This window comes from Mesocricetus auratus, unplaced genomic scaffold, assembly GCF_017639785.1.
Source record: "Mesocricetus auratus isolate SY011 unplaced genomic scaffold, BCM_Maur_2.0 Super-Scaffold_100691, whole genome shotgun sequence".
Taxonomy (NCBI): Eukaryota; Metazoa; Chordata; class Mammalia; order Rodentia; family Cricetidae; genus Mesocricetus; species Mesocricetus auratus.
This window is the reverse complement of record NW_024429267.1, coordinates 18,891,084-19,014,991: the sequence shown is the minus strand read 5'-3', so window position 1 is coordinate 19,014,991 and position 123,908 is coordinate 18,891,084. Positions and strand designations below refer to the sequence as shown.

General features: G+C 39.4%; 1 protein-coding gene across 3 annotated transcripts; it reads left to right on the top strand.

Annotated features, from left to right (window-relative positions):
* Positions 1 to 7,871: 7,871 nt before the first annotated feature.
* Positions 7,872 to 119,520, top strand: Col12a1 (collagen type XII alpha 1 chain). Of its 3 annotated transcripts, none has more exons than XM_021229340.2 (66): positions 7,872 to 8,162; positions 11,389 to 11,496; positions 18,052 to 18,168; positions 19,728 to 19,871; positions 20,453 to 20,512; positions 22,243 to 22,506; positions 22,683 to 22,847; positions 23,607 to 23,780; positions 25,541 to 25,831; positions 26,489 to 27,091; positions 28,050 to 28,322; positions 30,789 to 31,061; positions 31,531 to 31,803; positions 41,308 to 41,580; positions 46,505 to 46,771; positions 47,293 to 47,485; positions 48,429 to 48,550; positions 50,182 to 50,331; positions 50,408 to 50,527; positions 50,626 to 50,790; positions 51,219 to 51,365; positions 53,871 to 54,010; positions 54,498 to 54,627; positions 55,153 to 55,295; positions 55,595 to 55,724; positions 59,159 to 59,295; positions 60,349 to 60,478; positions 64,657 to 64,796; positions 65,277 to 65,409; positions 65,506 to 65,532; positions 66,582 to 66,724; positions 68,678 to 68,807; positions 69,999 to 70,138; positions 70,547 to 70,676; positions 71,839 to 71,981; positions 73,084 to 73,213; positions 73,813 to 73,955; positions 75,481 to 75,610; positions 77,265 to 77,384; positions 78,602 to 78,748; positions 81,347 to 81,463; positions 81,607 to 81,753; positions 82,229 to 82,303; positions 84,113 to 84,252; positions 85,661 to 85,784; positions 85,948 to 86,091; positions 87,814 to 87,978; positions 88,770 to 88,808; positions 88,914 to 89,052; positions 90,945 to 91,087; positions 92,978 to 93,087; positions 99,326 to 99,475; positions 101,666 to 101,743; positions 102,623 to 102,709; positions 103,738 to 103,791; positions 104,275 to 104,370; positions 105,021 to 105,074; positions 105,864 to 105,917; positions 108,615 to 108,668; positions 109,948 to 110,019; positions 112,902 to 112,937; positions 113,040 to 113,106; positions 113,972 to 114,160; positions 115,069 to 115,137; positions 116,246 to 116,416; positions 117,365 to 118,360. In XM_021229340.2, the coding sequence occupies exons 2-66, from the start codon at positions 11,424 to 11,426 to the stop codon at positions 117,373 to 117,375; spliced, it is 9,198 nt and encodes a 3,065-aa protein (XP_021084999.2). In that variant the 5' UTR covers positions 7,872 to 8,162; positions 11,389 to 11,423; the 3' UTR covers positions 117,376 to 118,360. The 3 variants fall into 3 exon arrangements, with proteins under 3 accessions (XP_021084999.2, XP_005073759.2, XP_021085000.1); XM_005073702.4 differs by lacking the exon at positions 117,365 to 118,360 and adding an exon at positions 118,539 to 119,520 and having other exon boundaries at positions 7,874 to 8,162; XM_021229341.2 differs by lacking the exons at positions 18,052 to 18,168; positions 19,728 to 19,871; positions 20,453 to 20,512; ... (11 more) ...; positions 48,429 to 48,550; positions 117,365 to 118,360 and adding an exon at positions 118,539 to 119,520 and having other exon boundaries at positions 7,915 to 8,162.
* The last annotated feature ends 4,388 nt before the right edge of the window (positions 119,521 to 123,908 follow it).

Genomic DNA, 123,908 nt, shown 5'->3' with positions numbered 1-123,908 from the left:
CATAGTTTGCACTGCCACCAGTAGTGAAGGAGTGTTCCCCTCTCTCCACAACCTCTCCAGCATAAACTGTCTTTGGTGTTTTTGATTTTAGCCATTCTAACAGGAGTGAGATGATATCTCAGAGTTGTTTTGATTTGAATTTCCCTAATGACTAAGGATGTTGAGTACTTTCTTAAGTGTCTCTCAGCCATTTTAGACTTCTCTATTGAGAATTCTCTATTTAGTTCTGTATCCCACTTTTTAATTGGATTATTTGGTATTTTGGTGACTATCTTCTCGAGTTCTTTATATATTTTGGAAATTAGCCCTCTGTCAGATGTGGGATTGGTGAATATCTCCCAATCTGTGGGGTACCCTTTTGTCTTGTTGACTGTGTCCTTTGCCTTACAGAAGCTTCTCAGTTTCAGGAGGGCCCATTTATTAATTGTTGATCTCAGTGTCTGTGATACTGGTGTTATGTTCACGAAGAAGTCTCCTGTATCAATTCCTTTGAGGGTACCACCCACTTTCTCTTCTAAGAAGTTCAGTGTGGTTGGATATATGTTGAGGTCTTTGATCCATTTGGAATTAAGTTTTGTGCATGGCCCCAGCAATCTTTATTATTGGGAGGCATTTCTTCATGTTTTTCTCATATTTTTGCATTCCTGTGCAACAGAGAGGGACCCTCTTTTTTCCAGATACTTATTTGAGAGTGTATTTCTAGCAGTAGTTTTGGAAGATAGAAATAATTTCTCTATATAGCAAAGGGCAGGTGTGCCCAGCATAGTACAGATGCAGAGTCCCTCCTGGACAAAGGTCAAAAAAGTTTTCTGCCCTTAATAAAGAGTCTACACTCAGATGCTGTTCCTATTATGTGACATTTATGGGACAAAGGGTGTAATGCATTGCCCAGCTGCTGACCCTGCGTATAACAGTCTTTGGCTTCTTATATTCTGCAGACATCACTTGTTAGCTTGCAACAGGGATAAAAATATTAGAATCCCATCTTAGGTACTTTTCTATTGCTGTGACATGGCACCAAGACCAAGGCAAGTTATTAAAGAAACCATTTAATTTTGTTTGCAGTGTTCCAGAGGGTTGGAGTTCATGACCATTGTGGTGTGGAACATGGCAGGCATGGAGTTGGAGCCGTAGCTGAGAGCTAACAAGCACAAGGCATGGTAGTGGATCTGGTATGTTCTTAAAGCCCACCCCAATGACATACCTCCTTCAGTAAGGCCATATCTCCGGGTCCTTCTCAAAGTAGTCCCATCAAGTAGGGAGAAAACATTCAAATGTGTGAGCCTATGGAGGCCATTGTCATTTAAACTGCCACCTTCCACTTCCTAGCCCCTATAGTGCAGTAGTCATATCATAGTGCAAAGTGCATTTGACTCAACTTCAAACACCCCTCAGTCTTTCAGTCTTAAAACTTTACAAGTCTGAAGACTCTTCTGAGACCCAAGGCAATGTCTTAGTTGTAATTCCCTGTAAAACCAAAAGCAAAAAGTAAGTTAAATACTTCCCATATACAGTGGCACAGAATATACATTACCCTTACAAAAGGGAGGCATAGGGGCACAGTGAGGAGATACTGAACCCAAACAAGACTAAAGCCAAGCAGGGCAAACTCTAAATCCTATAGCTCTGTGCTCCATGTAAAGTGCTTATTTGGCTCCTCAAATCTTCCATTTCTTCTTTAGTGATGGCAACAGTCTTCTTCTCTCCTGGACTGATTCCACTCCCTGTATGCATCTCTAGCATCTCTAGCCAACAAAATCTAGGCTTCATCTTCACGTCTTCAAGTAATGTCCTCTCTGGGTATATGCCTGGCCTTAGAAGATTTCCTTAACCAAGGAGGACGTTTCCACAACTTTACTCTAAATCTAGAATCACAAGGCTGATGCTGCCTGCTCGGATGGAATATGGCCCCCTCCTCGAATTGTGTTTGCATAAGCTTTTCTCTATTGCTGCTCTCTAGCAACAGATAATTCTTTAGGCCTTTTCATTTTACAGGTTGCTGCATTAGAAGGGGGGCATCATACCTTGAGTGCACCACTTGCTTTGTCTCATTTAGCATCAAATCTTTCTTTAAACTGCTCATTTCTTGGAACACAAGAGTTGGCTTCAGCATTGCATTCCCTGGTGCTCTTTTCCTCCACAAATTATTTATTTTATATCTCCTTTGACCATGCCCTGCTTGCTCTTTTTCATCGTAGATTAGATCTGCATAAAAGTGATCATTAATAACTACCCAACACAGTTACCGTTAGGCTGTCTTGAAATCTCTGCCAATGAAATTAGTTCAAATGTTTCAATTTTTAGTCTCTTGCAGATTTTTAGGACAGGCACAGAAAACAGCCACATTCTTTGCCTAAATATCACACGAATATTCTCTTGTGCAGTTGCTAATATTGTTCCCCTCGGAATCCTCTTGAACCAGACATTGTCCAAAGTTCACATTGCACTCAGTACTGTTGGCTTCCAAGCTCCTACTAGGACTGCCTGTTAATCCTTGCTTACAGTGTTTGATTTTCTAGTCCAAAGCTCTAAAGTTTTCCTTTCCCCCCCACAAAGCAGTATGCTCAGGCCTGTCACAGCATTATGTTCCTCTCTGGTCTGTCTTAGTTACTTTTCTGTTGCTGTGATGAGAGCTATGACCAAGGCAACTCATGAAAGAAAGCATTGCCTTTGGGACTCACATTTCTAGGGGGTGAGTCCATAAGCATCATGTCAGGAAGCAGACAGGCAGGCATGGTGCTGGGGCAGGAGACAGAGAGAGAGAGAGAGAGAGAGAGATAGAGACAGAGAGAGAGAGAGAGAGAGAGAGAGAGAGAGAGAGAGAGAGGAGAGAGAGAGAGGAGACAGAGGAGACAGAGGAGTGAGAGAGAGGAGAGAGAGAGAGAGAGAGGAGAGAGAGGAGAGAGAGAGAGGAGAGAGAGACTGAGACAGAGAGATACTGGGCCTGGTGTGTGCTTTTCAAATCTCAAAACCTACCCCAGCAACACACTAACAAGACCACACTTCGTAATCATTCTCCAAACAGTTCCTCCAGTTTTGAACCAGGCATTCAAAGACATGGGGTTGATTCTCATTGAAAGCACTACAGACCCTTCATAATTCTTAATTAGTTTCTCTAGCATAAAGCATATCTCATGACAAGGCACACTCCTCCTCTTCTCTCGTTTGTTTGCGGGGCGTTTGAGACCTTGAGATGACTGAGCTGATGGGTACTTTTGGTGTCTTCCGCTCTAACTATTGTCCCCAAATTATTTCAGTTACACAATCTCTAAGTTGTTTCTTGAATTTTGCAAAGGCTCTACTCACAGTTAATACATTTTGTTTTTAAATGAAAAGTGCTTCTTTTGGTTTGGTTTGCAATATAATCTCCCAGAGTGCCTTGGTGAACTCTGTGAGTAGAGAAATGCTTATGGATGAAGTCTCTGGATAAGTGATGGTTTAGTTATCTTTCCACTAGAGGGCGCATGTCACCATAGCTTAAGGATTTTTTTCCACGTTTGCTTGAGAGACTGGGTCAGTCATATACTTAATAGGATGTGTTAGTGAATGTACAAAAATACACTAGAAAATATTAGAAAGTGGAACCTTTGTTTAGTCACATGGAATCATGCAGAAGCTTCAGATGAGAGCACAAAGATCAAATCTTAGAACATGAGCTCCTGTGATTTTTTTTTTTCAATTTCTACAAACCTGAAAATGTTTGGTCAGCACTCACATACTGACGACTGCAGACACACAGTAGTAAAAAGTAGCCTGACTAGAAATTTGCACCTTGGGCCACTTTGACAGCTGTGAACAAATAGATCCTATGTCCCCTGTGGTGATAAGAGAGATGGAGTTGACGGTTGAGAGAATGAAGGAAGAAGCTACAGATGATTGCTTTTTCATTTGTAAAAGGGTTATTTCCTCTTACCTTTTACATTTGCCCAAGGAGGTCAGAGCTAACTTCCAAATACATTTCCATCAGCCTTTGACTTTTAAAGAACCTAAGTAGTCTATCTTAACAGGCATTGCACGTGGATTCTGTGGTTCAGAAACTTTATAATTTTCTACATGACCTGTGAGTTTTGAGCTGAGATCTTGCAAAGTAAGATACACATGATAAAGTTTCTTCCTGCTTTTGTCTCCAAAGCTGCTCACACCCTGGACACTGGTTAGGGATGTTGTGGCTTTAGCTTAAGTGTGGTGTGGGTGAAATATACAGCGTCTTTGGCTTCACTGAAAACAAAACAAAACCCTGTGAAGACACAGAGCCTATCTAGAAGATAGGTGTGCACTGCACCCCCCCCATTCTTTCCTTTAAGAATGGCTTTGGTCTTGGGATTCCTGTACTTTGCTAGAAGACAGGGGGCCCAGTTACTCAGGAGACTTGAGTGGGGCACCTGAAGTTGACAGAGCTTTGAGAGAAAGGTCTTGCCCTCATTACCTTTATATTGGCTGCTTGGAGCTTGGCCTTTAATTACTTAATCGTTTGAATAAGAATGGCCACCATAGGCTCATACATCTGAATGCTTGGTCACCAGAGAGTGGCACTGTTTGAAAGGTACAGAAGGATTAGGAGGTGTGACCCAAGATGTCTTCTCACAGCAATGGATCAGTGACTAAGACAGTATTCGGAAGTTGCTGATTAAATGTATATTGAGTTGACCATAGGGATGGGAAATGTTCAGGCAGGTTTCTGCTCCTGCTCAGGCTGCCCTTGGCCCCTGAGAAGCAGTTGGGGAACACCAGCACCTCTCTTTTCGATCTTTGGGCCCACCAGAGTTCTCCACATTGGATAATGCCCAGATGTTCAGCCCAGGCCTCTCATTTCTTCTCTGTGAGTTGGTCAGAATATGCAGTGGAAGTAGGAACTCTTTACATTATCTCCATGGACCTTAGTTAAGTTGATTTCACACACTCTTAATTTTTTGTAAGTTAATGTTGATGCTATAGTCTTAGCTTCATCCTGAAATGGATCTTTTTCTCTGTTTACTTCTTCAGAAACTGTTCAGAGCCTCACAGCTTTGGGCAGGATTTTCTACAGAGAGCGCCTTAACAGAGGTCAAACTCTTGTCCCCCCTCCCCGAAATATAAAACCTAAGAGTCAGGTAGGTGAGTGGCAGATTTTCCCTCAATCATTACCAGTTTGAAAATTTCAGGTTCACCTCCATAATTTGGACTTCCTGACTCAGACTTGCAGTCCGCCACTAGGTTGCGCTGTGTGACAAGAAATCTCAGCATCTTGAACCCCCGGGAACCCAGGACTCGAAGGGAGAAGAGGTGGGAGCCTAAGAGAGTGATAGCAAGGAGAGTCGCTCTCGGTGATGGTGTCCGAAGAGTAAGACCCACAGGGAACAACCAGATTGAATGACTACAACCAGCTGTGCTTCAGTTAGCAAAAACCACGCTTTGCTGCAAACCTAACGGATTCCGTTTGAAAGGCACCGGGTAGAAGAGGGGTCATCCGGGTTTGTCTGGTTACTGTGCTAGGAGTCAAGCATATAGGCCCCCGGAGACGAGACAATTCAGAGGAGTATTTGAACTGCCCCGCATTCCCCTGAGGAATGCTTGCATTACTTTGTGACTGTTCCTGTCTATTTCACACGCGAGGTGCCCCCTTTCCTCTTTGTAGCACCTTGAAATTTTGCACAGGGATCGTTTTTCTGAAGGCAAGAAGGCTTTTTTTTTTTTTTTTTTTTTTTTTGCAGCTGTTGGTTTGGGTTACCTACTTTCCCTGCAGCAATTGTTTCCCAGTCTTCCTGTTTAACAACATCAGAACAAAGGCAACTCCGGACTGGGTGTCCCGAACCCTGCTCGAGGCTGGGGAGAGGATGTCTGAGCCCAGAAGCTTCTTCCACTCAGTCTTCATGCTGCAGACTGAGCTAGAGGAAGCCAGCGAGCAGCAGACACTCCTGCAGCTACATATGGAGTGTAGTTGTGCTTGTGCCCCCCCCGTGTGTGTGTGTGTGTGTGTGTGTGTGTGTGTGTGTGTGTGTGTGCGTGCGTGCGTGCGTGCGTGCGTTCTATAGCTGATGTGGGCCTTCACTTGCACTGTGTAGCCCCAGTGCGGCGCTGGGAACACAGCCCTGGGTTCTTCTCTGTCTTGTTGCTGCCTTCCCTCCAGTGTCTGGGAACCATGTTGGCCTCTGTCCCCTACACGTGCATGGTGGGGTTGAAGACCGGGCTTGGAAACTGAGGTCCCTGCAGATTTGAAGGCTTGAGAGGGGCTCGCCACTCCTGGGGTGGCTGTAAGCACCCTAAGGGTGTTAGCCATCAGCTTGTCGCCCACGTTGGTGTTTGCACCCTCCAGAAATGCTCACACGCTGGATGTCTGTCAGACATCAGAACTGTGGAGATGTGAGGGAAAAGCCTGCGCACTGTGTGGGTGCTTTGTGCAAGCTGCTCAGTGGCCTTTGAGTGGGCCCCGCGTGCTCCAAGAATGTGCAGAGGTGGCCATTCTCATTTTTCTCGTTTCTTTCCTTCCAGACTCCTCTCTTGCTCCGGTTGCCTCTGGCCAGAGGCAGTCTGGGCGTGGGGCGAGGCGCAAGAGAGCTGGGAAAGAAAGTGCAGAAAGTTTGGGCATTCCGAAGACCATGGTGCCTGGAGGAGGTCAAATCTGCAGAGGTGAGATCAAGCAAGCAAGAGAGGCTTACATCAGGTGTGACCTCAGCTTCTGCTATCAGCTACCAGGGCGGTTAATTTCAGGGTCCAGGGCTCACTCCTGTTCCCAGTACCCACTAGCCCGACCCTGCAGAGGCAACTTCTTGGGCTTCAAGCCGCGGGGCGAGTTCTGAGCTCACAAATATGAGTAAGAAGAGCGCTTTTCGGATAACATCGTGTGACTACTGGACGCTTCCTACCATGCATCTCCTACAATTTGGCAATTTCAAGTGCCAGACTCCCACTGTGGCCAAGGGGTGGAGTGCCGGGAATATCGGGAGCTGTAGAAAAAGGCTGTGTCCGGCTCTGTGCGCGCTCGTGTGTGTGTGTGTGTGTGTGTGTGTGTGTGTGTGTGTGTGTGTGTGTGTGCGTACGTGTGTGCGTGCGCGCGCGCGCACGAGTCTCTCTCTCCCCCCCCCTCTGTGTGTGGGAACGTGTGTGTTCACGAGAGCACCTCTTCATCCTTTTCACCTCTAGGAACTTTTAAGGGCAGAACTGACCATTTAAAGCCCCAACTTGGGCCAAGTTTTTGCTCCCAATCTGGAAAGAAATTTCTATGGTGAATAAAACTTGCTCTTCGGTGTCTTGTTGGGATGACCCCTAGGTACCAATACCTTTTCTTTCTCTCTTCCTCCAGATTGAATGGAAGCTCCCTAGCTCTATCTTGAAAAGCCAGGTTAGACAGACAAGCCTGGGAAAGTCATCCCATCCCTGAGCCGGGAGCAGGCGTTTTCAGTGGTGGCTTGGAGACTGGGAAAGACAGAGGCCCGCCGCGTGCACAGACAGTTAGTTAATGGAAACCCTGTAAATCGGTTTTAAGTGCACCCAGCTCAGAGGGGGAAGAAGGTGGTGAATGAGGATGGCATAGAGTAAGAGACAAGGGGTTACCCACCCATCCGCCGCTCTGAAACTAAGACCAGCTTCCCTCCTCCCCATTGTTCTTAACTTAGAAAAATAAACGCATTAAAGAAAGTCATCGGGATAGGGAAACCCGAGCCCCTTGCCCGCCCCATGTGGAGGAGTCCGCGGCCTCCCTTGGCAGGAAACCCCGGCTGCGGCTGTCCCCCTCTCTCCCTCCCTCCTCCCCGCCCCCGAGGGGCATTGCTACTACGGCGATCGCCACCTCACGCCGATGGAATGCTCAAAGTATGCACACGTTCCCAAAAGTAGACCTCCTTCACCGCCGAGTAGCATACATCACCCGTGGCAGCCTTCCACCTTCTCAGGCGTTTCGTAACCGAGTAAACTGAGAGCTGGGAACAGCCCTCTATTAAGTAGCCCGCGGCGCGGAGCCTCTTCCCAGTCGGCGAAGGCGGCCGCCGCAGACGCGCCCGCCCGCAGCTGCAGTCAGTCCCCCTGCCTCCGCTGCTCTGCGCTCCAGTCGCCACTCCTGGGTGCTCCCGGCACCCTTCCCACGCTCGCGACCGTCAGGTGCTCCCGGAGCGCAGCGCCCTCACCGGCCCAGGGGGTCCCACACACTGGCTGTTGGACGCCTGCTCCCTCTGTCACTGCCGGCTCAGGTCAGTATGGCTTCTGTCCCACCCTACACCCCAACCTCTCGCGGCCTTTCTCAAAGATAACCGGGAAAAGTCGCTTCTTGCTTGCATCTTAACCCGGGCCAGGCGGAGCGCCAGGCAGGGTCCGGTTAACTTTGGAAGCTATTGATTTGTGTGCCCGAGATACTGAGGAGCAACGGAAGAACTTTGGGATTTCTTTGGAGTTTTGGAGGGAGAAGGAAAGGTGACTTGTTCGGCTCAGTTTGTTCATCTGCAGGGGAATACCCCCACAGACGTTGTCGCTTTCAGTGAAGTGCATGGGCTGCGGAGGTCCCACTTTATTATTTGATGGCTGCAGGCTTTGCCAGGGTTGCCGACTTGCAACACGGGCACAAGAAGTTTGCAGGAAAACGAAGTGAAGTTCTGCACACGCGTTGCAGAATTCCTTGGAGGGTCTATAGAAAGCGCTCCGGAGTGGCGAGGCTGGGCGCGAGTGGCATTTCCAGATGCTCCTGGGGAGCGGCCCCGGGCTTCATTAACCACTGCATCCAAAGGGTTTGTGATTTAGGCCGGCTTTTCACAGCTTCTGAGACATCCTTTTGGGTTCTTCCTGAAAGTCTTGGGACTAAGTCCTATCTAGAGCCAGTCAGTGGGACCTCTGAGATGGTTTCTTCTTCAATCCTTGGGTACAGAGATGAGCGTGTGAGGAGGCCACACATTTACAGAGCTATGACAAACGGGGCTTCAGCCTCGGCCCCCTGACCACTTTGGATCTCTGACATTGTTCCCCACCCGCGACTCCAAGATTGGAGCCTTCTCAAGAATCACAGGGAGGGATGGGAGAAAAGAAATGAGACTAAGGTCGTCCTTGGCTAACTAGGGTCAAGGTGGCAGTTATAGAAGAGGTATGTGACGCCTGGACTCTAGATGGGCCCGTGGAACATATGTATGCCCAGGGGTGCCTTTGGAAAAAAAATTAACTTGAGAGAGTTAAGGAGTTGGCCTCTTCCAGCCAGGGGTGGGGGAGGGGTGAGTTGTCCAGATGGGACCAGTTCCCATAGCGCCCCCACTCCAGGCAGCTGAGTCACGTTCATTCATGAGGGGGAAGTGAGGGAAATCCTACTGCCACGTAGGGGCGGCCGCTTTCAGACATCGATGTCTGAGAATGCTCAATGAAGTGTTGCTAAGCACTCCGATAAATGTTTTGGCTAAGAAGTAGAGAGAAGCTTTTCTGTGAAATGTATATGGACAGAATTCTTGGCTGGCTGAGAAGGTTGAGTTATTCACCGGATAACCCAATGAGAGATGATTCATTCTTGCTGCGGAGTCAGGAAGCCGATAGGTGGCGCACTCGCCCCAGGAAAACGCCCTGCCAAGACTCCCAAGTTTTGTTCAGCTTATTAACAACCCCTCAAAACAGAACACGATTTTATTTTATTTTTTTTTTGTGGGTAGATTGCCACGCTTTAACTTTTCGTGAGCCTAATTTCCAACTGCATTCCAAATTACTATATCAACGTTGTGGCCGGGTGATGGCAACATGGGCCAGTCCTGCATTTTTATTAAAAAAAATTAAAACTAATATAAGAAAGGGTTAGAATGTCACAGTTGTTAATTAGGAAAAAAGACATTACTAAAATCCCTTAGATCCCTGAGCTGCGCCAAAATTTTAATCTTGGCTTCATAAAAAGGAGCTCTGGGCAATTTGGCTTGCGTGCTCATCAGACATGTAAAATGCAATTTATACTCAGATGAAGAAAGCGTCCATAACTCTCGTGCCAAAGATTTGAACAGGCATGACTGGAGATTGTCAGTTTCTTTTCTGAAGGAGAGTCCAACCTTTGGCTTAGTTGTGCATTCCCAAACACCAGTCCTCCCTCCCCACCCCCATTTGTCACTAGGCCTGCGGTGCTGCCTTAAAGTAATGTGTACATCTATGAATCTTCTGGTTTTGTCTTTGTGTTTGGTCACAGGCACCTTCTCAGTCAAGCTCATTGCTGGTAACTTTTGTTCCTATATTGGACCTGAGAATATATTAGGACATCCATTCTGCTGATTAAACAGCCACTGTGTGCTGGGAAGCTACCAAAGAAGAGTAGGACTCTTTCCTAAGGAATTAACCCAGTTGCAAAATCAGGAAAAAGTCAGAACAGAACCTTCTTGCTTCTGGAGCTTGTATCAGTTGTAAACTTCCGGCATTAAGAACTAGTTAAACGGGGAGCTCATGAACCCTAGACTGATAGCTGGGAGACCAGCATAGGACTGTTCCAGATTCCTTGAATGAGGGTGTCAGTTTGGAGGTCTGGCAGAGGATCAGCATTTATCCCTAGTATATGAATGGACTTTGGGAGCCCACTCCACATAGAGGGATACTCTCTCAGCCTAGACACACGGGGCAGGGCCTAGGCCCTGCTCCAAATGATGTGACAGACTTTGAAGACACCCCATGGAAGGTCTTACCCTCCCTGGAGAGCAGAAAGGGGATGGGATAGTGGGTTGTTGTGGGGCAGGGGAGGGAGAGGGAACTGGGATTGACAGAAAAAAAGAACTAGTTAAACACAAAGATGAATTATTGAGGTTTTTAAAAATAGAAGAACTTTTAGAAAACAGACAAGGGTATTTTGCCTCCTATTGCTTTGTCTCTTTTTATTATGCATTTTAGAGTTGGTTCCCCCTCATCTTTGGTAAAGATGTGAAAACAACATGGTTATCAGAAGAACTGGGTTTCAGTTGTGCCTTCATATCCCTATGTCATCTATCCCAGATCTTAAAGACTTGCATATTTTTAGTCAGGACAAACTGAAGAATGAAAAAAGGTTTATTATTCTTTCCAAATTATCCTGGGACCACTAAAGCACAGTTACCTAAAGAGTTCAGCAGTCAGGAAAAAGCAGCCGAATGAAAACCCCAGCTGGAAGAGACATTTGGTTGAGTCAGGGATAAAATGACCTCTAAATTATCCATCACCTTGGCAGGATGAAGCCGTGTGGTCTGGTCAGGCCTTCACAGGGCACTGGTACCCTAGAGAAGAGTAACCTCTTTAAACTAGAATTCCCTATATGTTCTCTGATTAGACCTATTGGAAGAACTTGACTTGCTTGGCTCCACAACAGGTCCAGTATGTGCTGGGCTGGGCGCTATTGTTACTAAGTCAAATTGAACTGGGTTCTGGACCATGGTTAGGCTCCTGTCTAACCTGTTCCTGGCCTGCTCAGGCTGTCTTCTGATGGATCGCTGCTTTCTCCTGCAGATCCCTTCATGAGGCTGTGAGCTTGAGGCCAAAGCATGCATACCAGGCTTCCCCGAGCCCTGGCCGCCCTGGGCGTGGCCCTGCTCCTGTCTTCCATTGAGGCTGAAGGTAAAATGCTTTTACTTCCCCTATGGCAAGTGACACTGAAGAATTCAAGAAAGGAAAAGCCTCTCATCTCTTCTGCTTCTGTTGCTCGCTCTGTCTCCTCTGCACTTCTTCGGTGATTTCTCTTGTCCAGAGAAACGCCCTCCTTCTGAGGTGTGTCCGTTTCCAAGCTTTCAGGCCCAGCTCTTATATTCTGCTTCCCTCGTCCTGTACAGTGCTGTGTGGTCTCTTAGCGCTTGTCTGCAGTGTGCTGTCCACACTGCCATCTATACTGCTGCCTTTCCCGAGGACCAGTCCCCTGGATAGAGCAACGGCTGCATCCAGCTCTACCAAGAGGATCCTGGAGGCCTGGGTACCAGGAACCTCAGAGTATGGACATCCTCACAGGATCACCAGCTGATGATCACCTGAGTCGGGATTGTGACCTTGGTGACAACATGAATAAAAGACTCCAACATTGCCAGCTCCGGCGCGTCTGGTTTTCTTTTCTTTTTGAGCAGATTAGGGGAGCCAGCCCAACTGGCTATGCAGACTTTCTGGCAAAAGAGCCAGCTGTTAAACTGACTGCCCCTTGGGTAGGTGGGTAGGGGGATGAGTGACAAACAGAAACCAACCCACAGGGGATGCTCTTTTAACCTAGGGACTCTGCTGTTGGTGTTTGGTTCCAAAGTCTCTAAAACACGTGTCCTAGAACAACCCAGCTCAGAGGGGTTGGCTCCGGGCCAGGGTTTCCAGCCTGGAGGCGGCTGCGAGCCGGGCACCCCCTTGGCGTACTCACCCTAGCTTGGCTCAGGGAGACCTGACCGCGTCTGACCTCAACGCCTTGGCACTAGGTGACCAGGGACACCACAGTGCAGCTCCAACATGGCTTCTTGTGGCCCCGCCCTCTAGAAAACGTCTGTTAAACTTTTAACCTAATTTTGTTTTATTTGGTGCACTTGATGCTTTAATGTGACGTAATTTATTGAGCAAGCCACTTCTATGGAAGAATCCCACCGGCTCTTTTAACTGTCATTCCACATTTGACAAACTAATCGTATTCAGAAAGATAAACGGGTTAATCTTAAAAAAGCCCTTTTACCCTCTCCAGTTAAAGAAACACCTTTAATGAAGTTAGGGAGCAGACATCTGTGGGCTCTGGAAATTCCAGTGGATGTACTGCTTGTAGAGGGATAGGTATGTAGGGCTGTTTCTTGACAACCATGATTTTTTTTCTGAATGTTCTACTTCAAAATTGCAGGTACAGAGAAGTCATGTTAGGCAAAGAGAGCCTCTCCCAAAGTGTAGCACATCTAAGCTCCAGAGACACTCTCTGGCCCACCTCACTTGATGAGTAAATGCAGAGGCTACTCTGGCCTCCTGAAGGAGTAGTCTGATGAGGTGGCCTTTCAGTAATCCTTGCTGTGTCGTCAGTTAGGAAGGAATTTTATTTGAGAAACTTCTGGAAGTACTACTAAAGATATTTTTAGATAAGTCATTGAAGTGGCCTGTTTATTGCCCATTAAGAAAGTAGTTCTTTGAAAATAAAAGTTTTGAGAATTCTTAAGTGTAGAGTTAGGTTGAAGACAATGGTAAGTGGAAAACATCAATTCTGAACTGGCTGAGCAGCCAGCAAAATACAGTTACAAAGGACATTATACTACTTGCCTTCCTGATTATTTCCATTATATCTCATGTTTTATTTGTTAACTTTGTATTAGTTTCCACATGGGGAAGTTCTTTTTTCTTTTCTTTCTTAAGCTCTTGTCGTTTCCTCCCTTAGGTCAGTATATTTTAATATGATTTATTTTTGGATTGTTTTATAGTTTGGCAGTGTCAAACAGAAATACGAGTCATAAATATAAGCCACATATATAACTTAAACATTTTTTATAGTCATATAAAGACAGAAAAGGGAACAGGAAAATTTATCTTTATGAGAGGTTTTTAACATATGATTATTTCAACATGTAATTGACAGAAAAACCATCGACGACCTCCTGTGCATTTTTGTGCTAAGTTTTGGAAGCTGGATATGCATTTCACACTTGCAACACATTCCACTTTGGACTGGCCACACTTCAAGTGCTTGGTAGCCCTATGAGACTGTTTGCTCCTTGTTGGGCAGCTCAGTTCTGGTGTTAACTACCAACTAAGTGGCCTCAGGAGCCTGTGAAGAGCTAACAAAACTTGTGGCCAAAGTCTTTCTGAAGATATTGAGCTAGAAAGTAGATTTCTCCCCTCTGAAATCTGTCTGTTGGGGCATTTCAAAATTTCAGCTTGTCCCTCTGTTTGCAGTCTTCTGCTAAGGTAGCCAAAGTTACTTTGCTTTCTTTTGTGTGACTCATATGCTCTTGAAGTTATATGGTTCCTGGTATTTTTAATTTGCTTTTTTATATGCTAGAAACACAGTTTCTATGTTAATTTAAATTGTTTTGAAATTTACATTTTTCCTTTTAAAAACCATGACAATTGTTTTCCATATTGCTTCTATTTGTATGATGAATTATATTTCCAGGCTAGTTTACTGTGTCCTATAGAAATAAAGGCAAAGATTACTTTTTTCTTTTTGGCCTTAAGTAATTATTAAATAGATTAGCAAACTTTAAACTTTGCTAGTGCTCTGTCTGACCTAGATTGTGTAAATTAGTCTGGGATCGTGTATCATATGGTAATAGATTTTTTAGAAAAGTTAACTTTTCATTAATTGGTTAAAGGTTCCATTCCTTGGCCACTGAATACATTTTTCCTTTATCTTGAATTCGAGATGAATGCAAATTTTGTAAAATACAGTTTTAATTTTTGCTTTATTTATAGTTTGTAACATATAATAAGCAATTATCAGTTCATCAGTTATTTTAAGTCAAGTCTTTAACTGCATTGTGTCTAGATTTATGGACTAATTTAATATGTATTTATATTATTCTGTATCTAACATGCAGCAAAACATTCAAATCAGAGAACTTAGATGCCATGTATTCTGATTGTTTTATTTTCTAAATGAGGAAGTAAGAGTTCCTCAAGTTGATATTTTTAAAAATAATGTATTTAATTTTATTTTGTGAATTGATGTTTTGCCTGCATGTATGTCTGGGTGAGGGTGTTGAACTGGAGTTATAGACAATTGTGAGCTGCCATGTGTGTCCTCTGCAAGAGTAACCAGTGCTCTTAACAGCTGAGCCATCTCTCCAGTACTTCAAGTTAACATGTTAGTGTAGCCTTTAGATTTTCTTCATCTATAACACATTATATTATATTCATTTATTTATCTACCTATCCATCCATCCACATATGCACTCACCTACCCATCCATCAATCCACTCATCCACCTACCCATCCACCCACCCATCCATCCATCTACCTATCCATCCATCTATCCGTCCATCCATCCATCCATCCACCTATCCATCCATCCATCCATCCATAAATTTTCCATGGTTAATTTTTAGATATAGACTTTTGTTGGGTACTTCAATTGGAAAAATGGTTAGTTTTCTTTAAAACAAGACACACACTAGTTTTAAAATTATTTGAACGAGTTAATATATTAAATTTTATCTATATACACACTGATAGTATAGTGGTGAGCATGGCTGCCTTCCAAAGTCTATCTATATTTGAGTTGCAGATGTTAGAATACTACATATATATCATTGAGCAGCCATAATTTCTTCTAATAGTGGCTTTTCAGAGAATATAAAATATGTATATACATATTAGCAAGTATTGAGTTCTAAAGCTTTTTAAGCTGAAATATTTCTTCTATTTACATTTAATCTAATGTGGTGGAAAACTATTCAGAATACAAGATAAAATTGTTGTTACCTATGAGCAGTGCTGAATTTCTTTTGAATTTATTTGTAGGACAAGGATTGCAAGGCTTATGCTTAGGTTATTATATATACAAAAGGAAATAACAAGTAAAATGTCTAAATGTTATAAAGAAGACATTGAACATTTATTACATGATCATTTCTACCATGTCCTAAATCCTACCGGTTTGGGTAACAGAGATCTCATCAGAAAGACACTTTTATGTCACAGTATTTTGGTAACAAAAGCATAATGTTTAAGTACAAAATTAAACTGTCAGTTATAAATACTTAAAATTTCATTTCTCCGTAAAAAGTAGCCAGGTTTTATGAATCATATTGTTATTTACAATTTTAATTGTTTCCTTTGGCTTGACTATGGTGGTTTGCTTCTACAAACCAGATGTAACTAGTTAGTGTTTGCACTATGCCAGCATCAGCACTGTTTTCAGGAACACCTAGACTCCATGACAATGTAATGGTGGTTGTGAATTAATATAAAAAATTCTCAAATCAAGAAAAAACACCTATTTGTAATGATTTAAATTGATGTAGGTTGTACCCTCACACCTACTTCATTATTTTTCTGGCAAAAAATCCCAAACTTTGTAAATGAACCGACAATCTTGAAATGTCTATTTGTTAAACTCAATGAGAGGAACGGCAGGGTAAGCTCTGTTTTTCACATTGATAGGTCATTTTTCCTACTTTCGAACCCCATGTACCACATCTGAGTTTCCATGAGCACCTTAAAAGCCTCTAAAATGTTCAAGACTTTTCCCCCACAGTCATTTTTTCAGTCTATCTGGAATCCTGGTCACTTGGATATCAACAAGGTGGGCTGCTGCTGACCTTCAGCAGTTTTAACCTAATGTCAGCTGCTTCAGGTCTATTTCCTCCAAGGTTGGTGGTACTATTTTTCCATGTACTGATTTTTTAAAAAAGCTGCTCAGGCCAATTGTGTCTGCCTTTGCATTAAATTTGTCCTGAGCCATTGCTATTGGAACAATATTTTATAATGATATTCTTAATACCCATCGTCCTATTAACATCTGTTGCATGTTTGTTACATATACTAAGTGATGACTTCCGCTAAATGTTGCAATATTGTTACAGACAGAAGAATGCTGAAGGATTAAACTGTGCATGCAGATTAATAGTCTTAATCTCACTGCCTGTGTATGGATAGTAAGAAAGTAACATTCATCCTTCTACCAGTGTAGCCAATAAAAATAAAGATATCACCTACTCTTGGAGGTGGCTGTTTACTAAAGCAGATGTTTGCCTGATCAGTTTTGTTTTCTTTAGAAATGTGCCATGAATGTAAAAACAGCCTTAATCCCTGTTAAATTATGACTTGTTTCTCAGAGCTATTACTGCATTTCAATTGATTTTAATACAATCCTAAAAGGAGATGGTAACCTCTTAAAATGGAGGTAAACCACCTCACTCACAAGGAATAAGATATGTAGACTAAGATATTTAAAGAAGAATATGGCTGAAAATCATCTAATTATCGAACTTGCTTCAAGTGTAATGATTTTCGAAGCATCGACCATGCACTGACAGTGAGTCAGTACAATACTGCATGAGGAGGCATGAACATTGTTGCAGAGAATATCATTATAAAATATTTCAGGAATGTCTTTGTGTAATGACTATTGTACATGGAAGCTTTTGTTCATTGTGGGAAACTAAAAATAAGTCAACATTTCATTGACACATGCATGATGCTGTACAGTTTTGTATGTAAACTGTTCCTTTCTGTACTTCACAGTTATTTCTGTCATTGATTTCTCCAAGTTTTTATACACAGTTATGTCTTTCAATGCTGATCCTTCTTTACTGTTTCCCTCAAGTTTTGTAAATAATTGTCCATAAATATACATTGATATTGTCTTTTCATAATTAACCATTGTTTTGTAAAGGGCCTTACTGGCATTTTTTAACTTAAAATGCTGCTTCTAGTATGGAGTATGCCTACTACAAAGGCAATGACCATGTTGGTTTACACCTTGGGAGCACAGCAAATTGGTGTAAACAGTCAGATTATCAATTTCATAGACATTTCTAACATTGCTTATATACTCATAAATTCTTAACATCTCATTATAATATTTGCCTATATTAATATGAATATACACTTAGATGTATATTTTCTTGTGAGACATATTTAATTTTTTATGATTTTATCTCTCCATTCAAATACATTTTTATAGCCTCTGCCACAAACTGAGATTTATCAAACAAAATAACAAAGCAACAATGCTGAAATTGAGCCCAAACCATCAGTGATTTTCTTTCCACATTATAAAAATATATGATGTCACTGTTCTAAATTAACGTCCATGGTTGTAAGCAGGTTGTGATTTGGCATGCTTGTTCAAAGTGCACTCAGCATGTATTGAATTTCCTTAATTGTTATGTGAATTGTTTGCACATGTGGTTATTATATGTGATTTCATTGTTCTTGTATCCAAACATGTTTCTATTCTACTTGATTTTGCTGGCCATTCTTGAATGACCTAGCAACTCAAGAATCAAGTGTTCCGTGCTGTCTTCTGTAATTTGTACACTTTCTGATGTTTTGTCGTATCTTGTCAGCTTTTAATTTTATTCTGATCCAACAAGATATCTTTTATATTTGTTGGAAACAAATTTATGCAAAGACAACTTTAGTAAGCTTTGCTCAACACAATTCTTTATTAATCATATTAAGCATTTTTGACATTGGAAAATGCAACTAATTTCCACTCTCTTTTTGCAGTTGACCCACCTTCCGATTTGAATTTTAAAATTATAGATGAAAATACTGTTCATATGTCATGGGAGAGACCATTTGATCCAATTGTGGGTTACAGAATAACTGTGGACTCTACAACAGGTGAGTTCCAAGATGTTGAGGTTTTAGGACAGATATCAAGACCATACAGTCTGGTTGCCTAACCTCACATGTGATCACAAGGAGGGCAAGAATGAGCAAGCCAGAGGGATTTGTTTGATGTCATCTGGTATTCGGTAGACTCAGGGCTACAGAGTCCAATCCCAATACTTACTGTAAGCAAAGCCAAGCAAAGCAAAGCAAAGCAAAGCAAACCTTGTTTCAGATGTTCTGTTGTGTTGTCTATAGTGTAACCATGTTGCCCTAGTGTGGAGAACCAATGTCTAAGAATAGGTGGGAAAATAACTGTTTGTGTTGGTTAAGTGGTAAGAAAGTCTTCTTTGGTTGGCAATGAATGTAGCTATTGCCAATATTGCTAATTACTAGGGTTGTGTGCTTACTTAATGTCTTTTGCCCTTTAGAATACTAGCAGTTAAAATACTTCTTTATCAGGGAGCTTTTAAAAAAAGACAGTATGCCAAAGAACTGAAGAAGGTATGAAAACATCACCTTTTGCTGTTTCTCTAAGTACATTTAATTAATGGCTTATTTATTTTAAAAGATATTCTAAAGCATCCCAAATAGGGTCCACCCCATTTCTAGATACTGGGAATATGGACTTCCAATGTTCAAAATGGGCACCACAAAGATTCAATCTAATATATTCTGAATGTCCTCATGTCCCATGGTGCTCTGGCCCACTCAGACATGGTACATGGCAGTCCACATAGACACAAGGAACATTTGTCAGAGTTTTGCTATATGTGCTATCTTTCTTAATTATGCTTTGTGAAATGCTTAATATAATTCAAGTGTTAACAGACACACAGTCCATAGGAGTTGTCATGCTTTATGATTGAACTGAGAGTTAAAAGAATCTAGATGGAAGTATAATGTCATTATGTAAGTAAATACTCAGTATAAGATATCATGAAACATGTGATACCCAATTCAGTAAGTTCAGAGGATTATTGCTACCTATTAGAGTATGGTTCACATTTGAATGTGTTTTTTTCTATCTTTATGTTCTCTTCTAATTTATAATTTAAAATTAAATTATGAGTCATATCTTACTTATAACATTTTTTATTATTTCATGTTGTCATAAAATGATATATTTTTGGTTTGATATTCTAACATATCTTTAATTTAGAAGAATTTTGAGCTTTTAAAAAATATTGAATTTTGCTGGGTGTTAGTGGTGCATGCCTTAATTCTCAACACCTAGGAGGCAGAGGCAGGAGGATGTCTGTGGGTTCCAGGGAATCCTGGTCTACAGAGTTCCAGGACAGGTTCCAAAGCAATACAGAGAAACCCTGTCTAGAAAAACAAAAAAAAGTATTGAATGTGATTGTCAGATAAAGGCAAGATCATTGTAAACATTGAGTTTTCTAAAAATGCAAGGTCTTCTTTTTGAATGGCAGTTAAAAAACAATGTTTGGATGTCTTGAAAAAGTACATATGGTAAAACTTTCTGTTTTGGGGTACATTTAGACTTTTTGTAATGTGCTACTCTTGGGAAAGTTTTTGTTGCATTCCTATTTCCCTTTTTGCATTTACAGAGGGGCCTACTAAAGAATTTACCCTTGCAGCTGGTACCACTGAAACTCTATTATCAGACCTCATTCCTGAAACAGAGTATGTGGTGACTATAACTTCCTATGATGAAGTAGAAGAAAGTGTGCCAGTTATAGGGCAGCTGACAAGTAAGAGCACATACAAGTCTAAGTACTTTAATAATATCCTTATATCATTTTCTTCCTTCCCTTTTATCCCTCCAGCCCCCACCCAGCCCCCTTCCTCCAACTTCTTCCATGTCTTCTCCACTTTCAAATTGATAGCCTCTTTTTCTTTGACTATTACTGTCACATAGATACATGTATATGCATTTTGCCAATAATTTTTCAACTTCAATCTCTTATTATATAGGTAACATCAGCACCACTTTCTATAATCCTTGTTATTAGCACTTATGCACAGTTCATTTATGCCTCTTAACCTTGGTCTCTGGAAGTGGCAGAAGTGTTCGGAATGAAAATTATTTGAAACATCAGAATTTTCAAGTAATACTGTAAAGTCTTTTTGAAATAACCTCTAAAATTTCATTAAAATAATTTATTTGTAAGGAAATCATTACTTATCATTCCAACAAGCTGAGAAAGATCAAATATTTGAAACACAATATTAAAGAATGATGTATGTGTTCTGCTTTTATGAAATGTATGTATATATATATACATGCATATATTTGGTAATTTCTTATGTTAATGATGGGCTTTTGACTCAGTTCAAACAGGTGGTCCAACAAAGCCAGGGGAGAAGAAACCTGGAAAAACAGAGATACAAAGTGAGTTCCTTCCTATATTTTTTGCTTGGATTTGTAGAAGTTGGGAATGCATTGTAGTAGATGTTCTAATTATAAACAAAGCTTTATCATCTTCCCTATACCAATAGCTATAAGTTTTCTTTAGAAAGAGTTTAGGGAGGTGAGAGAAATAGGTAACTAAATATTTATAAAACTTGAGTTCTGACCTTCTGGCTAATATATCCTCCTAGGACAAATTATAGCAACAGATGGTGCTTACAGATATATCAGAAAGGATTACGATGGTCTTAGTGCTTGAAGCAACTCAACTGCTGGGAAACATACTTTAGTCTACTTGTTGTATATTGAGCTCATCTCTGGGGTATTTCTGACAACTTGGCTGATGATGTCAGCTTTCCCAACCTTTCCAGAGTTCCTGCAGCCCATCTCTAAGAAATTGAATTTGTAACCAGATAAAAAGCACTTTTATTTAGTCTCAGCTTGGAGGCTGTTAGCCTCCTTTTGTCTGACACCGCTTTGTGTGGCTTGCTAGAGTGAAGTCCTAAGGAGTTTCTTGGACTTCTGATTTTGCCACTTTGTAAGTTGGATTCATGACCCAGATTTATCATAAAGCATTATAAACACAAAGGTCTCTTTCTCTGGAAAATTTTCCTCTAGATCAATGTTTATCATTCTCTCAGATGTCCAGTAATCTAAGATGAAGTTTCTCCTATGCAGTTGGATTAATATTTTCTCCAAACTATCAATATTTACTCTAAATCAAAATATTCTGCCAGATATGGGTTTTTACTAGGCTAAAATTGCCCTATTAAACAGCATACAAATTTATTTAAGCATGCAACTCAAAATTGTCTTGCACAATTTTCCAGGTCCTTTTCCTGCTCCTCTTTGCCAAAATACTTCTTTTATTATCTAACAACTGACTTCAAGAACAAAAACATCTTCAGAAATCCACTAAATTTTGCCTTGCAAATACAGATTTTTCATGAAAACCAACTTGCCTTCTTGATCACGGAAGAGGGAAAGATAATGTACAGTCATAAAAGCATAGAGCATTTTAACCCATTAAGAATACCATATGGCCATTTGAACTTTTGCATTAACAATATTTAATCCTTTTGTTTAGAAATGGAGGTTTTAGTTGTCAAATTTGGATACAGAAATAATGAAGACAAGATACTTTGGCTACTTTGCATGACTATATTCATAGACTACCTTGACGATAAACTTAGACATTTATATCAGAAAATATTACAGACTATTAAAATATTTGCTCTTCTTTTCCACTTAGACTCATCAGCTTGAAGAACACAGATTGTATTTATATGTTGATAAATAACAAGGCAGGAGAATACTCTGTTGCTGTTTCTTTTGTGTGTCTCCCAGATGTTTTATGGAATCTTCATTTGTGGAAGACTGAAGATATAGTTTAGAAAAATAGACTGCCAGTGCATGTGCTTGGACTGTATTCTCCTGGGCAGTGTATATCACATGCCTAGTTATTTCTCTGCACAGGATGTCTTACCTAACAATTTAAAGGCATCCAATCCCATAAGTGGATCTTGATCAGTGCATTGAAACTGCTTCAATGTTATAAGATTTTATATTATTTTATGTGTGTAAATGGAAAATAGTGGGTCCAGACATTATAAAGGAGTAGAATGATTCAGGAAAGTTTTTGCCATGCCAGCCCATGTTTTTTAAAAGGTGGATTGACTTAATCATTTAAAAATATCTTAAATGTGTTTCAGAGTGCTCGGTCAGTGCCTGGACTGATCTAGTCTTTCTTGTGGATGGCTCCTGGAGTGTGGGAAGAAATAATTTCAAGTACATTTTAGACTTCATTGCTGCTCTTGTGTCTGCTTTTGACATTGGGGAGGATAAGACAAGAGTTGGAGTTGTTCAGTATAGCACAGATACCAGGACTGAATTTAACTTAAATCAGTATTACCGAAGAGATGACCTGCTTGCTGCAATTAAGAAAATACCATACAAAGGTGGCAACACAATGACAGGTATGTTTTAGAGATTCCTTTATTGTTTAAAATAAATGAAGTGTCTATTTTGAGAAGAAACAAAAAAAACCATTTGATTATATAGTAAGTACCTTTGGAATTAACTCTTAGTATTTGACTTTGGCAAAATTTGTGAGAGCTTAGAGTAAATGAACACGTTTCTTTTTTCCCTCCAGGGGATGCCATTGATTACTTGGTTAAAAACACTTTCACTGAATCTGCTGGCTCAAGAGTTGGCTTTCCTAAAGTGGCAATTATTATCACGGATGGCAAATCTCAGGACGAAGTGGATATTCCAGCTCGGGAGCTTCGGAATATTGGAGTAGAGGTTTTCTCTCTGGGTAGGTTAAGTCTGACCAGCCATTTTCTTTCTATATCTCCTTCAGTACACTTACTGCGTAAGAAGATAAAGGTTGATCCTCAAGGAAGGATGTCGTCAAAAGTGCTTACCGCATTTGTAGGATAGTATTGAGCCAAGTTGTCTTTGAGTAAAAATTCTGCTTATCTATTTCCTCCTAAAACTCTTCTAGCATATGGATCAAGCGAGGCGATATGAACATTCTTTACCAGCTCTCTACTTTTCTCAGAACACTCTGCCAGCGATTCTCATAAAGATCCTCCTTGTATTATCGTTAAGTAGGTTTTCTGCACTTTCTACATTACAAAATACACGAAGTATTCATAGGGCTCCAGCTCATTCAGCACTTTGGAATAAAAAATATTACCTTTACAGATGTCAGAGACAAGTGACAGCATAATTAAAATGGGGCCATTTGTTTTTCTCCCTAGCTTGTCACTTTTTGTGTGGAATTACAAAATCCTTTGTCATTGAACATTTGTTCTTCAATCCATCAATCACCTATCATCTGTCTATTTGAGACAGGTCTCACTATGTAGGTCTGGCTGTCCTTGAAGTTACAGCACTCTTCCGGCCTCTGCTTGGAATGTGTTGGGATTAAAGGCAGGTGTCAAAGCAGCTCTGGATTTTGACTAGAAAAGGGTTAAAAATAACTTCAATTTGAGATTTAGAATTATTACAAGAACTTCTTGAATTTGGTGTGTTTCCCATCTTGACATATTGCCACCCTTTTATTTCCAAGGTATTAAAGCTGCAGATGCAAAAGAACTTAAACAAATTGCATCCACACCTTCCTTGAATCATATTTTCAACGTGGCCAATTTTGATGCAATTGTGGACATTCAAAATGAGATAATCTCCCAGGTGTGTTCAGGAGTTGATGAACAACTTGGTGAACTGGTTAGTGGAGAAGAAGGTGAGTGCTTGCTTGTTGAGGGTATTTAAATGCTAGCACTTTTGGACAGTGGTTCTTGCTTTGCAAGTATTCCAGAATGGATATATCTTAACCACACCCTCCAGTGATCAGTTTTTGAACTCAGCTTGTTAATACATTGATATTATTTCCACTCTCCAGTGGAAAATTTGGAAAAATATTTAGTCTTCTGTGAAGTTTCTGAACATTTTTGAGAGAGGTCAGTTTTTATTATACTTAGTTTATTTAATATTTTTAACTTTAATTAAAAATTAATATATCATGTCATAATTTCTGCCTTCTTTTTCCTTTCTCCAACTCCCATGTTTCTCCTTGCTTCCCTTCTAATTATGGATTATTTTTCTTTGTTAGTGTGTGTGTGTAAAGGCATAAATATATTAATACAGCCTGTTTATTTATGCTGAATCTGTTTAATGTTACCAGTATGTATACAATTTCAAGCATCCACTTGACATTTGGATAAACAGGTAGGGGGTTCACCTCTAGGAAAAACTACATCTCTCATTTTCAGCATCCCTTAATTGCCTGTAGTTCTTTGTCTAGGGGTGGGGCCTCATGAGATTCCCCTCCTCCACTGATTAGACTTTTACAAAAAAGTCTTTTTGTGTATATTGTCTACCCATAATCAGGCTTTTCTGCTTCAATTATTTTATATGCAGACCTAAACATTGGCAGACACTTTAGCACTCTAGAACATGAAAGAGTGATAACATTGTTTCTATCAACTGATTTGAAGGAGGTTGGATGACTGAAACAAAATCTCCCTTTACTTTAAACAAGCTAATTCTTAGTGACATGTTCCCTAATGTGTTCAAAGCTTAGAAATATCTCAAAGAGTGGCTGGGTTGATACCTCCACATCTGGAAAGCTTTCCAATTTCTACCACCTATTATTTCTAAGTGCATAGAAGGGAAGAGAGGCATTCCAAAGAGATATTTTACAAATCTCCACTTGAACACTGAAAGTCCTACTATTTTCCCATGGTGGTCTTCCTCCCACTGTGGGAACTGACAAGTTAAGTGTAACTTTCACATGGTTCCATCTTCAATCATGTTTTGGTAAGTTCCTTGGTGTTACTTTCCCAGGACTTCTCAGTGCTTTCTAGGCTCTGAATCCTTTCTTTTTCTTCACTGTCTAATGGCTCACTTTACCCCACCGTGACTCTGTGTTATCAGAAGATCCATATACCCATGTTTACTTCACTTGGATGATCTCTCTTTACTTTAAACAAGCTAATTCTTAGTGATGTGCAGTTTTATTCTTGCCAAGATCAGGCAAGGGTTTGGTTGTGTTGCTGTTAGACCTTTCCTGCATGGGTAGCCACGCCCACATCACAGCTATGTCCATCTTTCTTCAGGGCCTGTAGCTCTTAAATCATCAATGTAATGAATAGTTAGCAAACATCTATATTGGAACATGAAAATAAAGACGACGAGTAAAATGACAAGTTCAGAATGAAAGTTTTGGTTTCAGAGAAGCATTAAACATTAAATCTACTTTCATAAGTTTATTTCAAAAATTTTCTTTCCCACCAAAATTTCAGTGTCCTAACTGAAATCCTGGCAGTAAAACTGTTGGTTTGTTCATACAGTGGGAATCAGGGAGAGAGGTTAACAATGAATGCTTTCTGATATAGACATCATCCGTTTGAATAAGGAGAATTGCAGGTCCCATTGTAAAACTTCACAGAGATGCACTTCATTATTAATTACCACATTTTTCTTTGTTTGATTTTGTTTCAGTCATCGAACCTCCTTCAAATCTAGTTGCCACAGATGTCTCATCAAAATACATTAAGCTGCGCTGGGATCCATCTCCCAGTGCTGTGACTGGCTATAAAGTCCTCCTCACACCAATGGCTGCAGGAAGCCGACATCACGCTTTGAGTGTGGGGCCTCAGACGACCACGCTCAATGTTCGTGACCTCTCAGCTGACACGGAGTACCAGATCAGTGTTTCTGCCATGAAGGGACTGACATCCAGTGAGCCCATTTCGGTAATGGAGAAGACTCAGCCAATGAAAGTTCAAGTGGGTAAGTAAGCCATTTCATCACTGGGGTTGGAATACAACAATAAGGACTACTAGTTCAGACTTCTTCTTCTTCTTCTTCTTCTTCTTCTTCTTCTTCTTCTTCTTCTTCTTCTTCTTCTTTTCTTTTTCGAGACATGGTTTCTCTGTGGCTTTGGAACTTTCTCTGTAGACCAGGCTGGTCTCTAACTCACAGAGATCTGCCTGCCTCCGCTTCCCTAGTGCTGGGATTAAAGGCATGTGCCACCAACTTCCACCCAGACTTCATTTTTTAAACACAGTATTTGCAGTAGTTTGTCTCCATCTTTCTTTCCTGCTTCCTTCCTTCCTTTCTATCTGTGATGAATGAGGTCTTTCCTGGAACCTGGAGCTTGGTGCTTAGCCTAGACTGACTGGTTAGCAAGCCCCAGCACCTGCCTGCCTCCATACCCCCATCATTGCATTACAGGTACTCTTGGTTCTTACATGGGTGCCTAGGATCCAAACTCAGGTCCTCATGCTTGCTCAGGAAGTCCTTGACCCACCGAGCTGCCTCTCCAGCCCTGCAGCAGTTTTTTTTTAAAAGAAGTAGACTTACAAAGAAAGTGAGATATCTACATCTTAATTTTATTCTACTTCAGTTCATATTTGTTTATGAATGGATTTTTCTTTGTCTTCACAGAATGCTCACGTGGTGTGGACATAAAAGCTGATATTGTGTTTTTGGTTGATGGTTCCTATAGCATCGGGATTGCAAACTTCGTGAAAGTTAGAGCCTTTCTGGAAGTTCTTGCAAAAAGTTTTGAGATTTCACCAAACAGAGTACAGATAAGCCTGGTCCAATACAGCAGAGACCCTCACACCGAGTTCACATTGAAGGAATTTAACAGAGTTGAAGATATAATCAAAGCAATAAACACCTTCCCCTACAGGGGAGGATCCACAAACACAGGCAAAGCAATGACTTATGTCAGAGAGAAAATATTCGTGCCTAACAAAGGCTCAAGAAGTAATGTCCCGAAGGTCATGATCCTCATCACTGATGGAAAGTCATCGGATGCTTTCAGAGACCCTGCTATAAAACTCAGAAATTCGGACGTGGAGATTTTTGCAGTTGGCGTGAAAGATGCTGTTCGCTCTGAGTTGGAAGCCATTGCCTCTCCTCCTCCAGAGACCCATGTGTTCACAGTGGAGGATTTTGATGCCTTTCAGAGGATATCATTTGAACTCACCCAGTCTATCTGTCTTAGAATTGAGCAAGAGTTGGCAGCTATAAAGAAGAAAGGTTTGTAGATTTTGGAAAGTAGAAGTTACTTCCCTGTGATCAAGGCTTCTCGGTTCGGTTCTAAAATTATGGGTAGGAAGGAGTCTTTATCGATTCATTGGAAACTTCCCACTGCTGTTGAAAACTATTGAACTTAGTGTATTAGGGTCTGACACATACCTTTCTCTTGGGTATGCATATCATTTCCTTTTTGGTGAAGAATTTTGTTTACCCAAAGAGTCAAGAGATTTCCCTCCTTAGATCCCTGGGGGAGTTCATGAATGAGCTCCATCACACGATCTGCCATAGGCCATTAAACAACTACTTACTGAGTTTCTACTGTGCAGCTACAGTTCCAGGTCCTTTGAAGCCAGATCAACTAAAACAGTTTTTTGTTTGTTTGTTTTTGTTTTGGGGCATGGTACCTCACATTGGGAGTTCTCTAGTTTTTCTTTTTGATTTGTCTAAATTCTGCTTTCCAATGTTTAGTTAAAAGTATCACCCCCTTTCTAAACCTTAGGTTTTCTAGTATATGACACTTTTACACATTTGGCTTTTTTGTTAGTAACTTTATACTTTCTTATCTCCCCCGCTTGTATGGCCCCCAAGGACAATGTGCATTAGACATTGCCTCTTCCTGTGATCAGTTTAATGCATGATCAGTTTAATAGGTATTCTTTAAAAAACCTTTCTCTTGTATATTGTATGTGCATATGAGTGTGTGTGATGATGGGCATGCACATGCCATAGCATTTCTTCCTTTGTATAATATAATCACTGTTGTGGATAACCAAAGTAAATGACCCGAACTTCCTCTTAAGAAGGAGGCCTTCTCTCAGTGGTCATGTGCTTGGGTCTCTATGACCCTCCTCCCGAATGAATATCAACAATTTCAGAAGCAAAGAGTCAAGAGGTCTATTTTATTTCAGAGATATGGAAAATTAACTTTCTTTTTTTTTTTTTTTTTGCTTTTAAACAGCTTATGTGCCACCGAATGATCTGAGGTTTACTCAGGTGACTTCTAATAGTTTCAAGGCCGAGTGGTCTCCTGCTGGAGACAATGTCTTTTCCTATCATGTCACATACAAGGATGTTACTGGAAGTGATGAGATCACAGTGGTGGAGCCAGCTTCGAGCACCAGTGTTGTTCTCAGCAACCTGAAACCAGAGACCCTGTACTTGGTAAATGTGACTGCTGAGTATGAAGATGGCTTCAGTATTCCCATAACTGGAGAGGAGACCACAGCTGAAGGTACAGTGGGGTTTCTTTCATGTTTTCTCAAAACCTTGTAATTCACTAGATAGCAAAGTTATAGCATGAGCAAACCACCTGCTTTTAGTACATGTTAATAAAATGAAAACCAACCAGCCAACCAACAAACCAACCAACCCCTTTCAGTCATTTCAGCCATCTTTAGGTGCACATTTCAGCTGCACTGAGCTTGTACGGACAACATCACTATCATCCATATGCAGAATATGCATAACCAGAACACTGTAGGCACAGTGGTTCTCCATTTCCCAATGCCCTACTCCTGTACTGTTGTTCTACTTTCTGTTTTTTTGAATTTGATTATTTTAAGCTCTTACCCAATGTAATCATGTGATGTTTGTCCCTTTGTCGGACTTCTTTCACCAAGTGCAGTTCCTCATCCATGTTGCAGCTTGTATCAGAGTTTATTTATTGAGACAGGGTCTCACTATGTAGCCTGGTTGACCTTAATTTGCTGTTTAAAGTAGCCTAACCTTGAATATACAGAGATCTGCCTGCCTCTGACTCCTGAGTGCCATGGCTGAAGGCTTATGCCACCATGTTTGAGCAGAATTTCACTTCTTTTCAAGGGTGAACATTATTTCACCGAATGAATGCACCGTGTTTTGTTTATTCATGTATTCAGGTTGCTCCCAGTTTTAACTACTGTGAATAATGCTTCTGGGACTTGAGTGAATTAATTTTACTGGTATTTGAGATGTGGCATCTTTACTGCTTAGAGCTGAATACCTTTTGTCATAATTAATTTCATTTGATATTTAGTCTGGCCAAGAAAAATTAAGTCAAGTGCTCTTCACATGGAGACAGTGATGACTCCAAGAGATGAGGATTCCCTTCCCTGTTTTGACTGGGTGCAAGGGAAAGAATCCAAAGAGCATCATGAGAATTTAAGATGCATGAAGACATACCTGCAGATAGATCCGGCACACGTTAGGAAATATCTTTGTCTCTAAAACATTTTTCAAGGAAGACTGACATTTTTCTTTTGTACATGATATAGCTATAGTTATGACTATAGGCCAACTAAAGCAGTTAACGTATCTTTTTGTGTGTGTTTCTATAACTTAAGATATTTGTACTTAAGTTATTTCTGCTTTTTTTGTTGATTGCCTACACTGCTTACCACAGCTCAAGAAGAAACTTAAGTCTTCAAAAACTGAATGTGAAGCTCTTACTAGGCATCATATGCTAATGTTTCCCATGGACTATCTTATTCAGGCACTTCAATAATCTAACGAGTAGTCATGCTTAGCTGGTGAACAATCTATGGTTCAAATTACACATCTGTTAACCCAGGATTCTCAGCTATTAGTCATTCTGCTTTGTTTTGACTAATTCAGCCTTTTTGCTTGACATACTTAATGAGTTATAGGTAAATTTTGCAAACTACAACTTCTTTCCTTCCTTTCTTCTTCCTTTTTTCTTTCTCTTTTTTTCCTTTATTTTTTTTTAGGGGGGCGGTCAGGGTCTCACTATTTTAGCCCTGGCTGGCCTGGAACTGGCTATGCACACCAAACTGGCCTTTAACTGACAGAGATCCACTTGCCTCTGCCTCCTGAGTGCTGGGATTAAGGTATACAATCACCCCACCCCACACATTTCTCTTAATGATGAATTTATTTTCCTTTCCTTTTACTGTCTGGAGTGATTTGTGTACTTATTTTTTTCAAACTTCTATTTATTCATTTTACTTTTATGTATTCGGGTGTATTTCCTGCGTGTATGTGTACCATGTGTGTGCAGTGCCCTCAGAGGCCAGAAGAGGGTGGTGGATACCTTGAAACTGGAACAACAGACAGTTGTGAGCTGCAGTGTGGGTGGTGGGAACTAATCTGGGTTCTTTGAAACCAGGAGCAGCCATACTTTCAACCTGTAAGCCATCTCTCCAGCCCCATGATATGTTGACTTTTAATACTGTTTGTTGGTCACATAGAACCACATTACACTACGGTTTCACCCCATTGAATTGAGAACATGAGGGCTTTGAGTTCATTATTACTGAATGTGTTGTCCATATGGATAGTCTTTCTTTTTGAGCATTTTTATCAAATATAATGTCCAATGATATTCTCATTTGACTTCTGACTTGAAAATTTAATTGAAGACCCTAAGTCTGTGTGACCCACATCACAATTCAACTTTGAGATTTATATTTAATGATATTCATTATGTATTTATCATATACTTCTCATTCATATATGTACATATATATATTGCAGGTTTTCCTCTATAATAAATGACCATACAAATAAGAAATTATTTGCAAAATGGTTTCAGAATCTATTTAAGGTCTGGCTAAATGAATGTTGTAACCAGAATGCTTGTAAATAGAACTGGTTGTGGAATTTAGCTAGAATAATACTATAATTAATGTTCAAAGGCTAGCTTTTTTTGTACTCACATAAAATCAGCTAGCTTTTAAAAATATGCATTTTTGAATTTCAGTAAAAGGAGTACCAAGAAACCTGAAGGTGACGGATGAGACTACAGACAGTTTTAAAATTACCTGGTCTCAGGCTCCAGGGAAAGTCTTAAGGTATCGAATTATATACAGACCAGTTTCTGGTGGAGAAAGCAAAGAAGTCAGTACCCCAGCCAATCAGAGGAGGAAAACACTGGAGAACCTGACGCCAGACACAAAGTATGAAATATCTGTAATTCCTGAATATTCCTCTGGACCTGGCTCTCCACTGACAGGAAATGCAGCCACCGAAGAAGGTAGAGGAAACATACTGATCACATGGAAACAACACACATTACCTACTTCCATTTGTAGGAAAGCTTTAAGGAAAATATTTGATGTGGAACATTCTTATGACAGATTTTTCATAAATTTCCCCCCTCTGAGGCATGTATGTATCCCAGGCTATCCTTAAACCTGTGATCTATCTTATCTTCCTAAGTGCTGGGACTGTAGGGTGTGCTACTGTGTCTGGCTTCTCTGCAAATTTTAATTTGCATAAACACAGAAAAGGAATTGGATGTCGTTTGCTCATTGTTTACTATTATGTAGGACCCTATTTAGCAATGCTTACATTTTGTTAGTGAGGCAATGGTGTATATTGCCATAGAGTCATTACATAGGATATAAATTTGAATATAGCACGCATGTGAAAAAACTGGATGTTTTCAAATAATTTTTACTAAACAATGCCTTTCGATACTGTCATCTTTTTTTTTAATGAAGTTAGAGGGAATCCAAGAGACATAAGAGTTTCGGACGCTACGACATCAACTCTGAAGTTGTCTTGGAGTGGGGCACCGGGAAAAGTGAAGCAGTATCTTGTCATGTACACACCAGCAGCAGGAGGTGAAACTCAAGAGGTCACTGTGAGCGGAGATACAACCAACACAGTGCTGAGGCGATTGAAGGAAGGGACACAATACGACCTATCTGTGACAGCACTGTATGCGTCTGGGGCTGGAGAAGCCCTTTCTGGCAAAGGAACAACACTTGAAGGTAATTAGTGTCCTGTGTTCTGGCAAATCTTGAGCCTGTGTGTGATTCAGTGTGAAGAAACTGGAAGTGCTTCTAGAGAATGAGATCTCGAATATGGTCCTTTGTTTCTCTAAAGGAATGCACATTTAAAGTGAATATAAATGGCCTATTCTATATAGGTAGAGTACAAGCGACTGATACAAAACTGTGGGCTGATGCAATGACTGAAATGGGCAATATTCAAGGGAAGGGACCTTGGGAAACATGTATGTTTGAGGAGCTTTCAGAAGGCTTATGGTCATGACTCCATTCTCTAGGTCTGTAAAGGAGCCACTCTCTGACTTCAGTTATGCCCTTTTGATAAAACATTCATAATTGCTTAAGGAATATGACACTATACTAAAGGATCTTATGTTCATAATATTTTATCATTATATTTTACATGTGCAAATTGATAATTAGCAGAAAGTTAATCTAAAAGTACATTATGAGTGCAAAACAGTGGAGTTGGGCAAAGTACCGAACCTTAGCTGAATCTAGGAATTTCTAGTATTGTAGGTGCTGTAACTGGCAGTGACAAGGCCTGTAAGAGATAGTCTGGACTGTAAAAAAAAAGGTTTTATACAGACATCGTGTGTCCATAACACAAAGAGGGATGCTCTCTCAGCCTGGACTCTTAGGGGAGTTCCTGGACCCTACCCTTAGTGAAATGACAGACTCTAGATATCCCCTATGTGGAAGGAATTGGCAATAGGGTGGGAGGATGGGGGGATAGTGGAGGAGTGGGGGAGGAGGGGAGGGAGAGGGAACTGGGATTGACATGTAAAACAAGTTATTTAAAATTAAAATAAAAAATAAATTAAAAAAAGGTTTTAGTCAGGAATTAAAATAAGAAAAGACTAAATGCTAGCAATCAAGAGTCTGATTCCAATAATCAATAAAATCCATTCTTGGCAGAGGTTTTAAATAAAATATTAAATACCAGTATTAAAGTAAACAACTGGTTCCGGGCGGTGGTGGCTCACGCCTTTAATCCCAGCACTCAGGAGGCAGAGGCAGGTGGATCTCTGTGAGTTCAAAGCCAGCCTGGTCTACAGAGGGAGTTCTAGGACAGGCTCCAAAGCTACACAGAGAAATCCTGTCTCGAAAAAACAAAACAAAACAAACAACAATGGTAACTGATAACCAGAAGAACACTGGCTCTGCCACTTACCCGTGTGACCTTGCAGGGAAATCCTTTGTTCCCTCCCCCAGTATCAGTTTGCCTCTTACAGAGGGTTGGTCCTTTTCCTTTCTTCCTTCTAGGGTTCCTAGGGAGCTCCAAAGGGAGAAGGCTGGTGAAATCCTTGTGAACTGTAAAATACTAGATATAAAATAACTTAGCAACTTTAGACCTGATGCCTGCAAGTAAATCTTCAGTAGTTCAAAGCTATAGATTGGCTGCCCCAAAACAAGAGACAGACATGGAAATTGCTTCAGCCATGGCAACATATCCCAAGCAAGAGCAGCACATGGTCTTTGCATCTGGAAGCACAGTCGGAGTGCTTGAGAAGTGTGCTCTCCTCCGACCTTTTGACATTCTCTTCTCCACGTGCTCTGCATGGATCCAAGCATAGGCTATTCAGAGAATATTTTTTGAAGTATAAGCTTGGACGTTTTAAGTTTTACAGACTAGGTATAGATTCTATTTGTTAAAATCTTCTGTATAGGGAGATTCCTGGGAATGATACTTTCCCCTTTGGTGGTACTTCTAATCTGATACTCATCTGCATTTCCTGAATTTTAAAAATACATTCATACTCAGTCAAAATCTTCGTCATTAACTTTAGTTTCTATTATTTATCTTTACACTTTCATGGTACCTGCTTGTATGTTGACTATTCTTACCTCCCGTCTCCTTACTACCCCAGTTAACCCTCTCTGATCCCCACAACTCTCTTTCACATTGTTGTCTTTTTGTTTTGTGATCCATTGAGATTAACCTGTCTGTGTGACTGTAGGTTTGGAGCTATCTCTTAGAGCTTTGTGGATTAGTAGCAGGCACACACAACTTAGGACAGTGACCACCCCTTTCCCAGACCTGTCATTAGCCAATAGTTCGGAGGCCTTCCCCCTTCCTTGACTAATGTTGATAGGGCTAGTCTTATAAGGGACTAGTGTAGGTAACTACAGTTGATATAAATGTTTACAGTAGTCATATCCAGTCAAATAAATAGTATTTCAGAGCCTTTTTTCCATTTTCCTTATCTTTTAAAAATAATTTATTTATTTGTATTTTGATGTACATCGGTGTTTTGCCTACATGGATGTCTGTGTGAGGGTGTTGAATTCCCCTGGAAGAGGAGTTACAGAAAGTTGTGAGTTGTCATGTGGGTGCTGGGAATTGAACCTAAGCAGCCAGTGTTCTTAATGCTTAGCTGTCTCTTCAGCCCCTCCCCACCTTTCTTGATTTTAAAAATTAAAGTATGTTTCAACAAGAATAATGTACTATAAATCTCACATAGCAAAATACACTTTCTAACCTTTATCAAACATTTTCTTGGCCTGTAATTTCTCTAAGTTAGATGGTAGTATAATTAGTTATAAATGTATAACTTTATACAAATGGCATAGAGCAATTGGCACACTATCTGTGTGTGTAAATGTAAGCACACACACATACCCATGCATTTGACCAGAAACTGTTTCTGAGGAAGATGCATAAGAAGTAAAATAAATTTTAAAAAAGTTTCTTATTTATTGAGAAGGAAGAAAGCTAAATAGTTTATGAACTACCTTAAAAATCGGTGATTCTGAAACTAAATTGTGTTGATGAAAGACTTCTTTTTCACTTTATAGTATAACGTTGGCTTATCATGAAGATTACAAAAGTGTTGTCCTCCTTCTTTTATGAACATACTTATTCCATTGCATTATGTGTGGCAAACTTAATGAGTCTGTGGAAGTAGAGTTGTGGCTAAATTAAAATAATAGAAGATTTTTGTCCCTGCTTATTCCATTTCATTTTATTGTACCAACTTAGCCAAATCTACATACCATATACAGGAATAGGATATGATGGTGAATGTGGGGAGTGGAAAGCCCAAAGTAGAGCCAGGCAAATGCTTTTGAGGGCTGCTGTTTTTCTAATCTGGTTTGCTCCTGGGAGAGGAGGTGGTAAGAGCAGCCCTTGAAGGAATGCTTCTTCTATCCAGAGCCTGGAGTCAACCAACAAGATATTTCTGTAGGTTAAAATTTTTGCAGATTGTCTTGAGAACATGTGGCTTTCAACTCAAAGAGCAAAAGTTCTGCCTTATTCTTTTTAGAATACTTTGTATGGAACCATCCCTAACCTGAATTTCTTTCCTAGCGCTTTTTCCTTTTGAAATGCAGCCGATGATCTGAAAATTCCCCCTGTCTCTGGAAGAGAGATTTATTAGCACTGGCACTGGGGAAGTTCATGGTTGGCTTAGGGCTGTTGTGTGATAGAATCACAAAACAGAGTTTATTGCTATTTCAGATCCAGACTTCAGAGGAATCTGAACAGAAGCCATTAAGTTTGATTTATATTGTCCCTAACTGCCGTTGTTGTCATTAGAGTAGATAGGCTTAATGTAATTACTAAAACGTTGCTGTGCCTGCAAATGTATTTTATGTCTGGATAGAAACCTTAGTAGTCGCTGTTGGACTTGAGAGAGGGGGGAACCTACTTTGATAAATCTAAGTGAATAATGCTTGATTTTCAGAGATTCACCATAAACGAATGAACATATCAGTTTGGGAACAGTACAGTTCTGTTTTTTGAATTTTGAGTATTTTCTAGCTATGGAAACCATGCCTTTTCAGGATTTCCTTTGTTTCTGTTGCTGTAGCAACCTGCTAGTGCCTGACCTATTAATGGCTTCCTACAGATCAAACCAAGTTGACTCAGCTGACATTTTGTTACAGTGAGGTTCTCAGTGTAGTGCAGGAATTCTGCCTTATGCACAATAACATGGGCTTCTCCAAGGTGGACTAAACAAGGCTTCTCTGTTTCCTTAGATTTATTGCTGTCTCATAATTTGAAAAATCATGCATTGGGGGTGTAAGCACTCTGCCATTGCCAGGGAACTTCATCCTGATCATTGAATGCTAAATCAGTTTCTTGTCTGTGGCTTAGTTGCTTGCCAGAGAAATCCAGCTAAAGTCAGACTTGGAGAGGCAATAATTAGGGAAGAAAGAATTCTACTCGTGCTGTTCTGAAGCTGACCTGCAATTTTGTTAGGTATTTACAAATTGCTTATTCCTTTAAGTAGCTGAGTTGAGTCATCACCAGTGACCTCTGGCATGGTGGCTCTGGTTCTGTTTCCACATGAGTGTTATCCAGGAGCAGGTCTTCTGTGGACTGCTGTGGAAAGTCCGATGACTTTGAGCTGAGCTCTAACAGAAAAGACAAATTGATTTAGAGGAACATTTACATTACATTTTAAATTGAACTTCTATTTTTGGAAGTGCTTTGTGAAGTCCAGTGAAGGCTGGCTGGAACAATCTATAAGATGAAGCTTAGCTCCAGTACACGGTGATTCATTCTTCAGTTATCATCATTGGCTAATTTACATTTTAATTATGTTTGAATTGGATGCTAATTTCCTTTTTGGAAGGCAAATGGAAAAGAGCTAGGGAAACATAGGAAAGTTACTTAAATGAGACATTGGTTCTTTGGCATAGCATGTGGAAAAAACTGTATAATTCAACTTTTGTGGATGCTCCGATCATGAGAAATACACCTGTCTGCACCACTTCCATAGCATCGGCAATGAGATGATGCAAACAGACATGAGGAAAAAAAATACATTTTGAATGTGTGTGTGTGTGTGTGTGTGTGTGTGTGTAACAGTGATGCTAAACACCAAAATTGTTTTAAAGAATATTCTTAATTTTTAAAACAATTTCATATATGATTACAATGTATCTTAATCATATCTATCCCTAATTCTCTTCCCATTTCCCCTGGACACTCTGCCTCCCACACAAAACACATTTTCCTTCTGTGTTACATTCCTATTAAAAAAATACGACCTACTAGAGTCCAGTTGGTGCTACCTGAATGTATTAATAAATGGGCATGGGGCTATCAACCTGAGCATAGACAATCTACCAATGACCATTCACTCTTAAGAAAAAAATGAATCCTCCTCCCCTAGTAGGCAATAACAACTAATTGCTCTTCAGTTAAAGGTGGGGGCCTCATGAACTCCACTATGTTGAAACATTAACTGGCTTGATTTTGTGCAAGTTGTTTGGGTAGCCATAGCTACTGTGGGTTCATGAGTATGATGGTCATATCATGTAAAAGATGGTGTTCCACAGCATTTCTCATCTTCCATTCCTACATTCTTTCTACCCCTCTTCTGCAGTGTTCCCTAAGCCCTGGAGGTTACTATAAATTCTCTTTTTAAGGCCAAGTACTCACAAGTTACATATTCTCAGCCCTTTGACTGAATACCAACATTCTGAAATCTTATTGAGTTTTATACTTTTAAATCTCATGTGACTGAAATGCACTTCTATTCCTTATATTGGTGCTGGTAAGAATGTAGAGGAACGTTACTGAGATGGAATCAAAGGGAAAAGAAGTGATGTCACTAGGAAGATACATTTGAAACAGATGCTACAGATTATATTCCAGAGATAAATGAAATTTAGAAACACAGGTATGCAGTTCAGAGCAGGAGAAAGCAAGCACTATGAGATTAGCATTATTGAAAAACTTCACTAAGGAAAAACCCTGAGCAGGGACTCATACAAGAGGCCGGGAGCACACTACAGCAGATGAGGATCTCACTCAGCAAGGTAGTGACAAAGGAATAAAACCTGTTGGGCTCTGCTTACTGCCAGGAGAGCCTGCTTTTCTTTTCTCTTCTCTGTCCCCTAAGGTATTCTAAAAATGGATGCTTGCTCAAACCCAAACTTACCAAACTAAAATATTTTCTGGTAGTTATTGGTAACTGGAGCTTCTTTGAGGGCAGGAACTATAAATTAAACAGTCAAATGCCTGACTAGATGACACTTTGACTAAACCCCATTGCCCGCTCGAAAACGAGCATATGTTGAGAGCCATTTTCTTTTATGACAGGATAGGGCAGAGAGAAGAGAGTGAGACATCCCACATCATGTTTTATGACATAGAAAGCATGTGATGGTAGGCTAAATTAACTTCACATCTTTCTGAGTTTCAGTCTTGAAGTGACTTTGATTTCATGTGCGTGATAATAAAGATATAAAGTAGAGGAACCATCAAATAATCTCAGAGATAACACATTTTGATCAGTTTTGCTTATCATGAATTCATTTTATAGGAGCAAAAATAGTAGTGAAGGCCCAGTGTTTCCTTTGAACAAACAGCTCTGTAGGTCTCAGAGAGTAGCACCAGAAGGAAACTAGACAGAAATGAGTGTGTGTGTGTGTGTGTGTGTGTGTGTGTGTGTGTGTGTGTGTGTGTGGAGTAGAAGGAGAATGAGTGTGTGAAGGGAGACATAAAAGAGTAAAGAGCCATGGAGGAATGAATCACAGGACAGATTTTAAAGATTTTTAGGAACTGTTAGTCTCATGTATTCTAATTTGATCAGGATTGAGCTTTGCTTCTCAAGGTATTTCTATGGACCTAATCATGTCTTGTCTAAATGTTTTGTTGACAAGGCACTAAGAAATGACGTACCTTGCTGGTGGCCCACTCAGGTAGTTATGCTTAACTCCAACACCAGCTGACTGCAAGCCTATACTCTGCCTGTTGTACCACAGAGGCCTACACAGTTGTTTTAGTTTTCGATAATCTAATGTTTGACAAAACCAACACCCCATTTAAAAAGAAAACAATAATAACAATAACAAACTTCATAGGTTATAGGCCTGATATCTAGTCTCCTCATGGAACTATCTTTTTCTCAAAAAATCCATTTGTTAAAAAGAATCTTGTATTTCAATTGACTGTGTAGACTCCTGTTAAGGAAGCAAAACAGCAGTATGCCTGATAACAGCATAAACACTGAGGGAAATTCTTATCACTTCGACTGATACAGGAATCAGGTTTGAAGTATTTGTCTTTTTAATCATAGGTTCTGAATTGACTACTTTTCTCCTTTCTTTGGGGTCTGAACTTCGCCTTCAGTGTGGAATGTGGCAATATGTGTGTCTGCAGATGGTGTTCAGGAACTGTATGTTAAAGGCCTGTTCCTTGTGGCTGGGAATCTTCTCTGAGGATACTCAAGTCGTTGTTGGTGTGTCTTTAATGCGAAGTCAAATATCTTTTAGTTGTTATTTCATTTGTACTTTAAAAGGAGCTCTTGCAAATTAGTTTCAGGACATTAATGCACTTGACAAAGTCTTTATTGTGATTTTGTTCTATTTTTACAAGTCTTTTGAGTGTTAAAGTAGTTGGTTAAACTCATGGGAACACATGTCTAGTGATCAGAGATCTTTTTGTTTTAAGCTCAGAAACATCTCTGTGAATATATTTTTGCTTCAACCACAATTCTCTTCCTGTTATTTTTCTCATAGTGAAATTATTTGCTCATGTTTGTGAGATTGATGCCTGTTGTCATGGAAATAAACAATGCCACAGATTCAGTGCTGTAGAAATTAGGGAGAAAAATAGACTAAAAAGGGTAGTTCCTCAGAAAAGTAGATGTTGGTGATTTTCCTGGTATTAATTTGGAAGAGAATTTCCATATTCTAGCTATTCTTATATGTTTGGAGAATATTATTAATGCATCAGCTAGCTTATTTAAATCCAAGGTCACTATCAAGTGAGTTAGTTTCCCAGTAGTTCTCCTGACTACAGGCTAAGGAATTCAGAAGCAAAAGCACATGAGGAAAAACGATCTATAGTGAGCAAAGGAAAAGTGCACTGCAGACTTGTAACTTAGCAGAGTTGTAGGAAACCCATCATCAAAACAAGTAAAAAACAACAAGCAACCAAACCAGGCCAAGAAGCCAATAATATGAAGTTTCATATCTTCAAGTAAAGAAAATACAGAGGTTATTACCATGCAAGCAGAAGATTCTCCTATAAAAGGCTTTTCTACTTTTAAGTACTGAGGGAAAAAGTCACTATGTTCTTGAAAATAACTGTTCTTGGTTTCAGAGAAATATGCAGCTAATTTCCTTCCGGAGACAAGATGGCCTGTCTGCTTTCAAAGTTATTTATAATAATGGAGTAAGAACTTTCCATCAGGATCTGGTAGACTTTCCAGCTTCTGTTTTATTTATCTTTCCCTCTAAGTTTTACAATGTATGAGGAGAGTGTTTGTGCACTGACTTTTTTTTTCATTAATCATCATCTTTATTTTTGGTTGATGCTTAATTGTTTATGAGTAGTACTAAAATGTTCATTTTCACTTTGAATTAAGAAAATAGTGGCTTTCAAAATTCTAGCATGTGCATTAATATTTACATGAGTGTAGAACAGTGACTGGCATAATGTATGCTAAGGAGGCAGATGTTTTATATTTATGTCATAATGTGGCATATGCCCTAGTAAAAACATCTAACAAAGTGACTAGTAGACATCTGTGCCTATTATTAAGTTAAGGTTTCTATGTTTTTCCATTTAGGATATGTATATATTAATGAAAGAGCCATGATTTCATAGCATTTTGATCAGACAGAACAAGTAGTGTGCTCTACGTGATGACTACTTTTCAGTTTTCCAGAAGTACTGGCGATTTTTAGTTTCATTGGAGTTAAGCTATGTTGAATGTTTGTGCTTCTACTCTTTTGATGTGAATATGCAAGTAAAAGTTTATTCGAAAAGCTATTGTGGAAGTTAAGGTTTGCGAGTGGTATATGATTGTTGTGGTAACTTATTCATACAATAAAATTGAGATGATTACAATTAGAAAGGAAAAAAGATACTGGTAAGGACACAGAGACCTTTGTAAATAGCGGGCTATGTTCTAAAGCACTCTGAAATCTGATAAAATATTGAAATGTAGTCATTTTTCCTTTTGGAAAAATATTAAAAGCATGTATTTCTTCAAATCTGGCCCGGAGGACCCTGCAGTGCGAATGGGCACACGAGGTAAGACTGATAGTCAGGAACTGTGCAGCTTGGACTTTTCTTTCACCAATTTGCTTCACTGATTAAAAACAGACCCAAAGCTCAGAAAGAATGGTCAATTTTAGAGAGTTTGAGGTTGAGTCCAGTAGGTTAGGATGTCTACCAGGATGAGTGAATACTTAATTATCTGGCTGACATTTAAAAAGTGCTACTCCTGTGGGACCAGGATTTATCATTAGTGCATGCATTGGCTTTTTGCAGCCCATTCCCTATGGAGCGATACCTTGCTCAATATAGATACAGGGGGAGGGCCTTGGTCCTGCCCCAAATGATGTGACAGACTCTGATGAATCCCCATGGGAGGTCTCACCCTCTCTGAGGAGTGGATATAGGGTGGGAGGAAGGGCAGAGTAGGAGGAGGGGAGGGAGGGGGAACTGAGATTGGTATGTAAAATAAAAAAGATTGTTTAAAAAATAAAATGTGCTACTTTTTAAAATCTCTGTTCTAGAACGTGGTTCACCTCAAAATCTAGTTACAAAAGATATAACGGACACGTCTATTGGGGCTTATTGGACATCTGCTCCAGGAATGGTTCGAGGCTACAGAGTCTCATGGAAGTCGCTTTATGATGATATTGAAGCTGGAGAGAAAAATCTTCCCGGAGATGCAATTCATACTATGATAGAGAATCTACAACCAGAGACAAAGTACAAAATTTCAGTTTTTGCAACTTACAGCAGTGGAGAAGGAGAGCCTGTGACTGGAGATGCCACAACTGAATGTAGGTAACGTCCCAAGTGTGTTGGGATACATCTTTGTGCTACCTAAGGACTAATTAGCTCAGGTGACACACAGTTTAACCACTGAGTTTTTTTCCTCCACTTGGGAATAAGAACTGAACATTAATTATGTTTAAGGAGGGTGGTTTAAATTCAAATTAGATTCAAATCTGAAAAATAATATTATACTCGGACAATTTTTGAATTCTTCCTGGCCACATGTTCAATTTTGTTTTCTAGTAAAAGGGTCAGCTAGTTAGGATACTCAACTAGTGAAAATTCAGTTCCCATGTAGACTAAGAGAATTTAGGAGATTTTGTGATTGCACGATTTTGGTCAAGTGCCTCAGCTTTGAATGTCAGTTTCCTAGTCTGTAGAATACAGATGACAAATTTCTTCTCTTATAATGCCATGAGGATTAAATGAAATGACAGCAGACAGAGTACCAGGTGCAGTGTCTAGCCATTTAAGTACGTCAGTACGTCAGTAATGATATAAGGATATTGAGTTTATGCTTTTTACATGAGAGTAATACTACATTCATTACCCTTTTCTTGTTAATTTTTGCTAATATTAACTCAAAAGCCCATTCTATTTTTTTGTGGCTCAGATTGACTTCTATTTCATTACTTTTTTCTTGTGAATAATTATGAACACTCTATCTGTGGAAGGAGGAGGCATCAAGACTTCTCAGTTTTCCTTCCTGTTTTTTGAATGACAGTGTGTATGTTTAGTAATTTCAGCAAGTGCCCCATTTTGGTGGGTGTGGGGATAACAGAGAAAGCTGTGTGTGTGTGTGTATAGGCAGGGAAGGATACCTGGGGGCTGGGCTTCCTGATCACCATCTCTTTTCTTTTCTCTTTCTTTTTTCGAGACAGTGTTTCATTATGTAGCCCTTGTTGGCTTGGACTCACTATGTAGATGTCACTGGTTTCAAACTCATAGACAGCAGCTTGCCTCTGCCTCTTGAGTGCTGGGATTAAGGTCTGGCTTCTCTTTGCTCACTTTTGCTGTGAAGAGAATAGTGTCCTAAGACAGCCAACTGGAAGGACTGGGTATGGGAGGAATGTACTCAATTCACATTCTATCTGGTATAAAGATGTCCTTATGTAACACTGTAGCATGTACAGTGCATAGGCACAACAAATGCAGAATGGAACAAACCAAAAAAAGCAAAGAATATTTAAACATAATAAAACAAAACCCAAACCAAACAAAACAGCAGCAATGATAAAACCAAATAACAACAAACATCTGCCAGTCACAGACATTTCTAAACATTTAGAGGAAAACTATTTTTCTTTTGTTTTGGAAACTTTCACATTTTTTAAATTAAATCTTTTTTTTTAAATTTTTACATACCAACCCCAGTTCCCCTCCCTCCCCTTTTCTCACCCCCTTCCCTTTTTCCCCATCCAATCTTCAGAGAGGGTTAGGCCTCCCTTGGGGAGTCAACAAAGTGGCATACCAAGTTGTGTCAGGACCAAGTCCCATATCAAGGCTGAGCAAGGTATCCCACCACAGGGAATGGGCTCTGAAAAGCCAGTTCATGCACCCTAGATAAGTCCTGGTTCCATTACCAGATCAAGCCATCTAACCGTCACCCACATTCAGAGGGCCTCGTTGGGTCCCATGCAGGTTCCCCAGCTGTCAGTCTATAGTCTGTGAGCTCGCACTAGCTCAGGTCAGCTGTCTCTGTGGTTTTCCCAGTCATGATCTTGACCTCTCCCCCTTGCTCATGTGATCCCTCCTCCCTCTCTTCAACTGAACTCCAGAAGTTCAGTCCAGTGCTTGACTGTAGATCTCTGCATTTGCTTCAATCAGTTACTGGATGTAGGTTCTATGATGGCAATTAGGATAGCCACTAATTTGATTATAGAGGAAGGCCAGTTCAGCAACTCAGGCACCCTCTTCCCTATTGCTAGGAGTCTTAGCTGGTATCGTCCTTGTGGATTCCTGGGGATTTTCCTAGCGCCAGGTTTCTTCTCAACCCGATAATGACTCCCTCTACCAAGGTATCTTGATAGAAAAAAAGTTTTCACATTTTCATATGTGCTTCTTACAAGTGTTGTGTCTGGCATCACTTTCAACTGAAACTCAAGGACATGGCACATGAAAGTTGATGCTGTGAAAACTATGAGTTGGGATTAGACTATCCATTGTCCTGCCTCATGGTGGCTACTTCAGCAGTGGCATGAGGAATTGTTAAACAGTTTAACAACTGTGAGTTGGTAAAACATGAAGAGAGGTCACAGAGTATAAGCCTGCCACAGCATTTTGTAGTACATGACATATCTATTAATGATGTTAGTAACATTGACTTTTAATTATAAGAAGCGGCAAAGCTTTGATTTTTCTCTTCCTAAAGTATAATTTCTTATTTAAACTGAGTTGAGATTTGATGTATCTCATTTTAATTCAGTTTGTTTATTGTAAGGAGTTAATGGAAATGCAGAAGTACAGTAGAAACCCAGAGAGTATGTCAAGGCATGAAGTAGAACATTTGGCTGCTATTGACATTTTTAAATTGGTAAAGATTTGGAAGTTTGGGATTATGTTCTTTTGGGAACTTGGTTTATTTTTAGCTACCACTCATAAGTTTTAACTTTCCCTTTTTCTCAATTGTGAATTGTGGGAATAAAAACTTGAGAACTTTATGTGTGACAAAGATGTCTTGTTCTACTGAGAAAAAATTTAGGAGCTAGAAATAGGAGATCATGCAATATATTTTTAGTATAGCACCTTCCAGGAAAATATGGATGTCCACCAATTTTAGTGTTTGTAAACATTAGCGATAATCTAATGCGATGAATTTTCGTTTTTCTTCTTTTTTGCTCTAAGGTACAACTAAAAATACTTTTTAGGATAGGGGAATGGGTTTCACTGTGGCATCTTCATAGAATGTCACAGTATGCATTTTCATCTGTTCTTCTCCCAGACTACTAATCTCTAGGTTTCCCTCTTCTTTTTCCTACTTAGCTCCCCTTTACTGCTTTTCAATCACAAGTATTTGATTATTCTATTTCCTGTTCTCCCTCGAAATCTCTTCTTCTCCAACAAACCCCCTTTTCTAGCTTCATGACCTACAAATGCACCTACATAAACACACACACACACACACACACACACACACACACACACACACACACACACACTTAGGTTCTTGACATCAGAGATGGGGGTAGAGGAGGGTGAGCATGAACTGGTTTCCCCACGTCCTCTACTAGGGCCACTGACATCCTTAGATTAGGACTGAATCTACACAAACTTAATTAACTGAAATTGCCTCCCCAAAGATCCTACTTGAAAGTATCAACGTTGGAGGTTAAAGCTTCAACATGACTTTTAGGGAGGACACAATTATTACATCCAAAATTTAGGTGACAAATTTTGTCTCAGTCTGCCTTATAATTTTCATTTGAATCCAGATGTTGTGAGTTTTATTTTGTTGGGTTCTGGAAAGTACATTACTGTAAATATTGAGCTTACCCTCTGTCTAGAATGTAGTGATTTGGAAATAGTTTGATTTTTTTGAAATTCAGTCTAAGACCTGTTTTGGTTTAGGACCACTTTTTCTTTGTTATTGAAATAATCACCTGACATCACCACTATTCTGAAAGTTGGTCTTCTGAATTGGGGAACCTTTCTGGCCACACATGATCTTCAAGAGTGGTTCTGTTTGTTTTGGGTGGTGCGTGCTCTAGTTTGTGGCTCTTTTCTCACACATATGCCCTGATTTATCATGGTTTGGGGACCAAAAGAGCATCTTCTGTATGGTTTTGGAGCATTTTATCTGTGGCATGCTCTCTACTGCTGTGCTCTTTCTGTGGATTCCAGTTGGTGAGGACTTCCATGATCTCCTCAGTTAAGGAGGATCCCACCTACCTGTGTTGGTGCATGGAAACACTCCAGCAATAAAATGGCCAACCATGGAGTCAGCCCTAGTCTCTTCCTAAAGTCCCAGGGATCACGGGTGCTAAGTGATGTTCATTTTCTAAAAACTATTTTAACAAAATGTTTCCCTTCCCCATTGAAGGCTATTGAATTATGATTCTTATCCATTTGACCATGAAAATTTCTTTGAAAACCTGGAAAGATGGTTGATTTTGTTTCCTTCAGCTTTAGTGCCTTCTGAAAGTACCTGAGTCTTCCAGTTTTAAGAATATTCTATTGAATTAAATAATTCTTCTGATAAACTCATTACTTATAAGGAAGGGGCTATTGGTTGTTTGAAGATATTTGGTGATTTATTTCTGAAAGTTATTCATAAGAGTGAAATATTAGTAAAAGAGCTAATTGAGTGGTAATATTAGCTACACATTAGATACATGTTAATACACAGTGCTTCCTAAAATATTTGAGGTGTATGCTTTTATCTAGTAGCCTTTGAGATGTTTTCACCTATTAGAGTTGCCTGTTCTCTTGCATTCACAGTCTTACATGAGAGCATAGAAATCAGAAGATTAATGTCAGTCATGCTAATTCTGAGTAGCCATTTACAGATTGTAGCTTCTTCTGAAAAGGCCAGAATAAAATTTCTAACTCTTATTTTCGATCTTCTGTATTCCTTCTGGCTTTATTACTAGAGGAGTTCTTTAAAGATAAAACACAATAAAAATTTAAAACCACATCTTTGGAGATGGATCTTTTTTCTTTACTTAAGTCTCTAGAATGCAAATAGGAAATCCCTGCAATATGAACTTTCATTTTTTAGTATTAACTGGATAAAACAAAAGCATCTTACTGAGGCCAGGTTGAGATTAGGCTCACATGCCATCACGAACTCCAGAGACTACAACATTAAGCAAGACATCTGTGTCCACACTTAAGGATCCAGAGTTTCTTCTTACATGAAGGAGGGGGCAGACAAAAATTGTTTTCTTTTGACATGGTATACATTAATTTTTTTAAAAAATTTTTTTACAGTATCCCGAGATTCTAAAACCTTAAAAGTGGATGAAGAAACAGAACACACGATGAGAGTCACATGGAAACCAGCACCAGGGAAAGTTGTCAACTACCGTGTTGTGTATCGCCCTCAAGGGGGAGGGAGACAAATGGTCGCTAAGGTGCCGCCCACAGTCACTTCAACAGTACTAAAGAGACTTCAACCCCAGACCACATATGACATCACAGTTCTCCCGATGTATAAGACAGGAGAAGGAAAGCTGAGGCAAGGATCAGGGACAACAGGTACACAACAGTAACAATACTAATCATGCCTTGGGGGCGGGGAGGATGATGCATTTTAAAAGGAGACTGTAGTGTATCTTTCATTTGTAAACATTTCAGATTGAATCTGGGGTTGTGGGCTTGCGGAGGGGAAGTGTCTGCCGCTGAGTTTTAAAAGTATTTGCTCAACAGGAATGAGACCCTGGATTCAAGCTCGAGCACCATGCATGCAAACGTTTAAAGCTTGTAATAAACTAAGTTATATTTATTAGTTGGGTTGTCTGATTAGTGCCTTATTTGCTTTGCATATCTAGTTCCTGGTAAAAATGATCCTACCGGCTAACATATCAATCTAGAACTCACCTGCATTGTGAGAATGTTTATGCTGCTCGGGCACCACTCCATTGCCCAGTGCTTTTATTGAACATCTGTGCTACTAGATTTGACTCTTTATATATGCATATTTTTGTGGGAGCTAATAAAAAACACCTAACACTATCTTATTGGCAATACATATATAAAAAACCTTTTCACTTTTACAGCTTCTCGATTTAAATCACCAAGAAACCTCAAAACTTCCGATCCGACAATGTCAAGTTTCCGAGTGACTTGGGAGCCTGCACCTGGGGAAGTGAAAGGTTACAAAGTCACATTCCATCCTACAGGCGATGACAGAAGACTAGGGGAGTTGGTCCTTGGACCATATGACAACACGGTTGTCTTGGAGGAGCTTAGGTAGGAATAAAATGTATTTGTACTAAAAGGTTGCATCACTTATATAAATTAGTAGGTTTTGCACAAACAGTTACCTCATATCTGTTTTCAGCAAAGACTTAAGCCTGAACAAATAGATTGTGTTTTTAAATAATTTTTCTTATTAAGTGATCAGGGATAACTGAAAGAAAAACAAGTACCTGGATTTTAACATTTCCATATCACATAGTTTCATTGCAATTGCAGCCATATGGAAATGTGTGGTGGCCAGGTAACTCATTCTGAGACACCCCTCCCCCCAGTGTGGGTATCCCTGCAGTGAGGCATACTGGAACACAAAGACCAGAGCCTGAGCTTGTTGCCAGCTGGCAAAACAGCGTTGGGTTGATTCAAGGTCTGGTTTTAGGCAGTGAGTTGGGAAACAAAGGAGTGTGAGTTTGACCAACACTCTACATTCTTCCATTGGTACCAATGGACTAGTGTACCTTCCTCTTGGAAACTTCATCTGTTCAAGTTTTCATTTAATGTTCAACCTGTTGTTCACTATCACTTGAGTAGATAGGGTGAATGTGATGTCACTGTTTGATGCTGCCCAGTGTTCAGTTACTTTGCAGACATCGAACATTTCAATCTTCTTAAACACAGCATCTTAGAGACAGCAGACGCAAGGCAGATCCTTCTCCATTCTGAGCAGCATGGGGGGAATTCTGCCTCTGGCAGCAAAGCAAGTCCAGAAATGATGCTGTAAATCCCCAGAGATCACTGGAAGGCTGGGTGGCTAGTATCCTGTGATCCTCAACATCAAGCTGGAATGCGACAGCAACTATTTTTCATTTTCCACAATACTGAGCATTTTAAGTTGCTCTAGGTAAAAGTTTGTCAGTGAAGATGAGTGTCTTTAACAAGATGAATGCTGTTTCCCTGAGTTCATGGTTCATACCCACTCTGCATGTCACTGTTTCAGGGCAGGCACCACCTATAAAGTCAATGTTTTTGGGATGTTTGATGGAGGAGAAAGTTTGCCACTTGTTGGGCAAGAAATGACAACCCTTTCCGATACAACTGTGACACCATTTTTATCCTCTGGTAAGAAACTGAGTTATATTTCCATAGAAAAATAGTATGAAGCTATCTCAAATGTGAAGTCTTAGGTTATTAAACAATGACAAGTGATTATAATTTTTTTACTACAATTTATTTAAATAATTCACATGCTATTTTATGTTTGAAAAAAGTGCTTCAAGATATCCAACTGAGCCAACTTTTGGCTTTTCATTTTCATTTTGGGATTAACTAAGTACTGCTATTTAAAAATGAGTTTTTATTAAGTGTAGCACCAGTAGTTACGCTTTCTAATTTTTCTCTTTAGTGATACAGTTTTCTTTTGTTATAATAATTATATATCTCTGCTTCAGTGTCTTACTTTGGCCAAGAAAGAAGGCTTTACATGTAAAAAAGTGGGCAATCATGACTTGCAAGCAAAATGGTAGCACACGTCCTATAGCCCCTCGCCATAGCTACAGCTTTGATGTCAACAAAGCTGGCATTGAGTAGAATTAAAGCTGGAAGTAGGAAGTAGAGTTTACTTCTAAACATTGGAAAAAATCATTTGCTAAAACCAGCAGGTCTTAGCATAGACAGGGATTTTAAAGGTGAGGGTCTTAGGAACAGTGGAAGTCTTCCATCTTGGGAAAGTATTACATGGATGGCACTGTGTAATTGGTAGTGTGATAAGCATTGCTTAATTTTATTTCATTTTTAAAGGGGTTAAATATGATCTGATAACATTGCAATAGATGGGAAAAATTAAGGCTGGGGACACAATCTTCTAGAAAAAAACAGCATTTAAGGTTAGATGTGAATAAAAGAAAGTTAAATTTTGATATTTTGCATTGTTTCATTGTTTCTCTTATGATGATATTAACTGGCTTATATTTTTATTTTGTAGCTTGTCACTGAGGATATTGGGATTATTTTCTCTTCCCAAAGCACCTTCGCTTTGTATCTGTGTTTGTTTGTTGTTTCTACAGCTCTCACTTGGTGTATTTCTTTGCACACTTTTCCTAAGTGTCTTCCTCCTTCCTCAGTTTTTTGAATGTGCAAACTTTGCTGTCTGAATTTATTTATCTAAAGTAGATGAAACAATGAGATAATATAACCATGTGTCAGATTTTCAAAATATGTCTTTACTTCATAAAGTTCAGATTTTAAGAGTTAAGTGTCTAATCTTTCATAATATGTAATAGTTACCTGGTAGCTTAATTATTATAAAGGATACTTTTATATAGTTTACACATTTAATCAGTTCATCTTATATTTATTTATAAATATAAATAAATAGTGAAGAATGTAATATCTTACCTTATTTGCACCCAATTATTCAAATTATTGTTAGATAGCTGTGCATTCTCATTTATTATTTTAGGTATTAATTGTGTGAGCCTTTAAAACTGACCATCATGGTTTAGTTAAAATCTCTAGGTTGTATAGTCATGGTTAGGAAATATAATCAATGATGAAGATTTGCTACTTAAATAATCTTTGGAGAAATTGGTTCTCGTGACTGTTATTTTAGCTTAATAAATTATAGTTGTGGCTTTGAATTATTAAGCTTAGCTGGTGTGTTGAAATAGACAACTTGGGTGGCAGAGTTTGTATAGGGAGCAACCTGCCAACTATGTGCTCCTTACTGACCTGTCTCACGATTACTGTGTCAGGGATGGAGTGTCTCACCAGAGCCGAAGCAGACATTGTGTTGCTGGTGGATGGGTCATGGAGCATCGGCCGCGCAAATTTTAGAACCGTGAGAAGCTTTATTTCTCGTATTGTGGAAATCTTTGATATTGGTCCCAAGAGAGTACAAATTGGTAGGTTCCAACAATATTGAAGATCTTTGGCAATTTGATTTAGGCATACAGCCTAACATCCATGCTGTTATTTTAGCTCTCGCTCAGTACAGCGGAGACCCCAGAACAGAGTGGCAGTTAAATGCTCACAGAGACAAGAAGAGTCTATTGCAGGCTGTGGCGAACTTACCGTACAAAGGAGGAAACACCCTCACGGGTAAGTCGAGATGCTTTGGTGCGATTTTGGCATGTGCTTTTGGTCAGACAGATATCTGAGAAATGATGTGACTGGCTGTCTTTTAAAAATCCCACTAGGCATGGCTTTGAATTTCATTCGCCAGCAGAGCTTCAAGACCCAAGCTGGCATGAGGCCTCGTGCTCGCAAAATTGGAGTTCTCATTACGGATGGAAAGTCACAGGATGACGTGGAGGCTCCATCAAAGAAACTCAAGGATGAAGGAGTGGAACTGTTTGCTATTGGTAAACACTGGGGAAGACAGTGCTGCCCTGGGGTGGCTGATGTGCCGAGGACATTGCTTTAGTTAAAAATATCATTAGATTACCATAGTCGCTCAAGCCAACAGATGGTAGAATTTTTGACCCATCCAAATAAAAGTCCAGTGACAGAGGAATCGAAATTAATTGACAAAGGGGAAAATATTATTTTTAAAATTTCAGCTCTAGCTGTTTTGGAATGGTCAAGACCTTGCTATATCTGAGAAGAATAAAATCATACAATGGGATTTTTTTGCCAACAATGCCTCTGTGAACACCTGTGCTCATACACATATGCCCCAATACGGACTCGGTGGGGGAGCACTTATAAAAAGAAAAGGCAGGAGTATTTGTTTCATCCTATTAACTTTTCCTGACAAGAGCTTTCAGTCTGGACTGAACTGTTTTCCCAGGTATTAAGAATGCTGATGAAGTTGAACTAAAGATGATTGCTACTGATCCGGATGACACCCATGCATACAATGTGGCAGATTTTGAGTCATTATCCAAGATAGTGGATGACCTCACCATCAACTTGTGTAATAGTGTCAAGGGCCCTGGTAAGCTTAGCCAGGTGCTGGTCTATCTGGGTGGGTACCTCACTCTGAAATGCTCCACAGCATTAGAGGTTTTTGCCTTCTGGATGCCAGGAGCATTCCCTGAGTTGTGAGTAGATACAACATTACTGGCACATGGTAAACAATTGAAGGCTTTCAGGAAACTGATTATGAAATTTTGTCCTTGTTATAAGTAAAATTTCCTTCCTTTCTATTTAGGAGGATTATGGCAAAAGTGCCCTTCATTAATTTATCAGTTCTGGGAAAGTTAGAATGAATTTAACCTCACAGAAATAATAGAAATGCTTCTAGCATTTTGCAGAATTTCCTTTACTGGTGCCAACTGCGGGGGAACGTCTTAGTTAAGAATTTCTACTTTAGTTCATTTTTTAAATGTTTTTTTTTTGGGGGAGGGATGATACCAAACTAGAAAATGACTTCTAGTTTAATTAAGAAGTTATTTAGGTTATATGGCTCAGATAATGCCCCAAAATGGGAGGGGAAAAAAAGGAGAGTTAAGAGACCCCTTTTTCTGGCACAGATCTATTCTTGAGTGGAGCAACTTCAGGTCAGTGCTATGCCACACAGATGATCACGACTTAAGTTCACAGATTTAGCGTGCTAAGTAATGTGTGGTAGTCTCTTCCAGTTTCCTAAGGTAGAGGCCCGGGACAGACATCTTGTGTCTGCTTTCTTATCCTCAGCTGTAGAGTGTCACATTTGATGCTCTACACTGATGATCCCTTTCAAAAATCGCATAATCTTCTTTACTGGTGAAGACATAGATGCAGAGAAGTTACACAGTTAGGGTCAAATGGTGAGGGGTGCCTGCTGTTGTGGGGCTTTCAATGAGGTAACCATGGAAAGGGATTAGGGTTTAGAAAAAGAATTTCAGAACTGGGTTTGTAGTGGCAGGGGAGGGCACAGATGGATTAATATGCATGTAAACCATAGGATAGGTCATCGAAAGAACCCACATAAATCCATGATCCTTCGAATAAAAGGTTATCTCTCTTAAACATGCAGGCTGTGTAGAGACAGCCTGCCATTAACTTACAATGGTTTCAGAGAAGTAGGATGAAGTCAGTAAACAGTGCGGCAGTAATGCTTCACAATGTTTGGGTCCCTGGTTACAGTCACATTTTATTTTTCATGTTCCTCCTTGAACTTCTGTCTCCAAACTTTTACAGATTTTCTCGTTTGGATTTTGAATAACAGTCTGACCTTTTCCCTGGAGAAATAGACCAGCTGGGCAGCCAGAATTTGTAGGCTTCTGGCTTTGGGTTAGCTGAGAGAATTGTCTTTTTTTATTCAATCGGAGTGAACTTGGAGTGGGAATGAAAACATCTTTTATCTGCCTTTTTCTTCATTTTTTTTAATCAACCAAGTAATAGTTGCATTCATTGAAGTTTCCCAGACAGTAAAACTGCTTGATAATTTTGCAAGCTTGACTTTGACCCAAGTACAATAAAGGTTAGGCTGCTAACAGTAGGCACACTCACCCAGTTTGGCTTACAAAAATACCCAAAGGAGTTTATAAGTGATTGTCATGCTCAAAAGAGTGACTCCTTTCTCTTTAAGTTATTATTTGCAATATCTTGCTGTTGGTCACAATGTATTTATCATGTTCATTTTTATTGTTATTTTCTAGATACTGTTATTCACTCTTATTTACCCACAGAAAGCACAACCATTGGCTATTTTAAAATGGCTAACCCATATTGAAAAATATTAACATTTAAGCCTGGCAGTGATGGCTCACAAGTTTAATGGCTCCCCAGTACTCGGGAGGCGGAGGCAGGAGGATCTCTGGGAGTTCAAGACCAGGCTAGTCTACAAGAGCTAGTTCCAGGACAGCCTATAAAGCCACAGAGAAACTCTGTCTCGAAAAACAAAAAACTAAAAACAAAACCAAAAACCAACCAACCAACAAACAACCTCCCCCAAATATTAACATTTGCTTGTTTTCGTTATTTATTGAGTGAAAAACAGATTTTCTTATAACCTATTGAGAACTAAGCACATAAGAAGTAAGTGCTCTAAGGAAACACAACATAGACAGGCAACTAGTTTTGTCTTTGCAGAACACAGTGTGCCTAGACATAGTTAGTATGTGGTGATATGGGTCTAACCCCAGACAATGGAAAAGCTGAAGTATCTGGACTTCTACCCCTTCTACTGACTATGTGGATGGAGCAGAGAGAGGAGAGGGTGCCAGGGATGATTCAGAGGTCTAGGTGAGTTTTAACTAGTGGTTAAGAGCAGGATTTGGTGCTTAAAGAAGGACAATATACTCTAGTTTGAGCCTTCTGAGACTAAGGAACCCTTAGACTATTTGTTCAGAGAGGCCAATGGGCAATGAGCCTCTGTATAGATTCATTACCCACTTACCATCTGAAGGGAAGGCTGTAAACACTTTTATGTAGATCAGCGCTGTTTCAATGTAATTTTGTACTTCACTACCGTGCTACAGAAATGACAGTGTGTACACTTTATGTCTACATGTAGGTGACTTGGAAGCACCTTCTAACTTAGTTATATCTGAGAGGACTCACCGTTCTTTTAGAGTGAGCTGGACACCTCCTTCTGACAGTGTGGACAGATACAAGGTGGAATATTACCCTGTTTCTGGAGGGAAACGCCAGGAGGTGAGCACACGACACTTAAGCTTCCTTAGTCATGTTGAGAGTGGGTGCTTCTCAGTAGAGTTCAGAGGGAAACATTGGGTGAGGGACAGCAGATGAATGAAGAATGGTATTCTCTGTTCCTCTCAAGGCAGGCAGTTCTCTTTCAACTTCATTAAAGGGAAAACACTTTCTAAAAATGTTCTCAATAATGCAGAAGATCAGTATGATTTTTTCAAGTAAGTAAATTGATTTGTAAATTTGGACTAGACTCATAAAGTAGACAAAGGAATGTTATTAAGGATGATGCATTTTATTAGTTTTACAAATATGGTGATGGTATCTGGGAAAACAAGCTACATTATTACCTGAGATCTCTCTGTAATCTAGTAATTTCTCAAAATAAAGGGCAAAGTCTCACAAGATACCTTCTAAACTTCTGGCAGACAGCTGTTTGGAGGTCTAGCATGAAGATGGAGTTGATTGTTACTCCTTTTATTTTCCCCTCCAGTTTTATGTGAGTCGACTAGAAACCAGCACAGTGCTGAAAGACCTGAAGCCTGAGACCGAGTATGTGGTGAATGTGTACTCTGTGGTTGAAGACGAATACAGCGAGCCTTTGAAGGGCACAGAGAAAACCTGTAAGTCATGTGGGAAACAGCAGCAAGCACATAATCCATTATTTCACTTCCAAGACAAAGAGGTCATGGAACATGAGAGGATTTTTTGTCAGCCTTTGACAAATCCGCTGTGTTCCAGTCATTGATGTGTATGTTTTTTTTTTTAAAGAAGAATGATGTGAAATAATATGTTGGTAAATTCTGTCTGAAGCTCTATGACTAAAGAATAAAATAGCTTAGTGATGTTCCAGAAAAAAGGATTAAAGTTTCAGAAAGTTTATCTATTTTGGCTTTCATATGGTTTCACTGGAATGCCATTTGTAATCTGAACTTTGAGTGTTTTCCTCTTTTTAATAGTTGGAATGTGTGTCCTGGGGAATGAAGTATAATGAACACTGACATTGGGTCTTTATGGGTGGAGGGAGCTGTAGTAAATCATTAAATTTCTCAAGCAACACATTCTCTGTTTAGCATATATATTACCAATAAAATAGGAAGCATTTGTTTGACGGGATTTGACTGATGTCTGCTTTGGTGTTTTCATAGTGCCAGTCCCGGTAGTTAGCCTGAATATTTATGACGTTGGCCCTACCACCATGCATGTGCAATGGCAGCCTGTGGGAGGAGCTACTGGCTATACTGTGTCATACCAACCAGTTAGAGCCACTGAAGCGACAAAACCCAAAGAGGTAAGAGGTGCCTGTTTCTTAATCACTCCGCTTTTCTCAGGCTTTATAGGTCAACAGTCCTAATATTCTGCCAGTATTTATGAATCAATTTATAGCACGATACCCAAACAAACATAGAAAAGAGGTTTGTGACCTTCAACCCATTTTTTTAAAACATTGTGATGAAAAAAATCCAGTTCTTTTGAATGTAAAAACTCTGTTCTAATCTTATGGTTACTAACAGGCTTCCACTGTATCTCCCGTTGAGTGGAAGCTTTGGCCTCACATGTCTTATTTCTCCCTGGCATTTCCTTGTGCAGATGCGTGTGGGGCCAACAGTGAATGACGTGCAACTGACTGGCCTCCTTCCTAACACGGAGTATGAAGTCACTGTCCGGGCTGTCCTGCATGACCTCACTAGTGAACCTGCCAAAGCTCGGGAAGCCACGCGTAAGATGTTTCTGGCTTTCTTTCTTTTCTTATTGCTGTTAAATTTAACAAAGGTTGGAATCCTTCCATATGCTGTTTGTGATAGTTGAACAATGCATAACTATAGTTGTTAATTGTAACGTGAAATCTTTCCACCAGCCTGGTCCCAGAGCCTCATCAGTCCCAAATGAACACACAAAAGCTATATTATAAGACAAACATATACATAGATGAATATTTCCCATCAATTAACTTTTTTGTTAATGTATGACATAATAAGTGTAATTTTGACATTGCATATATTTAAACACTATACTTTCCTTATATTTGTCCTTTTGCACTGCTCTGTACCCTTTCCACTCTCCTTCTTTATTCCTCTAAGTTGAACCCTTTCTGATACTGTATTCTGTCAAGTCATGTCATATCAGGATCCATCAATCTATTGGTCAATCTGTCTATCTATCTTTACATCTATCTGTCTTTCTTTTTATGTTTAATGAGCCTCATATTGAGGTATATCTTATAATCAACAGAGTTTTAGAGTTTTTCTGGGCAACAATGTGCTAATCATGGCGTAGATATGAAATAATACTGCATGTTTTAATCCATGAAGTACAGTATGTAAGATACATGAGACTAAGACTATTGTGTGACTATAGCTTGGAGAAGGGTATTGAGGTTAAGTTAAAGCATTTTGAATTCTTGTCCAAGTGGAAACTAGCACCTATGAATGCACATTTGAAGTGTGTCAATTAATCAGTCCATTCAATCCTACAACACTTTGATCATGAACTATATCCCAGTCATTAAGATTGGAGTTGGGGATATTCCACTGGATGTAAAGCAGTGTGCAGAAGGCCTTTTCTTATTCTACAGTTATCTGTGTATTGTTCAGTGTCTTGGGTCAATGATGATTATTTCCCTGAGGGCTTAATAAATTCCCTTCCTGGAGAAGTGTACTTTGATTTTGCTTGGAGAAGTAAAAATTTCTGGGATATATGTATGGGTTAAATTTAGTGTTCCTTAGCCTACCCTTCTAAGGAAATTGATGAAGGAACTTCAAGGGGGAAAATGATAGTGAGGAAACATAAGCATCACGCAGCAGAGAAACGAAATAGCCTGGTAGTATAAATTTATTGTCAATTTATAAAGATTTATTATTTTTAGGTGTTAGATCCTGATCAGGGCTGGTGGTTTTATGGATGTGGGTAATGATACATGAGAGGGTGGGATTCAGCTCAGATTGAAAACATATATTCTGAGGTGGCTGGGAGAGAAGGCCCAAGATTCACATTGAGATGACAGACAAATGGCACCAGAGATTTGAGAATTGTTCTAGGCTACAAAAGTGGAGGGGAGGAGATAAGAGAAAGATGCAAATGCAAAGAAACAAAAGCAATGGAAATACAGAGGGAGAAGAAAGATAATGGTAGAAATAGGGATTCAAGAAGAGAGACCCACAGAGTTGAAATAACACAAAGAGAAATGATTCAATGGGCAGCTAGAAAGAGGTACATCCATTACAACAAGAGAAAATAAAAATAAATAAATAAAAAAGTCAAGGGCAGTAGAGTACAACTTTAATCCCAGCATTCAGAAGACAGAGTCAGGCAGATTTTTGTGGGTTCAAAGACTAGCCTGGTTTACCATAAAGAGTTTCAGGATAGCCAAGGCTATGTAGAAAGACTCTACCAAAAAAAAAAAAAAAGAAACAAAGAAAATAAAGAAAATTTTCTTTTATCCATTATCTTCCCCATTTTAAAAGGTAATCATTTGTTTGATTTGGCAAAATTTTGTCATTTATATTTTTTCCAACCATTTAGGCAAAAATGTTTGTTCTTACAAGCTTAGTAGGTACCTAACATTGGCCCACTTTTATTTTTAATTCTCATAACTATTTTTATATAGAATCCCCTATAATATTCTCTTTTATTAATTATTTGAGAATTTTGTGCAATTTATTTTGATTATATTCCTCAATGTCTCCTAGACCCACCTCCCTTCCCTACCCACCCAACTTTGTGTTTTATTTTCCTTTTTAAACCCATTGAGTCCAATTTCTGCTGCTCATATACTTTTGGGCATGTCTATATCCACATCCAATGAAGCACAGTTAGTTTGCTAATGACCACTCAGCAGGGGTGGAACTTCCTTCCTACTTCCAATCTCCATGCTGGATTTTAGCTGGCTTGAACTTGCCAAGGTCTTCAGAATGCTGTCACAATTCCTGTGAGTTCATATGTATGACTGCCCTGTTGCGTTTGGAGAACACTCTTACCATGTAGTCATCAACCATGTCTAGCTCTTAAAAACTTCCTGTCCTCTTTTCTCAAATGATTCCTGAGCCTTAGGAGGAGAGGTTGTAATACATATGTACTGTTTACACCTAGAGAAGTTGTGCAGAAAGAAGTTTTTCTGGTGATGGCTGAGAGACGCATTAATTTACGGACACAATGATAAGTTACCAGGAGTTGATTTAATATTATATTTATTTATCAGAGGAATAGTAGAAAGCTGTTGTCTATGGCTTATTACCTGCCAGTCACAGGTTGCTGACTTTGATAATGGCAGTGATAAGCATGTATTTCATCTTGTGGAGCAGAGCAAATAAAATCAGAAAGTAGTTGACTACTCCCATGGCATTCATACCACGATTGTATCAGTGAGTATATCTTGCCAGACCAGTCATTATTGTAGCCTTTAGTGCTCACAGCTATATAAGAATGATGGTTGCTTTTCCTTTCTGGTAGTGTATACAACCCCTTCTAGCACTATGAAAGATAATCAATGGAGGTTCAGTTTCTAGGTTACAATCATCTTGATTTATTCATGTTTTATGACTCAGGTATGTGGTGTCTTTAGGAATAGAGTCTTACTGTCAAACTCTGAAAAGTAATCAAGAGCGCTCCTGTAACATCCTTAGGGGAGCGCCTCTTGATTAATTCATTTTCAGTATTATCTTATTTAATATCTGAAGACATACAAATGTCTGAGGACACCATATATGTTGAATTTATGATTCATTATGGCTGAGCAGCAAGCAGTTTAACAATGTAAACAAGAGGTCAGTAGAAGTCAGTAGTGCAATGACAGCAGCTCTGTTTTGTAAAAATGGTATTTCTGTTATCTTGTTAAAAATCAAGCTTGGCATGGTGGCACATGCCCTTAATTCCAGAATGTGGGAGGCAGAGGCAGGTGGATCCTTGAGTTTGAGGCCAGGGTGGCCTACAGAGCAAGTTCAAGCACAGTCAGGATTGTGCAAAGAAACCCTGTCTCGAAAGAAAAAGAAACAAGACCAAAAACCAAAGAACAAAATAATCCCAAAACAACAACAACAAACCATTAGCTACACACTTCTAAGTTTTCTCTAAGCATCTTCCTGAAGGCTTGTTCAGATGCTGAAGACATTGTGGTGGAGACTCCACATCTGGTTCTAATGTCTTGTGCTTCTTTAGTCCCCTTACCCAGACCTCAAGATGTGAAACTCAGAGATGTGACTCATAGCACCATGAATGTCATCTGGGAACCTGTGCTTGGAAAAGTTCGTAAATACATTGTTAGATACAAAACTCCAGAAGAAGAGTTCAAAGAGGTAGGTTGGAGAAGAGAAAAGATATGGAAATAGTTGTTTTCTTCCAAGGCTTAACAAAATAACTTTATCAAGAGTAGACGGATGATAGTGTGTTTTGAATACTTATCACTTTGTTAACAAAAGGCAGAAAATTTGTGTGGTTGAGACATTTTTTTGAAAATCAGTAATATATTGGACTGTGTTAGATTTAGTTTGGAAATGTTCTGCTGTGTGATGTTAATCTCAAAACATCATCCCTCAGTAGATAAAGAGTTGGAGAATCAACGTGGTATTTCCTTTCCATCTAGTGTCCTTATATGGTGCCCTCTAGTCTATGAATGACTAAACATGCCAAATGTTCTAAAAATATAAGGTGGTGAGAAGTGCAGTAAAGAGGGAAGGGAGCGTGTTAGATAAGAAGATGACACAGGGGGGCAGGTCAGCAAGAAAGGAATAGGCTGTGAGGTGATTTTGGGGTGCACAACTTCTTATACTGCAATGTAATTTAAAGTGGGAGCAAAATGAGGTGGCTTCCTAGGAAGATGCCTTTAAAAATTGGGCAAAAAGTTGGGTGTACTTGAGGAAATTTTAATGCCAGAATTCTAGAAGCATTTTTGAAACCTAACTTTCACCCCTTTGTATATGTTTGTCATTTGTACAAAAGTTAATTTATATGTCTGTATATGTTTATTTCATTTTGGGTTTCTATTTCAAATGGATTTAACCAGTAGGCCTCCCAGAGTTCTTGAGTACAGCAAATGAGATATAAATATAAATATATATATGAACATTTCTGCAAGTAATAAGACTGTGACATTAAAAGATACAGATAAAAATGGTTTGGTTGCTTGAAGCCATGGGTATTCATTGCTTGCCTGAGAATCAGGTCATTATGACTCCAGTACATACATTTTCTGGAAACATTTAAGTTGTGCCTACTTTTTAGATTCTTATGCAAATTGAAAATCCACATGTTTTTTGGAGTCATGATCTTGCAATGAGAGCTCTAGTAAGCATCAGGAGACTAAAGCAAATCCTTTAAAGAGTGGTACCACTGGTTTCTTTCTGTTACAGGTGGAGGTGGACAGATCAAGGACCAGCACTACCCTCAAAGACCTCTCCTCTCAAACCCCATATACTGTGAGCGTTTCTGCAGTGTACGATGAGGGTGAATCTCCCCCTGCGAGTGCTTATGAGACAACCAGTAAGTTATGCTCCGTTTTATGGACACATAGGAAGAAATACTTAACATACTTACAAATCTCTACTTCCTGGGACATTCTGTTTCTTCTTTTTTATTTAAAACATTTTATTTTTCATTTTACATGTCAACCCTAGTTCCCCCTCCCTCCCCTTCTCCAATTTCCTCACCTCTCCCCCTTCCCACTGCCAACTCATTCCTCACGGGGGGTAAGGCCTTCCTTGGGGGTCAACAAAGTCTGGCTTACCAAGTGGAGGCAGGACCAAGCCCCTCCCCTCTGTTTCTTGATGCTAGGGTTTGTGGATTATGCCTTCTGATTTTGTTCTTATGTAAAATGATCTCAGGACAGGCAGTCAATATCGGCCTCTTTCCCTTCTGCAGCTCACAATTTAGTTGCCAAGATAAAAGATTAATGGAGAGTCTCAGGATCATGGAAGGAAGACCAGATGAGTGGGGGCACTCAGAATGTGCAGTCAGACCCCAGAAGAGGAGAGGTGGCCTTAGTGACAGCATGGTATAGAGACATAGGATAACCTACCTGCTGGAAGCCTCCTTCCTTTGCTCCATTCTGGTCTAACTTCTGTGGATGTCAGTTTTTCTCTGCTGTGGTATTTCTGTAGTGTTTAACTTAGTTATTATGCCTACTGTTCCTTTCATAGGTATGCATTCCTCCATTTCCTTCCCAATGAAGGCAGAGAATTTTATTTTGTATCTCTAGCTCCTGTAATTTAATGAATTAACTCAGGGCTAAGCATATAATAATCTAGTCAAATTCTCAACTTATAATAACTTTATCACAATATTGATTGAAATGAAAGCTGAGAGCCAATAGTATTTTAAACAAAGGAGCCTCACATGTAATTTAAAAATCTTCAGCATCTGCTTTAAAAAAAGGTAAAGTGACACATAAAATTAATAAACCCTAAAATGATAAAATGTATTGTTTTAATGTGTCAGCATTATATCTTATAATAAGGTATTTCACATTTTCTATAAAAAACGTATATATTTTGTCTTCACAACACAGCTTAGTTCAAACTAGCCACATTAATTTCTCAATAGCCACATGTGGCTAATGGCCCCAAAGGACAGCACACGTCTAGAGAACCTAAAGAGCCTTCTGGCTTCATCAGTAATCTACAGGTAGCATCAGTGCTAAGGCCTGGAACTTTTGCAGGCTGGAGTCAAGAATCTTTGCCTCTGATACAATAAGAGGGTTGGCTACTACCCCAAACCCAAACTCAGCTGCTGTGCTGATACCAATTTGTCTATATTTGATGAGGGTATTTTGTCAAATGTCACAACATGTTCCATACTGCAGGCATGAGCATTTCTCTCTCTCTCTTTAAACTTCACTCTTTTGTTATGATGTGAAACATTGTAGGGCATGTTCATTGTTTTCTTGCTGTCAGTTCTCATCTGGTAAAGATCATAGAGACGAAGATGACACAGTAGACTTGGCAGCTCTGTATAGACAACAGACAAAAAGAGAGGAAAGTCAGGAAACATAATTCAGCAATGACATTTATACTTTCAATAGCTAAGATTTTAACACTAGGTAGATCTAAAGAGAATCCTTAATATTTGAGTTGTTTTAAGTTGTAGCGTGGAGGTGGTACCACTCTGTTTCCATGGTCCTTTTTACTCCATTTCAGAACAAACTTCGGATGGATTTGTGCATACCCATGTAGAGTAGGCTTTGATTAACAGGAGATAGGGACAAGATCGATGATGAGAGTTCAGGAGTGGTGGCAGGTATTTCTGCCGTGCAGGAGTTTTTTTTTTTTTTTAAATTTCATGAGGTACCCTTTGTTAATTGTTGGTATTATTTCCTGAGTGACCAGAATCCTGTCCTGAAGCCCTTGTCTATGCCTAACATCTTGAAATGTTTCCTCTACTCTTTAATCTTACACTTCAGATCTTACATTAAGGTATTTGAATCATTCAGGGCTGAATTTTTTTCCATAGTGAGAAATAGGGATTTAGTTTCATTCTTCGATACATGGATACACAGTTTATTGAGCACCTTTTGTTGAGCACATTGTTTTGCTTGAGTGTATATTTTTGACAAAAATCAAATGGGTGTAGCTACATATGTTTATATCTGGGCTCTCTATTCCATTGAGATATGTGTCTTTTTTTGTGTGTACCAGTGCCATGGCGTTCTTGTTACTATGTAATATAACTTGAAATCCTGTATTTGGGTACCTCCAGTGTTCTTTTTCCTCAGGATTGCTTTTGCTATCTGGGTATTTAATTTTTTCCTGTTTCTATGAGGAATGCACTGGAAGTTTGCCTGTGATTCTATTCAGTGTGTAGATTACTTTTGGTACGACAACTATTTCTCAATGTTAATTCCTTATGCATGAATATGAGAGATGGTTCCACATTCTAGTGTCTTCTTTGATTTCTTTCTTCCACCTTTCAGAGTTTTCATTATAGAGGTCTTTTACATCCTGGATAGCTGGAATGAAGCCAACTTAATCATGGTTGATGATCTTTTTTTTTTGCAGTTTATAAAATTTATTTATTATTTTTTTTTAATTTTTAGTTTTAAATTTAAGTTTAAATTACGAACAAGGTTGCTTCACATGTCAATCCCAGGTCCCTCTCCCTTTCCCTTCCCTCCTCCCCATGCCCTCCCACCAACCTACCAATACCCACTCATTTCTCCAAGGAGGGTGAGGCTCTCCATGGGGGTGTCTAGTCTGTCATTTCATTCAAGGCAGGCTCTAGACCCTCTCCCCAGAGTCCAGGGTGAGAGTGCATCTCTCATTGTTGGATGGACACCCAAAGTCCATTTGTATGCCAGAGATAAATACTGATCTACTACCCGAGGCCTAATAGATTGCCTAGGCCTCCTCACTGACACCCACATTTAGGGGGTCTTAATCAGTCTCATGCTGGATTCCCAGCCATCAGTCTGGGATACAAGAGCTAACCCTTGTCAGGTCAGCTGTTTCTGGGGGTTGATGATCTTTTTGATGTGTCCTTGAATTTGATTTGGGAGTGTTTCATTGATAGATTTTGCATCTATGTTCATCATGAAGATTGGTCTATATGTTTTTATTTTTTGTATATTTATTCAATTTTGGGATCAAGGTAATACTGGCTTTGTTAAAAGAGTTTGGTTGCATTTATTCCCTTTCCTTTCATTTTAATGGAATATTTTGAAAATCATTGGTATTAAAGTTTTTGTTTTGTTCTGCTTATTTATTTGGTTTGATAAAATTCAGCAGTGAATACATCTGGGCCTGGAATTTGTTTTGGAGACAGGGTTTCCCTATATAGCCCTGGCTTGTCTGTAACTTCTGATGTAGACCAGGCTGTCCTGGAACTCAGAGATATCTGCTTGTCTATCTCCTCAGTGTTGGAATCAAAGGCATGTGCTTCTATGCCTAGCCTGGATTTTTTTCTGTATTTTCTTTATTCTTTGAGAATTTCATAGATGAATACAATTTTTTTTGATAATTTCTAGACTCCACCTCCTTCCTTTAACTCCTCCTATAGGGTCTGCTCTGTCATACATAGTCTTCCTAACATAATTGGACCTTTTAGTAATTTTTTAAAGGTGGCTTTAATATTGTTGCATATGAATTTGTTTTATCTGTGTATCTGCTCTGGTTTACTTTTGGTAAGTCATATCCATCTAGAAATCCATCAAGTCTTCTAGATCTTCCAATTTACTGGAATATTGATTTTTACTATATATCTCAATGATTTATTGAATTTCAGTGGTATCTGTTGTATTGTTTCTAAGATGAGATACCTCTTAATTTGAACCCTTGGATCTCTGGGGTTACTGATGGACTGCTATCCAATTGCATGTCATAGTTTGTGCTTTGTATATTGTTACTACAATAGGTCCTAAAAGTTCTGGAGATGCAAAAACTTTGGAAATCACTGAAATAGAAGAGTATAACTAAATAGTACTTTAAAAGGTCATCATTTTAATATACCTATGTATTTTACACATTTTAATAACCTATGCATTATAAACCATATACTGCTCATCCTTTGTTATTTTTTAAATTAGTTAAGCTAGTAAAATAATTTCATTATAATGTTTTGTAATTTTATCAGTTTTTACCATATATTTTAAAATAAAACATTTTAATTATAATAAATGGAGTTTGTAGTTCCCATTGTAACATGGATTCTTGCCTTATTTTTTATGACAGGGCGTGTTCCAGCACCAACAAACCTACAGTTTACTGAAGTAACACCAGAGAGTTTCAGGGGAACTTGGGACCATGGAGCTTCAGATGTGTCTCTCTATAGAATAACCTGGGCACCTGTTGACAACCCAGACAAGATGGAGGTAAGGTTAGCTTTCTGTCTCTCCCTTCTGTCTCATTCCTTCTCCATTTGCTTCTGGGGAAAGCATGGCTGAAATATATATTACTTCTGTATCTCAGTTACTTTTATTTTTGTGATAAAATACCGTGGCCAAGGTAACTGATGGATGAAAGAGTTGATTTGGGCTTAACATTCCAAAGAGATAAGAATCCTTTATGGTGAGGCAGAATGGCAGCAGGCAGATATGGCATCCAGAATAGGAAGCCAAGGGATCACTGAGGGCTGGGTATTCAAATACCTGAGCCTATGGAGGATATTTTTCATCCAAAGCAGTATAATTTGTTATAGGTAAACATCATTTTTGATTAGTGGCTTTGGGCTCATGTCCTAGAACAGTACAGAGGAACATTTACCTAAAGGTGTCAGTATTATGTCATTAGATGTGCATGATATAAATGGATTATTAATTTAGTGTGCATATGATTTTTTCTTTTTGCCCAAGACCATCTTAAATGGAGATGAAAATACCTTGGTGTTTGAAAATCTGAATCCCAACACTCTGTATGAAGTTTCCATTACTGCCATCTACCCTGACGAATCTGAAAGTGATGACCTGAGTGGCAGGGAGCGCACACGTAGGTGTTTAACTTTCAAATAGGATCGTGATAGTTTGATTAAGAAACAAAGTTACAACTGCATCACTAACATTCTGCAAATTCTATTTCTTTTAGTGCGTTTGATACCTTTAACAACACAAGGTAAGACATTAACTTACTGGTGGATTGTCTGAATGAACAAGGTGTAAATTAACAAATAGGATCATAAAATGTGCTGTTAACAAACCTGTATTGTAATCATAAGATGTTACTAACGTTTCTTGAGACACTCTTTCTGTTACTTGTTGAAGAGTGCATAAGTCAGCTTGGGCTTCCATAACAAAATGCCAGAGTAGGTGGCATAAGCAGAAAGCGTTTATATACCTATAATTATAGGGAAGAGAAGTCAGTTTTTGTGCTATAGGCCTGTAATCCCAGTTGCTTGGGAGGCAAAGAAGGAGGATCAATGCCAATATGGCCAACTTGTGAGACCCTGACTCATGATAAAAAAAAATCAAGGATGGGCAGGATGACTCCGTAGGTTAAGGTACTTACCCTCAAGTCTGACAGGCTTAGTTCAAGCTCCAGCATTAACAGAGTGGAAGGAGAGAATTGACTCTCCAATCTGTCCTCTGATCACCACATGTAAGATGTGGCAGGTGTGTACTCTACCCTAAACAAAACAAGTAACATAACAAAATGTCAGTACTAGAGCATTGCCTAACCTCTGAAAAAGCCTACCTCCAATCTCTAGCACCACTCAGAATGGTCTGGAGAACAGAAAGTCCAAGAGCAAGACAAGTCAGCAGCCAATTATTGGGGAAGGGTCTACATTCATCTTCTCATTGTGTTGTTACATGGCAGAGAGAAAATGAGCTCTCTCTCTCATGCCTCCTTTTATAGACTAGTCTTACTTGAGTGACCCATTCCATGACATCATCTTCAAAAACCCCATTTGCAAATTCTACCATGTAGGTCTTCAGTATACAAAACAGCAAAGCCTGGGGAGTAACTAACACATTCAGTCCATACCAAATAGCCATTTAATATTCAGTGACCATAGTATTGACTTAAATGTAGTTCTAAACCCAGTGGTACAGAACTCTCTTGATTTCCTTGGAAACTATACAGTTTTTTTGTTTTTTTTTGTGTTTTTGGCAAAAGGAGGGATTATTCTATAATTTAATATGTTTTCAACAATCTTCTTTAAGCTCCAAAAAGTGGTCCACGGAACCTTCAGGTGTACAATGCCACATCTAACAGCTTGACTGTTAAGTGGGATCCTGCTAGTGGTCGTGTGCAGAAATACAGGATTACACATCAGCCTTCCACAGGAGAAGGCAATGAACAAACGGTAATTCATTTTGTAAAAATTTAACTTGGAAATATTCTGCCTGCTGCTCGCTCTCCATCTGTTTCCCCTGAGTGTTTATAATATCAACCTTGTTAGGGAATGTAAGGTTTGCTATATTGGTTAGCATCATTTGAACCTAGCTGGCCCTCCCTCTGAAGTGCATGATGGAGACAAGCTGGGTGCTCTGGTGGGACCTGCTAGTTGTTCTTTATGTAAGTACCCATTAGCCATGTGCCCAAGTAGTATGATGACATCTAGAAAGTTTTTGAGGCTATCCAGATATTCAATATTTCCGATTATATTACATCTATTATTTTCAGATCTAGAAGGCCACAGATCTAAATGAAAATATTGAACAAAAGGAGGTGCTTTCGAAAGATGGGAGCTCAGCTGTCATCTTTACCATCCCAGATCTCCCTTATTTAATAAATCCTTTGTCTGCTCCTCTTGTTTAATTTAGCTACCTGTCTGGGATTCCACTTTGCCTTTTATGTGGTGTGATTTATGCTAAGTCAGGAAACATCCCAATTTTTATACATATAGGGCTATATTTTCAAAATTATTTTGGTGATCTCTAGAACTTTGCTGGCTTTTGGGGGGTATGGATTATAATATTTCCTTATATAACCTCATAGAGAGACAAGGCTTGACTTTTTAATCACTAAACATGTTGAGCTCAAGCAAATGGATCATATCTCTCACCAGTGTAGTAAGTTAGTGGAGTTGAGCTTGGCAGTGGATAAATGTATGTAGTAAAGCACTGCTTTTACCTGGAAAATGAACTTGGCTGGGCTACATATGCTCCAGTCCCATTTGAATGCTGGTCTATGAAATAAAGCAACAAATCACCAGTTCTGGGCTTAGTTTGGAAGTTGGATGGGAGATACAAGTAGACACCCATTTTCTTTCTAATAAGATTAGTTCTAAGCAAATCCTTCCAACCTGCTATTTATCAAAATTTTATAAACATGGCTTCTGCCTGTCTTGATCTCTTTCTCCCACAGCCTCTGATAGTAGATGGTTTCAAATGGGTCACTGTAACTCAGTTTCTTCATATTGAAGATGGCTACACTGATCCACAGAATCCTCCCCCCCTCCTGCCCTGAACTCCGACTGAGTGAATGGGTGCTAAGTAGGAAACATCTGTTAGTGCTAATACATCCAGCCATTTTCATGAGCACTCACTGTGGGCAGCATGCCATTTTTGTGCCATTTTCATGTGATTTTAATTACTATGGCATAAACATCTGAATTCAGTAGACTGTTAACAAATTGTACAAATTTTCTTTCAACAAGATAGTGAGATGGCCTTGAGCAATGAATTAAAAACTTCAAACTCCATAATTGGAGGAAATTGAGATGCTGCTTTCATACCTCACGGCTTGTATCACGGAGATCACTGGGAACCCCTGCCTGAGTGTGGCTTGGCCAAGGGTCCAGTCACGTCGTTTACACAGCTAATGCTGTTAGAATGGCAGTGTTTGGGGGAAACACCAAGAGCTTTAGATCCTTTGCCGAATCATTTTAATGTGTTTCTAAAGCAAATAAAAACCATCTGTAAAATAGCAAGAATAATACTGAATGGTGTGGAGCCTCTAAAATTATGCACTTCTTTGGTATCTTAAAGACCCTTTATAACTCATTTATGATTAATGCCTTGTTTTTGGGAAGAGTTCTGTGAGATGTGTTTTGGATGAAATTTTGCAGTGCTGGCTGCTAGTGAGTTCAAATATCTTTTGAGGTCTCCAGTTTAAAGCTTGGAATTCTTTTCAGACACATACTCCACGCTTAAAATTATGCCATGATATATATATTTTAAGCCTTCGTTGTGGGACATGGTTCCAGAACTTGGCAAAGGTCTCAAATAGTTCCCCTAGAGAAAGAGCTGTATTTAATAAACTAGCGAGTTGGAAAGTGTAAGGCTGATGCTTACCAAGAAGTGTTTTCCTCAAGATCACAGTAGGAGGACGACAGAACAGCATGGTCCTGCAGAAACTGAAGCCTGATACTCCGTACACCATCACAGTGTCCTCCCTGTATCCTGATGGTGAAGGTGGCCGGATGACTGGAAGGGGCAAGACGAGTAAGTGAGACCAGGGTCCCTGCAGCTTGTTAATAATCACCATGGGATGAAATCACAGTTTCTAGAAGCACCAAGGAAACAGAATGTCTTACTGATTTGTTTTCTAATTTAAGTTAAATATTTTTAAGTCTATTCTTAATTGAAATAGAATTACATCACTTCTTGCTCCCCTTTTTCCTTGTATCCTCTCCCAGCTACCTTACCTCAAACCCTACTCATGACCCCTTCCAACTGTCAAGCCTGTCCTCTCTCACTTCCTCTTTCTGTCCCTCCCCCCATCCTTTGAGACAGATTCTGTCTATATAACTCTGGCTGTCCTGGAACTCACCATGTAGTACAGGATGGCTTTGAACTCACAGAGATCAATCTACCTCTGCCTGCTAAGTGCTGGGATTAAAGACATGCACCACCATGCCTGGCAATAGCCTCTTTTTTTTGGTTATGTTTGGTGTGTGTGTGTGTGTGTGTGTGTGTGTGTGTGTGTGTGTGTGTGTGTGAGAGAGAGAGAGAGAGAGAGAGTGTGTGTGTATGTACAGTATTTGTAAATTCAACCCTCTGAGTCCACTTTTGTTGCTTGCATGTGTATGGTTTTAAGGTTGGCCACCCTGCATTGAACAGCCAGTAATGGGCTCATCCCTGAGAGAGGCTAATTCTCCTTCTCCAAGAAGTTAATTGTTGCCTGTAGTTCTTTGTCTAGGGGTAGGACCCCATGAAAATTTCCCCATTCCGTGTGGATATGCCCATCGATATGCTATTGTTCTGGTCTTGTGTATGCAGCCATTTTTAGGAGAGACTGTTTCACTGTAGACTTCCTGGTACTCTGGCTTTTTCAGTCGACTTTCCTTTTCTACCCCCTTGTCCATGATGTTCCCTGAGCCATAGGTGAATCTTTTAAGATGGTAGTAGTTGTTTTCAATGTACATGCTTGTAATTATGTCTTTATTTGTGTAAACAAAAGATGTTATTCTCTACCAGGATTAAAAAAAAAGTTCAGAGAACTGAAATGCCTGGCAAATAGGTGAGACACAGATACCACAGAAGTGCAAATCTTCAATTTCTTTAATTATTATTTTAACAAATATCTGTGGGTGTCTACTATATTCTAGGTGGGTTAAAGATATTGCTTAATCTCTGTTTCAGATACGTTTGCTAGTTAGAGTTCCACTACAGTGTACTTCCTGTGTATTTCAGAACCTCTGAACACCGTGAGGAACTTGAGAGTGTATGACCCTTCTACCAGCACCTTGAGTGTTCGCTGGGACCATGCAGAGGGCAATCCTCGTCAGTACAAACTCTTCTATGCCCCAACAGCAGGTGGCCCAGAGGAACTGGTAATAATTATTTTTTTGAGACAGGATCTCTTTATAAAGTCCTGGTTGTCCTGGAACTTCCTATGTAGACCAGGCTCACCCAGAACTCCTTCCTGAGTCTGTTTAAACTTTAGGTGATTGGTTTTAAAAGGAAGTGGAAAGAGTTAGGTTGTTTAAAAGGGAAGAACTTACATTAACACAAAGGATTTGAGAGAGGGCACATACTTGGTGCTTTGAAGTCTGGAGAGAAGGAAGACCATGGGTTGGGTGTTGGTAGAAGTAGGAGGTACAGGGAAACATAAAGGGAAGTCTTCATAACTTCTAGCAATCACCTGGAGGTGGTGTTTTCAGTTGGTATTATATTATCTGTAGGACTAGCTCCTTTGCCATTTTCAAATTCAATGCTCTGTGTTTAATTAAAATCTTTAGGTACCAATCCCTGGGAATACCAACTATGCCATTCTTAGGAACCTGCAGCCAGATACTCCATACACTGTCACGGTGGTTCCTGTCTATACAGAAGGTGATGGTGGACGCACATCGGACACTGGAAGGACATGTAAGTAAAAAGCAGGAGAATTCACTTTTCATTATACACATTGCTCTTCACTATAAAGATCTCATTGACCATGGAAGAAAATAAGAAAAAAAGTCAAAATGGGAAGATTAAAAATATCAAAGTGACCTAAGTCACATTTCAAACACCAACATTTAAATGGCATTACTTTGAAATTATAATTTCATGATCAATAAATGTATATTATATTCACCCTTGTGTGATCTCAATTATTTTCTTTCATGGACAGAAAAATACAGGGCTGTGCTTTTCACCTTGTAAATTTGAATGAAGCTTGGTTTTGTCATTAGATTTTGTAGTGTCGGTTGTTAAAACCTGTTTATTATTTGGTTGTGCGTTTCTCTTGGTTGTGCTGTTGAAGTGCTTTTGGTATTAAAAATCTATGTGCTTTCATTCACCATTACTGTAGCCAAATCAGTTTAAATACTTTTGTTGTTCTTTCTGGATATTGCTTAGTTTTTTGTGCACACTTACAAATATCTTTCTGACTTATAAAACATAATTGAGCCTGGTTGAAGGGCAACAGGCATGGGCAGCTTCCTCTGGGGAAAGATCATGGGTCCAGAGAGATCCTGCTGCTTGTTAAGCTAGAGTTTGGGGGTTGTTATACAAATTTAATTTCATAAATTTTATTGGTGGAAGTCAATTAAGAACTGACTTGTCTCTTCATTTGTCTTTTTTATTTTTAAATCACAGAAGATATTCCATAGCTAGTGTTGAATAAGGAAGAAATGAATGAAAGAATGAGTGATTGAAAGCAGCTGACTGAATCTGATAGGTTCCATATCTTTCTGATGGTTAGAAGGCAGGGTGTATAAAATCTCTCCTCTGGCCCCATTACTTTACTGGAAACTCAGCTACCTTTTTGTTTCCTTTCCCGAGTCCCATGTCCTTTTATGGCCAGCCCAATTCTGTTGCTCATACTCACTTATTTTTTTTGAAAACAATATTGACTCCATACTGGCAAAGGCTAACTCTGACTGACTTTGTATTTAGAGAGTTTTAATGTGCTTTCGTGTGTAGATAGCAGTATAAACTGGATAGGATTTTATCCTACTAGGGAGTGTAACTGGGGAGAAGGCGATGAAAAGCTTGACATGTATAAACAGACGTGAGAAATAGGCATTGGCTTTCCTTTCCTCAGTGGTGAGAGGACTGGCAAGAAACATCCAAGTGTACAACCCTACGCCCAACAGCCTTGATGTCCGCTGGGACCCTGCTCCGGGGCCAGTACAGCAGTATCGCATTGTATACTCCCCTGTTGCCGGCACAAGACCCTCAGAATCTGTAAGTAATTCATCATCCTAGAGCGTAGCAAAGAATCCTGTAGATTCTGCTGTGGCTTCTACCACAGCATTTGGCTAGGAACAATAAGCCAATTATTGGTCACTGCCTCTCATGGAGACCACACTTCCCGATTATTATAGTTGCTTGTTTGAGTCACATTTAGGAGCCTTTAAGAATATAACCTACCAATGTGCTAATATATAATATTTAAATTATTGTGTTTGATGAGCTAAAACAGATATTAATTATGAGTTTTTTAAGAAAAGAACTTGAGGGAAATGTGAATTAGCTATGAGTTAGTAATAATAATAAGTGATGTATAACATTTCTAGAACTTTCAATAGTAGATACATTGATAAAGTTCATGTGCCTTTGCTATGAATATATGTTAGGTACACTCTTACAAATTACAGTGTCTTTTCAACATTTCATCCAGGTTCTGCTTAATTTCTGAGACCAGATGAAATCAGGCATATTTGGAATGGGGTGGTCATAGACTTGCAGTCATATTCCCGATAAAATTCCCATTCTGTTTTGTGAGTAGGCCAATAATATACAAATCACAAATTACTTATGTGAATGATAATAGCACCACAACACCGAGGGAGAAATAAATTTATGGACTAACATGTCTTTGCAAAAGCAAGCAATGATGAGCAAAGATGAGAAAATGATAAGCAACGAGTACACTCTGTGGTAGCTTTGATTTTAATGTCCCCATATTTGGTATGACATACACAGCTTTACCCTTATCCGGAATTCCTGTCTTAACAGTACATTTCTTTGTCACTGGCATGGGATCCCTTCACTCATGTGTATGTGACATTCATGATCCACTCAGAGCAAATGTGCATTCTAGATATTTCATTTGCCAGTCTTTCTGAGAAACGTAAATGGGAGATAAGAAGCAAATAAGAGCGTTTCTGAGAGTAACGTGTATCTAATGATGTGCTAGAGGCAGATCTTGCAGTGCGGCCCGTCTGGCTTCTAACATGCCTGGGCTCAGTCTTTTACGATAAATGCTATTATGCTGACTAACTGAAGAGCTGGCAAGCATTTGGGTGGCTGTCAGACAGAATTGGGCACGTTTTCTCTTCTGCAGATTGTGGTGCCAGGGAATACCCGTACGGTGCATCTGGAGAGGCTGATCCCGGACACACCCTATTCTGTAAACATTGTGGCTCTCTACTCAGATGGAGAGGGGAATCCCAGCCCCAGCCAGGGCAGAACACGTGAGGCAAAAATCCCTTTTCCACTTTATCTCTTGCCTTTGAGTGAGGAGTGGTTGGTGGGGGATAGTGAGGGGTGTCGAGGACTCTGTAGGGCAGGGTAGCCTCTACATGCATTTCTGTCTGGGATTTCCCACATTCACATTCCAGGCTCATGGTATGCTCCCAGAACGGTCTCTTGTGCTGGATGAATTTAATTTTATTAAAAAAAATAAAAATCTGGCATTTAAATGAAAGAGGGCTTTCCTCTTTTGCCCCTCTTTACTTTTGAATGCAGGTTTTTTTTTGCCAACTAGGCACTTTGGAAATGTGAAGGCTTAGCCTCTCGATGCCATCAAATGGAGGTGGTTACAATGATCCCCTTCTTTTAGTCTGCATATTTAGGTGCTGACCTAGCTCTGTTTTGTCGAAAGCTCAGTGTGTAACTGTAGCTCTGAAGTAGCATGTTATGCTGTGTGATGTTACATTGAAACCACAGAAGAATGTGTACCATATCACAGGGGAGTAAACATCATGAATAGTGAAACTCCAGTAAGCACTTCATGTAAATGACCTGGGAAATGCTATCAGGCAAGCAGCAAACCCAACTGTATTTCATTTAGTTCCACGAAGTGGTCCAAGGAATCTACGAGTCTTTGGGGAGACGACCAACAGCCTCTCCGTAGCCTGGGACCACGCTGACGGGCCAGTTCAGCAATACAGGATCATCTATTCCCCTACTGTTGGTGACCCGATTGACGAATATGTGAGTATAATGACATAAAAGTTCCGATTCAACCTCCCATGGTGAGGCAATGATTTGGCATCATTTCTATTATAAAGACTGATAGAAAGACTGTTTCATTTTGTGTTTCTAACTGCCAAAGATTAAAACATTCCTGACATTAAAAGGTCTGCTGTAATGTGTTGCATATTAATCTAACATCCAAATTAATGTTCAGATGGTGGTTTTATTCCAACCTTACCCATCAAATCTAATTCCTCTGCATGGTCCCCCCTCGGTACCTTAGCCCCAGTCTCTATTTTCTCTAACCCCACATATTTTCTGTACTCTTTTGCTTTGAAATGTACACAATCTCCTGTTAGTTCTAAGCTATCTTTCTCCCTTCCTCTCCCACCCCTTCTGACTTTGATTCTTTTACTAAGAATTGAATGCAGGACTTTGGGCATGAGAAACAATCTTTCTACCAGTGACACAGCACTAGTCTTCCCAAACCTTTCAGTGTCATAACGTGTCTCCCTAGATGCAGGCTCAAGTTTTTCCTTCTTCCTTTTTGTGGTACTGGGAGTCCACCCCGGGGCCATGTGTGTGCTAGTCAGGCTCTCCACCTGAAGCCACCATATTACACCCCTCAAGTTTCTCAAAGTCTCATTATAGCTGGAAAACCACACACACTGGCATTTACTGATTGGTTTGTGATACGCTCCTAGATTACCTCAAATGGTGACATTAAACTACCCTCGGGTAGTTTAAGCTTCATAAATAGACACAGGATCTTTAGTTGAAGTCCTGTTTTATTAATAAGAAATGAGTAATTGTCAATTAGAGTTTAAAATCAAAGTGCGTAAATGCTTTTGTGACTCATGTTTAGTGTTTTTTCTTCTTATTCCTTTCTGGGAAAAAATGTTCCTATGCCTTGTGAAAACATTGAAAATTTAATTTCTGTTAGCACTTCACTGTTTGTAGTTGTGGGATTCCAGGCCAGGAGGCTTAACCATTGTGTTTGTTGAATACTATAATAGAGGTTGAGAGATGAGTGCTTCATTCATCTTTGCGAAGGGAGTCTAATTCTCCATTTCTTCTTTTTCAAACTTATTCTTAATTAGTTTCAACTAAACTAATACTCTTGACAATGGAAAACTGTCCATTTTTGTCTATTAATGGACTAATGAAACCTGTCCTCTACCTGGAAATGACATGCTGTGATGAAAGATGAAGCAGACAAAGTCAGACACAGCAGGCTCAGTGATACACTCTGGGACATGATGTGTGTCATTTTCTTTAGTGGTCCTTCATTCCTCTGAAGATGCTTAGTCACACGACTGCTTAGTGGCTGATCTGGGATTTGAGTTCAGATTTGTTAGGCCTTAAACTATTCTCCTGAGCTATGTAGAGGCAGGCTAGAGAATTTGTCTTTCTCTGAGCATTTTGAAACAAAAGGAAAACAAAGAATCCATTTTTGCTTATGGGACTGTATGGAAACAGCATGGGCTGTTTGATCTAGGTGTTTTTTTGTTGGAAATAAATGCCTAATTGAACTTTCTTACAGACCACAGTTCCAGGCAGGAGAAACAATGTAATATTGCAGCCCCTGCAACCTGACACTCCATATAAAATTACTGTCATTGCCATTTATGAGGATGGAGATGGTGGCCATCTAACTGGAAATGGAAGGACTGGTCAGTGTTCTTATGCTTTTGCCCCTCTTTGAAATGCTCTTGCTTTTAGTGTCACTATACCATTTAAAACTATGAATTCCTGTTTTCACTAGCATATCTCATATACTACACTAGTAACACATACCATAGTCAGTGTTAGACATTGAATTTTGTTGAAATGATGGCACAAGGGCACAATTTATTTCTTAGAATTTTAAAGGTATAAGAAGAGGAGACAAAGGAAACAAGGATCTGTGTATTTTCCTTTGTGTAGGCACGCTTCCTTTTTCTTTATGGTGTACTCTGAGTAATGTGTGGTGTCCAGTGGGGCTGTAGTTGTAACTCAATGTGGTATCAGCTAGACATTTTCTGTTATAATTGAGTCTCAATGCACAAATAAATAAGTAAGGTGGTTATGAGTCAGCTGTCTAAAAATGTAGCTTAAAATTATCGCTTCAGACAATCTAGAGAATAGCCAGTTGTTCTGACCCACTCTTTATTGGTGCAATTTCATGTGACTTAAAGATTCTCTAATTTTTTTTTACCTGCAAATCTTTTTAAAAAGGGCGCACTTGGGAACCTCTTCCAGAGGAGCCGATGCATTTGGCCTGAGGTGTGTCCTGTGGCTCTTGTGATGTGCAACAGCCAAGGCTGAGAACCACTGGTTCTCACAAGGCAGGCTGGGCTCCAGTTCTGTAAATACCGACATTGTGTTTTCTTACTTCATTCAGAAAATCTATTCAGTTACATGGCTTATATTTCTCTAGACACTCACTTGCTCAAAGTCTTTTTTGGTTGAAGTGTTCTTGACAACATCAGAGAACTTGTGAAAAGTAACACTGGGACACTTCTAAGAAAAAAAACCCACTGGAGTTGATTCAACTTCATGTCTACAGCTGGGAAATATGGGCTCTTCATCGTTGCTTTAGTGACTAGATGTTTCTAGCTTAGCAACTCACTTTCCTACTTTCTCATATTTAAAATATATTTTGATAACTTTCTGGGGGAAAATGGCATATTTCAGAGTTTTGTACTTACCAAAATGTTAAGTAAACTTTGACTTCTCCAGAAAGGGCCAAAGCCATGTCTACTTTCCCCCATGTAAACAAAGTTTTCATGTTGGATTAATAGTTTCTTTAATGCTGTGGGTAATAACTCAGTGGCTGCGTAGAATATCACCTAAACAGCACTGATTTTCCAAGTTACACATTTTGGGAAAGATTATAGCTTTATGGAAAAACCTCTGTCTGACTGAGACTCTAGGTTGTGTAGAGGACATGGATGGGTAGGGAAAGACTGTGACTTTAGCCACTCTCTTGCTGGTCTTCTGTGAAAATCGTATCTTATTTATTTAAGGAGGTACCTACAAGATAGTCTCTAATATATTTCCTTATTCTATTACTGTGCAGTATACACATTGTAAAGGAGATTCTGAGATCACTCTAATTGTCTTCAATTTTGAGCCTTATTGCACACCAGTTCTCAACCTTGATACTGAGATCTTCTGAAAAATCTCTTATAGTCCATTTGAATTGCCATTGGAATTCATAAAATTACCAAGTTTTCTTTGGAAATTGACCGTGGATTTTTAATTATTTTCTGGATAAGGAAATTATAGGCTATTAGAAATTCAACTGTTTGAATTTTGGTGATGTTTGCCAATGTTTGTTTGCAGTGGGATTGCTTCCTCCTCAGAACATACACATCTCTGATGAATGGTATACAAGGTTCAGAGTCTCCTGGGACCCTTCACCCTCACCTGTTCTTGGATATAAGATTGTGTACAAGCCAGTGGGTAAGGAAACACACTTATCATCACAGGAATATGTTGGAAAGTTATTTGCATCTGATGGTATTTGATTGCTCTCCCTACTATTGGATTCTCCTGTAAACATATGAAAATATTTTATACTAGAGGTATTATTTCCAGAAACAGCCTTTAAGTCATCAGACAAAAGTATCATTATTACTCTGGGTGTCTATGAAGCAATTTGTAACAACTGAAAATCTTGATCTGTGGTCATTCTCCAATGGATGGTCCCACACTTTAGGATATATAGTCACCAAAAATTGGACTCAGTGGGCTACTAAACCAAAAGAATGCACAAAGTTTGGAGAGGATGGGGTGGTAGAGGTAGATCTCAGAGGAGTGGAAGAGTGGAAATGAGTGTGATCAAAATACATTGGGTGAAATTATCAAAGAATTAATAAAAATGTTGTATAAAAAGAAAAATTTTATCTGGTGCACAAAGTTGAACAGATTGAAGATGCTTATATTCAGGCATCATTATGTGGTTATGATCATGAGATAATGAATATACATCTATATTTTCCCATTACACTAAAAATTTATTCCATTTGAGGCATAGGTTTTATGTGTTTTAGTTTGTTCAGGCTTGCTTTAAACTCTCCAGTGACATTTTTAGCTACAACAGCATCACCTTGAATAAACGATCTTTGTATATTCTGTATGTCTGTGTCAAATTTCCTATGGCATCTTCCATGTATCCTGGAAGACTGTGAACAATGTAGACAAAGATGAGAAAGCAGGAGAAAGCAAAGGTGAACCTGTGCTAGAGACATACAGAGAACCTGAAGTGAGGCCCTCCAGCAAACAATAAGTGTGGAATGTGGTCCAACATAGATGTTCTTAGGTCATCACTACAACAGATACAAATGCTAATTGCCTTTGTAGCCTGTGGATAGCACTATTCTGACAAAACAAAGCTTTAAAAAGAAAGGAGAGTATGGTTCACTAAAGGGACGTCAACACATGCTGACTTTATTTTTTGTACTGTGCTATGCTCTGAGGATTAGGCTTCAGACTTCAGACTGTGCTTGCAGATTCCTAGTCGTGCACAATGTGGCATGTCTACAGTAAAAAGCACCCAAAGGCCTATTGGAATTCATGTGTTCATCCAACTCTTTGATTTTCAAGTTAATACCTTCAATTTTGAGCAAAGACTGAAGTTAGGGATTATATAATTCTGTGTTCTTCTGTTGTTACTACAGGTTCCAATGAGCCCATGGAAGCCTTTGTTGGAGAAGTGACATCATACACATTACACAATCTCAATCCCAGCACTACCTATGACGTCAATGTTTATGCTCAGTATGACTCTGGACTCAGTGTTCCCCTCACAGACCAAGGCACCACATGTGAGTTGTGCATCACCTTGTGATTATAAGAAATGGAGTAGTAAAACTTGCCATGCCATCTTGTTGCAAATTTACCTTTCCCTCATGTACATATTTTCTGTGGTATCACATTGGTAGACCATTTTGTGACCAGTTAAACAAAATATCCATATGAATCTCTAAACAATTTAGTATATTTTATATATGTATATATATATGAGAGGAAGAAGTGATATTAATTTTATACAGAATATTATATTTTGATTTTTAAAATATTAAGGTTATACAATATCACTTAACCCACAATGGTCTGTGTATAGTTGTATTGCTAATTTTTTTTATATTTTATTTTCCAGTTTAAATTTAGATAAGAAACAAGGTTGCTTCACAAGTCAGTTCCAGGTCCCTCTCCCATTCCCTCCCCTCCTCCCGTGCCCTCCCCCCCAGCCCCCCCCGTTATCCCCTCATTCCCCCAGGGAGGGCGAGGCCCTCCATTGGGGTGTCCATAGTCTGTCATTTCATATAGGGCAGGGCCTAGACCTTTCCCCAAGAGTTCAGGGTGCGAGTGCACCTCACATTGTTCTATGGGAGTCCAAAGTCCGTGTGTATACTTGGGATGGGTACTGATCTGCTACCCAAGGCTCAATAGATTACCTAGGCCTCCCCCCCAACCCCCCAATTATCCCCTCATATCCATAGTCTGTCATTTCATCCAGGGCAGGGCCTAGACCCTCCCCCAAAAGTTCAGGGTTGAGAGTACATCTCACATTGTTGGATGGGAGTCCAAAGTCCGTGTGTATACTCGGGATGGGTAATGATCTGCTGCCCAAGGCTCAATAGATTACCTAGGCCTCCTCACTGACACCCACATTCAGGGGATCTTGATCAGTCCCATGCTGGATTCCCAGGCTGATGCCTGGGATTCAAAAGTTAACCTTTGTCAGGTCAGCTGTTTCTGGGGGTTAAACCAGCCCAGTCTTAATCCCTTTGGTAAACAGTCCTCCCTCTCTGTTACTGGCTTTCTTGAGTTCAGTTCAGTGCTTAGCCATGGGAGTGTGCCTCTTCTTCCATCAGCCACTGAATGAAGGTTCTGTTTCCCAGACTCTCTGGCCATGGGATTGTAGGCTGGCACTACCCAGATCTATGTCTAAAATCCATATATGAGAGAGTACATGCCATGTTTCTCTTTTTGTAACTGTGTTACCTCACTCAGGATGGTTTCTTCTAGTGTCATCCATTTGCCTGCAAATCTCAGGATTCCATTGTTTTTTTTCTGCTGAATAGTACTCCATTGTGTAAATATACCACATTTTCTCTATCCACTCTTCGGTTGAGGGGCATCTAGGTTGCTTCCAAGTTCTGGCTATTACAAATAAAGCTGCTATGAACATAGTGGAACAAACATCTTTGTTGTATGAATGGGCATCTTTTGGATATATGCCTAAGAGTGGAGTTGCTGGGTCTTGTGGTAGGTTTATTCCCATTTTTCTGAGGAATCTCCATACTGATTTCCAAAGTGGCTGAACCAGTTGGCACTCCCACCAGCAATGGAGGAGTGTCCCCCTTTCACCACATCCTCTCCAGCATAAATTGTCATTGGTGTTTTTGATTTTAGCCATTCTGACAGGAGTGAGATGGTATCTCAGAGTTGTTTTGATTTGCATTTCCGGGATGGCTAAGGATGTTGAGCACTTTCTCAAGTGCCTCTCAGCCATTTTAGACTCCTCTATTGAAAACTCTCTATTTAGTTCTGCAGCCCACTTTTTAATAGGGTCCTTTGGTGTTTTGGAGACTTGCTTCTTGAGTTCTTTGTAAATTTTGGAGATCAACCCTCTGTCAGATGTGGGATTAGTGAATATTTTTTCCCATTCTGTGGGCTGCCTTTTTGTCTTGCTGACTGTGTCCTTTGCCTTACAGAAGCTTCTCAGTTTCAGGAGGTCCCATTTATTAATTGTTGATCTCACTGTCTGTGCTACTGGTGTTATGTTCAGGAAGCTGTCTCCAGTACCAATTCGTTCAAGGGTACCTGTATTGCTAATTTTTGACATTGAATGTTAATGTAGCTCTTGCATTTATTGATATAATCTGATGAAAATACCAAATCAGTGATTTGTCCCTCAGATTTTATTATTCCCAAGGTTTTTGATAAATATGATAAGATTAAATAGCTAGTATTTCAGAAAAGTTTCTTATTATTTTCCCATAAATGACAATCATAATTTTTAGGGACAACATAATTTCTTCTCCTTGAAAACCATTGATGGAAGCCAGGTGTAGTGTATGTCTTTAATCCCAGCACTTGGGAAGCAGAGGCAGGCAGATCTCTGATAGTTTGAGCCAGCCTGGTCTAAAGGGTGAATTCTAGGATAGCCAGAGCTATGCAGTGAGACCCTGTCTCAAGGAAAAAAGAAAAGAAAATTACTGATGGAGAAGCAGGATAATTTTGTCTCTGCAACATTTTTATACATGTTTGATGTAAGCTTCTCCTAGTAAGACACTATGAGATTTCAGGCATTTATTTTAATTTTCTTCTATTTGGATATTTGAATATTGCATTACGGTAAAAAGTATGCTTTTTTTCTTTAGTACACAAAGTGAGTCTGTTTTTTTCTTCTGTAGTGTACTTAAATGTGACGGATCTGAAAACTTACCAAGTTGGATGGGATACGTTCTGTGTCAAATGGTCCCCTCACCGGGCAGCTACTTCCTACAGGCTAAAACTGAGCCCTGCAGATGGTACGTGTGACAGAAAACAAACAGTCTGTAGTGGAAACATCTTAACCTGCAGCCATGCAGGATTTGTTTATAAACCATTGTGTAACATGGCCTTACAGATAATGGGTGATAACACTTGCTTTTCCCCTTGTTGTCACAATCAGGAACCAGAGGACAAGAAATTACGGTGCGAGGATCAGAAACCAGTCACTGTTTCACTGGCCTCTCCCCAGAGGCTGAGTATGGCGTTACTGTTTTTGTGCAGACACCAAATCTGGAGGGGCCAGGTGTCCCCATCAAAGAACAGACCAGTAAGCTTTGAGAAACCTGGAGAGTAGAACGCTCCAGGTGTGAGAGGCGTACTGACACCTGTGCAAGCCCTTCTTTCCTGGGGTGACAACGCTAGGTGGTGGTTCCTAGAAGCAGAGCATGTGGCTAGCTCAGGACCTTTGTCTGCAGCAAGTGTCTTTACTGGTGGTATTTTAAGGAAAGGGATGAGGAAGGGAGGGATAGCTCTGATGATAGTGAGAAGGTGAACACACTACTGGTTCCTACTCATGTGGCTTCTCTGAAGGCCCCGTGTTCTCCCTCTGAACCCGTCTTTCTGCAGCGTAATTGGTCTGAGGATGCAGACTAGATAGAAAGGGATCTATCTCCCCTTAGTCATTGCCAGTGGGCTGGATCTCTTTCTAAGACTTGATTCTTAGGGGTTAAAGTACTCCTTTCCTTGTGGGACAGGGAATGTGCTCGTGCTTCATTTTTCTAACTATTGCTTTGGAATTACAGCTGTAAAACCAACAGAGGCTCCTACGGAACCACCCACACCGTCTCCTCCTCCCACTATTCCACCTGCCCGTGATGGTAAGTAAAGTTAACATTAAAAAAAATCAGCCTGTAGAGATCCTAGGGTCGTGCACATACATCTGGTTGTGTAATCTACATCTGATTCCGAATATTCTGATACTATTTCTGCTGAAGAGTTTTTAATGGAGGAAAAAATGGTTACCAGTAATTTGTTCCTCTTTTTCTAGGCACATTTTGAGGTGAACCAAGTCAGCCATAAAGTAATGCAGGTCTGAGACTCTGCTTCCTCAGTTTTGCAGCACAGGATCTAACAGGACCTTCTATCCTCCACACTCACACTGGGCCCCTTTGCTCTGCCTGCTGCTGGCACCAGCAGGCTCTGTGAGCCTTTTTGGCTGTATCTGAAACCTAATCATTTAGGCCTTTGACTTTAGAATTCCTGGCTTCTGAACTGAGAAGAGTCCCAGATTACACAAAGCTAAAAATATTTCCATTCATCAAAATCTGAGACGCAATTGTCAGTTGCAGTGAGCTGGTAGAAACACACTGTGATATTAACACTGCTGTTTCAGTCATTTGGGGACATACTATTTTCTCTTTTTCTTTCTTTCTCTCTCTTCTTCTTTTTTCTTTTTTTAGTGTTGCATCAGGTTATGTTTAAGCAAAATAATTGCTGGTTTACTCTTTTCCCACTTTTTGATTTTTAGAAAAAATTTAAATCTTTCAAAGTATTTTTCTTTCATAAGAATCTAGGTGGTGGGACCCTTATTAAAACTGCTATATAACAAAATTAAACATTTAAAGCTGGGTGTGGTGGTGCACACCTTTAATCCCAGCAGAGACAGGTGGATCTCTGTGAATTTGGTCAGCCTGGTCTACAGAGTGAGTTCCAGGATAAACAGGGCTACACAGACATACCCTGACTTGAAAAACCAAAAACCAAATGAAACAAAAGTCAAGGTGTAATATTTAAAGGGTAAAATAAAGGCTCTCTTCAAACTAGACTGTTGAAACAATTGTGGCTTAAAACATGATAAGCTTTTTTTTTGAAACATAGCTCTATTTCCTAGAGAAGTCTTGGATCCACAGCGAATCGAGCAGAGAGCTCAGTTACCATATATCCCTGCGTCCCAACCTTTCTTCTCCCCGTCTACCACTCTCATGGACAGACTGGTGCATTTGTAACAGCGGCTGAAACTCCATTCACACATCATAACCACCCCACAGCCCATAATTTACCTTCCAGTTTGTTCTTGAAGTTAGACTTTTATATGTTAAATTTGAATGCACTAAATTTTTCTGAACATTGCCCCAGAATTTTTTTTTAGGTTGCAAGTCCAAAATGAGTCAAATTAAAGATTCTATCTTTTCTTGCTTCTTTTCCCACTTATGGGTATGATGCTTTAATTAGGAAGCAAAGACAACATTTTATTTGTGCTAAATATTTGGTAATTATACTGAAAAATCTTCAGACCCACTGATGGCTTTCATTTAATTTTGGATATTATTGCTTTTCATTTGAGTCCCTTCATTTATTGTTTGAAGAACCTTGAAGAATTGCATATGGCAAGAGGATGTCACTGCATAATAATTCTAATTGGTGTGTTCCCAGAGCCAAAACTGAGGGTCACTTAGATCAAGTATTTTTAACTTTATTGTACATTTGTAGCGTCTGCAAATCTTACTATTTCTGATTCAGGAGGCTGACTGGGCCCAGGAGGCCACATTTCTTACAGGCTTGAAGGCATGCTGCTCCCCACATAGCCCCAGATTGAGTAGCAAGGTTTTATATGATTTTCAATTATGTAGTGCCAAGTGACGAGCAAATTAAGGAGATTTGGATTTTTCTTTGTTTTTTTTTTTCAGTATGCAAAGGAGCCAAGGCAGACATTGTGTTCTTGACAGATGCCTCTTGGAGTATTGGAGATGACAATTTTAACAAAGTTGTAAAATTTATCTTTAATACTGTGGGGGCCTTTGATGAAGTTAACCCTGGTGGGATTCAGGTGAGTGTTGCATTACCAGCAACTGCTTATTGTTCATGTCCTATTATCTTATTGTTAATAGTGTCTACTATTTTCTTATTTGTAATGGCTACTATTGGTTTCAACTCCATTAAGTAGAAGGTCATTTCAGCATAAATTCTGTCTTTTTACCTATATGGTTTGCTACATCCATTACATATGTCTTTGGGAAGGATTCTGGTGCTCAGGATAAACAAATAGTAAAGTAAATATCCCTTTAGCTTTCTTCTTTGTCTAGATGATATTCTTGTTGGAAAATTTAGGAGATTCTAACTCTAATATCCTACTTGTAACTTCTAACAAAGCACATTCCGTGGAAGGTCATCCAAAGTTCTGCACATTAAATGCGTTGTCATGTCGTGCCCTTAACATGAGAATAGTGGTTGGAAAGGGTGTGTGTCTTCTCTACGGTTACATCGCATACATTATCCCAGCCAGAAGAATGTCCATTAGTGACCCAAAGGATAGTTTATTTTTCTAAGATGGTAATTACCAATTATATCATTGTGGAATCACTTTCAATGTATTTTCTTTTGTGCTAGAGTAAGAGCATAGAGAAGTTTATGTTTCCACAAGAAGCCTCAAAGAGTAATTAGTCATTTTATTGTACCCTGACATGAAACTAAGACCTTCCTCCAGTGTCCCCAGCATGTCCATGAACAGATGAATAGCTTCACTCCATGGCTCTAAACCCTTTGAGGTGATCTTCCAAACTCCTTTGAGAAAGCCATCCAAGCTGTTACTAGTGATTTATTGGATTTCTAAAAGCAATAGTTATTACATTTTATTTTTGCTTGAACACATGGTTACCAATCCTTAAGACAATCCTAAAAGGTAAATATAACTATCCTGACCTTGTTGATAAGGAAACCAATGTCCAGAAAAGTAGGATATTGCAGTTATTGTCAGACAGAAGTAGGATTTAGTTTGGTGAATCTTGATTAAACACCACTAAATCACAATTTCCAGTAAAGCATAGCGCTACTAAGTTTGTCATGAGTAGTGATTATGATCATATTATGACATTTTTACTTACATGAAGAATGAGTGAGGTCCGTGAGAAGAAGCAGGTGGCTGAGAATGATGAGGTGTGCTCTTGTTTCTGACACTGCAATATCGCTGTTACCCTGCGTGACTGACTCATCTTTCCTTACATTTTTGGATAAAGACAATATGAATATTTTGGCATTAATGTAAATGAGTACAGTTTCATTAGAGGTTTGAAATTTGAGACAGTGACACTCACAGTTACAGTATTAGGTACTAAGAGTTTAAAATATTTTGTTAAATCCAAGACCCCTAAGTCTCTACTTTGCCACTGGAGGAACCACTGGAAGGCTGAGATCACACTGGATAACCTACACTTGTCTCTAAATGTATTTCCTTTCAGGTTTCTTTTGTGCAGTACAGTGATGAGGTCAAGTCTGAGTTCAAGCTGAACACATACAACGACAAGGCTCTAGCCCTCGGAGCCCTCCAGAACATTCGCTACAGAGGTGGAAACACAAGAACAGGTACAGCGTGGCAGCGCTGGTGCAGGCCCCCTCTTCCCAAGGTAGCAGGATGAGGGAAGCCAGCTACCACCTCATGCTAATTGTCATACTCCTGTCACCTGGGCATGGTCAATAGACAGTTCTCACTGAGGTGACACTAAAGCACGCATACCACACTCTGCAGGCAAGGCCCTCACGTTTATCAAGGAGAAGGTTTTGACCTGGGAGAGCGGCATGAGGAAAAATGTCCCAAAGGTGCTGGTTGTGGTCACAGATGGCCGGTCACAGGACGAGGTGAAGAAGGCAGCGTTCGTCATCCAGCAGTCAGGTAAGCTCAAGCATGGCTCCCTCGGCATGTTAACACTTCAAGTTTTAAGCACCCAAACTGCCAATTTCATTCTATCATTGTGCTTCATAATTATAATGTTAATTTGTATTTAATTAGGGAATTAAATGCCAATTCCTTAAAAATGACATGTATACTTTGCATAAGATGTGATTCAGGGTTGTCAACTTAATCTCCCCATGGAGGGTGGCAGACTACAGAAAAACTATGAAAATGGAATAATCCTAGGCAAGGCTTCTTGCTATATCAGAGATGAATCTTGATACTGGTTCCTGTGTAAGAAAAGCTGTAAAAATCCTTCTGCTACAGCTAGCCCTTGCTGGTGCAGACCGAATTCAGATTGCTAAAAGGCATTCTGTAGATAAGAAGTATGAGGTCTCTGGGAGGCAGTGCTGGGGCTGATTTTGCCAACCAGTCATGCTAAGAGTCCCTAATTCATTGTTCAGAATCATTAGAGGAAGGCAGGCCTTTCTAGGATTTGTATTAACCTTGTCACCCCAAGTAGGGCCTCAGATGAGCATATTTTGGGAATCATTCTATGCTAGGTGTGATCTGCTGTACTCAACAGTAGAGAACTTAATTACATGGAGATTGTTATCAGCTCATGCAATTATTTATTTGACTAAGATTGTAAGTCACACTTCGTGTGAAATCTTTCCATTCTCTTTTAGCTTTAGTTTTAAGTCATCATATAAAATAACGGCTTTTCTTAGAGAATTTTCATGCACACTTAATTTTAGTTGTTCCTTTCCAGCCTGCTTCTCTCTGCCATATCCTTGCATCTCCATCCCTGTCTGTATCCTTCCATGCCTGGTATTCCTCCACCAGTTTTCCTATGACATTTGCTCTGCTGCTCTCCCTATCCCATTCCTTAAGGTTTATTTTTCTCTTCTCATGAGTTCTTTTCTAGCTATTGGCCTCTATCCACACTCAGGACACATGAGTAAACACATACACACAGTAGAAGCTAGTGCCTGCTTTTGAGAGTCCATGAAGCATCTCTCATTCTGAGCCTTGGCTACCTCCCTTAATAGAATAAATAAACTGATGACAAAAATGTGATGTGACACACACCCACCCACACACACACACACACACACACACAGACAGACACACGTAATTTTGTTCAGTCATAAAGTCAGCAATATCAATGTTTGTGTCTGTAAATATCTCTATCCTTATATAGTCTGTTTCTTATCATGTTGAATTAAGTATTTAGAACGAAAGCTTTACTTATATTTGCTTAAATGGTAGAATATTTGTTTCCAGTAAGCACTGTAGTATTTATTTTAAAGGTGATGAAAGTGTTACTATTGAGCCCAAGTTTGATGAAAAAATATGTTCAAGAATTCAAATTGAAACAGTCCATTCCACATTTAAGTTGCTAATGGAACCCAACAGTGCTACTGGACTTGTGTTTTTGAATTGTGGATCTATGGAAGATAATGTGCACTGCACAGCCCTTCTACTATTAAAAGTTTCACATTTTATTTGTTAGGGTATCATTTGTAAAGCCCCAATGAATTGAATTTTGTAAGCCAAGATGACAGTGAAGGGGTGTATATTCATTTAAGAATACATTTTCTTCTCTTAGAGGGAGTTTTGCCAAAAATGTACTTGCTGTCCATGCTGAGAAAATACAGCATGATTTCTGATGCTCTCAGTTTTGATTGCTCAAATAATAACTCCAATGGGTCTTTTTAGGGTTCAGTGTATTCGTGGTTGGTGTGGCCGATGTGGACTACAATGAGCTTGCCAACATTGCCAGCAAGCCCAGCGAAAGGCATGTGTTCATTGTGGATGACTTTGAATCTTTTGAGAAGATCGAGGACAATCTTATCACATTTGTTTGTGAAACTGCCACTTCAAGTAAGTCATGGTCAGCACACAGCTGTGACCTCATTTGCGAAATGACTGCTTATAGGCAGTTATCCATACTGTGTGGGATCAAGCCCAGGACATAAATAGATTCTGGGAAATCACTTGAAACAGATGAATCATTGCTCTTTTGAGATAACTCTCAAATGTGTGCTTGCCAGAGCTCCATTTTTAGCCTTGAAGACATAATAACCCCCATATGGACACAAATCATTTTAACATATCCCTTTCCTACCAGTCCAATGCCTATGGCACTTGGGTATGTTACTCTTCAGCTTTGAATTTTATATTGAGGAGAATTTCAGCAAGGTGGTTTCCTGTTTCTAATCAACTGGTCTTTTGCTGGCTTGTGCTCCAAGAGACAATGAGAAAGCTGGCCATTTTTTTTTTATTCTGTAGCGCTAGACATTGAACATAGGATAGGGTATATGATAGGCCAGTGATCTACCACTGAACCATGTTCTTAGTTCAGGCTTAGGTTTTTTTAATGCTAAAATTTCAAGTTTGATTTTAAACTACATATGCTAGAGGTAGATTAAATCAATTTTTCTTCCCTTCAACTACTAGGAACGGTTCTTGTGGTACTAAATGATGGAAATAATTATGAGACTAGCCTAAAGCACTAATCCTAGGCAGGGCTATACTTACATGTATATTATATCTAACAATAAATAGTTCATTAAATATGAAAAACTCTGCTTTGTACACATGAATTTCTACTTTCTGTGCATCTATTGAAATTATGTTGGTGACTCATACTTAAAGAACATTGCATGTTCCAGGTTGTCCTCTCATCTATCTGGATGGCTACACCTCACCAGGTAAGTATTTGTATATCCTTCAGCTAATTTATTTCAAGATTTCAAGACATTCACAATAACACAATTGTAATGTACTCATTTAATATCTTTTTCTTTGATGTCAAGGCTTTAAGATGCTTGAAGCTTACAACCTGACAGAAAAGAATTTTGCTTCTGTACAAGGAGTCTCTTTGGAATCAGGGTCTTTCCCCAGCTATTCAGCCTACAGGCTTCAGAAGAATGCCTTTATCAATCAGCCAACAGCGTAAGTGTGAAAATAGGGGGCCTCCCTTTTCTTTGAGTGGACAAGAGGCTCTTGGAATTGCAGCTGATTTCCTAGAATCTTGGCACTTGAGAACTGCCAGAAAACTCCTTATGGACAACCTATTTTTCTTTCCTCAACACAGCTTAATTATATGCCTAGGGTTATGTGGCAGCTTGCACACAGAAGACTGGCTCCTAAGCCTCATTCCCAGACCCAAGCTTCTTAGCCTGGTAACAGCACGATGGATAACACACTCTTGAATTGAAGGCTAGGGTTTCAGTTTCCTCCCTTCTTCTAAGGGAGGCTGTTAAAACAGGAAGGCAGTGTATTATTTTGAACATTTCACCCCTGTGGTGCAGAATGGCTGGGTGGAAGAAGTGAGAAATGAGAGCAGACGTTCTATCTCTTGCTCACAATCAGGCAGGCTGAGAGTAGTTTTTATTGGCAGATACTCTAGCAAGCTATTGGGTAGCTCTAGATGTATTTTGTTTCATGAAAGTTTGCACCTGGGTATGATAACAGACATTAATATTTCTTATTCATTAAAATGAAAAGTATTTTATGTTGAAAATACGTGTTTGACAAGTCCAGAGAAGGAAAGCAGAAGAAGAAACAAAACTTTCAGAAAGTTAGGAGAGGGTCAGAAAATAATATCTGAAATTTGAAATGCACCAGGAAAGCCAATGGAAACCTAATTCTAAAACCAAAGCTAATTCACTTTAAGGAGGAGTTCATAGCGTGGTTTGAGCCATTAAAAATTCCCAAGTCTTTTATATTTCAGTATGCTAGGTTTTCCAATAGACAGTATTACTCTATATTTAACCTTTTCAGTCATCTCAAGATGAGTTTAAATGATGGTAGTCTATTGTCTACAGAAGTCACAGCTTTTGATTTGAGGGAAAGAAGGATAAATATATCTAGATTTTTGTTGTTTCACTAAGGAAAGTGAAAAATGGACTAAACAAGAGGCATGAGGAAAAATTAGGATCAGCTTTTTTAACTGGGAACATACAAAAGATATCGTGTTATCTTTCTCAGAGCTTATGTCCAAGGAGCAAGAACACATCACACCCTAACATGTGTTAGTGACATTGAATTAAGACACAGAGCATCCAGAAACATCCTGTGCCCTCCACCAAAGTTTGCAGGGGAATAACTCCTTCATTTCCAGGAGACACTTTCGGCCTTTGTCTTGCCTCCAGGGAGAAAGCATTATTTGATATCAGACAGAAAAGCATTAATTCTATTCCCAACATTCTCCCAGAACAATGGTTTATTCAATGCTTGAAGGACACAAGAGACAGAAATATTTGTCTCATTTCTTTAGAGCCAAAACTCATTCTGTCTAGTTGAATCACGTCCCTGTTTCACTACTAATTGTTTGCCTAAACATTTAGGATTTGTCCTGTTTTGGGGGATATGTAAGTTTTTTGAGGTGCTTTACTTGATTTTAAGGGAGGAATTTAGAAGTATAGGAACACTGTGAGGACAACAGAGAAATTAAACCTTTAAGCCTTTTTATCTACACTAGCATATCCTTGCCACTAGAAATTTAGTGTATTTGGATAAGACTCCTTTTCTTTAAATTGTATCTACAGTAATAATGTTTATTACCTTAAAAACAGTACTTTCATGTATCTAGAAAAAATTAGTTATGGATAGGAAGATAAAGGTTATTTAGTAATTTTCCATACTTTTGTGACTTGATCAAACTGTAAGTAATCTAGTGTTTGCTCCTTTTATATGTTTTACAAGGTTTTTCCTTCTGCTCTAAAGGCCTGATGGCTATAATTAGGTTTTAATACTACCTATAATGAAATGCTTGTGTAAAACTTGAAAATAGTATCTTTCTGATGAATAATCCCATTTATTTATTTTGCTTTATCCAACAGAGAACTCCATCCAAATGGACTCCCTCCTTCATACACGATCATATTATTGTTTAGACTTCTTCCAGAAACTCCCAGTGACCCCTTTGCAATTTGGCAAATTACAGACAGAGACTACAGGCCACAAGTTGGAGTAATTGCAGATCGTAAGGGACTTTATCCTATGTTAAGGCCTATGTATTGTTTCTTTATTTTTTAATTATTTTTTACATTCTGGACACAGTTTCCCCTCTCTTCTCTCTTCTCAACTCCTTTTCCCATCTCCTTCTGTTCCCACTCCAATTCTCCTCCTCTGTTTCTGTTTAGCACAGGGCAGATCTCCCATGAGTATCTACAAAACATGACATATCAAGTTGCAGTAAGACTAAGCACCTCCCCATGTAGTAAGGCTGGGAAAGTTATTCAGTATGAGGATTAGGGTCCTAAAAGCCAGCAAAAGAGTCAGAAACAGCCCCTGTTTCCACTGTTAGGAGTCCAACAAGAGAACCAAGCTACACAACTGTAAGATATATGCAAAGGGTCTAGGTCAGTCCCATGCAGGTTCCCTGGTGGTTGGGTTCAGTTTCTGTGAGCCTAGATTGGTGCCTAAAGCAATTTTTATCAGAGAGGCTTCATCCAGCAGTGGATGGAAACAGATGCAGAGATCCACAGTTAAACATTAGGTGGAGATTGAAGAATCCTACAGAAGCTGGGGAGAAGGGATTGCAGGAAGCAGAGGGGTCAAGGACACCACAAGAAAACTCACAGAATCAACTAAACTATGTATAGTTTTGATCAACAAACACTCAAATTGCATCTTCCCACAATTGAAATAATTCTATTTCTTTTTTCTCATTTATTTTTAAAACTTAATTTTTCTTTGACAATTGTATAATATATTATTATATACCTATTACATATATTAATACATATATAATATGAAATATATGTATACATATATACATATATAGTGAATTTTACTTCTTTTCACCTCCATTATCCTCTCTCATTTCCCTTTCATTCTCTGCTGAAAGCCTTCTTCCTGTAAAGGCCTCCCTCTTACCCTTATCTATCTATCTATCTATCTATCTATCTATCTATCTATCTATCTACCTACCTACCTATCTATCTATCATCCATCCATCTATCTATCTATCTATCTATCTATCTATCTATCTATCATCTATCTATCTATCTGTTGTGAAATACTAAGTTTCATTTGGATTGCATGCATGAGCATGGGTGGGAACTTATTTATTGGAGTGTGGACAACATTTCAGTGACTATACCACTGAAGAAAATGATACCTTTCTCCTGAAGCAACCATTAACTGGCAGTAGTTGTTCAGGGAGAGTGTGGACTCAGGAGCCCTCTTCCATTGATGATGAATGTTAATAGATCCAATCTTGTACAAGCATGTTCAGGTAACCACAACTATAGTGAGCTCATGAGTACAACTGTTATACCATGTTTAGAAGACTGCTTGCTTGTTTGTTTTTGTTTGTTTTGTAGCACATCTCTCTGCTCTCTTGTGTCTAAATTGTTTATGCCTGTCTGTTCTTCTTCAGTGTTCCCAGAGTCTTGTAAGGAGTTACATAGATGTCTTGTTTAGGGATGAGCACTCCACCACCACTTATTATTGACACTTTGACTAGTTATGAGTCTCAGCAGTAACCATTGCCTGCCAGTGCTAAGAATCTTCTCTGATGAAAACTGTAAGCAGTGCTAATTTACGGCTATGAACATGAGTATTCAGAATGTAGTCAAAGAATAGAAGTAGACCCTCCTCTGACTCTCGCCTATGGCCTTCTCAGCTGAGGAATCCTTTTCAGGTATACAGTGCCAGGCCTGAAATCTCTCCCATGGAGTCAGCCTCAGATCCAGTCAGAAAGTGTTTGGTTTCTCCATCATAATTGTGCCACAGTTGTACCAATGGACACATCTTCCCCGCAAGATAGTGAATGTCTTTTCAATTTCTCCAGCAAGAATTACTTGTGTACTTTGAATAAGAAGCACATCTTTTATATAATTTGACAGTGATCTTATCTTGATTGCAGCTTCTAGCAAGACGGTATCTTTCTTTAACAAGGATACAAGAGGAGAGGTACAAACTGTTACATTTGACACAGATGAAGTGAAGACATTATTTTATGGAAGTTTTCATAAGGTAAAAATGTAAGATTGTCTGAGTCTTATTTTTAGGATAAGAATATAAGCTTAAAAACAAAAGCTTACCTATTTTACTATATTTAATGTTATATTAAATTAGAATTCTGGCTAATGTCTTTTACAAATAAACCTTTATTTTAAATAATCTGATGAGTTCAAAAGATAAAATTTAAATAAAGCAATAACTACCATTAGCATGTTGATATATTTTCACTGTATCTTTCACAGTTTGAATTAATAACTATATATATATTTATATAATGAACTTCACCTGTTTTTCTGCTTCTGATTTTTCCGGTTTAAGATTTATTGATAATTATGTGTGTTTGTCTGTGTGAGCGTATGCCATACGTATAAGTCTGTAATTGAATCCCAGAAGAGGGCATTGGATTCCTCTGGAGCAGTAGTTACAGGGAGATGTGTGCCATTTGACCTGGGAGCTAGGAGCTAAACCCAGGTCCTCTGGACCAGCAACAAGTGCTCCTAACTATTAAGCCACATCTCTAGCCCCTCTACTCACAACTTTATTGTAAACATTTATTTTGAGGAGCTTAATATTTTAATGGATTATATTTTAATTGGTCATGTTATCATTTTATAGAGTGCAGGCATTTTCTTTTACTTGTTTGACTCTTACAGTGTTATAAGCATGCAAGCAAAGTTTTGAATAAACATTTTTAAGTTCAAGCATTCACAGTAGCTGATAAAATAATTAAGATAAATGTGTAATAGGTTATTACATGAACACACAGTCTATGAACACCAATTTCTTAATACAGAGCTTTCTAAATAACCACATTAAAGTTTTAAGTTATATTTGAGACTGTCCTTATTCTTGGAGATCTTGAGTTTTTGTCAGCATCTAGAGGATTATTGAAACTTCCAGGTTTCTAAAGGGCAATCAGTTGATGTAGAACAGTAATGAGATTGGGAATGTTAGAAACAAAAGGAAAAGTCTAGTTTATGAATACATTTTTAATGCTGTTTTTCATACCAGATTTTAAATACTGGATTGTGTTAACGGGAATACAAGTTATTGTTCTGTTCATCTAAAATTTCTCTATGTGTGACATACCAAAAGATGAGCTGCGAACACAAGAACATTCCTTTCTAGTTCTTTCTGGTCCACAAGTGAAACTGAACATCCTTTCTCTTGCTTAAGTAGGTCAGTGAGAGCGCTTCTTGCTTAATGCTCTCAAACATGATTAATTTCTTTCCATAGCATTTTCTAATTCATGAATTAGAGTCTCTTTTCCCTCTGTATTAAAAACATTATTTCTTTGAGAATTTCTTCTCAACCTTTCATTTAAAACAGATTTTTTGTACGTTATATTCTGATTATGGCTTTCTCTCCCCGACTCCTCCCAGTTCTTTCCCCCTCTCCACTCCCATTTGTATCAACACCCTTTTCACTCCTTGGAGAACATGCAGGTATCTAAGAAGTAATAATGAAATAAAATAAGATAAAAAGAAAACAAATTTGAATATGACAAAACAAGATAAAGAGCAGAAGAAAATGCATAAGAAATGAATGCAGATGCAGAAATACAAACGTTCACATAAAAACCCTGAATGAGAAGCCATAATATAGACACGAAGGACCTGTAAGGTAGAAAAAAATCCATCCTGACTTAACATTATGAGACAAAGAACCTTCAAAGATGCTTTCAAAGAGTTCATTTTCTGTTGACCATTTATTCCTGAACACGAGGCCTACCCTTAAGACTGGTTTGTTTCCCTAGTGAGACTTGAATAAAATTAAGTTTTCAATTACATGTGACTATCAATTCGGAGATAGCTTTTGGGTGGTGTGTGTGTGTGTGTGTGTGTGTGTGTGTGTGTGTGTGTGTGTGTGTGCTTACTTTTCCTTTCAGCCCTATGACCTCATCATACTGTACAGGCCCTGTGAATACTGCCACAGTATTTGAGTTTGCATGTATGTTTGTGTGTCTAGAAAGCCACGATCCCCTCTGGCCCTTAAATTCTTTCTGTTTCCTCTTACATAGAGTTCACTGAGCCCTGAGTGGAGGGATTTGATGGAGACATCCCATTTAGGGCTGAGTGTTTCAAGGTCTCTCATTCTTGGAATAATATCTGGCTGTGGGTCTCTATTTGTTTCCATCTGCTGCAGGAGGAAGCTTCTCTGATGTTGGCAGAGCAAGGCACAGACCTATGAGTATAGCCGATTGTCATTAGGAGTAATTTTATTGATACATTCCTTTAGCACAACAGTAGTAATGGTTTTCCTCTGAGTTCCTGGGCTATCTTGCCTTAGGTTCTTGTTTACCCAAGCAGTGTTGGGTATGGGCTCTATCTTATGGAGCATGCCTTAACTCAAATCAGATACTGATTAATTGTGCCCACAAGCTTTGCCCCACTATCACACCATTGTATCTTGAAGGCTGGTCAGCATATAGATCCAAGGGTTTGCAGCTGAGTTGGTTTTTACTTTTCTCCTCTGGTAGTGTGCAGAGTATCTTCCAGTACCATGAAGACTAATCCATAGAGGTGAAGACTCTAGCCAGGCAAAGCTTGATTTCTTCATGTTCAATCAGTTGGATAGGTGTTGTCTTCAGCAATAGGACCTGGGTTGTTTGGGGTTTAGCATGGGACCCCTCTGGCCAACAATTTGATTATATGTAACACATTCCCATTACTGGGAGCTTTATTTGGTGATGAGAGATGTCCACTTGGGGCTCTGTCTTCCCTGTTATTTTGTGGTTTCATTTTGATTGGTATCGTATATGTATATATTACAGGAAGCTTCCACTGTATTAGGTTTCCATATGACCCCTCGAGTGGCCCTTTGTTTTAACTATCTCTCCCCTCGTTCCCTCTCTCATTACTTTTTCTCTTGTTTGACCCTCCCACTTTAGTCCTATCTATCCACAATAGAATAGATAGTGAAAGATTGTTGATGAGAATGGGAAAGGGCTTTCCTGATATATCTTAAAGAGACAAGAGGCTTTTTTGTGCCTATGGGAGGCAGTAATAATGACAACAACAACAATATAGCAATAAAGAAAACCAAAAATCTCTAAGTGCTATAGTATAGTATTTCTTGCTTAAAATTTTATAGACTTTGATGCAATGCAGTAGATAAATTTCTCCTTGGGAAAGCAAATGCTAATCTGGGGATGTGATTGACTTTGACTCATCCTTATCCAGTAGGAGATGTTGATTCTGGCAAAGTTCTTAGGAAGAGTCTTGTCTCATTGATAAACCTATTAAAACTACCATTGAGTAGCATGCTGAGAAGGATGATTTTATATTTTTTTCAGGGTCACTGGAGATGCTAAGAGCCTAATCTCCAACTGAACAACTTGTAATCATTTTGTAGCTATTTTAAAATTTCCAACTTTCATGGAACTCATTTTATTTATTCCAAAAGGGCAGTATTTTCAGAGATCTGTACTTACAGTAATTAATTGTTGTAAATCAAGTTATGTTTTTTTTGGCATTGCCTGCCATGTACTGTTTGTCTTTCTAGAGAAGTGTCCATGTTTTTCATATTTCTTTCTTCTCACTGGCTCTCCCCTTTTCCAAAATTCTCTGTGTTCTTCTATTTTTGTCTTTTTTCATTAATACATTTTGTTGATTGACAATTATATATATATAATTATATGTATAACACATATATGTATATTATGGTTACCTTTTCCACCCTCATTTATTCCTTCCTATCAGTACCCCTGCTTTATGAATCTCTTTTCTGTATATATTAACTTTTGATTAGTTTAGTGCTCACCACAGTTTAACTCAGACTATCTGTATGACCTGAGTTTAGAACTAATCACCAGAGACTTGTGGGTTCACCAACAGGTGTGCACTTGGACATTATGCCTTCCCTTCTCTCAGAATCTGTTAGTTGCCAATAGATCATCAGTAAGTGGCAGGGTCCTGTGATTGTCTTCCCCATCCACAGCTGACTTTTATGGGAACCTTACTTGTGTGGACCCAGCGCCAATAGACACAGCTGCTATGAGCTCAAGATTGCTGTGACCATGTCCTACTTAGAAGATGGAATCTTACAGTTCTTCTCTTCGTCTTCTGGGTCGCATATTATTTTTGCCTATTCTTTTTTGGGGTTCCCTGAGCCTTAAGATAGTGGTATACACTTAAGGCTCAGCTCTCAACCATTCCTTGTTCTTAGCATCTTGTGTAGTCATGGGTCTCTCATTCACCCTAATTCACTTGAAAGAGAAATTTCTTTGATTAAGACTGAGAGTAGCATTTGTCTGGGGTGGGCTGAGCTAGATCACGTGTAACTTTCTTTTCTGCATACTGTACTGTTTTAAAGTTCCTTACCTTTACAGTGTTTCCATGTTCCTTCTCAATACCATTCTTTATTTTACTTTTATGTGTATGGTGGTTTGCCTGAGTGCATGTCCACTACATGCAAGGCCGGTGTTCAAAGAAGTCAGAAATGAGTATCAGATCCAATCAAACTAGAATTACAGGTGCTTGTTGGCCACCATTTGGATGCCAGGAACTAAATTCAGGCCCTTTGAAAAAAGCAACAAGTGTTCTTAACCATTGAGCAATCTCTCTAGTAAAGCCCCCAACTACATAACTTTCATCCATAAGGCCATGTGGCTAACATAAAACTTTTATGAATTTTCTTCTTTGACTATTTCACATATCATATAATGCATTTGGGTTATTCTCACCACTCACACACTTCTATTTCTCTCCTATTTCTGTCAGATCCCTTCTTTTTACAAGGCCCTTTCTCATACTCATGGCTTTGTGTTTTGTCTTGAGACCAGTTGAGTTAAAACCAGGCCAATCTGTATGACCATGAGTTTCAAGTTATCCATTGGGGCATGGGGACTCACTTGTAGTATACATCAAAGACAATGACTGTGCTGCCCCCACATCTAGTAGTAGCTAATAAATATTAAGCAGGGTAGACCCTGGTCTTGTGAGTCCTTCCCATCCATGCTTGAGTGATAACAGGCCCAATCTTCTTCAGGTCCAATGCAGGCAAACATAATCCTGAATTCTTGGGCCAGTGATCTACAGATGAAAAATCCATGTTAAAATGTAATTATGCATAAGTTTAAATGCAGTAAAATGAGTGAATAAATTATAGCAAAATGTGCTCTTGGAACAGTCACAATGAAAGACGAGTGTATTTTGAATAATATAAATTATAATAGTTTTGACTTTTAAATAACCCCTGTGAATGTTCAGTTCTGTCCTTGTTCATTTAAGGACTCACAAAAATGTTTGAATTTTTGTTAGATACTAAATATCCTAGAAATGCTTATGTGATGCTCTTGAGTTCAATATTAGTTGACTATCTCACAGATGTTCAAACTTTATTTTTAGCAAGCTATGAATCATTTGTGTATAAAAACATGTAATTCCTATTTATCATAGATGTTATGAGCCAGTGCTTTGGTGGTGACCCCTTGTAAGAAAAATATTTAGTTTTAAAATAAAACTTTAGGAAAATTTCTTATTCTACCTGCTTTAGAGCAGTTAAAACTATTTCTGTTCTTTTTAACTTTCTGTCAAACTTTTCACAGTTATCACCAAATTCTTGCTTACATATTTGTGCTGAGATAGTAGAACCCATGAGCATACCTGAGGCCAATAGTTTCCCACAACTACTCTCTTCCTTGCTTCAACACAAATTCTTCACTAATGTTCTGTATTAATATACTTCCACATGCTCCCCCACCCATATTCAATAGCAGATGCAGCACAATCAACATGTGTTTCTTTCCTTAAATGAATCTTGAGTTCTCTTGACTTCCATGTTTGACTCTAGATAGCGTGCTAGCTCTTACTGTGTCAGAGAGCTATGGGATATACAGCTCATTTGTGAATGGGAGGGTGGACAATTGCCATCAATGGGAGATATCTATAGTTCCTTGGTACAGAGTGAAATATATTAGTGGCTTATTAATCTATGCTCAGACAATTCCTCACAGTTTATGAAGTTCTCTTGTGCACTGTATACTCTCTGGTTGTCTCAATGAGAGCACACAGTGGGAAATTAGGAAATTATGCCCATGTATATGGATGATAGATTCTGAAATGCAGTGAGTGACTAGTACCATTTCATATGACATCATTTGAAACCTGGGTTCTTGGATTTTTAACCCAAGACTCTAGGCTTTGGATGAAAATGGTTTAAGAAACGTTTTATAAAGAATGTGATATATAGTGTACAGAAGTCAGTTTATTTTTTAATAGAAATTTCATAATGGAAATTATCTTTTTAGGTCCATATTGTAGTGACCTCAAAAAGTGTTAAGATTTATATTGACTGCTATGAAATTGTAGAAAAAGACATCAAGGAAGCTGGAAATATCACAACTGATGGCTATGAAATTCTTGGGAAACTTCTTAAAGGAGAGCGAAAATCTGCGACAGTAAGTAATACATTTCAATATTTTTGATGTTTAGTGCCTTGTAGTAAATAAGATTGACACTGTGTTTTCTAAATTTCCCAGCAAATTTTATCTATCTATCTATCTATCTATCTATCTATCTATCTATCTATCTATCTCCCTCAGTGAGTTTTAAACTTTTACATTAGTGAGTTGAAGGTGTGGAAAAATTACACTCAGAGCAATTGCTGCCAAGAGAACATGAAAATGTACTTTTTTTTACTACTGAAATCAAAATAAGATACCCAGGCACCAAGAAACACTATGTAATCTCTTAAAAAAAGGTCATGCTGGAGAGACACAAGGAAAATAACTGCTTACATATCCAGCAAGGTCACTATAGTTCATTTTTAAAAAAATAATTGTTAGCCTGAATTTGTGCAACTGGGACATGAAGCCTCCATAGTCATTAGCTGTGTCTGCCACTTACAGAGAGTTCTGTTTTAGGAACACTGTGGTAGTGCAGCCAACTGACACCCAATTTTAAGTTTCACTGTCTTGGGTTTAAGGAAAGCACATGGCCTCTATTCACGATGTGATCCTGAAATGGACACTTAAGTTTTAAGCTTTCACTATCCCAGGCTCATTAGACATCCTAAAAGTCAACCAACAAACATTGTACTAGAAATTAACAGTTTTGGCTTCTGTTATTATTATTTTTGAATGTCATTATTTTAGTTTTCTTCTGTAGACAGGGTGTTCTTTTTGATTTGAAAGGGAAGGTTTTTATTTTGCTATAATATAGGAACAATTAGTTTAAATTTGTTAGAATTATGATAGACACAACATTTTTATATTTAGAAAAGGTATCATCAAATATTTTTATTCATGTACTCCCCCCCTTTTTTGAGACCCACTGAATTAAACAAGATTGGCTGTGTGACCACAGGTTTGGAACTATCCATTGGTATCTGGTAGACGTAACTGAAGATGGTGGCTTCCTTTGCCCCAGGATTTATCAGTGGCTAATAGCTAATGGGGAGAAGTGGGGCCTCATGAACCCCTTGCTGACCCACCCCCAGTTGACAGTTGACAGACCTAGTGTTGTGCAGGCCCATTACAAGCAACCATATTTACTGTGAGACGAATGTATTGTCTGTGTAATGTTTAGACAACAGCATCTCACAGCTTGTCTCCCTGTCTTCCAGATATTACATTATTTCTATCTGCTATTCTGTAATTTTCCCTGAGCCATAGAGGGAGGGGTGGGGCATAAAAGGTAGGCATATAGGGTGTGGCATAAATATCCTACTCAAGTCTGAGCACGCGCCATCATGTATTCCCAGCACCGTCGGAAGCCATGTATCTCTGCATCCACTGCCATTCACTGTAAAGAGAAACTTCGGATTAAGGCTGGGGATAGTAATTGTCTATAAATATTTAGATGGCAGATTAGTACCATGACAACTTAAGAATTGTATTAAGTTCACCCCTAAGGCCTCAGACCTCCCCAGTCAAGGGTATTTTGACTGGGTTTACAGTTTGAAATCCCTCTCGTGAAGCAGACCTCAGATCCTAGTGGAGAGCAGTTGGCTACTTGTTTGGCATGTTGGTATTGCAGTTTGTGGAGTTGCTACCTGAGTGAGTGTCGGTGTCTGTTCTCCTCCAATAGCCTGTATGTACCTCCTGGCTTGGGGGGGGAGCAATCATCAGATCTTTAAAAGAATGGTTGTGTCTAAACAGCCTTTTGCCTTTTGTCTGAACAGTTCTATCTTCAATTCTAAAAAGACAGAAGGCATGTGCTTCACTGAAATAGTTCAACTGAGGGCCGTAAAAATTATTAGTCTATTTCTAGACAATTTCTAAAGCAAAGATCACCAACTATAGACTAACTTGAAACTTTTTTTCATGGTACCTTTCTACAAAGATACATCTTTAAAGGTCGATTTGAATGTTTGTAGCATTTAAATTAATTTAAACGCAGAAACTAATGTTCTTAAATAAATTATTCCAGCATTTCCTTTCACCAAGTGAATGAGGAATAGGATCTTGGCAGCCTCAGTTCTCATTACTGTCTGTTGCAGGCACATATTTTCTTTCTTCTCCTTACCACGCAAACATACCAGTGCTCTCAGGAGTGTAAACTCCAGACTCTGCCTAAAGTTGGCGAGATTACAATGTTTCAAATGTCTTCCTGCATGCTAAACCGGTATGGCTGTTGGTTGTTTGCAGTTCCAAATCCAGAGCTTTGACATTGTCTGCAGCCCGGTGTGGACCAGCAGAGACAGATGCTGTGACATTCCCTCTAGGGTGAGTAAGTCCTGTCCTGGCTTTACTTGTCCCTAAGAAGAAACCTTTATGATGCACATGGTCTGCAAGAGGAAATAGCACTCATCAGCTTCAGCTGTAGATTGGAGCTCAGGGATGTGCAATGTGTGCGTGCTTTCTAGCTACCACTGCTCAGGCCAAGGCTTACATGACCTTTCGCTAGAAGGGTAGGCATGCACAAGACCATATCTGGAAATTCTCTCAACAACAGCGGGGATGGTCATGCTGAGCCAGTGGATTTGATAAACCTACTTACTACAGACCTCCTATGGCTTAACAGCCTTTTACTGATTAAAAAACATCATTTTTCTGAATTACTAAGGATCTTTTGATTGCAGGAATACATACATACACACATACACACACATACATACATACATACATGTGTGTATGTGTGTGTGCATGTGTTATATATAGGTGGTAATAGTTATAAAGTTCAGGCTTTTGACAAACAAGTAGGAAAATAGGAAAGTAGCATACAGTGGGACACACATGCTGGTTTACAGAATAGGGAAAGCCTTGGAGATCACAGAAAGAAAGGGCTTTGCATTATTTTTTTCTGAATAAAACAGGAGTTGATGTTTAAGATGTATAGATAGTATTTCTATAACAGGGATTAAAATTTTGGGCTAAATACCTGTGGTCCTGCTAGTCTTATTTACTTTACTTTGTTACGTGCAGTTTGCTCAAGCAAAGCACAAAGGATCTGAGCAAATTCTAATGTTAGACCATTTATAAGTAATAAGAACTAGCAGTTATTTCTTCCAGTTGGGAAACAGATTCTCATGTATGCAAATAGGGCTAGTGTCACCCTCCACTCCTCACTAAGTTTATGTACAAATAATGTTTTCAAAATTCCAGAGAGATGAAGCGAAATGCCCTGCTCTTCCGAATGCCTGCACATGTACACAGGACAGCGTTGGACCTCCAGGCCCTCCAGGCCCTGCCGTAAGGAGACCAAAATAGTTATTTATCATTATCATTTAGTTTTGAAAGTTTTTTGGAATAATCACCTGTTTGTCAGTATGGAGGCCATAAAATGTTTTTATCCATTTATGGTTTTGATGATAGAATATGTTAAACTTCCTGTCATCTTTATAATAGATTTTGAGATTTGAAATGAAGTAAATCAAAAAGAAAATTTGGCTATCAAGATGAGTCAGCAGATAAATGTATTTACTGCTTAGCCTAATGACCTGTGTTTTATCCCTGGGACCCACATGGTGGAATAGAAGAACCAAATCCTGCAAGTTGTCCTCTGGCTACCACTCATGTGCTGTGGGATACATATGTAAATGTAATAAGAATTCTTCTTTTTTAAAAAGACAACTTAGTTCTAGCCATGCAGGGAAAACAACATTGTCATCCTTCAAGACTTCTCTCTTAGAAACACAAGTTTGTGCTTCCATCTATAAATTTAAGAGCTTGGAAGTGTCTTATATCTCCTGAAAGTTTCTTGTATGAATGGAATAGGTCCCTGGCTTGGAAATCTGATCAAGAATAGCTTACTTAGAACCTAGAACATATGCACCTGACATAGACGCCCCACGGACATAGCACGTGGAGCATATGCTCTGAGGTCCAGAGAGATTTGGGTATTTTCCTTGAAGAATGGGTAATTCTTTTGATAATTCTCCTTCGAGAATGCAATTCAGACATTTCTCAGATGGCATTTTTCTTTTTATTCAACTGCTGTAAGTACAAGAAGAAGAAACAAAGAATGTGCAAAGTTTTAAAGTTCTATTTTCTTAGCCATGCTGGGGCTCAAACCAGGGCTTTACAGATGCTCGGCAAGTGATTGGCCACAGAGATGTACACCAACAGTGACACAGCAGTTTTACTTTAATATTTTGCAAATAGCTTGGAAATGGTGACCATTTAGGGACTACATTCCTTCCTGAAACACTATTTTTATATGTATGAGTTTCTGTTTTCCTTATGCTTACGCCAAAATGTGTTCTGTTTATGTGTTTTAGGGAGGACCTGGTGCAAAAGGTCCCAGAGGTGAAAGAGGCATCAATGGTGCAGTTGTAAGTACATTTCACACTCCAAATGTTCATTAGTATGTGAAATCCAGTTCTTTAAATTTCCTTGGAGGTCGTATTTGACCTTAGTTCAGTGTACCTCAGGTTACATCATTATCCTTGGTTTCAGACAAAATGAGCAAGTATTGTAGACTAAATCTAAAAAAAATTGAGCTCTTGGGACTCTATAAATGCAACACATAGTATATAATGCTTTTCACTTTACAAAGCCTACTTTTAATAGGACGTTTATCGAAATCCAAGTGTTCTTGTGAATTCATCGCACATTCCACTTTTTAAATGTGTAGTAAAGGGAATGAAAGTGTGTCATCAACACAGTTGTATGCAAGTATATATTTCTAAAATGTTTGTGAAGATTAAGCAGTGATGCTTTCAGGCTATGAAGAGAAAACTTCTGAATGTTCCCACTGGATGGTATTACATCACCTCCCTCCCTTCCCTTCTCTCTCTTTTCCTCGTATATTTTAGGGGCCTCCAGGTCCCCGTGGAGATACAGGCCCTCCAGGCCCTCAGGGTCCTCCAGGCCCCCAGGGACCCAATGGACTTTCCATTCCAGGAGAACAGGTAAGCATAAAAACTTTCTGTAGCAAATGAAATGTTGGGTTAACAATGTGTTTAAATGGAAAGTTCTTGTTTTGAGATGGGGATCTTGAGATCTCTCTGTGGTCAGCATAGGACTTGTACTTTTGATTCTCTTGCCTTAGTCCTCTGGGTAGCTGGGATGAAGGCCCTGAGCCACTAGGACTGGCTTATCTGCAGTATGTTCTATGTGACTGTAAATTAAAATGTTTTCCAGGAGAATGCAAGGCTAGTTATGTCCTCTCTGATGAATGCTATTTTAGATATATAAATGGAATATGCAATGAATAACTGCAGGAAAAATTGTCCTACTTATTTGACCATTCAAAAACTTCCTAAAAGTAATGCATATACTGTTAAACTATATTCTTTCAAAGTAGGTATGTTATCCTATAATTATATAACAGCATCTTATAATATTAAGTAGAAATTACAGAAATTGCTGGAGAAAGTAAGTATTATTATAACAATAATAGACTGGTTTATTCATCTGCCTTAAAAACAGACCTATGTGCTTGTCTCTGAACTTTTACACTGGACTTATGAAGTGATAAAGGCGCATAAGTGACCTATCTCTTCCTTTTAAACTTAGTCTCCATAATGGCTGACAACAGTCTTCTCCCTGTCCACTCTAGGGCCGCCAGGGGATGAAAGGTGATGCAGGAGAGCCAGGGCTTCCTGGCCGAACAGTGAGTTCTCGAAATTACTCCTTTTTACATGTCACGTGCTGTTTGGAAAGTTGTCTTTGCGTGTTGCAAATTTGTTTATTTGCACACACACACACACAGAGACAGAGACAGACAGACAGAGACACAGAGATACTGTGGTGGAGTTAGGTGGCTGGGTGAGATGGGAAGAGCTGGAGGAAGGGAACACACACATACACACAGAGAGAGAGACAGAGAGAGAGAGAGAGAGACAGACAGACAGACAGACAGACAGAGACACAGAGATACTGTGGTGGAGTTAGGTGGGTGGGTGAGATGGGAAGAGCTGGAGGAAGGGCGCACACACATACACACAGAGAGAGACAGAGACAGAGAGAGAGACAGACAGACAGACAGACAGACAGACAGAGACACAGAGATACTGTGGTGGAGTTAGGTGGGTGGGTGCGATGGGAGGAGCTGGAGGAAGGGAAAAGCATGATCAGAACATGATATATAAAAAGAATTTTAATTAAAAAGTGAAAAAAATGGAATAGTGAAGGGTAAGCCTGTATGTATGCTTCACTGGGCTTGATTTCTCACTCTGCTCTAAGTGCTCAAGTGTATACTGTTTAATTCTGATATTGCCTCTGATAGTGCTTTACTGACTGATGTCTATGTGCCTGGTCCTGTGTTTGGCTGTGATCTTCTGTTTCTTTTCAGAGCCCCCACACTTTGCTTCTTTGAAAATATTTTGGAGAATGTTAATAAGCATTTTCTACACAAACAGAATTTCACTGTACACTAATTGTTTTCTCCTTTTTTCTGCAGGGTACTCCAGGATTGCCTGGCCCACCAGGACCAATGGGACCACCAGGAGACAGAGTAAGTTTTGGGCCACACATATGTATTATTAATTATAGAGTCCCCATAGTCCTGTTTGCACGGCTGGAGATGTGGAGTTCACATATCTTGTGGAAGGCTTCAAAATGGTATCAGTGGACCACCCAACATCAGAAGCATCCTGAGTTCTCTTAACAAATAGATGGGACCTTGGGGGAAGTGTTTGAGATTTTAAAGTTGTGTTAGATTCAGGTCCCAGCAAATTTAGAGATGCTAGAATTGCTCAAAGCCCACAAATCTTCCAGCTTTTCAGCATTTTATCATTTAAACAACAGCATGCAGGTTGTCTGCACTCTATCAGTCAGGCTAAACTGCGACCATCAACCTTCTCTGGAAGGGTTCGTGCTGTACCTGCTGTTAGTAACTATGTGATTTGCTAACCTTAACATTTGTAAGTAATCTCTGATAAGGAGATGTCACTCAGTGGGAGTAATGGTTCACCAAGATAACTCAAAATGTGGGTGATGTGATCCTGAGCTCTGTTTCCATGCTTCTGTTTACAACTGGAAGAAAAAGACATGTCAAGGAGCAAGCCCTAGACCCTGATAAAGACTTTGGAGACTGTACTGACGTACATGTTCTTCGGCTTCTTTTGAGACTGTCACTTTGGGTAGTATTGTAGAAGTTTTATTTTATGATGAGGAACAACAGTGAGAATACAAAGATAACATCTTAGCCTTCCCAAAACAACAAAAACCCAAAAAATCTGAGTATGGCCACTGAGAAAGGGACAGTAGGCCGAACTGCTGCTGAGGGTTGGCTGTACACATAACGACCCACCCCAGTATGTGCTTCAGATGGAGATGGTGGGGTCCTGAGGTTGACTTCCCAGGCACAGTCAATCAGGAGCCGCTACTGTCATCTCTGCACCCAGAAAGATGAGGGTTGGGAGGATCTGTGCATTTCCTATCTGAAATGCTAATCTGTTTCCATCATCGTGGTGAGTCTATTTTGCTCTCCCGGGATGAAAACGAGGGATAGTTTTAAGAACCTATTCCCTCCTTCCACAGCTCTACTCGCCTGCCTATTACTTAGTAAATTGCCAATGAGGCTAAGCGGATGTATACAGAGGGAGAAGGCGATAAGTACTTTTAGACAGTGTGAGAGACTGAGGGTATGGGGATCTTGGCTGACAAAAAAAGAAAGTAACAGGAACTCAGAGATGGGAGTAAGAGGAACGTGAAGCCAAGGATTAAGGTTTCATAGGAGCAGCAGGACATGTGACTGTCTTGGATGATTCTGAAAGGAAAAACAACCGAAGAACCCTAGGCACTTGTATCTAATAGGTATATTTATATAAAAATGATCGTTAGTCTCTTCTAACACCATTAACTGGATGAGCATAACAGCTGCCTGCTTGCAGCAAGAAGTGAAACTAAAAGTTGAAGCTCAGTGGTCTGCAGGTAGCTCAAGATAACCCCCCTCCTTTAAGGACTCTCATATTAAATCCCCCTCATCCAAAATTTAGGTATGTTTCTTCAAAGTCCCAAGCATGACTACATTATTGAAAATATGATACTAAAAAATGAGAAGCTGGATATATTTAGATGGAAGAAATGCCATTCTGACAGTCTCAGCAAAGCTACTGGAACATTTTTGTTTCTTAAGTGGCTCTCAGAAGTAATGTTGGTTTTGTATCAGATGGACTCAAAGTCTGGTTTGTGTTAAGCAGGCCTAGCTCCTTCAGAAAGCAGCCTGAAAGTTTATCCCTTGGAGTATGGGGTTGGATATAAGCATTTCTAAAACTCCTTTAAATGAAACCCTCTAAGTTTTTGCTGTTGTGAAGTCAGTAGACTAAGAAATATGGACAGTGAATGATTACAGACAAAATGATCACTTTTTTCATGTTTATTTTCGAAATCAGGCTGGCCAGGAACTCACAGCAATCCTCCTGTCTCAGCCTCCCAAATGCTGAAATTACAGGCATGGAGCTTCCATGCCTGGTACTGATCTTTCTTATTCTCTGCAGAAAATGGGACAAAAATCATTTCTGACAGAGGAATGCAGCAAACATAAACAGCAAACTGACTCAGAAGTCCTCGGCTGGATTTCAGGGATCTGCTCTTGGGAATGAAAGCTGACTAGGTAGCAGGGTGACTCACTCCAGGCAGAGGTCATTTGGCACTGTACAGAGAGGACGAGCTCATCAGTATGGACAAGAGAGCCAAAGGGCAGTCCCGCAGGGAGGTGCACCCTGCCCTTTCCTTAATGCTCACCCTGACACAGATTGGCCCTGCTGATGAACGGAGGGAGTTTAATGCTGGTTATGAGGATGGGAAAACTTCATTTGCTCTTGGGGTGTAGGGCAGTTAATACAGTGTTGCCCCTTTCAGAGAGCAACTGCTTAGTAGACAGAGTCAATCTGTCTTCACCCTTTTTACATTCTTACAGAAGTCAAAAACAGAATCTGCCTTCCTTGAAAACGATTAAGTTGGCATTTAAAATGGTTTTACTTGTAACTACACAAATGAATGTGCTAATTACTCAATAAAAGTGTAATATATTACAATTAGTTGTTTTGACAGGCTGGTTTTCATGTTGAAAGCGTACCTACCAAACACCAAATTGGACTCGATCCTTCTTATGACTCTTTCGCCCATAACGATCTATTTAGCATCGTTTCACTTGTTCACGTCCATTTCCTTCCTAATCTGCATTTGTGACTTTATTCTTACACAGGGTTTCACTGGCAAAGATGGTGCAATGGGACCGAGAGGGCCCCCCGGGCCACCGGTAAGAACCGAGTGGGTTACACTGTCTCCTCCTGGTCTCCAGTCTCCTTTTCCTTTGATCCCATTCTGCTGGTGAGAAACCTGATTTGAGTTACCCTCCATCTGTGCTGTGGGGTGTATTATTATGTAAGCTGTTTTTATAAATCAAAATGTGCTCGAGAAAGCATGTGTCAAAATACAGATGCTTAACCAAGTTATGTTTGAGAAATATCTCAGACTGACTAGGCCACCAGCTGGTTAGTCTCATGATTTTCCTCTGTATTGAGTGATTACGTTCAGGACCTCAGGAGTTCCCTTCTGAATCTTGAGCTTGTAACATTTAAATGTTAAGGACATTATTAATGAGCAATCATCAATGATTCTGGGGAAGTAGGTTGTATCTGCAACTTAATCAAAGATCTTCTTATGATTTGTGAAGAAGATACTGAAGATATGAGATTCTGAAACTTCTTAGAGTAGAACTGCCCATAGGTGAGGTCACAGTGAGATGGGGACAGGGGCTGTGCCCCTGTCTTTATGGCAGGATTTGGAGATTCCAGAACATATGTTTAAACAATTTTATTATTTATTTTTTATACATGTTTTTAGGTTTAAATATTAAACCTAAGTATTTACTGCAGAGCTCAATTTTTTGCATAAATCAACAGAGAGCCATTTTATAAAATCTTATTCCATTTAACAGAAATTTTAGGCTTTAGAATATGCAGTACTGGATATTATATTATAAATACATGTGTGACAGAAATGCCCGAAAGTTGACTTAAAAGCAACAAGGAGAAATTCTTGTGGTTTTGGTGGGTTGTAGAGTGCTGATGGGATGGAGAGACTTGGAGCCTGGTGAATGCCCCTGAGAAAGAAGTGATTTCTAGACTCCTCTACAGACACCAGAAGTGTGGCCAAACTATGATAAACCCAGCCACTTTTTAAATTCTACTCTAGCCAAAGTTTCCATTCCTGTCTTTTGGGGCTCCTATTTTTATTTTTGTTTCAGAAATAAAACTATAGAAATAGGAGTTTCCTTTGTGAAAAATTTCTGGGGTTCTAGTCTAGAAATGTGAAGCTGGCTATACGTGTGCATGTATTTTTCCACTGGTCTCAGACTGAAATTCCAAGACCCCCCCCCACGCCATGTTGATTTAAGATGTGACTGTCCTCATCCTTACCATGTAATGATATTCTGCTTCTTTTACAAGTCTTTAAACCTGGCTACAGTTCTTTAGTTACTGTGGCTAGGATTTTGCCCTCGTCATAACCTTCCCTTTCTTGGTCTGTGACTGTAGGGAACCCCAGGCTCTCCAGGAGTCACAGGGCCAAGTGGGAAGCCAGGAAAACCTGGAGACCATGGCAGACCAGTAAGTAGATGCCTTGCATTTCTACAGACTTCTATCCTCTTGTGGGAGGAGATAATGAGAACTCCAAGGCTTGTGCATAGTTAGGTTATCTCAGCCATAAGTGTGTTTGGAGCCTCTGCTGAAACAACGATAAACCCATGGATATGACTTGGGAATAGTTCTAAAGACTTTTTCCCCTGCTGGGTTGCTATAATTTCCTGGGATGAAAATTGTGGTCCTTGGGTTTCTTTAAAAGGAAGAAGGGATTATGAGCCAAGACACATATTTCTGCACTGTATAAACACTCAGAGCTTCAGAGCTGGGTCAGCAAAATCATTCTTTTTATTTATAAATGGTATGCTGTTTAAGACATAAAAATACATGATCAGAGTGCAGAGCGGCTACCTCTTCAGTTTAGGAGTGTTAACCCTTTAGCAGACAGCACTACCCAGCTGCATAATTTGTTTCTTGCTCCATAGCTGAGGATGCTGGAGCATCAGACCATTGTTAAAAGTACTTATTAGGTCCTGCTAGCCATGCAAACATAAGTACCTAAGTTTGAATCTCCAGAACACTTACAAAAGCTGGACATGTTGTGTGGGTATCTGCTATCCTAGTGTTCCCACAGAGAGATGAGAGGAAGAAATGGGAGTACCCCTGGAAGTGCTCAGGCAAGGTATCTGAAATCCACAGTGGAAGAAAAAAAAGCAAAGAGACTTTGTTTCAAATAGTGTGGAATTTGAGGATGAACACCCAAGGCTGTCCTCAGACATCCACATGTGTGCAACAGCTTATGTATACCCAGATGCCCTCACCACACTTGTGAATGTGCAAACAGAATTATTTACTAGGCTAAGTGGTGTAGTGCTTGCCTACAATGTGCAAGGCTGTGGGCTCAACACTTAGTACAAGCAAATAAATAAGAAGCCAAACTTTAGTTGGTCATTTTACTTTTTCTAATGTAGTCCTTTCTCAATTTATATCTGATTTAGCTCTGTCTCATTCCTGTGTTTAGTTAGAAATAAGGCAATAGAGGTATACCTATCATGTACTTTCAAATTAGCACCTTCCAGCAGAATTTGGAGTTTCTAAAATACAAATATTTGAAGTGACTATTGAGCTTCATACCCTTCATGGTTAATTTTGCATTAGTTATGAGGCTCAAAAATTTTCCATGGCTTTTACTTGAGATGTGATTGCCAGGAGCTGGTAGTAAAGATGCTCCTACAAGATCATGGACAAGATGACAGGGAAAATATTCCCGTGAACTCTTAACGGTATGATTGTCTAAGCAAGACTGCATAATGCATGCCAACATGTATGGGGGAGAGATCACAAGACCTCACGCCTAGATGAAGAACTAAGGGCAGTTAATGTCTGCTGAGAGAGGGGAACTTAGTTTTCTTTAGATATGACATCCTGATAGGTTATCTAATCCCAAGTGGTCATCCCTAAATTAACTCAGTAGGGTGTGTGTGTGTGTGTGTGTGTGTGTGTGTGTGTGTGTGTGCGTGTGTAATAATTGAGAGGGGGTACATGATCTGGAAGGGTAGTTATGACATACATATGATGCTCATGTATCAATTTCTCAAAAATTTTAACAAGAAATCTATAGAGTAGGAATAAATTGAAAAAGTAAATCAGAAACATTTTGAACGAGCAAGAGATAAAAAAATAACAACTACAGTTTGCACAAAGCTCCATATTCAAGATTATGTAAATTCCACAAAAATGTAATACTTTTGGCAATGAGAAAGCCAAGCACACGTTTTTCTTACAGTAATTATAATTCACTATGCATTTATTTGGACCTCATTTCTCAGAGCAAAGAAATGAGACCATCTAATTAAAAAAATACTATCTGGCATCTGTATTGAGAATAGGCTATTAAGAGCAAAAGCAGAAAGTATAGAGGTCAATTAAGAGGAACTTGGAATGGTTACGCTAAGCCTTGATTTGAACTACAGTGGTTTCCATGGGAACAGTACAAGTTGGTTTGGCTGGAATAGTATTCGGACATCAGATTTGTCAATGAGTTGGATGTTCCCTCTGTAACAGCAGTTGGCAGTTTGGGAAGATACTACTGAAAGATAGGAAGTTCCTGTCTTCAAAGGATCTCTCCTGGACAGTGAGGGGCTTCTGACTTCATCATACTTCTGAGTATGATAAAGATTATGTGGTTGTTTGGATGTGCGGCTGATTAAGAAGGAGAAGCACCTGTTTCTCCTTCACCCAAAGCACAAAGAGTAACCGAAGGAAGAGTGAGCTACATCTTTATCTAGGGAGCTGACAGAGAGCCCACTAGCTCTTACCAGAAATGAATGGCTGTGAAACTTTTTGGTGTCCCACAATAAACAGTTGAGCCAAGTAACCATGGTAACTTAAAGAGTGATAGCTCGAGTGCAGTTTGGGTTCAAGTGCAAATATTTCAGTTGCAAGCCTACGTGGTGAATGGTACATAGATTTTGTAATTGTTCTAAAAGTCACATATGAACAAGACTTTGGAAGGTGCCTATTTGGCGAGGGATTAGATTATTTTTACAGAAAAGAAAAATTTTGCTGGCTCATCACACAATAGACTGCCCTCTCTATTGCCATTTCTGTCCATGTATCGTTTTAGATCAGTGGTTCTCAACCTTTCCAATGCTGCACCATTTTAACACAGTTCCTCATATTGTGGTGATCTCTAACCACAAAATTATTTTCATTGCTGCTTCATAAAGTAAATTTGCTACTGTTATGAATCATAATGTATCATAATCATATCTGCATTTTCTGGTGTTCTTAGGTGACCCCTGTGAAAGGGTCATTTGACTTCCTTAGGGGTCATGACCAACAGATTGAGAACTGCTGTTTAAGGTCTTATCTTCCTGTTTCTAAAGTATGAAATTCATGTGTTTCAGGGTCAATCTGGATTAAAAGGAGAAAAAGGTGATAGGGTATGTATTTTTAAAATTTAACTTAATTTTATTTCAAGCATTAAAATCTGGCATCTGAAATTTAGAAATAATATTTTAATTTTTTAAAATTGAATTCCCCAGGGAGACATTGCTTCTCAGAACATGATGCGAGCAGTTGCAAGACAAGTCTGCGAACAACTAATAAGTGGTAATTTATAGTTTAGCATCTGAGTGGCTTTTAAATAGTCCTGGGAAGAATAAAGAACTTTATTCACAGAGTGACCAGAGATGTTTCAAACTCATACAGCTCTGTAATTGAAGACAGAGTGCAGGCTTGCTGTGAACTCGGAGCTCGCCCTTCATGCATGAAGTCATAGTGCAGGCTAGCCATGAACTTGGGGCTCTCCCTTCATGCCTGAAGACAGAGTGTAGGCTTGCTGTGAACTTGGGGCTCTCCCATTATGCCTGAAGTCAGAGTGCAGGCTAGCCGTGAACTCGGAGCTCTCCCTCTGAAGTTTAGCCAGTGCTTCTCACAGCATAATCCTGAGGAACACATCCCTTAATATTGCCTAATTTGTTTGTTAGAAATGAGAGTTCCTTGACCTTGTTCTAAACCCAGTGAATTATTGTGCTTAGAAATGAGACCCAGAAATAATACATTTTTCAATGTAAACTTAAAAAGTTCTCATTTGTGCTAGAACCCAGGCGTCATTGCCTTAGGTACCTAGAAAGATGACACGCTGTCCTAATTTCCAAAGGGTTCTCTTTTGAGTGGCGTTGCTCAGCACACTGAAAAGCAGTGTTTCAGAGCCTCACCACACTTTGGTAACTCTTACATTCACAATAAAGCTTATGGTTTGAGTTGAGCACTTTGTGAAAATGGCCATTGATCAAAAGTCATTTTATACTGGGTGTCTGATGTGTCTCATTTTTATTGTTGGTACTGGTTAGAACACACCCTGGAGAGAAGGAAGGGAGGAGATGGGTTTCCTTAGATGCTAAGAGAAAGTTTCACTTCCCAGTCTCGCCCCTCCCTTCCTGGGTTTCTTTCTAACAAGTCTTTCTATGTACAGGCCAGATGAGCAGATTCAATCAGATGCTGAATCAGATTCCAAATGACTACCACTCAAATCGCAACCAGCCTGGCCCACCAGGACCCCCAGGGCCCCCTGGCAGTGCTGGAGCGAGAGGAGAACCAGGGCCTGGGGGGCGACCAGGATTTCCTGGCACACCAGGGATGCAGGGATCCCCTGGTGAACGAGGTAAGTCTTTCTGGCTTTACACAGAGACAAGGGGGAAGCTTGCATGTTCCGGAACTGGGGCAGTTGGAAACATTTGGAAGGCAGAATTTGGCAAGCCACTTCAGTGTTTTTTGGACCGTTCAGACAAGCTGTCTGGGAGCCACCTTGCCCTCTAGTAATTTGCAGGTCACAGGTCTGTATCCCGGTGATAGGGGTGTGGGAAAACAGATACTGTTTTCAGCGGGTCTTGGTAGAGACCTTTCTATCCACTGATTTTTCTTGTGGCTCTAGTAGGAAGTAGCGTCTTGGCAGAAGGACTCAGGCCTCACATCTGACTAAGGGTTGTGACTGTGGCAAGAACAGAGCAGCAACCGAGGACATTAAGCAGCCCATGGTTTAGGTCCAAATTCTTTCTGTTCCTTCATTCAAGGCCTGGCACTGGTTCTAGGATATTTGTTTGACTTTAATTTCATGGTAGATAAATGAAATTGAAAGGGGGGGGGGAAGAGAAAAAAATTCTTTTTTTCCTGCTTCCAGATGTTTCAGGACATTGAATGCCAGTTTAAGAGTTATGTAACTCTGCTATCTGATGGTGTCAATGCTGTGCACACAACTCCTAAAGTCTACCTGAAGGGCCTTCTCTAAGATCCCTGTTTTTAATTACTATTTGACAATATATTAGGCATATTTGCATCCTTCAAATAATTCCCCTCTGACTTTCAGCCAGATTTGTTTCTTGGCCATGAATCTGGAGTTACACAAATGTCTAGAAAGAATTTGGCTTAAGGAGTGAACTTCTGGGAAAAATTAGGTTCTGTTTTCACTACGGAAATGAGTTGCTTGAATTATTATTATTTAAGATGAAAAATCGTGTTTCCAGATAAAAATTTCCCATGCTTTTCTTTTTCCTTTTTTCCTTCTTTTTGTAGGTTTGCCTGGAGAGAAAGGTGAAAGGGGCATTGGGTCTCCAGGACCCCGAGGGCCGCCTGGACCCCCAGGTAGGTTTGTTAGGACATCAGACTGGGAAAGCCCGTGAAGTGTGAGAGGAAATGTCTTAGCATCACCTTTATGCCAATATGGCGGCCTTTTAGCAAGAAGTTGGGTTTGGATGCTCTCTTTGTGGAAGAACATGCTCTGGCAGGTGTCTGTCACAGCTTCAGTATCTGAAAGCGTGACTGTCCCTGACCTAAAGAAGGGTTACTTTCTTTCCGAGGGACTTTCTGTGTGGTGTCCCTCCCACCCCTTTGGTGGTGTTGTCTTGTTTTTGTCTGCTTTATACCCTCCAAATACTGTTGTTGTTTTTTTTCTAATATTTTTCAATATGGAATTATTAGAGTGAGGAAAATTAAAAGTCTTGACACAAAATTTCATTTACATTTCCTCATGTCCAGTTGTTTTGACTAGGGTGAAAATGAATTTTTTCTTTTATTTAAAGATTAAAAAATCCTGTCAGTCTGAATATCGATTTTCTATCATCTAATTATTTGTGTGTGTGCATGTGTGTGTATTCCATGATGTACATATAGAGGACATCTTGTAGGATTTGGTTCTCTTTTCCCACCATGGGTCCTGGGGATTGAACTGGCTTTCAGGCTTGGCAGCAAGCACTTTTCCTTACCAAGCCATCTTGTTGCCCTACACTTTTCTTTTCTTTATGAGGTTTATGGATCTTTGCATCCAACGCCAGCCCTGTGGTTAAATCTTTACATTTACATTAATCATAACTAAGTGCCACTTTATCCAGAACAAATGTTACTTGCTTCACATGTACTGAAGATGTGGACTAGATACTCACTTGGCTGCCTGATGCAACCATTCCAGACATCCTTGTCCCGGTGTGAATGGGGACAAACAAGAGACTTCACAGATAATTTTAGCTTGGCTTAATTCTTGCTAAATCAGCTTTCCTTAAATGAAATTGCTACAGTAATGGATTGCTAGCATGATTTCATCACAGGACAGTTCTTTCGTTCATACTGGGAATTTCTTATGCACTTGTTTTCTTATTATGCCCTAGTGAATGGCATTCTAATCTCAAGTTAGTGGAGATGTCAGTCACGTGCGTATTGGAGACTGCCTCAGGTGTTTGTTTTAACTTCACACTAGGTCCACAAGGAGAATCCAGAACGGGCCCACCAGGGTCCACAGGCTCAAGAGGCCCTCCTGGTCCCCCTGGTCGTCCTGGAAACTCAGGTATCCGGGGACCCCCAGGTCCTCCTGGATATTGCGATTCATCCCAATGTGCCAGCATCCCATACAATGGGCAAGGCTATCCAGGTATGTCATTGCCATCATGAAGACCTCAATTCCTCATAAATAAAGAGCCCTAGAATTGAAGGAAGACAGAGTTAAGGATTTTGTAGAGATGTCAACATTTTCAGTTGTGTATTTTGAGTATACCACAGTATTGTTGTCTTCTAAAGCACAGGACACCTTTCACTCTTAGGATTTAAGTAATCACTTTCCCTTGCTACATTTCTGGATTTATCAAACCACATCATAAACCGCTCTGAAACTTTCCTGGGAGTTAAGTAAATGCTATCATTTCATGAGGTTATTTTTTCCCCTAAAGGAATAGAAAAACAAAAAAAATAAATACAGTTATAAAACGCATAAAATATATATGGAAAGTATTTTGGGAATCTAATTTACACGTGATAGCACAGTACAGACAACTGAAATAATTCACCGTCTTGTGCCAGCCATAGAATTGATGCTTATCAAATATGGAACTTAAATCTTTTCTAGGGTTGTTAATGGAATTCTAGTGTTGCCCAGTTGTAGGCAGCAGGAGTCTCTTGTGCCTAACATTGGGGATGTGAGGTTTGGGAGGTGTGTTGGTCTGGTGACTGTCCATTAGTGCCTCCTCATGCATCTTGCAAGTTTAAAAATGATACTGCTGTTTGATATGGTATGCTACTAGCAAATAGTGCATGAGTAGTTGAATATCTAAATATCTATATATCTATATATTTATGTGCATAATCTTAATTATCAAAAGTAATAAGAAATTCAAATGGGCAGTCCCATGTAACCTATTCATAAGATTATTCTTTAATTTTTTGTAAAACAAGTTTAAATTATTACCTCCTCATGGCATATGTGAACTGAAAATATATGGATATATACATATACTTTAACATTTACATAGATGGATGTGTAAATATATATATAGTTTGCGTAGTAATTCGACTTTTAAAAACTATCATCTCTGACCTGTTTCAGGTTCCGGCTAACACATTTTCTAAGTCTCCAGTGCTGCTTACAGTTTGAATACATGAAAATCCTGTTTCTGAGATGTTTGCGCACGTGCTTATTAGAAAATGAGTCTGTATGGAAATCTCACCGCAGATATGGTTAACGAACTGGGTCGGCATCATACAGGAGGGTGGAGACTCGATACTAACTCGAATGATACAAAAACAGTGGTGTCAGCCCGATGCTTTTCAGCAGTAATGTAGAAAACCGTCTTAAAAAGTACAAACCCAGCCATGAGGAGCCTTGGCTGTGAAGGACGTGCCTAATAAGCTACTAACCAGCAGAGATACGCCATGTCACAAAAGACAATTAACCTGGTCAAAGAGAAATGTCCTATGTAAATAATAAACTAATTGTGGCTTGTACATGATATGGATGGGAACCTATCCACTAAAAAGTTTTGTAACAACTCAACAGTCTGCTTCTGCAACCAAAGCCTGCTGGCTGCTTGCTCGTCTCTGCAGTAATAACAGCGAATAGATCTGCTCCCCTCTTGCTTGCTGGCAGTGTGTCTGAGTACGGCGCATGCGTGAATTCAGGGCATGTGACTTCTCAGTTTTCCGCGTGTGTACTCTCATTTTGTTTCTGTTTTTTTTTTTTAACTGCAATTTTGCAAACCCAAGTTTAAAAATCACCATTCCTTCCTGTTTGGATGTGGTTACAGGTGTTTCTCACCCGTTGACTGTAAGTCTGTCTGTGTGAGACACAGTCACAGGAGACAGTGGACTGTATATACCCTGGTGACAGCTCCTTTCCATCCGAGTTCAGTTTCTAGACACCAGTACTCTGAGCTGTTCTTTGACGTGAGGGGTTTGAAGTCATGAACAGTTATTTAGGGGTTTGCCAGAAATCCTACCTAAGTAACCGTGTTTACAGGTCTCAGCCCAATTTCTGATCCTTCCCAGGTTTTGTCCATTGATTGTATTTACTGCTGGGTCTTTGAAGGTGTTCCCCTCTCTCCCATTTGATTACCAAATTCTCTCCGCACATGTGCACATGGAAATAATTGGACCACTATAACACATCTGTTTATGGTTGTGAGATTAAGACTGGAGTGCTGTCACCTCAGGTGACGACTTACCCTTTGCTTTGCGTATGTGCCTTCCAAGTCATGCCATAACTGTAATGTTGAATCGGACAGAGCCCTATGTGCCCGAGGGTGGGGCCTACCTGCCTGATCGTGAGCCCTTCATCGTGCCTGTGGAGCCTGAGAGGACAGCAGAGTATGAGGAAGACTACGGTGCAGACGAGCCTGAACGGGAGCATCCTGACCACATGCGTTGGCGGCGCGCCCTGCGCCCAGGCTTTGGGCAGTGAACCTGAGACCGCAGGTTCATCGAGGTGGGAGGTGCTGGGATTCTCATTCACAGGTCAGGCAGGGCAGCATACATCTTTTCTGTGATGTTTTCTTCGCGTTGCTTCATCCACGCGTGCTCTTTTCTGACTGTAGGGAACCTTGTTTCTCCAGGCAGCCTAGCTCGCACCAGTCTGTAGACATCCATGCCTTTGCTGTTCAAATGCTTGCAACAACACACGCTGTTCACAGAAGCTGCAAGGAAAGACACGCCCAGGGTGGGCTGTGACAGCCAGATTTCTAGGTTCAACAGTATGCCCTGGAAGCCAGTGCAGCTACGTATTCGGAAAGAGCCTTGATATTTCTCAGTACTAATCTGCGATTCAGTCACATCTAAAATCAAAATGGAGGGGAGCACCAACTCACTCCAGTGTCTCACCCTTTTCCCCCCTTCCTTCTGTTATGCATTAGGGCGCAGAATCTTAAGTCTCTTAACAACTACAGACCTTGTGCCACGTAGCTGAAGTTATTGTATCAACTGGATACTGTTCCATATCGCCGTAGATGTCCTTGTTTTGACACACTAACATTTATGCCAAATTGCAGATTACTCTGCAGAAATGGAATTGCATGTTTGTGTTGTATATTTAGAATGAACTTTTTGCAAAACATGTTTCTTAGTTATCAAAGCAGTTGGAAATGTCTTCAAGACTATGAACATAGAATTGCTGCTTTTATATTTTAACTGCAGATTGTGAATTTCACTGCCTTATATTATTTATTTCTGAAACAAAAGAGGCATTTTTCAATAAAACTACTGAAAATTTGACACTGCATATTCTTTTTCTTTGAAAGGCCCTTTGGGATGCTCAAGCGGTCGTTACAACAAACAAATTCATATCCTTGGATACGGTTACAAATTTCACTAGTACTTTTAAGTTATGATAAATAACTTTAGATTTTTTAATGCTATGGTGAAGTAATAGAAGAGAGTGGTGAGAGCCTTAAAAATCCGACAAATTCCAACGGTTTTATTAGGAATGTAGATGATGTGTGGGTTGTTGGAAAAATAATGAGGTATCCTAGGAGACCCCAAACAACCAAATAATCTACAACCCACACGATCTTGTATGCATTTAATTACTTTCCTATACTCTGCCCAACAGCAAATTTAATTGAGAAGAGGAAAATTCCTTAATGGAAAATTTTAATTTAGGTGAACTCTTCTTTTCCACTTAAAAATGCAATAAAAGCATCTTAAATATCAAAGAAAACAATGTAAATGTCTGTTTTTTCCAAATCAATATCAATTGAAAACTGAGGGGTAGTAGAAGTTTTTCATGGGGGCAAAACAGGAATTGAATTCTCCTTGGAGTTCAAGATGGGAAAGCGTAGATGATACATTAAAAATGATGTCAGTTAAGAGGCTTCAAGTAGATTGGTAACTCGTAGCATTTGTCTCTTATTCTCAACTTTTCACTCACATTTTTCTTTTTTGGGTTTTTCCCGACAGGGTTTCTCTTGGCTTTGGAGGTTGTCTTGGAACTAGCTCTTATAGACCAGACTGGTCTTGAACTCACAGAGATCCGCCTGCCTCTGCCTCCTGAGTGCTGGGATTAAAGGCATGCACCACCACCACCCGGCGCTCACTCACATTTTAAAGACAAATGAGAACACTGAGGTTCTCTCAAGTCCTCCTCTTTCACTAAGCTGCAGGAAGAACTCAACTTTGATACTAGTTTCAGAAGAGGACTGAGGCCCCCTCCTTCTTACTCTTTAGGCAGATGCTTCCTTGCCCCTCCTCCAGTTTCTTAATTCTTACTCTCTAGGTAGGAACTTTCAAACTTCCAAGACTGGCCAATACAATTTGACTAGATGTGGGTTTGTTTTATGATGTTTTTAATGTATTGGCTCTTTCTAGTTTCTAGTTTGTTCTGGAAGCAAGTGCTGGGGCCAAACCAATCCTGAATAGAGAATTAGTAAGGAGTTAGGATACATGCAATTTTTTTTATTGAAAATAATTTTTTCATATAATTCTGACACATGCAATTTTTACTTTCATAGCATATTTCATTATTAACTGTGCGTATACTAAGTAAACTTTGAAGAGAAGAGATGGTGTAGTCTGGGTGTAAATGGTAACAAACTCTCAGGAAAGTCACATATACAGGTGCTGGTTTATTTATTTTAAACTTTCTTGGAGGAGAATGCAGTACAACATTCTTAGTAATGTTTCAATATGAGAACATTGTAACATCCATCGATGTCTGCTTTGTATTTGAAGGGGATGCTTCAACTTAAGAAAACAGCCTAAGATTTCTATGGGTGCAAGAAATTACTTCTAGTGAGGTTTACAGCAGGAAAACAGCATCTACACAGACCTCAATTCCCAAACATTGTGTGTAGAATATTTAATAAAATACAATTAACAGTTTAACAAGTATAAAAGTAGGTTGCACGTATATTTTCTTAAATATGTGAGCAATCACTCATTCATTTAGGTCCCTAAAAATCATGCTGCTTACTTCCATGTTATTTTCCATACAAATGAAGTCATTGTAATTTCACTAAACGCTTACTATCCATTGGACTTCATTAAACACATATGAGTCTTTATCTCTTGGTTTTTATTCTAAGTTTCTTCATCAATAAAAAGGGCTTGGACTCAACAGTCATAAAGTGATATAAGTGTTTTATGAAAACTAATCACATTTTACAAAGAATTGCTGTGGTTACTCTGCTGTGTTCAAGGAGATTATAAATACAAAGCAATACTGGCTTCTAGGTTACTTAGGGTTTAATGTGGATATCTGCCCAAGCAAACACTCATTAACTTTGCCTTCTTAGATCATGCTGTTTAAGGTTGGGAACAGAACCATAGTCCTTTCTTTTTTTAGAAGTACTTGTACTCCTTGTCTTCAAATCTGATGTCTAGCCCAGTTCCATATACATACCTCAGGATAGGCAATCAGATGCTGTGTGTGTGTGTGTATGCACTTCTGACTTTTCATTTTTAAAAAGTGAGAAAGACCATGAAGTTGGATGGATAGGGAAAGGATCTGATAGGAATTTCTGAAAAGGAAATAATATGATCAAAATATATTGTGAGAAATTCTCAAAAAATAGAGAATAAAAACATAAAAGTGTTTTCCAGGTACCTGAAACTTAACATATTTATTAGCATTAGGTTCAACTATAATAGAAAGCTTCAAAATAAGTGGTTTTAAGAAGAAATTCCCTGGAGCCCAGACATGCAATCTCAGCTATTTGGAAGACTTTTGTAGGGAGATTACAATTTCAAGACCAGTCGGGAAAGTCCATGAGACCCTACCAGTGACTCTAGCTTGTGTCAAGTTGACAAAACACTAACAAGGACAATTGCCCTTCTTCAGTCTCACACACCAATACATTTCTACTAAACTGCAACCTTTCCTTGCTAATCCCTATGACTAAATATTAGCATCAACGTCTCAATATATAACACTTTGTTTTAAAAGTTGCAGTGTCTTTAAAATACCCTGTCTTAAGACTTTGACAATCTCCCATGGAAGGCCTCACCTTCCCTGGGGAGTGGATGGGGGGTCAATGGGGGGCATGGGAGGGTGGGAGGGAAAGGGAACTGGGATTGATATGTAAAATAATATTGTTACTAATTTAAATAAAAATTTATATATTAAAAATATCCTGTCTAAAAAAAAACCCTGTCTATGTAAAACTCCAAAATGTCTGTAAAACTCCAAAATGTCTGTAAAACTCCAAATTTGGGAGAGACAGCTAAAATTAAGATCATTTGTTGGGATAGTATGCAAAGCTTCCCCAAATATATATATATATATATATATATATATATATATATTGAATCTAATGAATCTAAATGTAATTTCCAAATAATGGGGGGGATACAGAATCCCTACTGACTATTTCTTGTCACCAAATGAAACTTCAAGCACCAGGATTGGGTTACTTCTCATTGAGTTATTGATCAAAGGGATCCCCTCAGGCTACTGCCAAAAGTATATGTTGCTTTCCACAAACTGGCAAGGCGCCATTGTTGCTTCACCCCCTACATTCTAGCATCATTGGTACAGAAAGGAATGATGCATCTTACTAAGGGGGAAACATAGACATCAAGCCAGCCACACACTTTTTGATTTACAATGGTGTCCTGCTTGCAAGAAATGCTAGGGCAATGGTTGCACAAAGCTTATGGGAGTGACCAACCAATATCTGATTTGACTAAAGATGGAACTTATGCCCAACGATGCTTTGGTGACCAAGGATTGGAGACGCGATAGACATGCACTAAGGATAAATTCTAACACTGCTGGTTTAAACAAACAACAAACAATGTAGTGCTGTAGAGTTGTAGAGTTTGTGAACCTTGGGGAAAGATTGTAGATTCAACGTAAGTACAATGAAAACATTTATTGATTAGCTGCTAGCAGGACAAATATTCCCTGAGACAAACTTGAGGTTGCCATGAAGGAGGGTATGGGGAAAGGTAAATTTAAAGGCAAAAACCACAAGAAGACCTTGAATATCTATATGCAAGCAAGCAAAAATTAGTCTGTTTTGACAATTTTAGTGGCAACTCAAAACAGTAACAGAGCAGACTTCTCAAAGAGAACAACTCAAAACTTAACAGACAGCTCAAAACAGTTTCTGTATATATGCATAAGCAAGTTACAGAAGCCCAAAAAGCAGTTAGACATGTGATAACAAATAGATATTCACAACTGTACATTTTTGGGTGGGGGTCACCTAGTCAGGTTTCTGGAAATTTACCTTCCAGGGACGGGGGTCAGAGACAAACATCTAGTGTGTACCAAGATGGATACCTAGCATGAAATGGAGTTTCATTAGCCGTTACCATAGCTATTAAATGACTCCTAATGACTCATTCTGCTATACTCATAGATTAGTACCTTATTCAGCCATTAATTAGAATCTTCCTCCTGCAGCGATGGGAACAAATACAAAGGCCCACGGCCAGATATTATGCTGGAGGGAGAGCGCTTGGAACACTCAGCTTTACATGGGATGTCTCTATCAAATTCCTTTCTTCAGGGTTCAGGGAACACTAGGGAAGAGGAAGCAGAAAGAGTCTAAGAGCCAGAGGAGATGGAAGACACTGAAACAACAAACAAACAAACCACCCCCCTCAAAAAAAATAACCCACCACCAAAAAAAAAAAAAACCAAAAACAAGGCTCCCTAA

Excerpts from the sequence above, each read along its gene's own strand:
- Col12a1 (XM_005073702.4), top strand. The coding sequence starts at position 11,424 with ATGCATACCAGGCTTCCCCGAGCCCTGGCCGCCCTGGGCGTGGCCCTG. Across the intron at positions 22,848-23,606 it reads AGTAGAGGTTTTCTCTCTGG|GTATTAAAGCTGCAGATGCA; the intron begins GTAGGTTAAGTC and ends TTTATTTCCAAG. Across the intron at positions 68,808-69,998 it reads GACTGGAAGGGGCAAGACGA|AACCTCTGAACACCGTGAGG; the intron begins GTAAGTGAGACC and ends TGTGTATTTCAG.